This window comes from Orcinus orca, chromosome 6 (genome assembly GCF_937001465.1).
Source record: "Orcinus orca chromosome 6, mOrcOrc1.1, whole genome shotgun sequence".
In the NCBI taxonomy this organism is placed as follows: Eukaryota; Metazoa; Chordata; class Mammalia; order Artiodactyla; family Delphinidae; genus Orcinus; species Orcinus orca.
The window spans coordinates 119843590-119975621 of NC_064564.1; the positions used below are offsets into that span (position 1 = coordinate 119843590).

At 62.0% G+C, this 132032-nt stretch overlaps 13 protein-coding genes, 1 long non-coding RNA gene and 3 other non-coding genes across 24 annotated transcripts in view; 9 read left to right on the forward strand and 8 right to left on the reverse strand.

Annotated features, from left to right (window-relative positions):
- DIPK1B (divergent protein kinase domain 1B) overlaps nucleotides 1-3531 on the forward strand; it is an 8346-nt gene extending 4815 nt beyond the window's left edge. For 2 of the 3 annotated variants that reach the window (XM_049710847.1, XM_049710849.1), the window contains 3 exons: nucleotides 1613-1720; nucleotides 1824-2000; nucleotides 2401-3531. In XM_049710847.1, the coding sequence (XP_049566804.1) occupies nucleotides 1613-1720; nucleotides 1824-2000; nucleotides 2401-3213 (1098 nt within the window). In that variant the 3' untranslated portion in view covers nucleotides 3214-3531. The remainder of the gene's footprint in view (nucleotides 1-1612; nucleotides 1721-1823; nucleotides 2001-2400) is intronic. The other variant, XM_049710848.1, reaches the window with a different exon arrangement.
- A 420-nt stretch (nucleotides 3532-3951) lies between these two features.
- On the reverse strand, nucleotides 3952-9765 carry LOC105748847 (uncharacterized). Its single transcript, XR_007477815.1, has 6 exons — nucleotides 9746-9765; nucleotides 8313-8354; nucleotides 7871-7958; nucleotides 6676-6746; nucleotides 5535-5625; nucleotides 3952-4659 (listed from the first exon to the last, which is right to left on the reverse strand). It is a non-coding gene; the product is annotated as an uncharacterized LOC105748847 (long non-coding RNA).
- Nucleotides 6478-6611, reverse strand: LOC117198477 (small nucleolar RNA SNORA43). The gene has a single exon (XR_004479671.1). It is a non-coding gene; the product is annotated as a small nucleolar RNA SNORA43 (small nucleolar RNA).
- Nucleotides 8034-8164, reverse strand: LOC117198478 (small nucleolar RNA SNORA17). Its single transcript, XR_004479672.2, has one exon. It is a non-coding gene; the product is annotated as a small nucleolar RNA SNORA17 (small nucleolar RNA).
- Nucleotides 9766-20762: 10997 nt separating the features above from the next.
- Nucleotides 20763-30541, reverse strand: LCN6 (lipocalin 6). Its single transcript, XM_049711875.1, has 7 exons — nucleotides 30446-30541; nucleotides 25916-26055; nucleotides 22477-22547; nucleotides 21854-21964; nucleotides 21398-21499; nucleotides 21061-21086; nucleotides 20763-20887 (listed from the first exon to the last, which is right to left on the reverse strand). The coding sequence occupies exons 1-7, from the start codon at nucleotides 30539-30541 to the stop codon at nucleotides 20885-20887; spliced, it is 549 nt and encodes a 182-aa protein (XP_049567832.1). The 3' UTR covers nucleotides 20763-20884.
- Nucleotides 30542-30630: 89 nt separating this feature from the next.
- Nucleotides 30631-34635, reverse strand: LOC125964912 (uncharacterized). Its single transcript, XM_049711876.1, is given in 10 exon segments — nucleotides 30631-30732; nucleotides 31449-31477; nucleotides 31831-31932; nucleotides 32159-32263; nucleotides 32744-32779; nucleotides 32782-32816; nucleotides 33381-33506; nucleotides 33601-33832; nucleotides 34254-34462; nucleotides 34580-34635. Coding segments are annotated over 10 exon segments (1032 nt in total).
- Nucleotides 34636-35753: 1118 nt separating this feature from the next.
- LCN8 (lipocalin 8) lies at nucleotides 35754-37932 on the reverse strand. The gene is made up of 5 exons (XM_012538765.2): nucleotides 37894-37932; nucleotides 36813-36943; nucleotides 36310-36377; nucleotides 35907-36014; nucleotides 35754-35827 (listed from the first exon to the last, which is right to left on the reverse strand). The coding sequence occupies exons 1-5, from the start codon at nucleotides 37921-37923 to the stop codon at nucleotides 35754-35756; spliced, it is 411 nt and encodes a 136-aa protein (XP_012394219.2). The 5' UTR covers nucleotides 37924-37932.
- A 711-nt stretch (nucleotides 37933-38643) lies between these two features.
- On the reverse strand, nucleotides 38644-42758 carry LCN15 (lipocalin 15). The gene is given in 5 exon segments (XM_012538709.1): nucleotides 38644-38768; nucleotides 41118-41213; nucleotides 41993-42063; nucleotides 42131-42270; nucleotides 42663-42758. Coding segments are annotated over 5 exon segments (528 nt in total).
- An 8698-nt stretch (nucleotides 42759-51456) lies between these two features.
- Nucleotides 51457-53430, forward strand: TMEM141 (transmembrane protein 141). Its single transcript, XM_004285034.4, has 5 exons — nucleotides 51457-51574; nucleotides 51852-51918; nucleotides 52144-52227; nucleotides 52488-52595; nucleotides 52994-53430. The coding sequence occupies exons 1-5, from the start codon at nucleotides 51521-51523 to the stop codon at nucleotides 53005-53007; spliced, it is 327 nt and encodes a 108-aa protein (XP_004285082.2). The 5' UTR covers nucleotides 51457-51520; the 3' UTR covers nucleotides 53008-53430.
- Nucleotides 53431-57036: 3606 nt separating this feature from the next.
- CCDC183 (coiled-coil domain containing 183) lies at nucleotides 57037-63078 on the forward strand. The gene is given in 7 exon segments (XM_049711877.1): nucleotides 57037-57329; nucleotides 57527-57631; nucleotides 60131-60253; nucleotides 61360-61377; nucleotides 61379-61617; nucleotides 62111-62207; nucleotides 62814-63078. Coding segments are annotated over 7 exon segments (954 nt in total). The 5' UTR covers nucleotides 57037-57206; the 3' UTR covers nucleotides 63063-63078.
- Nucleotides 63079-64864: 1786 nt separating this feature from the next.
- RABL6 (RAB, member RAS oncogene family like 6) lies at nucleotides 64865-84756 on the forward strand. Of its 4 annotated transcripts, none has more exons than XM_033415261.2 (16): nucleotides 64865-65248; nucleotides 71184-71318; nucleotides 72534-72581; nucleotides 74848-74900; nucleotides 75842-75933; nucleotides 76063-76203; nucleotides 76759-76864; nucleotides 78335-78438; nucleotides 80525-80844; nucleotides 81072-81222; nucleotides 81872-81925; nucleotides 82110-82322; nucleotides 82404-82626; nucleotides 82983-83154; nucleotides 83933-83991; nucleotides 84100-84756. In XM_033415261.2, exons 1-16 carry the CDS (start codon nucleotides 65119-65121, stop codon nucleotides 84289-84291), a joined length of 2193 nt encoding a protein of 730 aa, XP_033271152.1. In that variant the 5' UTR covers nucleotides 64865-65118; the 3' UTR covers nucleotides 84292-84756. The 4 variants fall into 4 exon arrangements, with proteins under 4 accessions (XP_033271152.1, XP_004285019.1, XP_049566634.1 ...); XM_049710677.1 differs by lacking the exon at nucleotides 64865-65248 and adding an exon at nucleotides 65285-65439; XM_004284971.4 differs by lacking the exon at nucleotides 81872-81925 and having other exon boundaries at nucleotides 64867-65248.
- A 155-nt stretch (nucleotides 84757-84911) lies between these two features.
- Nucleotides 84912-92686, forward strand: AJM1 (apical junction component 1 homolog). Of its 3 annotated transcripts, none has more exons than XM_033415259.2 (3): nucleotides 84912-85228; nucleotides 87747-87904; nucleotides 87980-92686. In XM_033415259.2, exon 3 carries the CDS (start codon nucleotides 88032-88034, stop codon nucleotides 90960-90962), a length of 2931 nt encoding a protein of 976 aa, XP_033271150.1. In that variant the 5' UTR covers nucleotides 84912-85228; nucleotides 87747-87904; nucleotides 87980-88031; the 3' UTR covers nucleotides 90963-92686. The 3 variants fall into 3 exon arrangements, with proteins under 3 accessions (XP_033271150.1, XP_033271151.1, XP_049566632.1); XM_033415260.2 differs by having other exon boundaries at nucleotides 87821-87904; XM_049710675.1 differs by lacking the exons at nucleotides 84912-85228; nucleotides 87747-87904 and adding an exon at nucleotides 86092-86208.
- A 387-nt stretch (nucleotides 92687-93073) lies between these two features.
- Nucleotides 93074-94812, forward strand: PHPT1 (phosphohistidine phosphatase 1). The gene is made up of 3 exons (XM_004284969.4): nucleotides 93074-93498; nucleotides 93870-93994; nucleotides 94545-94812. The coding sequence occupies exons 1-3, from the start codon at nucleotides 93339-93341 to the stop codon at nucleotides 94635-94637; spliced, it is 378 nt and encodes a 125-aa protein (XP_004285017.1). The 5' UTR covers nucleotides 93074-93338; the 3' UTR covers nucleotides 94638-94812.
- A 1593-nt stretch (nucleotides 94813-96405) lies between these two features.
- MAMDC4 (MAM domain containing 4) lies at nucleotides 96406-105006 on the forward strand. The gene is made up of 23 exons (XM_049711878.1): nucleotides 96406-96451; nucleotides 97118-97225; nucleotides 97299-97472; nucleotides 97552-97677; nucleotides 97869-97999; nucleotides 98083-98167; nucleotides 98317-98442; nucleotides 98615-98752; nucleotides 98842-98930; nucleotides 99016-99189; nucleotides 99449-99533; nucleotides 99619-100026; nucleotides 100187-100318; nucleotides 100869-100985; nucleotides 101152-101286; nucleotides 101425-101561; nucleotides 101632-101851; nucleotides 101952-102089; nucleotides 102198-102316; nucleotides 102402-102492; nucleotides 102646-102792; nucleotides 102972-103550; nucleotides 104072-105006. Exons 1-23 carry the CDS (start codon nucleotides 96406-96408, stop codon nucleotides 104311-104313), a joined length of 3747 nt encoding a protein of 1248 aa, XP_049567835.1. The 3' UTR covers nucleotides 104314-105006.
- A 493-nt stretch (nucleotides 105007-105499) lies between these two features.
- Nucleotides 105500-109159, reverse strand: EDF1 (endothelial differentiation related factor 1). Its single transcript, XM_004284967.4, has 5 exons — nucleotides 108970-109159; nucleotides 107421-107472; nucleotides 106894-107054; nucleotides 106512-106605; nucleotides 105500-105950 (listed from the first exon to the last, which is right to left on the reverse strand). Exons 1-5 carry the CDS (start codon nucleotides 109045-109047, stop codon nucleotides 105889-105891), a joined length of 447 nt encoding a protein of 148 aa, XP_004285015.1. The 5' UTR covers nucleotides 109048-109159; the 3' UTR covers nucleotides 105500-105888.
- A 4505-nt stretch (nucleotides 109160-113664) lies between these two features.
- On the forward strand, nucleotides 113665-113737 carry TRNAG-UCC (transfer RNA glycine (anticodon UCC)). Its single transcript has one exon. It is a non-coding gene; the product is annotated as a tRNA-Gly (tRNA).
- Nucleotides 113738-121432: 7695 nt separating this feature from the next.
- TRAF2 (TNF receptor associated factor 2) overlaps nucleotides 121433-132032 on the forward strand; it is a 20626-nt gene continuing 10026 nt past the window's right edge. The window contains exons 1-4 of the mRNA XM_004284966.4: nucleotides 121433-121505; nucleotides 128679-128895; nucleotides 129356-129434; nucleotides 129599-129697. Coding sequence (XP_004285014.1) covers nucleotides 128708-128895; nucleotides 129356-129434; nucleotides 129599-129697 — 366 coding nt within the window. The 5' untranslated portion in view covers nucleotides 121433-121505; nucleotides 128679-128707. The remainder of the gene's footprint in view (nucleotides 121506-128678; nucleotides 128896-129355; nucleotides 129435-129598; nucleotides 129698-132032) is intronic.

Consider the following 132032-nt stretch of genomic DNA (forward strand, 5'->3'; position numbering starts at 1 on the left):
GAGCCTGTGCATAGGGACTTGTACAGGGCCCACTGATGGTTGGCTCAGGCCTCCGGGGGGCGGGGCTGCCCCCAGGCACCGAGGGCGCAGTCCCAGCTCAGAGGAGAAGGCCTCGGGCCTCCTGGCCATTCTCAGGCAAGCTCATTTATTCCAGAAAGGCTCACTGGGGGCCTCCAGGGGCCTGGCCCGAGCTGGGTGCTGGACACATGGCTCTGCCTTCACAGTCGGGGGCGGGGGGGGGGGGGGAGCTGGGGAGACCCAGGGGCAGGCGTGTGCGGGGATGGAGCCCGGCCTCTGGGTGCGGGCGGGAAAAGGCCCTGCTCTGGGGACCCCTCGGGCCAGGGAGCGGGGCGGGAGGTCTGGGATGAGCCCGGGCCGCCTGGTGCTGGCAGGGGGTGGAGGGGCCTTTGCGGGCAGCAAGACCTGGAAGGTGGCATGCGATGGGGTCTGGCCAGGGGCATGCAGGGAGCAGACCGCTCAGGGCTGGCGGGTGTTTTCTGAGTACCTCCTGTGTGCCCCCAGCAGCGCCCCAACATGCAGAGGACTGAGGGGCCCTGGGGGAGCAGAGGAGGCGCCCGCCCCTCCCCGCCAGAGGAACTGCAGCTTCCGTTTTCCCAGAGTGCCCTGGCTGCTGGGCCCAGCTCTCCTGAGGCCTGTCCCTGGGGCCATGGGGACACCCTCTCCTTTCCAGGGGAGACCTGCCCGCCTCATGGGGGTATCAGCCGTCTCCAAGATATTCCACAGCTTGTCCAAGGCCACCCAGTGTGTGTGTGGGGAAGGCAGGACCAGGGGCCGCGGACCTGGTGCCCATGGACCTCTGGGTGCTCGGCCAGGTCCCCACCACCGCCCAGTCTGCACACAGTAAACAGGCTGGGAGGGGAGATGTCTGATGGGTCGCAGGAGCCCTGAGGCTGATGGACACACTGCCCACCTCAGCTTCCGTGGAAGCCCCTCCCCACACTGGTGGGCAGTGTGGCTGACAGGTCCCTTCCCCCGCCCTGGCCCAGCCCTGCCGCCCAGGCTCCCTGGCAGACCCCCCCACAAGGGCCCTGTGGCCCTGGAGCTTTTCGCGGGTCAGAACAGACCCCCGTGGTGGAGGGCCTCCCTCCAAGGTGGCAGAATGACAGCGTGTGGTCTCTTCGTTTTCCTCTGGCTGAACGGCTGTCGTGGCCTCCCTGGTCCCCATAGGTGAGTCCAGGGCCTCTGGCGCCTCCCGCCCCTCAGCACTGTCTCTGCACCTCCCTTCCCTCTCCTTCCTCCAGGCCCTCTCCACCAAGGGCCTGGGCACCGTGGCTACGTGATGCGCATCCAGGAATTCACCCCCCCACTCGATCCAGACGCCACGACTCCCCCCCACCCCCTGCAGGGACGGGCCTGACTCCATCCCCTCCAGCCTCACCTGCTCAGGTCAGCCCAGACCCCCAGGACTCAGGGGGCTGCAAGGCCTCATCTAGAGCCGACAAGGGGCCAGTGGGGGCGGCAGCTACTCCAGAGCCCGACCTAATCACTGCAGAAAGCTTCTCCCTGTGCATCTGGCTAAAGAAGGGGCCGGAGGGCGGGCAGGACAAGCCCCCGCCTCCCCAGGCCACTCCCTGCCTCTTCCTCTCCGCAGTGTGACCAGTACCGCAAGGGCATCATCTCAGGCTCCATCTGCCAGGACCTGTGCCATCTGCACCAGGTGGAGTGGAGGACCTGCCTCTCCTCTGTCCCGGGCCAGCAGGTAAGCCCAGCAGGGTCGGGCCAGGGTCAGCCCCAGGGCTCAGACGCCCGCGGTGCAGCCAGAGGGGGACATCTGCACGGAGGGTCCCTGTGGTCCTGTGCAGGTGTACAGCGGGCTCTGGCAGGGCAAGGAGGTGACCATCAAGTGTGGCATCGAGGAGAGCCTGGACTCGAAGGCGGGGGCAGACGCGGCCCCCCGGCGGGAGCTGGTCCTCTTTGACAAGCCCACCCGCGGCACCTCGATTAAGGAGTTCCAGGAGATGACCCTCAGCTTTCTCAAGGTCAGTTGGCCCTCCTGGGGGCCAGTCAAGTTCGTGCCCAGGGACGTGTGACAGGGCAGGAGGCAGGCTGGGTGGAGGCCACACGGGCCAGCCAGGTGCCTGGCTAGCCCCCCAGCTCCAAGCAGACCCTCCCTCAAGGAGCAGCCAGAGGGTTGAGGCCCCGCCCCAGGGGCATCTTCAGGGAGAGAGGGAGGGGCAGAGGAGCAGTGAGGGGGCCCCAGGCTCCGCAGCTGGGCTTCCAGGAGTGGCGAGGGGGCCTTGCAGGTCCCTGGCTGTCCCCTCCATCCTGTCGGCTGGAGGCGGGGCTCCCCCTGCCTGGCGGACATGCGGGGTCCGGAGCGCAGACTGCTGGCCAGCTGGCCGACGCCCTGCCCTCCTCTCTCCTGCCCCCAAACCGCAGGCAAACCTGGGAGACCTGCCCTCTCTGCCCGCACTGGCCGGACAGGTCCTGCTCATGGCCGACTTCAACAAGGACCACAGGGTGTCCCTGGCCGAGGCCAAGTCAGTGTGGGCCCTGCTGCAGCGGAATGAGTTCTTGCTGCTGCTGTCCCTGCAGGAGAAGGAGCACGCCTCCCGGCTGCTGGGCTACTGCGGGGACCTGTACCTCACCGAGGGGGTCCCGCACAGCTCCTGGCCCGGGGCCGTGCTCCCGCCCCTGCTGCGCCCGCTGCTGCCACCCGCCCTGCACGGCGCCCTGCAGCAGTGGCTGGGGCCCGCGTGGCCCTGGCGCGCCAAGATTGCCATCGGCCTGCTGGAGTTCGTGGAGGAGCTGTTCCACGGCGCCTATGGAACCTTCTACATGTGCGAGACCACGCTAGCCAACGTGGGCTACACAGCCAAGTACGACTTCAGGATGGCTGACCTGCAGCAGGTGGCGCCCGAGGCCACCGTGCGCCGCTTCCTGCGGGGCCGCCACTGCGAGCACAGCTCGGACTGCACCTACGGGCGCGACTGCAGGGCGCCCTGCGACACGCTCCTGCGGCAGTGCAAGGGCGACCTGGTGCAGCCCAACCTGGCCAAGGTGTGCGAGCTGCTGCAGGACTACCTGCTGCCCGGCGCCCCCGCCGGCCTGCGCGCCGCGCTGGGCAAGCAGCTGCGCACATGCACCACGCTGAGCGGGCTGGCCAGCCAGGTGGAGGCGCACCATTCGCTGGTGCTCAGCCACCTCAAGACCCTGCTCTGGAAGGAGATCTCCAACACCAAGTACACCTGACGGCCAGCCGGGCGCTCCCGCCCTGCCCCAAGAACCACTCCTGCCCTTGGCCCTCTCCCCACTTCCCCCACTGAAGGACAGGGCTGCTCCAGTGTCGACCCTATGGGTCTCCAGAGCTCAGGCAGCCGTGGGGCAGGACACCCACCACCCCCAGGGTTTTCTAGGCTCCCAGACGCGACTGTGCAGCCGGAACGGGAGAGGCTGGGGGGAGAGGGAAGGACCTAGAGCCCGAGCACCGAGGGCTGGCCAAGGGACCTGCCTAGACCAAGGTTTTGTTACTTTGGAGAACATGCGTGTAAATAAATGGATTTTCCGTGAGCACCCGAGTCCCCTCAGCCCGCTCCAGACCCCAGACTGGACGGTCTGCTGGAGGGCAGCCACATCCTGGCTGTTGGTTGGCTGGGGTTATGACTGGAGCCAAGGGCAACCCGGATCCGGTGTGGTTCCGATGGGGATGGGAGGGTGGGCCGACAGAAGTTTTCTCCCGTAAGGACCTTCTACACCAACTTCTCCCTGTACTGCTTCCTGCACAGAACAGTGCGGCCCAGCCCACCAAGGCTGCTCCGCTGATGGCAACGAGCCACTAGCTGTAACATCCACTGTCCGGGAAAAAGCCAAGGGTCCCCTGTCCCCTCCTGCCCCTGAAACAGGAAGCTGTGAGCCCAGGAGCCTGACCCTCACACCCTCAACTCCTGCTGGGCCCTCAGCTGATAAGACCGAGAAACGCAAGTCAAGACAGTTTATTCAAGACCCATTTATTCTCTAGTTCTGCCCACATGGAGACACCCTCCTGGAAAAGGGGCTGAATCCTTCCGTTCACTTTAACAGCTTGTGCTGAAGACACGTGTTCCGAGGTTTCAACTATGAGATCCACATTCTTAAAGCACTAGTTCTTAAACCTCATCTAGATTTCTCCCCTTGGATGGGGGGAGATGACCCAACACAGGGAAGAACGGCTCAGGACTGTGGGCTCTGCTCACCCAGGAGACCGTGCAGCTCCCCTGACCAGCGGGCTGGAGCCAGGATTAGGGCCCTGAGACGAGGGGCGCCTGCTGGGCTGCCGCCCCCGCCCCCGCATCCTGTCCTCTTCACTAGGCTGGCCGTCACCTTCAGTTTCCCTGGAGTCTGGGGATTCCAGAAGGTCTCTGCTCAGTTCTGTATCGCGCCTGCTGCCTCGGCACCGCTGAGCCACACCAAGGGGGAAAGCACACACAACTGCTTTGCAGCACACCGACGTTCCACACACAAGCTATTTTATTAAGCCCGCAGGTTCCTTTCCATCAGAGGACATTCACAAGGCCATGACTTCCCCCGGCTCCCCACTGCCCTTGCGGCAGACTGGAGGCGCACGGCCCCCGTGCTGAGTCGCGCACACCCCTCCTGGCTCCACGCCGGCGCACTCTCCTGGAGAACCGAGGGCGGTGCCCTGGGCTCTTCCGGCCGGATCTGCAGACAGAAAACAGAGGTGACCCACTCGCCACGCCTCCCAGCGCTGGGTGGGCTGGACCCCAGTCGAGCCTCCTTAGCAGAGCACCTGGCTTCTGGAGCGCAAGGACACAGCTGCTCAAGCCTCTTCAGCCTCTCCTGCCAGACACGCCAAGCCCTGCTGCCCTCTCCTCCTGACCATTCCACCCAGTTTCCAGGGGAATTCAGCCAGGGAGGTTCTACCAAGTAGGATGCGACAGGAAACCCAGCTGCCGCCGGGCTCAAAGGTGGACCGACCGGATGTACCGCCACCTGCCACCCTCTCTGCTCAAGTCGGCTTGCTTCCGGCAGTTACACTGTCACCCCAACCCCACTCCAGTCGACAAGCCACAGCGCACGACACGAGGAAGTGGGCAAAAACCCTGGTAGCTGCTTAGTAGCAGCCAAAAAATCACAACAAAATGAAAAGCACACTTCCAAAGTGTGGATGAAGAACCAACCAGACACGTGCTGTGCAGGCCGCCCCCGCCCACCCTACGGCCCCTCCCAAGGGCACCGGCGCTGGCTCTGAGACTGGGGCACACCAGCTCTGGAGGAAGCCAGCTGTCCCGTCGTGAGGAGCCTCGGGCATGCCATCTTGGAAGTGCTTCTTTCTGGCCCGATCAAGCCTTCAGATGCTGCAGCCAGAGCCACCCGGCCAGGCCGCCCTGAGCCACAGGCCTGGCCATTTGCTGCCAACACGCTAATGGGGGAGGTGGCTGAGGTCAGACCACTGTCAGCTACTTGGACATTCTCACCTCTCCTCAAAGCACACCCACAATTGATACCATGTGCTTGTATTAAAGGGTCCAAAAGTTCTGTCAGACCCCCAGCCAGGCACCCCGCTCCCAACTTACCTGTCCTGAAGCCAGTCCTAGAGTGACAGGAGCCACACCTGCAGGTCTGTCCCACTGACCAGCCACAGAGGACCAAGCTGGGCCCACGGACCTGAGAAACGGAATCCAATCCGTGAACCCCTCCCAAATTATCTTCTATAGCCTTGGCCCCATCAGCATTTGGGACCCTGTAGCTTTACTATGGGGCCGTCCTGGGCACCACAGGACATGCAGCCACAGCCCTGGACCCCACCAACTAGATGCCAGCAGCACCCCGTCCCTTTCCTGCCCTGCGAGTTGCCACGTGCCCTGGGAGGGGGACAAACTGCCCCTAGTCGAAGAGCCACTAACCTACAGCTTTTGTCCAACCCTCCAACTTAAACATTTCGGGAAACAGCAAAATGCACTCTCCACCTGCAAGGAGACAACGACACCCCTGGCCTGGAGGATCATTCTTTATAGGGTTACGGTCGGCCCGTCAAGGGGCTCCACAAAGGGCCCGACTTCTGCCTCACCAACAGGACAAAAGCCAGGAGCGAACCTCTGGCCTTCCTTCCAGAGTGACTCGTCTCAAGGTCCTCAGAGTACGAGCGCTCGTGGGCCAGTGGCTCTGGGCCCCCCTCATCCCCACCTAGGGTCCTACTCTGAACATGGCCTGGAAGCCCCACAGGACCTTGATACCCCCTCAGCGGCCCTCAGCCAGGGATGCAGGTCAAACCTGCCCAAGGATTCCTAAAAACTCCTCGCCAGGCAGACCAACAGAACATTCATTTCCAGCAAGGAGACTCTCCTGGTCAATCCCATTGTCCCAAAGCTTGCCATATGCCTGTACACATATCTCCTTTAATTCTCACAACGAGCTTCATCTTATAAAGAAAAAGAACATCAAAGTCTTCAAGGACCTGCACACAGCTCCCACTGCAAGCGCACGTGGGAACAAGGTGCTCCCTCCTACAGCTTCTGGTGATGTCCGGCTACAAACCATTCTTAGCGCCCACTGTTCTGAGCACTGAGCGTAGAAATAGCCGCTTCCTCTCCGCCCCAATATCACAGGTGCAGCAGGGCTGCCGCACCCGTGGTGCCGGCAAGTCCGGCATCTGCAGGGCAGTGTCCCGCCCGCCCAGCAGGCCTCCAGGAGGAGCTCAGAAAAGCACCGCCTCACCTCGGTCTGGACCGTGTCGGCTGGTCATTCTTGCCTAGGTTCACAGGCCAACAGCCGCTGTCCTTCCTGTGCTGAACAACAAAAGTGGTCAGCCCAGAATCAGCGCAGGAAAAGTTGGCTGCCATTATTACGCCTGCCAGTACTTAAAACTAGTGGAGGCTGGGCTTCCCTGGTGGTGCAGTGGTTAAGAACCCGCCTGCCGATGCAGGGGACACGGGTTCGAGGCCTGGTCCGGGAAGATCCCACATGCTGCGGAGCAACTGAGCCCGTGAGCCACAACTATTGAAGCCCGAGCGCTTAGAGGCCGTGGCTCCAGTGAAGAGGAGCCCCCGCTCGCCGCACCTAGAGAAAGCCCATGTGCAGCGACGAAGACCCAACGCAGCCAAAAATAAATAAAATAAACCAATTTATATATAAAAAAGAAGTAGTGATAACTGCTACTAACACATGAACCCTTCACCTTTCCACCGTCACCTTTCAGACCCGCAATGGGCAGCCCGAGGCAAAAATTGAGAAGGGCTGCCTATGCTGGCACCTGGCAATAGGCTGGTGTTTGATGAACCCAGGGGACCGTAGTGCAGCCAGGAGGACCCTCCTCAGAAATCTCTGCACCCTCTCCCAGGGAGCTACTAGTGAGGTCCTAGATAGATCAACGGATCAAAGTACACTATACAAAGCAACACAGGAAACAGTCCTCTAGAATTCAGAAAACCTCACGTAAGGCAGCACAGCCGGCCTTTGGAATCGTCTAGAATTCAGAAAAACCTCACGTAAGGCAGCACAGCCGGCCTTCGGAATCGTCTAGAATTCAGAAAAACCTCACGTAAGGCAGCACAGCCGGCCTTCGGAATCGTCTAGAATTCAGAAAACCTCACGTAAGGCAGCACAGCCGGCCTTCGGAATCGTCTAGAATTCAGAAAAACCTCACGTAAGGCAGCACAGCCGGCCTTCGGAATTGTCTCTGTAACGTTTAAACCTGGCAACTTTATTTCTAGAGTTTCTGGCTGCACAACCCATCATAAAATTTCTTTTAAGAGAGAGTAACTACCCGTGGATCCACCTAAATAAGTCAGATTATTCCAGATCGTTAGGTGGTATTATCGAGCTCACGCTAGAAAGGAAAATTTTAGTGCCACCCTTTTTTAATCCAATGTGACAAATCTTCAGCAAGTCAGCCTTACCGAAACCCACTCACCTTTCCCGCTCATCACTGCACCAGCGGGTCACTCCTACCTGCTGCCGTCACACACCTGGCAACCTCGTGTTCCAGGGCCAGCCAAGAACTAGGAGGGAATGAAAGTGCTTCTACACGACAGGCTTCAGGCTGCCAGTAGACACACCCCCAGCCAGCACAGTCAAGTGTCAGACTATCAATCACCCACACGTCCACGGGCCAGGACGCTGGGCACAGTCAGGCCTCTCTTCTCTCCGCCACCTAACGACACAGATGTGGCACAGCAGCCACACCTGCAACGCCTCTAGGGGCAGCGCCTACAGAAGATTAAATAACTCAAGCTTTTATTCCCTGACCACATGGGTGCCCTGGCCCCGTGCTTAGAATGTAACAAAAAAGGCATTCAACTAGCCCAAAAATTATTCTTCAGCGCAAACCTGTCCCAGCACACGTGTCAACTCACCTGAGACCCCAGCAGGCCCCTAGTTCCCAGCAGGCAAACTCCCTAGAGAAAAAAGAAAACCACGCTTTATAACAACCTTACAAGCCCACAAAAAGGCCCTTCACCCAGGCTTTATTTTGCTGCATTTGATCTCCAGGCCTACACGTGTCTGCACACCAAACCCAGGTACCCTTCGTGTTTTACTCCGTTTAATTTGGGGGTGTGTGGAAATTGGAGGTTACAATACAGTAGTGCAGACCGCAGGTGATCAAGGGACCAGGCTATGATTGCAGTCACCCCTTCCACAAGGAGGCCACCGCATTCACACCCACTGTACTGCGCACACACACTATAATTCGGAAATCGCCTCACTCTTAGAGCTCAGTAAGCAGTGACAACCAGTCCGTTTAAAGACAGAACAACAGATGGCCAGGAGTATAACGTGACTCCCTCAAGGTCGCAAGCAGGGAAAGCAGTGGCGCTGAAGGCGGGAGGGAGCAACTTCCGAATGAAATGTCCCGACTCACCCACTAAACTACTGCTGCCTATAGCCGTGTTCTCGAGGCTTCAGAGCCGGGAAGGTGCGGAAAGCATAGCGATCCGCGGCGCCCCCAGCCCCGGCCCCACGATGCTACGCGGAGGCGCCGGAACCTCGCCGCACCCACCCCCGCCAACACAAGGGACCTCTGCGCCCGCCTGTCCCGCGGACCCGGGCGCACATTCGACCATCGCGACCCACGATGGAGACGCGGGGGTCGGGGTTCGGCCGGCGGCGGGCGCTGGGGCGGGCGCTGGGGCGGGCGGGGACTCGGGCCCAGAACCCCACCATCCCCGTAGCCCGAAAAGGCCGCGCGACCGCGCGCCGCGCCTTTTATAGCGCGGACGGCGGCCCGCGAGGCCCAACCCGCGCCCTCCCCGAGTTCGCCGCAGTCGCAGCGCCCTCTAGCGGACCCTCCAGGCTGCACCGCGCACGTGGCGCCTCCGTACCTCGGCCGAGCTCCCCGGCCGGGCCTCCTGGGCTCACCTATCGCGTCCACGGGCCCTTCCCGAGCCAGCCCCTCCCAGCTGTCAGGAAGTCCCGCCTTCCCGCCCGCGCGTACGGCCCGGACCAGTGGCCGGCGGGACAGCACGAGGCCGCTTCTGCGAAGCGCTTAGAACAGGGCCAGGCACAGAGGCACTTGATAACGTCTCCCGTAGTTACTGCCGCGACGCCACGAGCGTCCCTGCAGCTGGGGCAACCTCTTTGTTCCCTGCAGAAGGGCCTCCCGCTTTCTGGGGAGCCTCGGCTGAGCTGCTCTCCCTGCCGCTCTCCCTCCCCTGGAGCCCCTGCTGCTCTCCCTCCCCTGGAGCCCCTGCCCCTCAGGCTGGGTCTGAGGCCCTGCTAAAGCTTCGCGTTTCCTACAGCGTAGGGAGCTCTGCCTTCGCTCTCTCAGGAGGGGTCTCCTGGGTCCCACATCTGACACGGGGTAGGGGCTGCCAGGGGGCGCCGGGGAGCGACACTTCGCCCCCTTTGACAGGGAGACCTCTGAAGTGGGGTCAGGAAGGACCCGCCATGAATTCATTAGTCCTCTGAGATTTCTCACACGCTAACAAGTTATTGCTGACTTGGGCTCCTCTCCAGTGTAAGGCAACAATCCTACAGGATTCTCTGTGGTTAGCAGCACCTGTCCTCGGGGCAGAGTGGGGAGGCCCAGACCTGCCCCTCTGGGCAGCCCCTTTGGCCCCTTAGCCAAGTGCATTCCCAGCAGCACCCTGTCCCTGGGCAGGTGGGGTGCCCTCCCCTTGAAGCACAGTGCAGACAGAAGGAGCAATGGGGCGCGGTTTTGCAGGCACAGGCTGAGCTGGTTTGGGGAAGGAAGGACCCGTCCCTTCCCACCCACCCAACAGCCTGGAGGAAGCTAAGTCCCAGCCAGAGGGAGCAGCTGGCAAGCCAGAGACCCAATTCTCCAAGAACAAGAAGTTTCCAAAACTGGAGAGGGACTTCCCCGCCCCTCTCACAGCATCCCTCGGCCACCCCCGGATCGACTGCTCCACCGCCCCGGCCCTGGTGCGGGCCGTCACGCTCCGGTCCCCGAGGCAGGTGGTGATGACGCAGTTGGTCACAATGTTGAACTGAGTGACAGTGGCACAATGGTGAAAGCCAGGTGCTCCCTGCCCTTCTTGTCCCTCTGGGACCAGATGGAGCCCAGGCAGTGGTAGGGCACCGCTTTCTTGAACAGCTCCTGCGGGCAGGGGAGGGGCTTCCGGCTCTGCCGCACTGCAGCTCAACACCCACAGTCCTCCCCAGGCCCAGGCAGGGTCACTGGTCGGAGCTGGAGCTCTGGAAGCTGGGGACGTAGGGGGCGACCATCTTTGCTCCCGGCCTAACCTCAGCCTCTGGGGACTGCGCCCTGTGTGTCCAGCGCAAACCTTGTCTCATACGCTCACGCCCACCCCCCCCACAGCCCCGCCTCTGCCGCCCTCCCAGGGGTCTCAGCCCCAGAGTGTGAACCCCTGCTTTCCCAAACAAGGCTCAGAGTGGTCAAGGAGATCTCAGACGTTGGAAACTGTGACCAACGTTAAAATCACGTTTGCATTCGACCGAGACTCTCCACTTCCAGGGATCTGTTATAAACAAAGATGTATGGACGCGGACGTTCCCTTCAGCACAGTGATGGGGGGGGAAATAGGAAATGGACCCAACATGCACAGTAGGGGCTCTTCGGAAGCTGTGATTCGGGGCCCCAGGAAATGCAAAAGAGGAAGAGGATGGACTGAGCAGTGTCCGCCAGGGGAAACCGGGCTCTGGAAGAGCACATGCCCCAGAATCCTCCCTCCCTGATTCCCGCAAAGGCACAGGCATACACAGAGGGGGAGGGCGGGAAATGGGGCACCACCTGCTAGAGTGGGAGGACTTTGTTCTTTAGTTAATTCTTAAATCCTTTAGAATTCATTATTTTACATTTATTGTCCTTGGAGTAAAAACCTTTAAAAGATAAAAATGAAATAATGTACTTTATTCCATAGATGAGTGTTAGATAACATACAACCCTCCAGGTCCTCCCGTCCTGTCTCACCTCGGCCTGTGGGTGGGCCGCCCCATGACGGCTCCCAGCGTCCCTGCCTCTGCCACACATGCCTGTGTCATCCCTCCCCTGAGAGTGGATGGGCTTTGGGACTGGGTTCAAATGAATAGAATTGGGCAAAAGGGATGGGCAGTTGTTTCCAAGACTGGTTTATGAAAAGTCTGTGACTTTCTGCCTGGTTCCCTCCCTCCTGTGTTCATTCTCTCTCCCTGTCTCTGTCTCTCTGTCTCTGGCCCAATGTTCTAGAGAAGCAAGATCAGGTATTAACGAGCTGCCCTAAGAGGCTCCAGTGCAAAGAACCGACACTGGGTCCCGGCCCACAGACAGGAAAGACCCGAGCCCCCGTCCAAACTGAATCCCGCCAATAACCCGAGAATGATCTCAGAGACAGACCCCTCCCTGACTGAGCCTCAGCTGAGACCACAGCCCAGCCTCCTGGGGGACCTCGGGGCAGAGGCTCCCAGCTGAGCTGAGCCTGCCTCCTGGTCACAGACACCGAGAGGGTCAGTGTTTGTCCTTGTAAGCACTACGTTAGGGGATGCTGTCGCATGGCACAGACACCGGGACGTCCTTCCGGCCCCGGGTCTGGCCCTGCCTCCCCCATCCCCCCACCTCCTCTCCTCCCAGCTCTCTCCAGCCACACTGGCTCCTGTCGCCTGCTCTCCGGCCAGAGTCTCTTCTGCCTCCGAGTCTCTGCACCTTTGAGCTCCCCGCCCCCCCCCCCAGCTCACTGTCACGGAGTGTGCAGGGCTGGCTGCTCTTGTCTTTCTGGTCCTGGCATCAATGTCACCAGGGAGCCTTTTAGACCCCCAGGGGCTCCTGGCCCTCCTTCCAGGACCCTGACTCATTCCCTAGAGCACTTGCTCTTCTCTCCCACGTGGATTTGCTTTCCTGCTCTTGTCCATCTGCCCCTCCAGGCTGTGAGCTCCTGCAGGGCAGGGACCATCTGTCATGTCAGCACCGCTCCCAGGGCTAACAGGGCCCCTGCTCAGGGTGAGTGCAGGGGGGACGGTAGCTGAATGATCTATAGAGGGTCTCAGAGCCCCCTCCCGCCTCTGAGCAGCTCCCACTGTGGGCCTGGAGGCTAACAATAAAAGGTGCCTGTTGGGTCCGCGGCAGGGGGACGCCCAGAATGACCCCGGGTGTCCCTTCCCTGCTCCAGTTTCTCCATCCGGTAGAGTGCGCACAGCCTGCCCCCTGGTGGTCATCCCTGGAACTGCAGCCCCAGGCAGGAGACCAGAAAACTAACCACAGAACTTGTTGGGGGTCCTCAAGGCAGTGGTTCCACCAGGGCCGAGGGGGCAAACGAGCAGGACCTGCCGGCTCCTGGGGGATGAGAGGGACCTCAGAGCCTCTCTTGTTCCCCTCCTTCCCTCCACTGTCCTGGTGTCCAGTTCACTCCGGAGGCCTCCTCATCCCAACCAGGGCAGTGACTCCACCCACTTCCAAATGCGGACCCCCAGGCGCCAATAAGGAGGGTCTTGTCCCTGGTCCCCGACGAGTGGTCCAGTCTCTGCCACCTTCTGCACCCCAGGTCCCCTGTCCCTCAAGTCTGTCCCCTGCTCAGAAGGGCCTCGGGGGGTAGAAAGCATTTTCCAAGGACTCAGAGCAGAGTGGGTCAGGGATGGAGAACCAAGGCCCGCAGACTCCTCTGCAAGCTTATGGGCCCTAGGGATCACCCCGTCTGTGCACCCACTTTACAGAGAAGTAGGCTGAGGCCTCCTCTCCTATAGCTCCTCCACAGTAGGGGTAGGTCTCATCCTAGTGCCCGGTGCCCAGAGTGGTGGACACAGGGCCCTGGACCCTGGGGACCCCCTGCCATCAGCCTGGCATCTCTCCCCTCCCCGTGCTATGGGACCAGGCATGTTGCTAGGGAGTCAATATCCCTGCCCCATGGCAGAGCTGCCCCCAACCTCCTTCTCAACCCTCTCACCTCCCCCATATGCACTCCCCTCTGACCCCCAGCAGGGCAGTCAGTATGTGAGTGTGTGTGTGAGTGTGTGTGTGTGTGTGTGTGTGCACACCTGTGCCCTTGTGGGGAGGCCCAGAGGGATGGGCTCCGCATGGGAAGGGTGGGCAGGGGTCCTCCAGGATCTGAGGGACTCTCATCTCAGAGTAAACCCCATGGGAGGGTTGAGGCTGGCCGGGGGTCAAATCTAGGACATGGCTGTTAAAATGCAGACAGGCAACAAAACTCAGTCGCGGCGCCGCGGCGAGACACGTCCTCAGGGTACAGACCAAATCAAGACTGGGGTGCGATGTTTTTGCTGGACCTCTGGAAGAATTAAGTTGCCAGGGAGGTCCTCGAGGCTGAGAGCCCCCAAATTCTAGTCCTCAAACCTGGAGAAAGAGGCACGTTTCCTAAAGGACCCTGGGGTGGCCCTGGGCACCTGGAGTACATTGGAATCAAATGTACAGAAAACCCTCCAAGCCCCGCGTGGCTGAGATGGGGGTACGGCTGCCGCGGGGCGACTTCTCCAGTCAGGAGACGGGCTGAGCGCCTTGCACACATGGCGCGTGTCCCGACGCCTCCTTCAGATGTGACCGGAGCAAGTGAACATGTGAAAGGGAAGCGTCTCAGAGGACAGAGACAAGAGGACAGCACACTGCAGCCGCAGAGCCAGTGCTTCAGGGACACCCCCCCCCCAGAGGGGGCCGCCCTGCTCCTCTCCGGGAGCTCCCAGGCCGTCATCCGCCCTTGGTCCACTGGGGATGCTGACCCCTGGGCTGGGGCCACTTCTCGTTCAGCTGGAAGGTGTGTGATGTAGCGGAGCCCCTGCAGGACGCAGACCACAAGGGTCCACTTTCCAGCACCCCGGTTACAGGAGACTCAGAGGACCTGAGACGCAAGGTGGGACGAAGACCCCTGACGTGAGCTGTTGTGGCTGCGAGTGAGGACCAGGCAGTGAGTCAGAGGATGAGGCAAAGTGACGCTGTGCCCGTTCTGAGCCTTCAAAGGGCCCCTGTTCCTTCTTCATGGCCACGAGACAAGCGCCACAGCTGAAGCACAAGCGGAGCAGAGCCGGCCCAGATCAACCCACCTCCCGCCGACACAAAACTGTCAGAACAAATGCAGCCGAGCTCCACAGCTGAGCCCAGCCTACATCAGCCAATCCCAAGCTGAGGCCAGCCTACATCAGCCAATCCCAAGCTGAGGCCAGCCTACATCAGCCAATCCCAAGCCGAGCCCAGCCTACATCAGCCAATCCCAAGTTGAGCCCAGCCTACATCAGCCAATCCCAAGCCGAGCCCAGCCTACATCAGCCAATCCCAAGCTGAGCCCAGCCTACATGAGCCAATCCCAAGCCGAGCCCAGCCTACATCAGCCAATCCCAAGCTGAGCCCCAGGCAGGGAAGCTAAACACATTCGTAGGGGGGGAATTCCCTGGTGGTCCAGTGGTTAGGACTCGGCACTCTCACTGCCCAGGTGAATCCCAGGTTCAGTCCCTGGTTGGGGAACTAAGAGCCCACAAGCCACGTGGCGTGGCCAAAAAAATAAAATAAAAATACATCTGTGTGGCTGTTTGTTAAGCAGCAGGGGCTGACTGATTCAATCCTGTCGTTTTCTCCTTAGGTGATCTCATCCGTGTGCAGCCTCCGTCACCAAATAAATATCAGTCACTCCAAAATATCTGTCTCCCACCTTGACCTCTGCTCTAGACTCGCGCTCCCTCAGGACACCTGCATCCGGGCATCCCTGAGCTGCTCCGAGCTCAGCCCCGGCCCTGCACCCACGCCCTCCCCTCCATCTCCACCACTCTGGGCTTTTTCAGACTGTTTCATCTTCCAGGGAGGGCCTGCTCCCTCCCAGCCTCACCATAACTTTCTCAACCCGCACTGCCTTTCATTTCTCAGCTCAAACGTCACTTCCTCCAAGAAGCTCTCCCTGGCCCTTCCTCCCGACCTGGAATGAGCCAGGCCTGCTGTGGTGCGCACTTGGCACCTCTGGACGTATTCTGAGGGTCTATGACTGTGTGCTTGGATGACTGAGTCAGCGTCCGCCTCTCCTAAAGAGAGAACCATGGCTGCCTGTGTGCCCACTGCTCTCTCCCCAGCAGCCAGCACGATGTCCGCGACATGCGTGTGGTGCGTATAAGCGTACGGCTTCCTGAGACAGTGTAGGGTGTCACGGGACGCGGAGGACGGTGGCAGAGACTCACTGCAGAGAAAGCACGTGGCACATTACATGGGACCCGTGGTCTATTTTGCAGCAGAAAAGGCCAAGCTGCACCTTTTTGCCGCGTAATCCAGAGGACACAGGCCAAAGGGGCCTGGCTTCGCATCCCCCGCCCGGTCAGCATGTGCCCCTCACCCCATCCCTCAGTGATCGTAAAGGACCCTGCTGGGCTACAGCCACGGGCCCCAGGTTCCACATCCTCAGAGGCCTGGGGTCCCCAAACACCACTCAACAACCAGTTGGATGTGAAAGCCTGCAATTTGGAACAACACTCCTGCGGTCTAGGTGGACCACAAGTCGAGCCTCAAAGGGAAGCGCAGGTGGGTGGCAGCTCACTCTCACGGCAGGATGGTGTGTGCACAGGAAGCTGTGGGAGAGGAAAGAGGCAGTGAGGGCGTGGGGGACTGGCTCTCCCGGGGGCCTCGGGCACCGCAGAGGGCAAAGCCGTGCAGCCCCGGCCCCCAGCCACACGGCAGAGACCTGGCCAAGGCAGCATTTGTGTTCTGGGTGCCGTGGGCTCGCACACGTGGCCGTGCATTCACGGTGGCTTTAGATCTTTAACAAGTGCCCTTGTCACCGCTCCACCTCTCTGTCCCCCACAGGAGCCAGCACCCCAGCGGGATGGGCACGGGGCCGGGAGCGGTGCTGCCCGAGCGCTCGCGGCCGCACTTTACCATCTTTCGGGAGAACTGTCACACTGCGGGCGAGCTCCAAAGCCTCACACACGTCTATGAACTTTCTCATACTCAGGAAGCTGGCCGTGCTCTGCCTGCCTGCAGTGGGGAAGCAGAGCCGCGTCATCAGCCGTGCGATGTGGCACCTGCCCCTCAGCCCCGGAACGCCCGCAGGCTTTGGGACAGACAAGCAAGGTGCGTGCGCTCAGGGGCAGGCGGCTACTGGTGGGTGACAGGAAGCGTCGGCCAGGGCAGGTCCCCAGAGAGCCTTGGGAGGTGGGGTCACCATGCAGGGTCACCACGCAGGGCCCTCCAGTTCCTTCTGGCCAGTCTGGCCGCTGCCCCTCCCGTTGCATCCCTGGACGGGTCCACCCTGACAGAGACGCCCCAGCACCCCCTCCCGCCCTCTCTGTACCACCCACCCAACCCGGGGCAGAACCTCTTCCTGGTTCACCTCCTGCCCCCCAATCCTGCTGTCAGCCTGGGGGCCTCTGCCTCCACATGGACAGCCCGCCCCTCCCGGCCTCTGCCTTTCTGACCCCCCTCTGCAATGGCCTCCCCACTCGCCCCTGGGGGCCCCTCCCAGACCCTCCCGCATGGTCTCCAAGCAAAGGGTCCCGCGCTCTGCCCTCCCTCCCTCCCTCCCTCCCTCCTTCCCTCCCTCCCTCCCTCCCTTCCTCCCTCCCCCCTCCTCCCTCCCTCCCTCCTCCCTCCCTCCTTCCTTCCCTCCCTCCCTCCCTCCTCCCTCCCTCCCTCCCTCCTCCCTCCCTCCCTCCCTCCCTTCCTCCCTCCCTCCCTCCCTCCTCCCTCCCTCCCTCCCTCCCTCCTCCCTCCCTCCTTCCTTCCCTCCCTCCCTCCCTCTGCTCACATCCTCGGCCAGCCCTACCTCCCCACGTCACCCCTCCTGCCAGGCCGCACCCCACGGGCCATGACCGGCCACTGTGGGCTACGTGTGTGTGTCCCCGAAATTCACGTGTTGAGTCCCCAACTGGGTGGTCATAGGAGGCCTTGGGAGGTGATCGGGGAAGCTGAGGTCGTGAGCGTGGGGCCCTCACGAAGGAGCTGGTGCCCTTACGGGAAGAGGACGAGACCAGAGCACCGCCCCAAGCCCTGTGCGAGGACACAGCGAGAAGGCGGCCGTCTGCAAACCACCAGACCCCACAGGCTGGCGCCCTGGACTGAGGGGTGAGTGCCCATCATGTGGCCGCTGGTCTGGGTGTCCAGCACGATGCCCGCTCGGCCCCCACTCGCTGCCCCGCACACCCGGCCACTGGACTCACTGAGGAGAAGCAGGGTCTTGGTGGCCTGGCCCGCCCGGCCCAGGCGCAGGTAGACCACGCTGTCCTTGTAGTCAGAGGTCAGAACGTGGAAGCCCGCCACCCCCTTCACTGGACGGGAAGAGAAGCACAGAGTTGCCTGCTCGCGCCTGGATGGTGGGCCCCGACCCCCTGACCCCTTCCGCCTGCACGGCGGGGGTGTCTGGAAGGGCCACAGAGTCCCCTCCACCCAGGCCCCCGGGGCACACGCCTGCCACGTCGGCTCTGGGCCACGGTGGCCTGACCGCGTGTCCTGGGCGTTCATCCCCACCGGCCCACGTTCTCAGAGGAGGACAGCTGGGGCCAGTGCGGTCGGTAGCCCAAGCCTGGGTCCTGGTGGCCAGGAAGCCCTGGACACCCCTCCCCTTGCTCTCCCGAGGGCCCAGCAGTTACGCACAGGTGTTCCTGAACACAGCCCTCTTCCTGTCTTTCCGCAGGATCAGCGAGTGTGCCTTGCACCCCTGTGACCTGGGGGGAGGCGGGCTGTGAGCCCCTTCTGGGCTCTGCCACCCTGGGACTTTCCAGCGTGGACCCGGACCGGTCCCACAGCTCAGGGGAAACACTCCGAACACCCTGTGCCCGCTGAGCCCCTGGTGCACTGTGGGAGCCTCTCCCAAAAGCAGCCGTTTGAGTTTTAGGGGCAGAGGGTGATGGGTATTGGGGTTTCGGGGACAGTCCTTGTGGGATTTCCAGACTGACGCTCGGGCCTGGTCCCCGCCCCCACCCCCCGCTCCCTTTCCCCTCCCTGGGCTCAGGGGTCTGCAGAGGATGTGCTGGCACCCCTGCCCTGGTCCACTCACCGGTTAAGGACGAGGACCACCCTCAGCTGGCCCATGTTGTGAACCTTCACTAAAGATGCCCCCAGCTTCCTCTTGTCTCTGGCCGGCAACAACCCCTGGGTGTCAGAGGCGATGGCAACAATGTACCAGAACCCTGAAAACTGTAGAGAGGGTGCTGGGGGCACAGGGTCTGGGCTGCCACACGGGTTCGGCCCCCACCCCAGGTCCCAGAGAACCCACAGGACAGGGGACCCTAGCCTGAGGCCCAGAGCATGTCCAACACCCACAGGATGGCACGGCTCCTGCCTCGGGGCCCCCGCTGCCACCCCAGGCTGAGGATGCACATGCCCGGCTGCTCTAGGGCCCGGAGCGGCACCAGGCAGGGCCCTGGGCACCGGGTGTCAGAGCTTCCTGCCCACATGGGCCTCGTGGGGGCCCCTTCCCTCCCAGCTGGCCCCCGCACCCCATCCCACTGCTCTCCCTGAAACAGAGCCCCTCCCAGTGTCCTCGGCCTGTGCCCATGGCCGCCCCCACAGGAAACTTCCACCCAGCCAGAGGCCTCATTATTCCAGGACGTGTCCTGCTCGTGCTGCCTCCCCTCTGCCCACCTGGCACCTCCGGGCCACCTCAGGCTGTGCCTGTCTGGGGCCTCTGCTACGGCCCCTCCTCGGGGCTCCTGGCATGTGGCCCACGGCCGTCAGCTGAGTTTTGAAGCCCCAGCCTGTCCCCAAAAGAGGCTGTGGGCTGCCCCACAGGGCCAACAGAAGCCTGTGCCGGAGCCCTCTGAAAGCCCGTCCAGCGGATTCCGGTGGCTCTGCGAAGACTTCCAGGGACCCCTCTTCCTGCTGCCCCTGCCCACCCTGGCCCCAGCGCCCGGCCGGTGGGCTGGGGCACGAGACTCACCTTGTCCCAGTTGAGGTTGTGGGGCTCCCTGGGGAGCTGCTTCTGTGCCAGGGACCCCCCCAGGCAGCTCCAGCACCAGGACCAGCATGGGCAACAGCCAGCCTGGCCCCATCCTGGCCCTCCTCCCAGCTGCCCGCTGGACGCCACGCTTAAATGTCCCAGCCCACCAGCCCTGCGTGGGTATCCGGCCAGCCTGCAGCCGCAAGCCAGCCTGGTGGGCCAATGGCAGGGAGGGAGCTTGGGGCCCTCCCTCCCCGCACGGAGGGCCAGCCCTACCCTTGGCCCTCGGAGCGGCACAGCTGCTGTCCCGGGATGCCCCAAAGATGGAGACCATGATGTTCCCCAGGTCAACTCCTGGGCCTCCGGTCACCATATGTCCCCTAGAGCCATTGCACCTGGCAGGGAGGCTCCTGGGCCTCCTGTCCTAGCCCCCCAGGGAGAGAGGCAAAGGTCGGAACGTGTCATTGAGTCACCTAACAGGGACGAAAGTGAAGGACGTGAAGACGGGGCTCAGATGGTGCCGGTGCTGACGCGGGGGCTGCCTTCTCGATGCCCTTAGAAGGTACTGACGTGTTCGCACATGTGCACATGCGTGTGTGTGAAGAAGGTGGCAGCCTGTGTGCACCTGACCTCACCTCAAGTGAGAGGCAGTCCCCACCCTGCTCCCAGCCCACCTCCCCTGACGGCTTGTGCTCTGCCAGGACTTCAGGACACAGGAGGACCGACAGGTTCGAGCCCTCTGGGGTCCCTGCCCCCACCCCCCATCCAAGAGCTCCAGCCAGGAAAAGCCAATCTTTCACACCCTGGGCATCCCAGCCCAGCGCCCTGCCCACTCTTCATCCAGATCACAGGGTCGTCCTCCAAACTGAGCGGACCAGCCTCCTGCCTGCCCGGAGCCCCGCCTGCCGTGAGCCCTGTGGGAGGAGCAGCCGCCTGCAGCCCAGCTTCCACCTCTGGGCCAGAGGGCCGCTGGGGAGGGACGGGGCTGCAGGCCTGCACTCTCGTGCCAGGCTGGCTCTGTGCTCTGTGCTCAGCCCTTGACAAGCCCACCCTGCCCATCCGCCTCTCCCTGCAGCCACCCGGCCCGAGGAGGCAGCTCCCTGTGGGTTCTTCTGGCTGCTCTCAGCCCAGGGCCCGAGGAGGCAGCTCCCTGTGGGCTCCTCCGGCTGCCCCCAGCCCAGGCCCCGCGCGCACACAAGCAGCTCCCTGTGGGCTCCTCCGGCTGCCCCCAGCCCAGGCCCCGCGCGCACACAGGCAGCTCCCTGTGGGCTCCTCCGGCTGCCCCCAGCCCAGGCCCTGCGCGCACACAGGCAGCTCCCTGTGGGCTCCTCCGGCTGCCCCCAGCCCAGGCCCCGCGCACACAGGCAGCTCCCTGTGGGCTCCTCCGGCTGCCCCCAGCCCAGGCCCTGCGCGCACACAGGCAGCTCCCTGTGGGCTCTTCTGGCTGCTCTCAGCCCAGGGACCGAGGAGGCAGCTCCCTGTGGGCTCCTCTGGCTGCCCCCAGCCCAGGCCCTGCGCGCACACAGGCGAGAGGCGTGGCACAGGTTTGTGGAGCCGCTTTATTGGAATCTGCGTCGAGAGCCCCTGGGAGCAGCCGGCCCAAAGCCCAGCTCCTGGGAGGCTGAGCAGGGAGGGTAGCGTCTGGCCAGCCTCCTCCGGTCCCCTGGGGGCTGCAGCATTCACTGAAAACCATGAGGAACATTGGGGGACCCTGGGCTCGCCCGGAGAGGCATCAGCTCCCCCAAGCCCCCAGCCCTGCATGGCGGCGGTACAGCCACTGGGATGGAGGGGCCCCAGGGCCCCCAGACTCCACCCACCACACAGGAGCTCAGGGACGCTCGGGAAGGCCGCTTACCTGGAAGACCTTGCGTGCACAGGTGACTGGGGGAGGAAAGCGCGACGGCAGTGAGGACGGGGCGGGTCTCCCTGCCCAGCCAGGTGCCTGAGACAGACCGTGACCGCAGAGCACCTGGGGCCCTGCCGGCCCCTGCACACAGCCCCCCCCGCCCCCCACACCCCCCCCCCCGTCCCCACAGGTCTGACTTTGGGCGGGGACTAGGTGACTCCTTGAAGACCCCCGAGCCCTGCCAGCCCTGAGGCCTGGAGGGTCCCCGAGCGCAGCCGAAGCCAGCAAATGGCCCCACGGTCCGTGCCCCTCAGCACACGGTGGCGTCAGGCTCGGTGACACTCACGGTCCTTCTGCAGCGTGGCCTGCTGCTGGGACGAGAAGCCCAGGCCCTTGCTCCACTTGGTGAAGAGGCCCATGGCCTTCTGGCTGGCCAGCTCCGTCCGGCCTGCAGGGGAGGTGCCCCCTGAGAGCCGGGCTGGGGGACGGGGGCGAGCAGGGGGTCCGCAGCAGGAACCAGACAGACACCTGGGACCCTGCGCTCTTCTGACCCCAAGGCCCTTTACCACATGCAGCTCCCACCCCGTCCCTCCCTCCAGGCAGGGTCACGTCTCCCACAGAGGACAAGTGCGGGGAGGGGGCGACAGGGAAGGAAGGCTTGGGGCCCCGGTGGGGATTTCATGCAGGGATGAGTGATGGAGCGGAGCGGCCGCCAGCCCGCTGGGCTCTTTCAAGGCTGGGACCCCGGGAGGACGGAGGCCCAGCACGGCAGGGAGGCCTCCGCGCCCGCGGCCGCACTCACTGTACAGCTCCACGGTGCTGAAGGCCTCGTCCTGGAGCTCCAGCTGCGTGAGCACTATGGCATAGTCCCTGAAGTTGGTGGCCAGCACCCGGTACTCCAGCACACCCAGGGCTAGGAGACAGGTGCCGCCGGGGTGGGGTCAGACCTCGTGGGGGGCCCCCCAGCTGGCCGAGAGCCTCCCAGCTCTGTCCCCCTGGTCCCTGACCCCCACCCGGCTCCGGCACACAGAGGCTTGCGGTGGCTGATGGACAGCAGGTGAGTCCCAGCTCATCCTGGGGCGCCCTCCCGCGATCCTGTCCCCACAGGGTAAGAGTGCCAGCCACCCCGCCCCCACACAGTACAGCGGGAGGCCTGGGGTCCCAGCTGAGCCTGCCTGACACAGTCGAGTCCTCTGTCCTCAGGACTGGCGCCAAACCTCTGACAAAATGAGGACCTTTCACTTCCCGGGCGAGAACGCCACTGAAGCCTGGGGTGGAGTCGCCCCCTCCCCTTCCCCTCCTGCGCGCTGACCCTGCCTGCAGGCGCAGGGGGCCCAGGGCTGCCAGGGGCAGGACCCGGCCCCGATCACGGTCAGGGAAAGGGAGCCTGCCCGGAATCCGGACCACCGTGGCCGCCATCCTTACAGGGATTCCTGAACACCCATCTGGAATTTTGTTTCGTCAGTTCCACAGCATGCAGGTGGCAACTCTCCCGCCTGGAAAGGAAAAGGGTCTGTCATCACCCAGGGTCCGTATGCAGGACGAGAGAAGACAGGTTTGGCCACCCAGACCCGGCCAGGGGCCAGCGTGGCTGCAGAGGGGATTCCGCCTCCCCCTCGGTGGCCCAAGTTAGCTAGAAACCCTGCTCTTGACCAAAGCGAACCCGTCAGGGAAATGGGCCAGCTCGGCACCTGCAGAATGCGAATCTGCTCCGTCACCTCCCCAGAGACCCGCTCTGCCAGAACCACACGGAGAAAACTTAGTTTTTTCTTGCTGCTCAGGGCAGCAAAGGAGCGTGAGACGAACAGGGCGTCTGCAGTTGTGTTTTGTTGTCGTTGTTGTTAATTAATTAATTAATTTTTTTTTTAATTTTTGGCTGCGCTGGGTCTTCGTTGCTGCGCACGGGCTTTCTCTAGTTGCGTCAAGTGGGGGCTACTCTTTGTTGTGGCGCGCAGGCTTCTCACTGCAGTGGCTTCTCTTGTTGCCGAGCACGGGCTCTAGGCGTGCGGGCTTCAGTAGTTGTGGCTCGCGGGCTCGGTAGTTGTGGCTCGCAGGCTCTAGAGCGCAGGCTCAGTAGTTGTGGCCCACGGGCTTAGTTGCTCCGCGGCACATGGGCTCTTCCTGGACCAGGACTCGAACCCGTGTCCCCTGCATCGGCAGGCGGATCCTTACCACTGTGCCACCAGGGAAGCCCCAGGTCTGCAGTTTTGAATAAAGAGACTCAACACCAAAAGGGGCCAAATTCCTTAAGCCTCCAGTCCGCAAAATGAGCAGACCCACTTCTGTAAGTGCAGCAAGACCAGCTCCCGGCCCAATTCCGTGCAAGACACAGGAATAGCAAGGAACAGCCTAAAAGGAAGTGTAACCAGCAAAAACAAGCCAGTAAACTGACAAGGCGTATTGTGGGGCCCCAAGAGGGAAAACAATGGGACTTGGCACAGAAATAGACAAATCAAGGGAACAGAATAGAAAGCCCGAAAATAAAGCAAAAAGCAGAGGAGGTTCGCGCGAGACAAGGTAGCATCTCAGTCAGTGGAGGAAGAGGAACCACTGGGTGAGTGGGGCTGGGCGACTGGCCCCTTAAGCGACGGTCCCAGCTCGTGCATCCCCAGGCTCAGCCCTGAGCCGGTCAGAGGTCAGAGGCCCTCTTAGCTCCAGGGAGACAGAAAGGCTTCTGAACACAAAACCCAGAAGCCCTGAGAGAAGCCAGGTGTTTACACCTGCACAGAAACTAAAAGAGCCCTTCCTATTGACAGCTCCTCGGTGGTATAAGAAAAACGACAAAATGGGAAATATATTCGCATCTAACGTTATCGCAGACAGTGGCTAAAAAGCCCTAACACTTAAGGGTTCTTGCAAGTCAATAATAACCCGCCCGAGGGAAAAGTATGCAAAAGATATGAACAGACGCTGGGCTGGGAAGGAAACACAGAAGGAACAGGTACCGAGACGTCTCACTCCCTCGTGATCAGAGAAAGAAGCAAAAACTAACGTGGGCAAGTTTGTCGCCTATAAAGACAAAGAGAATAAAATTTTAAATGTTTCAAAAGAGGGCAGATTCCCTGGTGGCGCAGTGGTTAAGAATCCGCCTGCCAATGCAGAGGACACGGGTTTGAGCCCTGATCCGGGAAGATCCCACATGCCGCGGAGCAACTAAGCCCGTGAGCCACAACTACGGAGCCTGCGAACCGCAAGTACTGAAGCCTGTGCGCCTGGAGCCTATGCTCTGCAACTAGAGAAGCCACCACAATGAGAAGCCCGTGCACGGCAACGAAGACCCAACACAGCCAAAAATAAAATAAATAAATTTATTTTTAAAAAAAGAGGGCAGAGACCCCAGGGACTGACACGGAACGGTATTTGGCCCTCGTGTTTAAATGACGCGCGTGTGCTTGCGTGTGCCTGAACGTCCCTGAGGAGCTGCAGCAGATCAAAACCGTGGGCCACCTGTGGGGAGGGGGCCACTGGCTGAGGTGGGGGGGGAAAGACCCCTGCTTTCCACCCCTGGGGATTCTGATTTTTCTTTTGGCTGTGCCACGTGGCTTACAAAATCTTAGTTCCCCAACCAGGGAGCGAACCCATGCCCTCGGCAGTGAAAGCGCTGAGTGCCAACCCCTGGACCGCCAGGGAATTCCCAGGGCACTCTGATTTTTTGAAACACGCAAATGTGTTTCCTATTCAAAATCCGGCAAATGAAGTTCACATTACATAACAAAATGAAACGGCTGCTTGCCTGTCCTGTAAGCCCTGGTCTGAGTGTGAGTCCTGCAGACGGGCTGGCCGAGGTCCTCAGACAGAGGCACCTTGACGGGACTCAGAGCAAGGCCACTCACCAGCCCCAACCGCAAGCAGGTTCCAGCAAGAGCGTCGGAGACCCCCCTCCCCTGCGATTGCTGTGGTCCTCTCCCCGTCCACGGCTGTTCCACAGCCCAGGGCTCTCCAGAGGCCAGGTTTCCATATGCAGATTGTTTTCCCACCAGCCTCATCAGGACTCACCGAGCCATGTGGCTTTGGGGCTGCCACCCACGCTGCATGTGACCCCGTGTTCACCCAACTCAGAGGGGCCCCCGCCCCAGCACAGACCGCATCCTCGGCCTGGCTGGCCCAGGTGGACGGCAGCCCCGCCATCTCCTGAAGGCAGTGAGCGCGCCGCGGGGAGCAGGGGAGAAAGTTCCCCTCTCAGGCCGGGGTCTGCGTGGCTGTTCAGGCCGCGCAATGGCTCCAGATTCAGGGTGGAAATGCCCGTGGTGCACCACCAGCAGGTGACTGCCTGGCCTTCCCCACGTGAAAGATGGGGACGCTAGAACGACACCTCCCCCAGCACGCCATGCCCCCCGCCCCCTGCCTGGCTCCCCCCAGGTGTCCCAGGCAGCAAGGTCCCCCAGAAGCGCGACCCCTCCCTCCAGCATCCCTTGCCCCAAGGTTTGCGTGGGGTCTGCTCCACTGGCCAAAATCGGCCAAGGCTCAGCCTGACACCCCAAGTCCTGTCTGATAAATGACCTCAGTGACCACGTCTTCTGGGGGATGCATTTTCCGAGAGAACCAGGGGCTCCCAGCCACAGATGCACAGACCCACCTTAAGTAGCAGCTCAGGAGGGCCTTAAGCAAGAAGAGGCCTCTCCTGCCGACCAGAGACCCCGCCAAGCTACCCAAGGGCCTGGAACATCAGGCGGGCAGGTCAGAAGCTGTGCCCGGCCCTGGTGGAGAAGGTGTGAGTCCCACCCAGGGGCGCCCCAGCCAGGAGTCCAGGGATGCAGCCCCAGACGCCAGGCAGAGGGTGGCTCTCAGAGCAGAGCCCAGCGCAGAAGGGGGGGGGGGGGGAGGGGAGGGCGGGGCCCGCTGTCCAGACCCCAGCCCCACGCACCGGCTCCGGGAGGACAGCACCTTCAGAGTGTTCTCTGGCGTGAGGGTCAGCATGACCCCCTCGATGTTCTTCGTGGCCTTGTCCACCACAAAGTCCTTCTCGCCCGAGGCCACGGCGAGAATGTACCAGGACCCCAGGAGCTGATGGAGGAGGAACGGGTGAGGGGGCCTGTCCCTCCAGCCCCGGCCCATCCTCTTGATCTGGGGGCCCTGACGCAGGCCAGCCCATCCACCCACAGCCCCCGTGGTCTGGGCTGGCCGTGCGGCCCCAAGGCATGTGCTGGCACAAGAGGGCTGTCACCTGCCGAGGGTCCAGCCTCCCCAGCCACACGGCCCAGGCCCTGGGCACCAAGACCAAAGCCAGAAGGGCGGCCAGCAGCACAGCCCTCATCCTCGCAGAGGTCCGCACACCAGCACACCTGTGCGGGGGTGAGCGAGCTCTCCAGCCCCTGGAAGCCTCTTTAAAGGCTCGGAATGCACTGCTGTGGGCGGCCGCTAACCGCCGGGCACCATCCTGGCCTCTCCTCGCGAGGTGGCGAAAGTGCCGGGGCGGTGGGGGGGAGAGGCGGTGGGGGGGGAGGCGGGGGGGGAGGCGGGGGGCGGGGGGGGGGCGGGGGGGGAGGCGGGGGGCGGGGGGGGCGGGGGGGGAGGCGGGGGGGAGGCGGGGGGGGAGGCGGTGGGGGGGAGGCGGGGGAATTAATCCTCCGGACGTGCCGGAGAGGGGGCCCTGGGCCCTGGGGAGCGTGTGCGAAGCCCCTCCTACGTAGACACATTCGTGCCATCCCCGCTTCTCTCACTTGGAAGGTTCCAGAAGGAGCATCCAGCCCTCAGCCGCACCATCCCCTCCCCTCCCCTCCCCTCCCCTCCCCTCCTCTCCGGGGAGCCAACAGTCTCTGGCTCAGTCTGGGCGGGCCAGGGACCCTGCCCTTGAACCCAGGCCAAGGTCATGTCTGAGGAGAGCGTCAAGATCAAGCCGCCCCTCCAGAAGCTGCAGCTGTGCATAGCTTTTGTTTTCATCCTTAAAAGTATGAAAAGTCCCCGCGCAGCTCTTTGGAAAGCTCCCACCTCCTCCCGGCCCAGCAACCCTCCTGCTCTTCGGGCTGCGGGCTGCGGGCTCCTGCCCCATCACGGCAACACCCAGCGGAACACCCTGTTCCTTCCGCCCTCCGCTCGCCCGTCTGGACCTGCCCACTCTCTGGCAGCCTCACCCTGCTGCCTCCTACCCCTGCTCACCATGACCCTGGCCAGGCCCCCAAGGCCGCATGGGAGCTCTCCCTGGGCCTGGGCTGCCCGCCCTGGGTCATCGGAGACCCTGCCTGGGAGTGAAGGGCAGGGGGCTCGGCAGGATCTGTCTGAGCCCCCGAAACCCAGGCGGAAGTAACTGGGAAGATGCCTCGCCGGGGCGGGGGACCCTGCACGCCACAGCTCCCAGACCCCTCTGCTGGTTGGCTTCCAGGGGTGCTGTGGACACAGAACAGGCAGGGTTTGGAAGGTGAGGACAGATGAAGCCATCTGTCCTGTCGGGCCTTCCCAGGAGGGACCTCGGCCAAGCCAGCACCCCAGCCCTGCTTGGGAAAGGGGATGAAAGTAAGCCCGCTGCACACAGACTTGCAGCTAAGCCTTGCCCTGCCTCAGGGCCCAGAGAGCCTCAAGCCTGAGCTTGGTTGGGGGTGGTCCCTGACCACCGTCCTCCCAGATGCCTGACAGAAGAAAATGACAATAAAAGACAGAAACATCATCCCGACCTTGACATTAACCTCGTTCGTTATTTTTTCAAGTTCAGTTTCCTAAAAAAAACACTTGAGAGACGAAGACAATGTGAGTGAGAAGCAGCAGGAAAAACAGACGCCAGAAGAGACCCATGGGCGATGCTTCCTACGCGGGAATTAAAGGCAGGCTGTTTAGCCCGTTGGGGCTGAAATAACAGAAAACCATAGGCCGGCAGCTTGTAAACAACAGACATTTATTTCTCATAGTTCTAACTTTCTTTTTTTTTTTTTTGCGATACGCGGGCCTCTCACCATTATGGCCTCTCCCGTTGCGGAGCACAGGCTCCGGACGCGCAGGCTCAGTGGCCATGGCTCACGGGCCCACCGCTCCGCGGCATGTGGGATCCTCCCGGACCGGGGCACGAACCCGCGTCCCCTGCATCGGCAGGCGGACCCCCAACCACTGCGCCACCAGGGAAGCCCTATAACTGTACTCTTGATAACACAGAGCAAAACATGCACAAAATTGATTGGTCACAGAGAAAGCATTGATGAGTGCCACAAAGTAGAAATATTACAAACGTTCTCTGACCAAAATACAATAAAACTGGGACTTCCCGGGCAGTCCCGGGGTTAAGACTCTGTGCTTCCCATGCAGGGCATGTGGGTTCGATCCCTGATCGGGGAACTAAGATCCCACATGCCGTGCAGCGCGGCCAAAAAAACCCCCAAAACAAAACAAAATACAATAAAACTAGATTTTTTTTAACTTTCTATTTTAAAAAATACTATTGGATGAAAGGAAAAATACAAACTGAAATTACAGAATTTATTTAAAATAAATATAAAAATACCATGTAATTCAGGGTCAGAGGAAACATCATAACCTTAAACACACCATTAAAAATAAAAGAATGAGGGGCTTCCCTGGTGACGCAGTGGTTGAGAGTCTGCCTGCCGATGCAGGGGACACGGGTTCATACCCCGGTCCGGGAGGATCCCACATGCCACGGAGCGGCTGGACCTGTGAGCCATGGCCGCTGAGCCTGCGCGTCCGGAGCCTGTGCTCCGCAACGGGAGAGGCCACAACAGTGAGAGGCCCACGTACCGCAGAAAACAAACAACAACAACATAAAATTAAAAAAATAAAAGAATGAAACTAAATGCATTAAATTCCCAACTCTAAGAGCTAGACAAAGAACAAAATAAACCGTAGGATGTCACGAGGAAGGAAATAATAATGATAAAAGCGGGAAATAATAGACTATAGAGAACAGCAGATATAATTAATGAACCAAAGTCCTCATCCTTGGAAAAATGAACAGAATTTTTCTGTTAATTTGCAGAATTATTAACAAAATCATTAGTATTCTTTTTAAAAATAACAGAATTAACTAACATGAATAAGAAAAGATGGAGAGACCATAAATACATGAATTAAGAAGTGACAAAAGGGTGGGAAATGACCTTTGGGACAGAAGAAAAAGATGCTCCATCAACAGAAAGTACTTTGCTGACCTCTAAGCAAATCACTTGGAAGTCCTCAATGACATGGATAATTTTACAGGAAAATTCAGTTTGCCAAAATTTACCCTATTAGACAAAGAGAGAGATCTATAGATAGATAGTAGATAGATGATAGATAGATGATAGATGATAGATAGATAGATAGATAGATGATAGAGATAAAACAAGCTATGAGGAAGGACTAGACTAATGGACGGCAGAATGGTACCCACGCGTGAGTAGACGGGACAGTGGAGCAGAGTACAAGTTCAGAATGCAAAGGCTGCTTTAGTTAGACCTTCACCTTCCAAATCCAGCTCTGGCCCTTCTCAGGATCACTTTTTATTAACTTCTTGTTTTTTAACCATAGGTCGTATTTTCCTGTTTCTTTGTATGTGTAGTAACTTCTGTGCTCGACGTTACTGTTGACGCAGGTAGAAGCCCTGGTCTCCATAATCACCCTCTGATTTGTGTCCCCCCCCAACCCAGTTCCTGTGCTAAAGCCCTCAGGGCCCGATGTGGCCATATTTGGCATTAGGGCCTTTTAGGGGGTGATAAGTTTAAGTGAGGTCATAAGGGTATGACCCTGACCCGGTAGGGCTAGCGCCCTCAGAAGAGGGAAGGACACCAGAGATCTATCTCCGTGTGTGTGCAGAGAAGAGGCCAGCGGGGGACGCAGCGGGAAGGCCACCGTCCACAAGCCAACAAGGGGGTCTCACCAGACTCCAACACTCTCAGCACCCTGATCTCAGGCTTCCAGCCTCCAGGAACCTGAGAAAGTGAACTGTTGTTTCTGCACCACGCCCAGCAGGGTTCTGTGTTACGGAACCAAGCAGACACCCTAGAATCTTCTATGGGGAATTCCCCTGAGGCAGACGACCATGCTCCCTCGAGCTCTGGCCTGACAGATCTGGGGAAAAGTCCAAATGTTCCCCAAGCACCTCGATTGTGTCAGAATTCGGTCTCCAAGCATCTCCCCTGTGGGTCTGTTGGGACGGTTCAGGATTTGCTAAGGCGAGTCCCAGGTGGGTCCTCCCTCAGGGCTGGTCTTTACTCCTGCATGGCTTACTGGTAGCTGGCTGGACGCCTGAGGGTCAGCAGGGTCTCTCCTCTCTGGCTGGACCAGAACCCCAGCCCCCTAGCCGTGCTTGGAAGCCCGGTCACGCTGCTCTGCACGTGGGTAGGGGGCTGACACCCGCCCACATTCTCTACCCTGCCCCAGCCGATGGAAGGAGAGGGGGAATCACACATCACAGTGCAGGTCCTGGGGTTAGAGAATGCAGGGTGACCCCAGGCACTGACGAGGCTGGGCTGACCTGCAGGTGTGAGCCAGGGGGGACCGGAGGGCAGCCGTGGTTGAGGGCCTTGGACCCAGTGCCCATGGATTTGAGTTTGGGGCAGTAGGGAGCCATGGGCGAAGGTAGACAGGCGCCGGCTGTGGTCACCTTTCATTTGAGAGGAGCTCTGCTCAGGGAGCCCGGCCTGGGGCTGCCTCTGGCTCTCAGGGACCAGAGAAGACCCTAGGAGTGTGGCAGATGGCGTCCCCGTCCCCGTACCCCCGCACCACCCCCAGGGCAGCCTGGCCTGCGGCCGACTCAGCCCCCTGCAGGGGGAGGTCCAGCCAGGGGTGGGCCAGACGTGGTCACAGTAAACCCAGGCCACCTGAGAGTTGGGTTTGCTGTCCTTTTTAGGGCAGTCACAGAAAACACACCCCGCCACCCCCACCTGTCACCCCTCGGCCCCAGGAAAGACTTGGGGCAGCGGGTTTGGCAGTAGAGTTTATTCAGAGCAGGAGCCCGGGTGGGCGGGGCTCCCAGCATCCCGGATGGGGGCGGGGGCTCCCCTGGATCAGCTCCTGTGACACAGAAGGCCTGGGCCTCAGGGCGCAACCCGGCCTCCGAGGACCCTGGGGGGCAGTGGTTGGAGCCACGGCCAGGAGTGGGTGTCCTAGCTGTGTGGCCTGGGCCTCAGTTTATCTACCTGCAAAGCGGGGTAATTGTCCCAACCTCTCGGGGCCGTTGAGACAGAGGGGGTCGTGCAGCTGACGTGTTAGCACAGTGGGGGACCCGGGGAGCCCAAGAAGGAGCCCACAGGGCCTGCGCCTACCCCACCCCCCCCCACAGGACCCTGCTGGATGGAAATGGGGGACGAGGGCCAGCCTCCGCCCCTCCCCCGCCCAGCCCTGCCCTCCCCTCCCAGCCTCCAGGGTCCCCTTCTGGCAGCCTGGTGTCACCACCCCAGAGGCCCAGGAACTAGAGTGAGCCGGGGCTCCCCTCAGGCCAGGACTCGGGTGGGGCTCAGACCGGGGAAAAGGCTTACCTCCCGGTAGGACGGGACAGCGTGAGGGGCTGCAGGACAGGTGCCCGGACTGCAGTCTCAGCGCAGCCTCTGTGACCAGAGGAGGAGCTGGCCCAGAGCAGACTGCTGACGGCCTCGACCCTCAGGCAGCCCCTCACGGCTCGGCCCACTGTCTGGACCTCTGCTCTGTCTGCCCCAGACAGTCCCACCGCCCCTCGGACCTCAGACTCCTCTTCCAGATGTGATGGGAAGGCCTGGTGGACGGAGCCCCAGCCTCAGAATGGGGGCAGGAACTCACCACCTAGCGCAGCAAGTTCACGTAGGTCACTGTGGAGAAGAGAAGACGGTGACGCAGGGAGATGGGTGCCAGGAGAGAGGCCTGCCCCGGGGGCCGGACACTCACGTTCCTTGGAGAGCAGCTCCACATCCCCTGCTGACAGCCCGTGCTCCACGGCCTTTACGAGGAACCTGTCCACGGCTCTTTCGTCGTGTTCCACCATCCGGCCTGCGAGGAAGGGTTGCCGCTGGCTGGGGGGCACAGGCGGAGACTGGAGCCACAGACACACTCCCTGCTCTGTCCTGTGCCCCTTTCTGCCCTACCCCGTCCCCCTCCCTGTCCTGTCCCTTCCCCTGCCTGTCCCGCCCACCCCATCCACCTCCTAGCCCTCTCCTGCCCCCTCTCTGGGCTGGGACAGTGCAGAGGTAGAGTAGAGACTCCCCCGTGGGCTCACTGTGAAGTTTCAGGACACTGTGGGCCTTCCCTCCTTTGTGGAAGACAGTGTTCATGATGCTGGACGTCTCGTAGTCCGTGGCCACCACAGTGACCTCTTTGCCTCCTGGGAAATGAACCAAACACAGGCCTCCCAGGCTCTGTGTGGGGACCTCCCACAGGCCACGCCCCCGGGCCCACCCCCGCCTTGTAAAGGACACACACACAGTGGGCAGGGAACCCGGCTGACCAGGACCGGAAGACGTCTGAGCGACATTGTCAAGGATTTCAGAGAGGAAGTCCTGGCAGCTGAGGCCAGAGGCTGGGGGCTGGAGACGGTGGCTGGGGGGCTTCCGCACGGGTTTTGCACTGAGCCTCATGCCGAGGGCTCTGGGCCGGGTGACCAGTAGCACCCCATTGAGGCCGGGTTCCCATGGGAAGACCCTCGGTGCCCGGTGTGACTGAGCAAGGGCCACATGTGGCGGGACACAGCGTCCCCACCTGGTCCAGTCCGCAGGGAAGGCACGGCTAGAGGGCCCCAGCCTACCGGGCACCACGTTGGCCTCCAGGCTGAGCGGCGCGCAGGGCCCCCACAGGCGGCTCTTACCAGACTCCGTAGGAAGCTCGAACTTCCCGGGGACGACCCCTTCACAGCCTGGCTCTTCTCCTCCACACAGCAGCTCGTGCCGCAAGGAGCAGACGCCTGTCAGCCCAGCAGCCTCCAGCCCCGCCACGCCATTGCTCTGGACCAGGGGCAGCCCCAAGACCACCCAGGAGCCCTCAGCCTCCCGGCCGGGCAGGAGGACACCGCCCTCTGGGAGCAAACTTCTCCTGCAGTGAAAGTGTGCCCACCTCTGAGGATCCGACTCGGGGTCCTCGGAGGGGCCAGAGGCACCTCCCCAGCCCATACACGTTCTAGGGGCGGTGGCCAGGCCGTAGGCGTGCGAGCCTGCAGACAGCATGGGCTCATCCACAGTGCCTGGGCTGGGGCAGCCTCGCAGGGAGGCCCCGACACCCGGCAGGGAGGGGTCCCGGGCGGTGGGGCCAGAGGCCGAGCCCCAGCCCGCACTGGCCCTGAGGCTGAGGGTCACCTCCTCCACCGTGTTAGAGAATGACGGCCCCCCGCACTCCTGCTCTGCTCTGCGGACCCCTCATCTGGAAAGGGTTGTACCCCCAGTGTCCTTCGGCCCAAAACCCACCCTCATCCCAGCAGGGTTGGCACAGGGGAGAGAGGCGCCACTCACTGGTCAGACACGGAGGTCAGGGCCAGGTGGGGCCCCTCCTGCTGCGCCATTACGGCCCCCATCTTCTTCATCCGGGGTGAGCCCTGGGGCTCCAGGTTGGAGCGAAGGCAATCTCGTACCAGATACCTGAAAAGTGGGGGGATGGAGAGCTGGAGGGGGGCTGCCCCAGGGAAGCCGCAGCCGGGATCAAGGGCCACCCCCCCCGACCACAGAGCAGGGCAGTGGTCTGGGAAATTCCAGGGCCCCGCACGCTGCGGAGCTAGCAGGGGGCTCCAGGGGCAGCAGGTCCTGCAGGGTCTCCCAGACTTGCCGGGACGGGCCTGTCCCCGACGGCAGGCGCCCTGACCCGGCCACCTGGGCAAAGTCGAAGTCCTCTAGGCTCAAGTCCTCCTCACCGTCCGCCAGCGCCAAGAACAGCCCCAGCAGGGCTGCGATCACCTTGCCCCTCGTGTCTGGCAGGCAGGGGCTGGGGCCAGCTCCCCAAAGCCGCAGGACACGGGCCTCGGCACCAGTCCAGGCTTATACCCTTCCCTGTGGGCATCGGGGAAGGCACAGGCTGGCTTCATTACGCAGTCCGGCAGCTCACGCGGCTGCCTGCCCACCAGCCGGCGGGGCCAGACCAGAGGGGGACCCACCCATGGGGCGCGGGTGTCGCCCAGGTTCCCTCCTGTGTTCATTCGCCTGATCCGCTCGCCTGCAGGCTGGGCCCCAGGCTGCCCAGGTGCTCAGACCACATCCCGTGGCCAGAGGGGCCTCCAGGGCCCCCAGGCTCCAGGGTGAGGGGATGGGGACATGAAAGGGCACGAGATGCTCTGGGAAGCACTTTGGGAATGTGTGCTGAGGGAGTTCGGCGGGCAGGGCCCCTCACAGCACCAGGACCCGGCAGCTGCCCGGAAGGCTCCAGCAGGAGCCTCAGCAGCTCCCAGTACACGGCCCACCCGGGAGCCCCAGGCATGCTCAGGACGTGGGCGCGTGCCCCCCGGGGCCTGCCAGCTGAGTAGGCGTGGGCCCGCTCAGTGGGGCAGCACCAGGGACATGGGTGCCCATGCGACGCTGACTCTGTGTAGCCCAGCCCCCCCGGGCTGCGGGCAGCGAGGAGCGGGCCGGGACGTCCTGACGCCTCCAGCCCTGCTGGCCGACTGAGTCCTTTGAAGGAGCCCCACGCTCAGCGATTGGCCAACCAGCAGCATCCCGCCGACCAGACGGCGGCCAAAGGCAGCCCCGCCTGCTGGTACTCGCTTCTCACCCACAGCATCGTGCCCCCAGGCGGGGACAGCGTCTCCCCATCTTACGGGTGAAGAGCTTCCTGAGCAGAGGGCGGAAGGCACTTGTCCGAGTCCACGCAGCAGACACGCCGCGGCCCTTGTAATACCAGCTGCCTCCTTTGCCCTTGACCCCCCCCCACCTCCAAGTGCCACAGCCGTCCTCACAGGTAGACCGGCCGGGTGAGGGCTTCCCAGCACACAGCAGACAGCAGCCAAGTCAGAGGGGTGGGGAAGAGACAGAGAGAGAGATAGACACAGAGAGGCCGAGACAGAGAGACCGAGAGAGAATACAAGGGGGCAGGGTGGGAGAGAGGCACACGGAATGCGGAAACGACTCTTGGGGTCCCGGCTCCAAGGAGAGCTGAGCGGTTGTGCCTCTGCAGATGGAGCAGGGCCTCACGGAGCTCAACTCACCCCACCTCCTCATGGCAGAAGCTCCTCTGTTGACCCCGCCACCCCCACCTGTCACCCCTCGGCCCCAGGAAAGACTCGGGCAGCGGGCTTGGCAGTAGAGTTTATTCAGAGCAGGTGCAGGCGGGCCCCCCAGGGCTGGGCGGCCAGGGGAGCCCGGGTGGGCGGGGCTCCCAGCATCCCGGATGGGGGCGGGGGCTCCCCTGGATCAGCTCCTGTGACACAGAAGGCCTGGGCCTCAGTTTCTCTACCTGCAAAGCGGGGTAATTGTCCCAACCTCTCAGGGGCTGTTGAGACAGAGGGGGTCGTGCAGCTGACGTGTTAGCACAGTGGGGTACCCGGGGAGCCCAAGAAGGAGCCCACAGGGCCTGCGCCTACCCCACCGCCCCCGGCCGGACCCTGCTGGATGGAAATGGGGGACGAGGGCCAGCCTCCTCCCCTCCCCGCCCAGCCCTGCCCTCCCCTCCCAGCCTCCAGGGTCCCCTCCTGGCAGCCTAGTGTCACCACCCCGGAGGCCCAGGGGCTCCCCTCAGGCCGGGACTCAGGCAAAGGCTCGCCTCCTTCAGGAGCTTGGCACACCTCCCTGTGGGACGGGACAGTGTGAGGGGCTGCGGGACAGGCGCCCGGACCCCACCCGGGGGGGTCCCTAGCCCAGCACCCACCCCAAGGTCTGGGGCTCACCGTGCCGGGCCACCAGCTACAGTCCCGTGTCTGTGGTCAACTCCCGGAACTTCCAGAAGCCTGGTTCATACTCGCCCTCAAGGCCCCGAACTGTGGGAGCACAGGGGCCTGGGCTGGGTGGTCCCCAGGAGGACCACAGCGGCCCCACCCCACCCCAGGGGCAGCTTACTGAAATACTTGAGCACGTGGAATTCCTTGTCCCGCCAGTGGAGGGACACCCTCAGGATGGCGTACTGTTCGTAGTCCGTGTCTATCACCTGGATCTCCCTGTGGCCTGTGCAAGCAGGTGGGAGAGACAGGCATGGGCGGACTGGGCACCCTAGGGGTGGGTGGACCCCAGAGGCCAGGGTCAGCAGGGCCTGACTCCATCCTCTCCCCACCCAGCCGGGACCCTCTGGGGATGCCAGGGTGGGGTAGGGGAGGACTAGAGCGGCCCTGGCAGGATGACCAGTGTCTTGGTGGGAGAACGGGCGTCTGGGGCGCGTGCAGGACGGGGAACAGCGAGGCCAAGCAGAGCTGGTACGCAGGGCCAGAGGGCTGTAGCTGCAGCAGCAAGGGAACGGCTCTTACCAGGAAAACAAATTTCCCCGAAACATTTATTTCTGAGCTCACTATTTGTTCAGCCTCACAGCTTCCTGAACTGAGAGGCAGGAAAGTACTCATTAGGAAAACGCCAGCCTGCATTCCTTCTGCTGGGCACATCCCAGGGCCGGGGGGTGGGGGTGGGGTGCGTTTCTTCAGGAAGGGCTCTGGCAGTGTGTCCACCCCCAGGCGAGCCTGGGGCAGGGCAAGGACGGCAGAGGCACAGGATGGGGCCGTGCCAGCCTCACCCAAGGATTCTGTGACCTCCAGAGAGCCGCCCGCCCCTAAGTCCATTTTCCTTCCTTGCAAACTGATGCGGCTTCATTAAGACCCTGTGCTTTTATTTGGGAGAAGATGCAGCTCTAGGAGCCTGGGGGTCTGGTCTCAGGGGCGGGTCAGGATAGACACAGGGAGGGCTGGTCCACCCAAGTGACGGTAAAGTCCACATCCACAGCTGCGGCCGGTACAGCCGGGCTCTGCCCAGGCCCCTTACCTGTTATACACAGCCTTCACAGTCAGCTCCTCCCCACTCAAGGTCAGGAACAAGGCCTCCAGCCTCTTTGGGGTCTGCAGTGCCAGGTTTGGGCTGGAGGCCACCCCAACTTCCCGCCAGAACCCTGCAATCTAGAGAAAGGGGCCGGGGCCAAGCCCGTCTCGGGCAGACGGACAGAGACCCCACCCCTGGGCCCCAGGAGGCAGACGCCTCTCCCCGGAACTCCCAGGCAGGGAGCTGGCAGGCTCTGAAGCAGCAGCCGTCGGCCTTCTGAGGGGTCCCTTTGGGGACGACAGGGCGAGCCCCTCCCCGCACAGGCCTGTCTGCAGTTGCCACAGGGCTGGATCTGTCTCCAAGGAGAACCAGCCTTGCTGCTGCCTGTCCTTGGGGATGGGACGCCAGGGGCAGAGGTGGTTAGAGCCTGAGAGAGGGGGGCTGGAGAGGGCCAGCCGAATGTGAAAGCCGCTGGGGAGTGGTGGCCAGCAGCCCTCCCCCGCGGAAGAGGCCCGGCTCTGCCCAACCAGGCTGGGGGAGCGAGCGCCTGCGCAGAAACGGCCACCCAGAGCCCAGACCTTCCATCTGAAACTTTTGAAAACTGATCATTTTTGCAAGAGAAACGCATCCGTGTCCGACATCTGTCACTTTTGAGCCGGCTGATGTGCTCCTGGCCCAACAGCCGACACAGAGCCACAGAAGAAGGAACTCCGGCAAAGAAGCATCGGGCTGGAAACCAGAGCCCGCAGCCCAGGTCTCCACACCTCCTCTGGCTCCCACAGTGTGCGGGGTCAGAGGGTACAGCGGGGACCCCACGCCCTGGAGACCACAGGAGGCCCTGAGGGAGGGCGCCGCCCCTGCGCGGCCCTGGCCACTTGCCTCACACCCACTCGCTAGGAGAGGGGAGACCAGGCAGGGCTGAGCTCAGACACTCCGCCACCCGCCCTCGTGGGGCTGGCCTGGGTGAGTCCTGGGGCCCCCGACGCAGCTGCCCAGCATCAGCTGGGGCAGCGGTGGGGCCTGGAGTAGCTGCACACGCGGGCCCCTCCCCGCCCCACCTCCTCCCGGGGCCCAGAAAGAAAGCCACCTTCTGCAGGTCCAGGTCCTGCATGGTCATTTCCACCTGCACCAGGATAATGCCCAGGACGGCGCTCAGCAGCCCGGCCTCCATGGAGGGTCTGTGCTCCCCGCACCTGTGCCCCCCGCACCCGGGTTTATATCGGGAGGGAGATCTGGCGGGTGGCGCAATCACCCAAGGGTGTCCTCGGCGAACTTGGCCTCCAAATGCTCACGGGGCGTGCATCCGGGCCCTGTGACACCCACAGCCCTGGGGAGGGGCCGAGGGGGGCTGGCCTGGACTAGAACGGCGCCACCCGCTGCCTGGCCTGGGGATGATGGTGGACACCGCAGCGGGGCCCGCCTGGGGGCCTGAGAGCAGGACAAGGCCCCCCCCCACCTGCACGGGGGTGACCCAGGACGGCATCTCCCCCCCCGGGGGCACTAATGGGATGGATACACCAAGCCCAGACCCCCAGGGGCTCAGAGCTCCGCACGCACTCCCGGGCCCTCCTCCCAGGACACACGGTGGTTTTCAGGCTCTTTCCGATGGCTCTTGGGACAAGTGGACATACGCTCCACGGGCCTGGACCGCAGAGCTGGGTGGGGGGTTCCTCCCCCGGGTGGGGGAAACGACGGCGGGCGATGCGAAGCTTGCGTGGGAAAGGTCGTTGCCTGCAGAGGGAGCAGTTCCTGAAAGGCACAGAGGCCCAGTGGGAGGGGAGGGCCCACGGGAGGTGGCAGTGGGGCGCAGTGGGGTCGCACCAGGCCCCGTGAGCCTCTACAGGTGCCAGGGAGCCAGCAGCCGCTCTGCCTCCGGGCCTGTGGAGGGGAACCTGTGCACCTGGAGGAGAGCCAGCCACAGGGCTGGGCGGCACAGGGCACCTCGGTTTCCCCACAGGTGCCCTGAACCCACAGGGGCTGGGCGGGGGGCACCGGACACTGCCTGTGGTGGCAGCCCCCACAGGTGCCACCCTCGGCTGGCGCCTCCTGCCCTCAGCCCCGAGCCTCCCTGCCTCAGTGGCCCCAGGGCCCGGGTCAAGGCCTGGCCCGCTGTGCCCTCCTCGACGGTCTCTCCAGAGAGGCGAGGGGCCTCAAAACTGCAGAATCTGTTTATTGAGTGCCAGGGGGAGGCCCAAGGAGCTGCCGGCAGAGCACCGCGGATGGGGAGGTGCGGGGGCCAGGAGGGCCTTGGGTCCAGACGGCTCCGCGTGACATGGCCTGCTGTTCCGGCTCACCCTGCATAGACAGGAGAGGTCTGGTCACTCCTGGAACACCCCGAGCTGCCCCCCTCACGCAGCAGGGCCCCCCAATTTCCTCATCACCAGAAAGGCCAGTGCAAGTGGATCCTGCCGCCCAAACTTCTGCAAATGTGGAAACACACCCGCAGTGCTGCCCCAACCCCCCGGGGGCCCAGGCTGGAGGCCGCCCCTGCCCCAGGCTTCTGGGGACCCAGCCACTCTCCCCAGGGCCTCGCTCACTCCCTGGTTAGCAGTGAGGGGCTGGCGTGGCAAGAAAGCCCCAGAATGGCCACTAAACCATGCTGAACCCCACAGACTCAGCACCTCAGAGGGGGTCCACATGGGGCACTTTACTCCGAAAGCTGCTTTTTCCTAAGATAATCCTGGAGGGTGGGCACAGAGCAGGAAGACAGGTTCACACTTTCCGCAGCTCGCACCTTCCTGAGGGGTTGTGACGCGATCCCTAATCACCCTTCTCCCACCCAGTAGCATTGCTGAAACAAGCACTCATGTGACGGGAGACAGGGCTGGGATCCTGGGCAGTGTCATTCAGACCCATGGAAAGATGCGGCAGCCCCGGCGGCCCCAGCACAGCACTGGGTAAACCCAGCCCGGCCAGGAGAGCAGAATGCGGTGAAGGCCGGAGGGACACTGCCCACGGGCCACTCAGGAAGCCCCCACCGAGCGACATCTAATCCTGCCAGGAGAGGCTGCAGGCTGCAGGGGCACCTCCCAATGCCGGTGACTGTCACGTCGTGTCCATTATTTATTGTTTTACATAGGTTCCCAAATTCTTCACGATGAACACGGGTGAGGGGCCCAAAGGTTTCCTTGTGTCCACTTTGGGAGAAGGTGTCCCCAAGAGCCCACCTGCATCCGTGTCCCAAGAGCTCCTGTGGACCCAGCCCTGTGATGGCAGCAACCCAGAAGACTGCCTCATGGGACCCTCAGGAAGCGAACGAGGACAGGGGATTCCAAGGCAGGACCCAGTGTCCCACGGGTAAGCCAGGGCCTACGGGGACACGGAATGTACTGGGTTGGACCGTGTCCCCCCAAATTCAAGTCCACTTGGAATTCTGAAAGTGATCTTATTTGGAAATAAGGTCTTTGCAGATGTAATTAGTTAAGGATCTTGAGATGAGATAACCCTAGATTTAGGGTGGGCCCTACATCCAATGACTGATGTCCTTATAAGAAGAGGGAAATCTGGCCAGGTAACAACGGACGCAGAGATGGGAGTGATGGTCTACAGGTCGAGGAACACCAAGGCTCACCAGCACCACTAGAAGGTGGAAGAGGCCGGGATTCTCCCCTACAGCCTCCAGACGGGACCAGCCCTGCCCACAACTTGATTCTGGACCTCTGGCCTCTAGACTGTGAGAGAGTAAATTTCTGTTGTTTTAAGCCACCCAGTTTGTGGTAGTTTGTTATGGCAGCCCTAGGTAATCAGGAGAGGCTCCCTGGAAGAGGTGATGTGTAAGCTGAGGCCTGGAGCACACAGGTGAGTGTCCAGGCAGAACAATGGATGTTGGCGGGGATCTGCACCTGCAGCCCTCAGAAGGTGAGCGGGCAGGAGGCATGGCGAGAAGGGGCAGCCCACATGCACAGGCCCTGGAGGACGGGAGGGGGGAGTGACCCTGGCCCCCACCTAGGAAGGGCCACGGTGGGTCTCCCGAGCTGTCAGCGTGCTTCCTTGCCCCCGAGGAGCATGCATCTGTAGAAAGGCAGAGGGTCTGTGAGAGGCTGGGTTGGCTGGGACTGCCCACTTGCTCCTGGGACCTGCGCAGGACAGCACCCCACAGAGCGTGGGGCCCTCGGGCCTCGACTGTCCCAAACATCTCCCTCATGTGTGTTAAGGGGAAGGGTGGGGTGTGAAGAAGAGTGGCTGGAGGGGCTGCCAACCCATCCTTAGAAGAGAAGGCCACCTCCTGCCTGTGCCTCCCAGGACTCCGGAAAGGGGGCGGGGCTGGGCTTGGTGGGCGGGGTTTCCCACAGGACGGGGCTCGGCGGGTACCTGACTTGGGCAGCGTGACCACCGTGTCCTCCGGCAGCCCCACCGTCGGGTAAAAGTCCTGGAAGGCCTTCAAGCCTGGGGGCTCGCTTCCTGAGTCTGGCCTGGGGCAGAGCAGGGGTGCCTGTGAACCCCTGTGGCTCACAGAGGTGAGAGAGAAGGGCAGATGAGGGTCTCCTGGCTTCACTGCACTTTCTTGAAGGCTGACAACAGGGCCGCCAGCCAGGGCTGGGCCGCTTGTGCACTGCATGAAAGTACCTGCCTGGCCAAGGGACCGGCGGGGATGGCAGCTGCCCAGAGGAGCGCCCTTTCCTGATTCACACAGCCGCACCTGGGAGGTTGGGGTGGCCTGGCTGTCCTCCGGGACCAGGTTCCCCTGGGCCCGCCCCCTTCAGGCATCCTTACCTACAGCTCCCAATGCCAGCCTCCAGCCCTCACCCCAGCCTCTCTCCTTGGGGAGCCCCTCCGGTTCGCTCTACCAAGCCCCCCAGAAATGAAAGCAAAATAGTACCTCGGCCCCCGCTCAGGGTGTGAGGCAGCGGGCCAAGCAGGCGAGAGCGGGTCCCCAGCCGGAGGGAGGTATGAGCTTTGGCCTGAGTGCCCAGCCCTCGGAGGCCCCTCCAGTCGACCCCTACCCGACCAAAGTGCTGTGGGGTTCGACCACCCCCACCTTGACCTGGGAGTGTGTGATGAGGGCGGGCAGGAGAAGAGATGGGGACAGGGCCTGCAAAGGCAGCCAGGTGGGGAGGGGAGGGGGGGCCGAGGCAGGGGAGGGGCTGAGGGAGGGGAGGGGCAGGAGATGGGGGGGCGTGGGGGAGGGTCCCGGGTAGAAGGATGGTCCCATGTCACCCCACGGAGAAGGGAGGGAGGACACCTACTCGGGACTCGGATGTGCCCCTGGCAGCCCTCCCTCAGCTACGCGGCACCCATCTGGTTACAGCCTTCAGCCCTGGGGGTGCACAGCCGGGCTCACTCTCGGCCCCGCCCACCCGACCGCTCCGGAGCGCCGCGCTCACCCGGGGAGCTGCATGTGGACGCAGAGGCTGCCCTCCGCCATGGCCTTGATGTTGCTAGTGGACGTCAGCAGGTGGCCCTTCTTGTCCCTGAAGACCTTGCAGTCAGAGACCATGGGCACCACGTACCAGAGGCCTGAGAACTGCAAGACAGCTCAGTGACCTCAGGCCCGATCCTCCGGGCACCGGGACCCTGGGCCACAAGGACCACAGGTTTCTCCGAAGCCACACAGCCGGGGGTCTCTGGAGTGTCCACCTCTTGGGTCTGGGTCCCTGCTCTCCCACTCACCTGGGGCAGGCCTCATGGCCACTGTGAGCCTCAGTTCTCCCAACCGTGAAGTGGGTCGGTAATTACCCACACACATGGCTGTTTCAGGATCAAGTGGAGAGCGGCTCTGAAGGGTGTGCGGCCCAAGGCACCAACAAGTGCTCGGTGGAAGGCAGGAGGTACTGTTATCACATCGTCGCTATTGTTTCCGGTGAGGGCTCAGCCCAGACCCCCACCCGCGTGGCATAGCTCAGAGGCCTCCGATACCTCTTTGGCATCAAAATCTGGCTGCCCCAGGACCTCAGCCTGCGCCGAGGACGCTCAGAGCAGCACCAGGACGCAGCTCAGCAGGGTGGCCTCCATCCCCAGGCCAGTCCTCTGGCCCCTGGCGCCCAGTCCGCCCGCGCGCCACCGGCCCAGCTTTGCAGCCCGGCCCGGATGCGGGGCTCGGCGATGAGCGGCTCCGGCAGCTCCAGGCCCTCTTTGCTCACTGTCTGGCACAATCGCTCGAGTGTCCGCACCTGCTCCAGGAGTCGTTTCCCGGAGGCTCCAGAGAGCCCGGCCCTCACCTGGCTCGTGTCCCGGCCACCTCCGTGACCGCGGCTCAGCCAGTCGGGTTGCCCCGACCAGTGAGCTCCCCTCCGAGCCCCCAGAGTCCCCACTCCTCGCACGGGAGTGGAGCCACCATTGGCCAGGCCTCCGGACCTCGTCTTGGGATGACAGAGGTGACGTCAGAAGCCTGGGCACCCCTCACTCCAGACCCCCAGCTGGGCCTCCAGCAGCCCGAGAGGAGGGTGGGTCTGGGCTGCCACTTAGGGTGGGTTAGGGTGTCTGGCCACCTTATCCCTGGTTGCATAAGTGTGTGGACCAGAGCATCTCCCGGTGGCTCCGCGGGCTGGAGGGGGCTTGAGCTGCCGAGGCCTCTGCAGGCGACCTCTCATGTCCACTCAGAGGGCCCCAGAGACACTCTGAGGAACAGCGTGTGACCTGGGACACACCACCCCGAGGCCTCGGGTCAGAGGCAGGGGTGCCCAGGGAAAGCCAGCACTGCGCTCTGGAGTGGAAGTGGGTTCAGAGTCAGAGAAAGACCCCAGCGGCCAGCAGGGAGGGAGGGGCAGAGCCGAGGGCTCCGCTCGCAGCCTCCACTGGGTTTCAGGCCACGCCTCTCAGTCAGGTCCCAGAGTCATTGGACGAATGCAGTGAGAGCCTTCCCGCGAAAATATTTACGAAACACACATCTATCTGATAAAGGACTTCAAACCTGAACCTGCAGGGAACTCTCAAGACTCAATTAAAAAATAAAATTTTTTTTTAAAACAGACAAAAGGTTTGAAAAGATTCCCAGACACAAAGCAAGCCCACGCAGAGAGGCTCGCGGGCGCTTGTCGTAAGGAGACGCAGCTACACACCAGCAGGATGGCGATTCTGTTTCTAACTCAAGGCTGTCACCACTGGGATGGAGAAAACGAGAGGGAGCAACACGCTGGGAAATGGTTTCGCAGATTCTTATGAAGGTAAACATTCATTACCACACGGTTCGAGGACGCTCGCACGCCTAGGTGTTTACCCAAGAGAAACGAGACACGCACAGAATCTGCCGCTCGCGCGCCTAGGTGTTTACCCAAGAGAAACGAGACATGCACAGAATCTGTCGGCGGCTGGTCATGTGGTTTTACTGACAATCCCTAGAAAGTGGAAGTGACCAAGTGCCATGCGGGGGCCGGATGAACAACCTGCAGACCCCTCCGGGGACCCCTCGGAGCCTCCGAGGTGCAGGGCAGCCTGCCAAGCTGTGGAGGACCTGCCACCGGTGTGTCCCCAGCCGTGGTCTGGGGACTCTCCGTCGCGAGTCTTCGATGCCCGGCCATCTCCTGGCCTCCCCACTCACCCTCACCCCCCAAGTCCCCTCTCCACAAAGTGGGTGGAGCAAAGCTTGTAAAGCATCCGTCTGACGTGTCCCTGCTTGAGATGCTGCTGAGTCATCGTGGCCCTGAGCGCAAAACCCGCACCCAGCCCACCCCTGTGCCCAGCCCAGCTCCCCGGCGGTCCGCCCAGCAGCCCCCGCCCCACCCCAGGCCTCTTCCTTGCACCCTCCCCCCCAGCGCCCTCCGGTGGTCCCTTCCAGCCCCCTCACCGGAGCCCCCTGCTCCCCGGGCTACTTCTCAGCCTCTGCATCCTCCAAGCAGCCTTCCTCAAACCCCAGCCTGCACCTGCCGGTCGTTTTCTGGCGGCTTTAGCACCATCCGAATTCTCTGCTGTGTTTATTTGTGGTCTGCTCTCCCGCACACACTGTAAACCCCGTGACAAGAGGAGTTGTACCGGCCTGCTGGCAGCCTGTTGGTGTCTGTTTCCCCAGCCTGGAGCGCAGGGCCTGGCGGTGGAAGGGGCTAGTCAATGCTTGTGAATGAATAAAGGTCAGGGGCCAAGTCGCTTTGACCCGCAGGTCTGCTAAACTGGGATCTTCACAGCACACATTTGCTGCCGGGGCAGAGTTTGTGTGGCCACATCTGGCCTGCACGGTCCGTGGGCGCAGCTGGCACTGCAGGCCCAGATAGCAGTGGGTCAGTGGGAGCCCCGCCCCCCCTCCCCGCAGGGCAGGGGCGCCGCTGCCAGGGCCTCCATCGCTTCCTGCCGGCCTCAGCTCCCTGGAGGAGACTAGGAAGAGTGCACAGGAGGCTTGCAGGGACTCAGGACGTGGACGGGGGCACTGGCAGGAGAGGTGTGGGCAGTGGGCAGGCCAGAGCTGGCAAGGCCCTGGACCCAAGCACAGCAGGTGTGGTCCCAGCAACGGCCACAGGGTGGCAGCAAAGGGACCCTGCTTGCCGGGCTGGCAGAAGGGCTTACGTGGGGCTTCGCGCCCGCTGGGGCTGGGGAGGGGTCCCCGAGCAGGAAGGTCACCTTATATTGAAGTGGGGTCCGTTGCAGGGTTTCCAAGCTTCAAACCTGCTACCAATGAATGGATAAACAAACAGGGTCTATCCACACGTCAGAAAGTTGTCCGTATGACAAGGAACAGGATGAACCGTGAAGACAGGGTGCTGGGTGAGAGACCAGGCCCCAAAGGCCACGTGGTGTAGGAACCCCCCTGTACGCAACGTGCAGAGAGGCAAGTGCATGGAGACAGAAAGGAGATTACTGGTTACCAGGTCCTGGGCCAGTGGGGAGCAGCCGTTTAATGGGCATAGGCTCTCCCTGTGGGGTCAGGGAAATGTTCTAGAGTTGATGGTGGTGATGGTCGCACAACTCTATGAATGCACTAAAACCCACTGAATTGTACACTTATATGGGTGAACTATACGGTCCCTGAATTAAATCTCAATAAGGCTTCTGGAAATAAAGCCCACTGCCAACTACTATTCCACTTTTCATTAAGGACAGAAGTTGTGATGCTGCCAGTGCCAGAGACTTAATTTCAGGAAAAAAAAAAAAGTACACATGAAGCCCTCCACCCCACCCCACCCTGTTCCAGCTCAGATCACAAGGGCCCGCAAAGCGGACAAACCCAGGGGCCAGGGCCTCGGGCACAGATAGCCCGCCAGGGGCAGGGGTGGCTCCCCACGCCCTCCATAGAAGAGGCCCAGGGCACCAGAGGGCAGGGGCTGAAGGACGACTGCCTAGGAGGCAGGAACCAGAGCCCCTCCCAGCACTCTTCGCTGGGGAGGTTGGACTGACAGGGTGGACGCCAGGCCAGGGAGGGCCCCTCAGGGCAGGAGCTGCACTCAGGGCACTGGCAACGGTCAGCCTGGTGCTGGCATAGGGGGTGAGCTGGGATTGACCTGGCTGCCCTGCGCCTCCCCGCTGCCCGGCCGCTCGCCTCCCCCTCCCCTCCCCCCTACAAAGGAAAAATAAACACAGGCAACTAGTTCTACAAGACATGAAAACCTGTTATAAGATCATGAGCAGTAAGAGCGTGATTATAAATAGAATAACAGAAGAATCTAGAAACAATGGAAGAGACACAAATGACAGGGGAATTCAGCATACGATGAAGGACATGTTTCCGTCTGTGGAGAAAACTTGAATACGCAGTCAACAAAACTGTCACCACTAGGGACCATTTAGAAAATACACACATAGCTAGATCACCACCCCACTCCTTACATCAAAATAAACTTAAATGGATCAGATTTCCACATAAAAATGAAATTTAACAGTGCTTGTAGGAAAAAAATTTTTAATTTGGTATGGACCAAGTCTACGAAAACCAGAAAAGGTAAACCTGATAAAGATTAATCAGTTTTCTATAGGAATATTTAGAATTTCTTTTTTAATAACAAAGAAGATGAAAAACATAAAAGACCGATTACAACAGTGGAAATAAATGAAGACCACAAAATGAGAACAAGCAGGCACCCCCTGTGGTTGTTTAGGGGGCATATTTGTCTTTCTGCAGTTGGTCCTGAGTTGAAGATGGGGACAGAAATTATTGTTCGTTATCGTTCAAGTCCTGCCCATTTGGGCCAATTGTCACAGGGCATGTGTCCAGCTGCCCATGATTCTCGGAAGCACCTTGGGTGGGGTCGGGCGAGGTGCCTGCCCTCCTGTTGGAGAAGGGTCTAGGGGCACAGATGAGTGAAGCTAGCCAAGGTCAGGGAAGTGGTGTGTTTGCACATGACTTGGGTTCCATTTCTGTGGAGAAAAGCTGAGCTGTGAGGAATGGGAGGCCCAGCCAGGCAGGGGCGGGGTCATCCCTGCACCTCGTTAGTGAGCAGGGTCCCTTGGTGGGGGTGGGAGGTCCAGGTCTGGAGCCAGGGAGCTGCAGCATTCTCGGAGGCATGGGGTGGTTTCCCTCTGGACCCTCAGGCCTCTCCTTTATGGAAGATTAATAAAGGGAACCCTCAGTAAACTGCAGTCAGGAGGCCAGAAGAGGGAGCTCTCACACTCTACCGTGCAGCCTCAATTGCAAACCCAACGGGACGGTTACTACTTACTGCCCAGCAGGAGGAAGGAAGATTTTCTCTCAGCCCAGCAACAGCCCAGCCAATGAGAGACCATCACAGTTCAGCCGATGAAAAGTCACCACACTGCGAACTCCCAGTTTCCTCCAACGGACACTTTGTTTAGAACAGCCCCTCCCAACTCCCCCTTCTCCTCTATAAAAGAGTTTCCTCTCCTTTGCTTGTCCTGAATTGTAGTTCTTTACTGTTCCCGAATAAACCCATGTTGCTGTTTTATTAAGGCCAAGGGAGATTATTTTGAAATGTTGAGCCAGTATCACTTTATTGGCTACATTGTTTTCTTTTTTAATTTTTTTTGACATGAACCATTTGTAAAGTCTTTATTGAATTTGTTACAATATTACTTCTGTTCTATGTTTTGGTTTTTTGGCCCTGAGGCATGTGGGATCTTAGCTCCCTGACCAGAGATCGAACCCGCACCCCCTGCATTGGAAGGTGAAGTCTTAGCCACTGGACCGCCAGGGAAGTCCCAGGACACATCATTTTTACAAAAGTTTGACAGGCAACAAAATGCAGAATTTAAAATATTCATACAAAACAGAATTAAGAGTAACATGACAACTCTAAATTGTGTGATGATTCCAAACATGGACCTTATGCCTGAAGGTGGCCAACTGAACAAATCAAAGGGCCACAGAGAGGCAGGTGAGACGTGCAGCTATGCCTGATTCTATGCAGTTGAGTTTCCACTTTTTTTTTTTTCTGGCCATGCCACGTGTCTCGCGGGATCTTATTTCCCTGACTAGGGATTGAACCTGGGCTCCCTGGCAGTGAAAGCACTGAATCCTAACCACTGGACCACCAGGGAATTCCCGAGTTTCCACTTTTCTGGTCATTTTTCATTGGTACTTACTCTGACCCAAAGGAAAAAGGCTCTCCCCATGGAGGGAAATCTGGAGTCAAATATGCCTCCTGGAAGTTCCCACTTAGGCATCCATGAAGGTTTAGAAAAGTGGATCAATGGGAGGCTTCCGTTTTGTTATGAGGAGAAAATAGAACAGTAAATACAGAAGGACCACACTCAAACTGAAAGAATTACCTGAGTACGTTGGGAAGAAACAGCACAGAAATAAATGTGAAGCAATAACTGATGAGCTCTGCAAAACTTCAAAGATCTATTAAAAATAGTATCGTTATCTCAAAAGAACTGTTTGGAACCAATTATATTATGAAAAATACAGCCTGTACGTTTGCAAATTCAGAGAGTGTAGGTAAGAACCAGAGTCAGTTAATAGTCCAGATGAAATAAAGACTGAATCCTGAACCGTCTAACGCTTCCCAAAAGGCAAGTAAAAGATTAATTTGTCACGGGATCATGATAAGGCTGTTTCCAAAAAGCCATAATCAAAAGAAGAGGTCTCCCCCTTTCACAAGGGTTTGGGAAATGTGGACAAGGGTGTTGTCTTCCCATGAAAGAGAGAGAGAAGCAGCAACAGTGAGAAAAGGGCGCACAGGCCTGGTCCAGACATCTTGGGAAAGCTGTCAGGTCAGATGTCACCTGCTTTAATTCCTGGAAATCTTTACTTTCAGGTCACCAGATGGTATGCAGCTCCAGTCAGGGGTTGGTGCTTTTTCAGATGTGACGCGTGACTCCAAGTGTCTGTTCCTTGGAGCTTGGTGGCACATGGATAGGTTAGCGATACCTGGGCGGGGCTTCTTCCTGAAGATGAAGCATTTGGCAGGAACGCTTCTGCAAGGTTCAGCCTGAAATGTATCGGTTGTGCCCTTTCCCTGAGAAGGGCAGAGGCCCAGGCCCCAGCCCGCTGACCTACTTGTAAGTCAAAAGAGCTGTTCGAAGAAAATGGTAAACTTCAACAATTCAGTCCATCTTCAGATTATGGAGCCAAGAAGAAATGAATGGTACAAAAAGGGAATTTGGGAAAGGCAATAGTTTTTTGTGTGTGTTTTGGTTTTTGGTTTCTTTGGCTGTGTCGAGTCTTAGTTGCGGCACGCGGGATCTTTGTTGAGGCATGCAGGATCTTTTTTGTTGCGGTGCGTGGGCACTTCGTCGGGGCACGTGGGCTTCTCTCTAGCTGTGGCGTGCAGGTTTTCTCTCTCTAGTTTTGGCCCATGGGCTCTGCAGTTTGCGGCATGCGAGCTCTGTAGTTGTGGCACGGGGGCTTAGTTGTCCTGCGGCATGTGGGATCTTAGTTCCCCGACCAGGGCTCGAACCCACTTCCCCTGCATTGGCAGGTGGATTCCTTGCCACTGCCCACCAGGGAAGTCCCAAGGCAATAGATTTTGAAGCAAAAGAATATTTCATATGTCCGTAGAATTTCCACACTGTCTCTTCAACACAGAGAAGATGAAACGGCTTCCTGAGTTCATGTATTCTAGACTTCCCAAGCTGACCCACAGGAGTCTGTAGGTGGCTTGTCTGAGAAACTAAATACTAAGATTATCAAAGCGTCAGCCAAGGGTGGGAAATGGCTGCCAGTCAGTCCTGATGACTCTGTACTAAGAGAGCATTGCACCCTCTGCCTAGGCTTGAAAGCCAGTTTCCTCAAGTGACTTCAGCAGTAAGTTGTTGACCCACTTCGTGGTGATACTTCCAAAGACACCCACTAACAAGCAGCGACTTTGGGTTTAACTGGAGTAGAAGTGAACCAGCCACACCTTGTCACAGAGGCAGTGGTGACTTCAGATCACACTGCACCTGGTGAAATCGCCCTGTCCCCTCCAGCCCGCCCTGAGGGCGCCCTGGGCACTTCTCTCCAGAGCCCTGGGAAGGAGCAGGCGCTGGGAACGGCTGCACCCTGTGTCTCTTCATCTCCCCCCATCCCCCCCATCCCCCACTTGCACCGGGAACGTCCCCGCCAGCGCCCACGGTGGTGGTGGGGGGCATGCATTTTACTTTAGGAGCATCTGCACAGCTTTAATTTTTATATGGAATATACACTATTTTCATTAACAAGCAATAATAAATTTTTCTTTAGAGAAAGCATTTTTAACTACAACCTTGACCTCCCCACTGGGTTCCAAATTCACACATCCCACTCTCCTGTCTCCAGACATCTCAGACCCGACAGAGCCCAAACCACCTCCCAGTGTGCCCCACACCATCAGCTCCCCTCAGCCCTGCACTGCTGTGCCCACCTGTGCTCAGGGCAAGCACTGGAGGCCAGCCTGGGTCCCCTTCCTTCCTCGCTGGCACCTCCAACCCAATGCCAAGGCCTGTTCGTGCAGCCTCCAAACACACCCCGAGAGCACCCTGACAGCACTCTTGCACCCCAGTAGCCCCCGATATCCTGACAGCGTGCTGCACCATGACAGCACCCCTGCCTGCTCCACTGCTGAAACACTCTCTAAACCCTAGCAGCTGCCCTCGTGGAAGGCTGGCCCCGCACCGCGCAGGGACAGCAAGATGTCCACTGAGCTGACATCCCTGGCTGTGCCTGGCTGTGCGCAATCAGAGGAACTTAAGTTCCCACCAGGCTTCAAGGCACAGCCCAACCCTTGCCTCTCACCCTCACATCCAGCCACATGGGCCTCCTGAAGCTTATGCAAATAGGCCACGCTTAGTCCCACACAGCAGCCCAAGGTTGAAGCTTGAGGGTCTGCCTGACCCTCCCACGCAGGTCTCTCCTTGAGCGCGGGCGCACGCGCGCACACACGTACACACAGGCCCTGGCCTCTCTCCATACGCTTTACCCATTTTGTTTTCCTGACCTCCTCCCAGGTCTGTTTACCTGTCTGCTCTATGAGGGCTAGGAGCTCTGACTCCTCCGTGGGACCCCCAGCTCCTAGCACAGAACTGGCGCCAAGTACGCGCTTACGGTGTTTTTGGAATTAACTCGCTATATCATCTTTGGATACACTATTCCGTGGTCGTTTTCAGTAGATGTAATGCCGTAAGCAAAGCCCCACCCCCACAAATAATACTAACTAATCATTATGTCTCTGAGAGCCTGGAAACGAGGTGGACGACCCAGGCCGGGCCCGCGGGGAGGAGCGCTAGCCGGCGGCCGCCTTCGCGCCGCCGCCTGGCCACCCAACGTCACAGAGCTGGGCCTCGGGAGCGCGCGGCCCGCTACGCGCCCGGCCCTCCGCCCGGCCCTCCGCCCGCCAGGCCCCGCCCCGCCAGGCCCCGCCCCGCCCCATCCGGCCCCGCCCCTCCGCCCGGTCCGGCGCCGCTCTGCCCCGCCGGCTCCCCGCGCCCCGCCAGCCATGGTGAACCTGGGCCTGTCCCGGGTGGACGACGCCGTGGCCAGCAAGCACCCGGTGAGAAGGCTGGCCTGGGACGCGGGCCCCTGACCTCAGAAGCTGACCTGAGCGGGGCGGGGGCCTCGGTGGGAGTGCCCTTATCAGGGAAGAGAAGAGGGACAGAGGTGGGGGACCCTGTTGCTGTGGAGATCGAGGCATCCTGGGTGGGCATGGGGGCAGGTGGGATGTGTCCAGGCCCCCAGGGCCTCACGATGAGTGGTCCCCTACCCCAGGGCCGGAGTGTGCCCAAAGGAGGGACGGGGAACTGAGCCTTCAACCCCCTCCCCCATCCCAGGGACTCGGGGAGTATGCCGCGTGCCAGTCGAACGCCTTCATGAAGGGCATTTTCACCTTTGTCACAGGTAGGCTGGGTCCAGGTGTCTGTCCTGGGGTGTGAAGAGACCTCACCCTCCTGTCTCACCCTGACTCCCCAGCAGGTGGCGCCAGGTCGCCAGCCCGCAGTGCTCAGAGCCTGGCAGGTGTCGCGAGCACTTCGGCCGAGAGCCCCGTGGTCCCCTGGCGAGCCCCGTGGTCCCCTGGCAAGCCCCGTGGACGGGCTGGCTGACGCGGACCATGGCTCTTGGCAGGCACCGGGGCGACCGTCGGCCTGCAGATGCTCGTTCAGAAGAAGTTTCCGTACCCCTTTCAGTGGAACGTGCTGGTGGCAGTGGGTGGGTACTCCAGGACTGGTGCCTGGCGCCCCTGAAATGCACCCCTGTTGCCGCTGGCTCTTCAGCAGAAGTGGATCCCACTAGGGGTGGGGGGCTGTGGTTCCGGGCATCCCTGCCTCCGGGGATGGGGCTCCAGTTCTCAGTGGGAGCCCTGCTGGACCCCACCGCTCCCAGGAAGAAACCTGCACCCTGCTCCCTTCCCCTGACAAGTGCAGAGGCCCCGCCCCCCTGCCCACTGGCCCCTGCCCGCCTCTCCCCAGTCGCAGGCTCAGTGGCCAGCTACTGGGTGACCCGAGTGGAGTCGCAGAAATGCAGCAACCTCTGGCTCTTCCTGGAGACAGGGCAGCTCCCCAAAGACATGGACACAGGTGAGGGTCCCGGGGGCAGCAGGACGCGGAACCGAGGCTCCATTCCCCGGGCGTAGGCGGGACAGGCCTGTCCGCTTGACACGCGCATGGGGGTGGGGGCGGGAGGGAGGGGGCCTGCGGCAGACAGAACTTCCAGGCCCTTGTGCAGGAGGAAGACCCAGGAGGGGCTGGGTGGCCCTGGGAGGGGCGAGTGCAGAGCAAGGAGGGTGGGCACCCCGAGAAGAGCGGCCGGATTGAGAGGTGCCGCAGTGGACATCAAGCTGATTGATCTCAAGCCTGGCCTCCACTGCCTGCATCCCTCCTGTTACAGGCCTCAGTTTTTGCCCCGGTAAAATGGGCACAGGGACCGGGCGCAGCTTTGGGGTGTGGTTCTAGCTGTCTCCCTTTGCCTCTTACAGATCGGCACAGCTAGGAGAGCTCCAGCCAGGGCACAGAGGACCTGGGGCCGGAGAGTTCTAGAACACAGCCCTCAGCACCTCTGCACCCCAGGCTGGCCTCCCCACACCCATGTCCCCTGCACACATGCATGGCCAGCTCTGTCAGACCTGTGCAAACTGCTCCTGCCCAGCCTGGACGCCCAGAAGGTCAGACCAGGACGTGCTGCCCCTGGGTGGCTGGCCTCCTGCAGGGCAGTGAGAAACGTGGTGGACACAGAGCTGGAGAAGACCAGGCGTGTCTCATGCATATTTGGGGGCGGCAGCTCTGGGGTGGGGGGTTGGGCCTTCTGCACTTCCTGCTGCTGATACGCCCTTTCTGACCCCTGCACCGCCCCGCCCACCCCAGTCAGAGCTGGCAGCTGCCGCTGGGGGTTGTGGGACTAATAAACGCCTTTTCCCGCTTCCCGTTCCCCGCCTGAGTTCTAGAGCAGTTGGGAAGCAAGTCAGCGCAGTAAGAAGATGAGAGAAATGCCACCTCGGTACCACGCAGCTGATTGGCGGAGGCGCCAGGGCTGTTCCTAACACCGAACCCCAGGATTAGACGCTCTGCGCAGCCCCCGTGGGCCCTCCATGCGGGTCTGCTTCTGTACCGCCTGGCACAGAGAAGCGGAGCAGACGGTGCGCAGCCAGGCAGCACCTGGCCTCCAGGAGACAGGGACAGGAAGTGGCCGCGCCCACCTGCCTATCATTCCAAACCCACCTATCAGATTAAGTCACTTCTCCCCTGGGGAGGAGGAAGTGAGTGGTTCAGGAGGCCAGAGTCAGCTTACTGCAGCTCTGTCCACGTGGAGGAGTGTTCCTGGGTGGGAAGACTGCCCACCTCACCCACCCCCAACAGGGAGAGGCAGAGATTATATAACACCTGGGCAAAGCCACCGTCCTTTATAGCAGCCTTCCCGGTAACACTGAAGGCACACAGGGCCGCGCTGCTCCAGCCCCAGCTCCGCCCCTGCGCCTGCTGACCTAGCCAGTCCCGCAAAAGAACGTCTACTGCACGCTCACTATGCACCGGGGAATCTGTTCGTGGGAAGGCAGAACGACAGGAAGCCCAAGATAACCACGGCATAAGCAAGCTAGAGTTTTCAGTTTCTTTCATGGAAAAGCTCAAGTGGGTGGTCTGGGGCTGTGTGGAGTCAGGGACCCAGGCTTCTTTTAGCGTGTTCTGTGCTGTAACAGCCCTCATTCCAAATCCACCTCATGGTCCCAGGCAGCTGTGCTGGCTCCGGCCATCAGGTCTTCATCCCTGTCAACAGGAAAGAGAAAGGGGGAGGAGGAGGGCAGTTCACTCACTTCTCTGAACACTGCATTGGCTAGAACTAAGTCATGTGGGACGCCTAGTGCAAAGGCACCTAGGAGGGCAGTTTGGTCTGGGCAGCCTCGTGCCCACTAAAATTCAGGGGTTCTCCATCTGAGGAAAGGAGAACCAGTATTGGGGCACAGGCTCTGCCTCACACCCTGGGAGAACACGGGCATCAAGGGAATAGACCCTGCCCACGGCAGGCCCTCCCAACCCCCTGAGGGAAAGACCTGGGCTCAGAGGGAGGGCAGAGGGTGAACTTTGAGTTTCAGAGGGGACTGGACTCACTTTTTAAAAAGAGAGTGACCAGAAAAGTAAAGGATCTGTTTGAGAGGTCACAGAGAAAGATGGGTGCTGTAACAGCGCATGGGTGAAGACTGTTATGGCTGAACTGTGTCTCCCACAAACTCACAGTTTGCAGCCCCCAGGACCTCAGAATATGACTCTGCATTTGGAGACAGGACCTTTGAAGGGGTGATTAAGTTAAAATGGGGATGGGCCCTCATCCAGTCTGACTGGTGTGCTTATCAGAGAAAGTGATTAGGACACAGATGAGTACAGGCAGGGGAAAGACCCCACGAGGACACGGCCGTCCACAAGCCTGGGAGAGACGCCTCAGGAGAAGCCAGCCCTGCCGACACCTTGATCTCAGACTTCAAGCCTCCAGGATGTGAGACGATAAATTTCTGTTGTTTAAGCTGCCCGGTCTGTGGTGCTTTGTTGGCAAACTCATGCAGGTTGGAAGAAGTAACCCATCTGATGTGCACCCCTGGAATCCCAGGCTTGGGCCACATGGCTGGAAGGGAAGCTTGTGCTGGGGGTGCAGAGGGAGGGGACTGACTCCTCCTGGAGTAAGTGACAGGTAAAGCTGGACCCAGGACTTCCCCAGGGAAGTGGGCGTGGAGCAGGGAAGGTCAGGGAGAGATGGGGTAGTCAGGGCCGAGGCTGGGGGTCTTACGAGCCAGGTCACCAGGGTTGGAGTTTGAACTTGGGGTGGGGTAAGGGAATGGAGACCCAGTAGGCAGTGAGAGGTCAGAAGTTTTAGGAGGCTCAGTGGAGGACACTGGGGGTGTGGGGGGATGGGGAGGGTGCAGTGGCGCCACCATGGGGTGCAGTGCCACTGCCAATCACCTCGGAGAGCAGCCACCAGACTCATGTCCAGGAGAGCAACCCCGAGGCTGGCTGGGGGCAGAGGGTGGGGTCGTCGGGGTGGGCCAGGAATTCCCAGGTTCCCTGGGCGTTGAGAACCTCCGCCCCCGTCCCAAGGGCCGAGATTCCAGGGGCAATCTGAACTGTGGTTCTGCGGGGCAGGCTCAGCACAGAGAGGGTGGGAGGTGCGGACGGCCCCGGCAGGCGCCGTGGGCCGCCATGAAGATCCGTAGTGAGGCGGAGGTGGAGGCAGATCCAGGAGCTGAAGGCTGTCACTCGGCTCCAGGGTGCAGCTGCCGCTGGGGTGACCCAGGGCCTCCGGGGCTCCTGGGGGCAGGACTTACGATCTTAACACACGGACGGTCCAGGGCATATGGACTGGGGGCCGCTCTACTGCTCACCCCCAAACAGAGCTGGGGGGAAGGGATCGGAGGGGTCTGCCATGCAGGGGCCAGGGGGAGGAGAAGCTGGGGGCTTCAAGGAGATTTGTGAGCACGGTGGCCTCAAAGCCAGAGGGGACAGGAGGGGATCCACCCACTTCTGTGGCTAGAGGGTCTGGAAGAAATCACAGGCCTGCCCGTCCCTGGCTTGCACCCCGCCCTCCCCACCTCCCAGCACTGCTGTCCACTGAGAGCCGTCCAGATGAGCACTGCTGAGCAGCGAAGCTGGCCCCCATGCAGGCTGGGAGGAAGGAGCGCGGCCTTGGAGACAGCAAACTCACGCCCCCACCTCTGTCCTCCCCGGCGTGGAGCCTACCCCACCCGGGTATCCCGGCCAGGCCTACATCCTGGCTGCCCTGTCCCTCTACACAGAGCAACGTCGGGCGCTGCAGATCCAGGCGGTGAAGGAGACCACGTTCAAGAACAAGGCCACGCTGGCTGTCCTGCGCAGCAACATTCGCCGCGGGTCCCACGAGTGGGCTTTGGCCAAGTAGGTGGACGGCGGGACCCTCCCTGCTACCTGCTGGCTGGGGGTGGGGGGGCGGGGCACGTGCTGAAACAGCCCTTCCCCCAACACAGGTGGACAGCTGGCACCTCCTCTCCTTTCCCCACTCTAACCCCAACCATTCTGAAACTGGGTGGAGGGGGGGCAGTTTCCCCACCACCCACCTCAGAGGGCAGGGCCAGGGGCCCGACAGAGGCCCCTTTCCTGGGCTACCCTCTGCAGCAGCCATATATGGGAGCCAGGGACCCGCCTCTCTGGACCCCCATCACATCGGAGCAGGGATGGCCCGGATGGAGTCCTTCAGCGCTCTGCCCCTTGTGGCCCCAGGAGCTGGGGTCTTGCTGCTGGGCTAGCACAGGGCAGAGGAAACCCGGGGAGAATCCCTGGAGAGGCCGGCGGCCGGCGGGGGGGAACGCAGAGGGGCCGAGCCCCCAACTCAGCCGCCGCGCCCCACAGTATGACCAGCGGACCACCTCCAAGGCCTGCGGAAAGGACGTGCCCATGAGCCTGGCGCACAGCCGCTGCACCACGGAGGTAAGGCAGCGGGGGGGACCCGTCAGCCCCGCCCAGCCAGTGCACCCCAACTAAACTACGATGTGGAGCCGGTGGGGAGCAGATCGAGTTCCCAGCCCCAGCGTCCGTGTGGCGTTGCCGCGGGTCCCTCCCCGCCCGCCCAGCTGCAGGCGCGCTCCGTGGTCCCTGAGCACCCACGCGCGGGCCGTGCCCTCCCCGACCCAGGTGGCGCGGGAGAAGCTGCGCAAGTACGTCTTCGACCGCGTGAATATGCACAACGTGCTGATCGACCCGGTGCGGCGGCGCGAGCAGAAGCTGGAGAGCATGCAGCTGGAGCTGGCCAGCCTTAAGAACCAGCCCGAGGCCACCAAGGAGGAGCCGCGCCGGCTGCAGGTGGCGGCGGGGAGCGGGGCGGGGCCTCCAGGGTGATGGGGCGGGGCCACAGGAGGAGGGGGCGGGGCTCTGTGCGAGGGCGGGGCTAGATGAATGAGGCTCCCTTGGAAGAAAGCCCAGCCCCGCCCCCGCCGGCCTCTGCACTCCCAGGTGGCCTGTCCCCACGCACTCTCAATGTGCCCTTCCTCCCCGCCCAGGTCATCCGTCAGCTAGAGAACAACATAGAAAAGACGATGGTCAAGATCACCACTAGCCAGAATATCCACCTGCTGTACGTGGACCTGCTGGACCACCTGAAACAAGTGAGCCCCGCAACCCACACCCGGAGACCAAGACCGCATCCCGGTCCCAGGGAGCCCAGCTGGCCAGGAAGGGCGGGAATCTCGGCGGGGGCGTGCCCTCCGGGTTAGGCTGACCCGCCGGCGCGCAGCTCTCCTCCAGGCCGGGTGACCCCGAGAAAGGCTGAGCCCCGCTTTGGGCACCAAGCTGAGCAGCGGCACCTTGTAGCTGGGAAACGTTCTTTCAAGAATTTATTTGCTATTCCAAAAAGGCATATCGTGCTACATCAGAATTGTTTGTTTTTTGGTTTTTTATAAATTTAGTGATTTATTGACTTATTTATTTTTGGCTGCTTGGGTATTCGTCGCTGCGTGCGGGCTTTCTCTAGTTGTGGCGAGCAGGGCTACTCTTCGTTGCGGTGTGCAGGCTTCTCACTGCAGTGGCTTCTCTTGTTGCGGAGCACAGGCTCTAGGTGCGCGGGCCTCAGTAGTTGTGGCTTGTGAGCTTCAGTAGTCGTGGCTCGCGGGCTCAGTAGTTGTGGCTCACAGGCTCCGGAGTGCAGGCTCAGTAGCTGTGGTGCATGGGCTGAGTTGCTTCGCAGCATGTGGGATCTTCCCAGACCAGGGCTCAAACCCGTGTCCCCTGCATGGGCATGTGGATTCTTAACCACTGCACCACCAGGGAAGTCCTGTTTGGGTTCTTATTTGATGGTTTAGTGTTGTTTTTTCTTTGCCCCATCGTTTCTCATCCCCTGGCTTCTGAGGCCAAGAGATGGGTCCTGCACCCTCAGAAGTCCCCTAACATCATCCAGGGCAAGCTGCCTCTGAGCAGGTCAGTAACCTCCGCTTGCTGCCCACCTCTTCCAAGCCAGCCACCCTGCTCCCTGCCGAGAAGGCCAGGGGGAAGTCCCCAGGGGCCGTGAGCCCTGCTGTGAGGCAACCCCCCTTCACTGGCGGCCCCCTTTGGCCCCCACACAGAAGAGCACAGGCACCCGCCACAGGCCCGGTGGTGGAAGATGGTGAGGACGAGGACAGTTGGAGAGGAGGGCTGGAGGCTGGGTGCCAGGGTGCAAAGAGGAGCAGCTTGGCAGGGGGGGCCGAGAGAGAGAGGGAAGACCCCACCTTCATGCTGGGGCTGGGGGAGGGGAAGCCCTGGAGGGCAGTGTGGCCGGGAAGGTGACAGGTAGAAATGCGTTTGGAGGAGGGTGTGGGATGGGTGGGCATTGCAGCTCTTCGCAGCTGGGGTCATGCCCCCCAAATCCTGCCCACGGTGCCCAGAGCCCAGCAGCACGCAGCTTTGTCCTCCAGCCTGTCCCTCTTGCCTCAGGCCCCGGGTCCTGGAGACTCACCTTGTGGCCCTGCCCACATGTCCTTCCCGGGCCCACTCCTCCTACCCACACCCCTTCCCACTCCGACTGCACCCTGGGGTCCAGCCCCTCCTTCACTTGTATGCATCATGTCCTCCCAGTGGTACTTGCTTATCTTTTCAGAACATATGCACTAAAAAAAAACTCCTGTGGTCATCTGCATTTTTTTTTTTTTTTTTTGGCCGCATGGCACAGCATGCGGGTTCTTAGTTCCCTGACTGGGGATCGAACCCGTGCCCCCTGTGCCGAGTTTTAATCACTGGAACACCAGGGAAGTCTCCCTTGCATTAAAAAAAAAAAAAAAAAAAAAAAAAAGGGCTTCCCTGGTGGCGCAGTGGTTGAGAGGTCCGCCTGCCGATGCAGGGGACAGGGGTTCGTGCCCCGGTCCGGGAAGATCCCACATGCCGCGGAGCGGCTGCACCCGTGAGCCATGGCCGCTGAGCCTGCGCGTCCGGAGCCTGTGCTCCGCAACGGGAGAGGCCACAACAGTGAGAGGCCCGCGTACCGCAAAAAAAAAAAAAAAAAAAGTGAAGATTCTACGTTGTAGTTATCAACAACAAAATCCTAAGAGCCAAGATATATTGGACATTTACGAACCTGACCCTGTGCGAAATATACATCATTATACCTTCTCAATCCATCCTGATAGCGACCTCCTGAAAGAGCCGTTATTACCTTACCTTTACACTGGCAAAACCCAGGCTTTCCTAAGGCCCCACGCTAGCTGGTCAGGTTACAGCCTTGGCCTTGAGTCCTGAGTCTCTGACCCCACACCAGTGTTTTGAGACCCTCTTCTTCACTTACAGCAGCCAGCCTCCGGCGTTTCACAGTCACCGCTCACGCCGTGGGACATCCCATCACAACTTCTTTGGAAGTGTCTCTGGACTCTGGCCCTGGGCAGTGAGAGAATCCACCAGGAAGATGCTGTCTTCCCTCCCCAAACATGTCCTTTCACTTGCTTTGGGCCCGGCTGGGGCCACAGGCCAGGTTATACTTGTCCCCTGGACTTGCACAGTCCGGGGTGAGGGGTGGGGAGTAGACGTGATCCACTTTGGGGGCCAGAAGAGAACGAGGGAGGGGCCAGGGGAGCCTGTGGTTGGCCCGCAGTGCCTAGACTCAGGCTCTGTGCCCGCCTGCCCTTGCCCTTCTGCTGCAGAAGCTGGCAAGATACCCCACAGAGCTGGACAAGCTGCAGAATCTCGTGGTTGACGACTGCTCGGAACTGTCGGACATGACAGTCATGTCCCAAGATGCCAGGATGATTACGGATGAGGTCAAGGTGAGAGCAGGTCCCAGGCTGGGGGCCCTCCCTGCAGGGCTATCTCTTGAACCTGTCTGGCCCAGGGTCCGTCGGGACACCCCCATGCCCACACCCCCCATCATCGCTGGAAGAGTCCAGTGGCTGCCCTGCCGGCCTGCTTGCCTTACCACCTGTGAGCCTAGGCAGAGGTAGACAGAGAAGGCAGAGAATTGACCTGGACGGGGCAGGTGCCACCCCTTCACCCACTCTGTGCCAAGGCCCCTGCCAGGCCAGCCTGCCCCCTCCTCATGAAGTGGGGCCACCCTGGGGTTCGGACCTTCTCAGGAAGGCAGTGAATGGCGGATTCTGGGGGTTGGAGGTTGGGCAACAGAGTCTTGGGGTGTAACAGGGCCAAAAGGAGGCGTGGGGGCTGGAGCCTGTGTGGGCAGCAGGTGGCGGGGCTGCAGTGGCAGCCCTCCTAACCTGGAGCCCTGGGAGGAGATGGGGGGAGATGGGATCAGATTCGTGTCTCCAAACGGGTGTGCTCTGGCTGCAGAGACTGGAGGGGACCAGGGCCAAGACACTGGTCACTTGGGCCAGGCCCAAGTGGAGATGGGTGGCCGAGCTCGGACGGAGCCGAGAAGCCTTTAGGAGGTCACCCCGATGAGGGGCGGGGCGGGTGAGACGTGCAGGCAAGGGCAGAGCGTGGCATCCAGGACACGTGAGCAGGCCCAGACAGTGGATTTAGCCACCAGAGCAGGATGTGCCGGGAGGCAGGAGGTCTGGGGGAAGATGATGAGTTTGTGTTTAGACGTGTGGAATCCACTCTAGTGAGTTGTAAGGGGAGCTGGCAGAGGCAGCGGAGGACCGGGGCTGGAGAGAAAATTCTGTGAGGCGTGTCCCAGGCGGTCCCTGAGCCTATGGCTGTAGCCGGAGCGACCCCAGCTGGAGGGGCGTAACACGAGGGAAGGCTCAGAGGCCAGGCAGGAGGGGGGCGTCCCAGAGGAGGGCAGAACGCAAGGGTGAGGGTGATGGTCGCAGGTGGAGCGTCCCAAATCGGGAAGGCGGGGACTGACGCTGACGCTGGGTCAGCACCCCGGGTGGCCTTGGTGGGACAGACCCCCGCCCCCTTCCTGTGTCCCCAGATGAACATGAGGCAAAGGGGAGGCCACCTTCATCGAGGAACGCCAGGCATGGGAGGACCGGCTCAACCAGCAGAAGCAGCTCACTGACAAGGTCCACTCCGAGGAGACCAGCGAGAAATACCGCTGGGTGCGTCCAGGCCACGCCAGGCACAGCAGCCCCTGTGCCACAGAGGACACCTCTCACCTCCTCCCCCTCCGCGCTCAGGGCCGGCGGGACTTGCACTTCCCCTGCAGCCTGATGGGTCCTGAAACTGAAAGGTGAGCGCTCAGCTCCGCCGCCCCAGCCAGGGTCCCGAGAGGTGGGTCACCGTGAGGTGGGGGTAACCTGCGGGGGCCGGGGTGAGGGAGACCGACGAGCCCCGGACCCTCCCTGGCTAGACCTGCACCGGAGCACACCAACAGTCACAGCGCATGCTTCAAGGTGCTGCTGCCGGCTCTGGGCTCTTGGCCCGGGGTGGCTGAGCCCCCGGCTTCTCAGCTGTAAAATGCACCCCTGAGCCGCCTCTGAGAAGCCCCACTGAGCCCCACTGTGCCAGGCCGCTTTTGGTCCTCCTGCGGATGGCGCTGCCTTGGGGCACCCCTCGAGGGCTGGCCGAGCAGGGAGCCAGTTAAGGTGAAGGCGACTCTGACGGGTACCCAGCTCTTGGGTGGCCTCCCCTGACAACGTACGGGGGCATCCGACGGCCCCACGCAGAGCTCCCACAGCATTCCTGCAGGCCGGCTGACCTTCCCCTCTGCTGTGCCCAGTGAGGAGGAGGGAGACCTTCAAGGCTGATATTGAATACCAGACGGACGTGACGGCTTTGGTGGAGAAAGTCTAGACTGCTGTGCGGTGCTCTCACCTCTGGGTACTGGCACTCCTGGGGTGTGGGCAGAAGGACGGGTGGGGTGCCCCAGCCCAAGGCCCAGCTCAGCTGGGCCAGGCTCTGTGGACACCTTCTGCATGAATGGACACACAAAGCAGCGGCCCCACAGCTCAGAGTAGCGGGCACTCCAGGGACGCAGATGGCAAATCCGAGCCGTGTTCCAGGGGCTGCACAGAGCCCGCTGGAATTTGAGGATCTCAACCCCCGAGGAGGCGGCCTTCACCTCTTAGCTCCTTCCCCTTCCCAAACCAACAGCATCGTGTGAGCAGCTGCCTCTCCGCCCCACCCCCTTTATTTTAATCCGCCCTGGATTTATCATCAGTAAGCCTTGAGCTCCTGTCCATGGTCCTGACGTAAGCTTGTCCACCCTTGGACGAGTGACTCAAAGCCACGCAGTCTCGTGGCGGTGGTCTCTCTGGCTCTTCCTTGGGGTCATCTGGCCCCACTGCCTGTCACGAGGGTGACACACACAGAGGGCCTCACAGGTCCTCAACACCCAGCCACGGTCAATGTTACTGACCACCGGAAGCCAGAAGAACAAGCTCCCTCCTGGCTCACACCTGCTCCTCACCCCACCGGCCCCGCCAGGACATCACCGGCCGCTTCCTGGCTCAGAGGAGCACGGAGGAGAACCTGGCGCTGCAGGTGGCGGGCGGTGAGGGGAGGCGGGCGCAGCTGGAGGCCGTGACGAAGGAGCTGGCGACGGAGGGCGTGATGCCCAGCTCCATCAGGCACCCGGGAGCCCCTGACCTCCTCCTCACTGACAGCCCCGTGGCTGGCACCAGGCTCGGAGCTGAGCGCACCCACTGCCGAGGGGCCCCAAGTGCCCGCGTGTGAGCTCCTGAGCCCGAATCAGCACAGCGCCCGCTCGGGACTCCGCGACCTTGCCCTCAGTCCGCTACCCACCTCCCTCATCCTCAACAGCTTGAAGTCTGTTGAGAAGAAAATGAAGGACATGCTGAAGGAGGAGGAAGCCCGGCTGCAGCTGGCCCACGCCAACATGGCCAAGAGCCAGAGCTGCTGCTGACCATCCAAACTGGCATCGACAACCTCCACATCCGCCTGATGGGCGTCCCCCTGCCCACGGCCCAGGTACCAGGGAAGCGTGGAGGGGCCCCCAGTACAGAGGGTCCCCTGGAAGGGCCAGAGGGAGACGACTTGTTCCTCCTGGCCACAGAAGGAAGCGCTGCGCTCCGACACCCTGGATGTGTACAGCAAGCTGGCATACTGCGAGGGGAAGCTGCTGTACCTGGCTGACCGAGCGCAGATGCTGCCCAGGACAGAGGAGGTAGCCCTGGCCCGGGGGGTGCCCACACGCCCCGTGTGCCCTCAGAGCTGACAGTCCCCATGCCCTGCAGGTCCACACGAAAGTGAGGCATGCCCTGGAGTCCTCGGCCCTGAAGGAGAAGCAGAACACCAGGATCAGCTTTGAGGAGAGGGGGGAGGATGTCGCAGGCACGGGCCGCCCAGTAGCTGGCGGTGGGCCTGAGCTGTGCAGAGGCAGAGGCTGGGGACGGCGCTTGCTGCATCTGACCAGGGCGGCCTGGAGGCACAGGGGCTAAAGGGATGGAAAGGGTGTGTCAGTTGCACCCACAGGATTTTTAATTTATGGAGGTGACTTGGTGAAGTTAATACCATTGAAAGAACTTACCACCTTTTGTGACACAGGGAGGCACCAGTGCCGGTAGGCAGGCAGGGGGGAAGGCCTTGGTCAGGGCGCTTATTGGAGTTTCTGTGGGAAGGGCAAGGCAGGGGGCACACCGCTTAAGATCTGCCCGTTCAAATAATTCCAGCAGGTTTGGGGCACAGGGGCTGTCCCCAGTTGCCTGGCACCTGGCCTTGGGTGATTCAGGCTTGGGGTGTGCGCTAAACAGAGGTGGTCGAGTGTGGGCTCTGGAAGGGCTGGGTGAGCCCTGGTCTGTCTCTCTCCCCGGCTGTGCGAGACCCCAAATGCCAGAGCATCAGGGACACAGAAAGTAAGAAATATACGTCGTTGGTACAATTGGCCCTGCGGTGAACGGACGCCAGGGGACAATCCAGGATCTGGGGACCCTCGCGGGGCAGACGGGCTGCGGGCGCGGCTGCCCCCCCCCCCACGCTCCTTTGCAGAGACCTTCCAGTTCGCCGACGTGGACCACAGTTACGTGCCCTCGCGGGCCGAGATCAAGAGGCAGGGCCAGCGGCTGATAGAGGGGAAGCTCAAGGTAGCCAAGAAGAAGTGACCGGAAGAGGAAGAACCCGCCTCGCCAGCACACCCCGCCCCCATGCTGTCATTGGTTACACAAATAAACAATTTTCCAGGACTGCGGGGCACCTGAGGGGACGCAGATGTGGGGGACAGCGTTGGGAAGTCTGCGGCGAAGTGGGGTGCTCGGTGTGGATCTGGGCCCGAGGGTGCAGGGGGTAAGAGTGAGTAGGGGGTCCGGGCGGGGATGCGGACGGGGGTCTGAGCTGAGCTGAAACCCTGGGGGCAGTTCGTAAGGCGGGACTGCGGAGTCCAAAGCCCCGCACCTACACCGCCCGGCTCAAGAGCGCACCTCCGCGCGCCACACGCCCGTGGCCCTCGCGGCGCCCCGTAGGCGCGCGCCCCGAGACCGCAGCGCTCTGCGCACGCGCACCCCTCCGCGCGCCGCACTCCTGTGGCCCTCGCGGAGCCCCGTAGCCGCGCGCCCCGCCGAGCCGGCGCCAAGATGGCGGCGCTGACGAGTGCGGAGCGGCCGCGCCGGGCTCCGCGGGGGACGAAGCTGATCCTCCGCGGCTGAGCCCCTGAGCCGCCCTCGAGGCAGGCGCCCAGTCGCCGGGGCCCGGGACATGGTGCGATCCGCGCCGCGCAGCCGCCGCCGCTGCCGCTGAACTCGGGAGCCGCGCCGGGCTCGGACGTGGGAGCGGGAAGATGTTTTCCGCGCTCAAGAAGCTGGTGGGGTCGGAGCAGGCTCCGGGCCGCGACAAGAACATCCCGGCTGGGCTGCAGTCCATGAACCAGGCGCTGCAGAGGCGCTTCGCCAAGGGGGTGCAGTACAACAGTGAGTGTAGCCCGGCGTGGGGTTCCTGCGGGGGCACGTGGAAAGTGGGGGCACGGGTGCAGCGGGCGCCGTCCCGCGGGGTCCGCAGGCCCCAGCCGCGCCGTCCAGGACTTGTGGTAACCGGGGCGGGCCTCGCCCGGGAAGCGCTGGGGGACCCGTCGCGCTCCGAGGGCCTCGCCGTCTGTGTGCAGGTGAGCTGAGCCCTTACCTGTGCCGGGCACGTTGCGGGTGCCCCAGGGGCGTTCCCTTGGGGTTGGGAGGTGATGCGGGCCGGAGAGGAGGTCCTAGAGGACCCCAAGGCCAGAAGGTGGAGTCCTCGGCCCGCGGCGCTCCCCTCTGACCTGTGGGTCATTCCCGAGGAATGCTGGCACGGTGGGACATTCGAGTGAAATTGGTCTAGGCGGTTCCTGGTGCGTCTGCGGTACCCTCATTGGCCCAGGTGACCTCGTCTAAGAGGGTTTCTTACATAACGTGGGGAGAGTCTGTGGTGTATGACGCTTCTTAAAGTGGGTGGTGGAGCTCTCCATCCATGAACCGTGGGGTCACCCGCAAGAGAAGAGAGCGGAGGACTCCGCCGTCTTCGGTAGTTTGAGCTATGGGATTTTTCTTTGTAGACTTCGAACCCCGTTTGAAGACGGAATGTCAGCTACACCGCACGTTCTTGCCCCCCCCCCTTTTTTTAAAAAAGAAGCATTTGTAAGGGATATATTTAGAAAAGCTCCAGAAGGCACAGGCTCTTACTCTCTTACTTGTTATTGTAGAGATTTCTTTTCTCCTACGGGAAAGAGGAGTTATTTACCAGATGCCCTGAAAGCCCAGGTCGTTTCCAGTCCTCAGTTATAAATTATGTAAATTGTGTAGCTCCTAGAGGCTGACCGTCCTCTTGACCTCTTTAAAGTTTTTCCATCTTGCTGGCTTTCTGCTAGCGGTATTTAAAGATTTTTTAATGTTGTTCTCTGCTTTTAAATTGTTTTCCTCTTTAAGTATTTCCGTATATTGCTACAAGATACTGGACATTCCTCCCTTTGCTACTTTCAGGGGAGCCTTTCAGTCTCTGTGATGACCCAGATTTTGGTAACAATGTACCATATTAAGAAACTGATTGGAAAGACTTCGGGTTTAAAAGAGGGATCGTTTTGCATGTATTTTAACCAATTTTGTGTGTATTTCTCTCACATTCCAAGAAGAGGATAATAGTAAGTCAAAATACTTATTTACACAAGTCTTTACAATCCACCTTTGGTTCCCTTATTTAATTTTATTATTTATGGTATTATTTTTTAAAACTTAATCTTAGTCCTTTGGAAACTGGACCTGAAAAATGTTCACCTTTGGAAAAGCACTCCCTGGTGGGCACACCCCCTGGTCCTGGGTGGGCGGGAGTAAAAAGTAGAAAGGATGGGGCTTCCCTGGTGGCGCAGTGGTTGAGAGTCCGCCTGCCGATGCAGAGGACACGGGTTCGTGCCCCGGTCCGGGAAGATCCCACATGCCGCGGAGCGGCTGGGCCCGTGAGCCATGGCCGCTGAGCCTGCGCGTCCGGAGCCTGTGCTCCGCAACGGGAGAGGCCACAACAGTGAGAGGCCCGCGTACCGCAAAAAAAAAAAAAAAAAAAAAGTAGAAAGGACATTGGAGTCCTTCCAGAGAAGAGACCCGCCTCAGGAAGTTGGGGGGGGGGCAGATTCTGATCTGGAACAAAATGAATGAAAGGTGGTGCAGTTGAGAGAAACGGGGTGCTGTGCCCACAGGACATTTCAGGGTGATGCTGCCCCTGTAGTTGGCTAATACTGCAATTTTGAAACTTTAAAATTTTTTTATTAGTCAGTAGAATAGAACATTTCTAATATTTATTTCCCAAAACATCTTACTTAGGAGAGCAAACCAGCAATATGACAGTTATAGACTCAGGACTTTTATGGGTAAGAATTGATGATTGTCTCTTACAGAACCTTGTCCTCCTGGGGCAGATAAGTCGTTTTCTTTTAAATTGCTGCGACGATGAGAAGTGACACCCATGCAGAGTCCCAGCATACACATCCCGTTTAGAATCAAAACCCAAATGAGACATTGGACGTTGTCCATGGTTTGGAAGTCATTCGCGTGTTAAGTGGAAGGATGCTACCTGTGTTGGTCTGCTCTTTCTACCCGTGTTGGGTCCAGTGAGGAGGCCCGGTCTTGTGCGTTTCGTCCAGAGTGCCCTTGCTCCGGGCTGCATTCCTTACTGAGAAAGTCTCCAGACGCTGGGACAGCCAGAGTCCTGGCCAGTCGGATTTCAGTGCTAGAACTTAAAATGGAGTTAAACACCTCCTTGCCAAGAAACCTTTGAAAGGCTGGTTTCTGGGTAAGAGAGCTTTTTCTTTCAGAAATAAACAGCTGTGTTTGGCAAACTATTTGACCTGCCCCAGCAGGGCCGATTTGCAAATTCCCGAGCCTTTGCTGCCCGTGATCTGCCACGTTTTCATTTATAGGTTTTCCTTCCCTAGCGTTCATTTACTTAGCAAATATTTACTGAGCGTAGATCAGTGAAAACCCAGACGGCAGTCTCTGCCTTGTGGAGCTTCCATTCTAGTGGGGGTGGAAAGGCAGACTGTGGGCACTAAGCATGATGAGGCGGTAACCATATCACCCATCTGAAGGGTGGAGGAACGGAGCAGGGTGGGGGCTGGGGTTGGGACTTTACGTAGAAAGTCAGAGCGGGCCTCGTGGAGAAGGGCCGAGGGGTCACAGCGGAGCGAGATCAGGAGAGAAGCACGGGGGGCCAAGCCGCAGAAGTGCGGCCCTCACACCGTCCTGGGGACTCTGTGAACGGGACACCTCAGAGGGCTCTGAGCAGAGGAGCCACTGCTGCGGTGGGGGTGAGGGGCTGCCCAGGAGGAGGTGGCCAGCTGGGCGTGTGTCTAGTGACCCCTGCTGGTGGTACGGAGAAAGGGCATCGCTGGATTTCAGTTGTGCCTCCTGCGGAGTGATTGATTGCATCATTTGCATCCAAGATAAAGCACTTTTTTTTGTTGCATGAAAACACAAAAACGAGATTCCCTGTCTTGCAGGAAATGTGTGGCCGTGTGAGTGAATTACTGTTGAATCGGAGTAGAAGAGATTCTTGGGTCTTCTGCGTTGTAGTTTTACTTAGAATAAAAGAAAAGACGTAGAATAGAAATAGAGTTATTCTGTTTAGTAAAACGCCTGGCGTAAAGCGCCACGTGCTTCCTAAGTAAGGGCTCCTCATCGCTTCTTGGGAGAATCTTAATTACAGGTTTTTCAGTGGATCACTTATTTAACTTATCTGAGCCAGTGTCCAAGGTTCTGAGATTGATTGGACTTTTTAATTTAAAAGTAGAGGCCAATTCCTTTTTTTAATGGATGAAAGCAGGTCATTTTATTTATTTCTGACGTTGTACGGTTTCTTCTAATTAACTTTTTTGAAGAGTAAATTTCAAATTTTAAAAGGATTTCAGTTGAAGAGAGAGAAAATTAAGATTTTTCATTCTCAAACCAGAATAGAAAACAAATATCAATACATGTTAAAATTGGTAAAGATATAAAAGAAGGAAGTAGTTCTAAGATTATATCAAGACTCTGGACTGACAAGCCGTGTTTGAAAAAAGAACCAAAGAGACTCTCCAGAAATGAAAGAGCACGGTCACGCAAACAAAAAGCCGGCAGGTGGGCGAGGCAGCGTAATAGCTGAAGGTGGAGTTGGCACCTGGCAGGGGGATGCGGGCCCAGAACTGAGCGATGCCCACACACATGTGATCTGAGTCTCAAAAGGAAAGAATAGCAGGGGTGGAGAAGAGGTAGTTACTGCAGAAATGCAGGCTAGGACTTCCCGGAGTTCCCGGAGTACGTGAAACTCCAAGAAACCCAAGGCCAGGGCTTTCAGACTCCCAGAGTTGGACACATCATGGGAATTTCAGGACAGCAAAGTCAAAGAGGAGAATTGTAGAAGCGACCAGTGCAAGCAGAGGGACAGCCAGGAGCCTGACAACACGCCGACAGTGATGGTGTGGAGACGTTCCTGTGGGGAAATCCTGGTCGGCCTAGAAATCTACGCCAAGTGAGTGAGTGCGATTAAGCCCCTCTCGGTCTAAGCTGGACAGTTTCTGTGCGAAGGTTCCTGCTGAAATAAGTCCCGGAGGAGGTACTCCAGACAGATGGAGAGGGAGCTCGGGAGATGGAGGAGGTTTGCAAGGCACAGGTCAGCACGGAAATGGGTGAACAAGCACCATGACTACCGTGGGGAACGCAGGAGGAGCCAGACGCTAGCAATCAGCGTGTAACCCACGATGGCGCTGACCAGAGTGTGTTTACGTGGGAGCGAAGGACACGTGTTAACTTCAGGCTTCACTGCAGCAAAGGTGTGTGTTAAAGATTTAAGAAAAGAAACAGATCTCAAACCCTCCAAATAAATACCAGGCAAAAGGGGAATTAAAAAAACCCTCGCCCAACATGAAAGAGGCAGAAAAGAGGGGAGGGAGCCCCGGCAGTGACTGGAAATGACCGCACGTGGCGGAGGGGGTTACCCGCCGCTGTTGGCAACCAGGGAATGTGAACAGGCAGATGCACCAGTGAAAGAGAGACTGCGATTTGATTTCTTTCTGGCTGTGTGATGTGTAAGAGACACGTCCAACACACGATGGCATAGAAAGGTTGAAAGCAGGGTCGTGGAACCACGCGGTGGGTCAGTATCAGCCACGAGGAAGCCGCACCCGTGGGGTCCTCGTGCCGGAGCTGTGGAGACTCACGCTGGGCGCAGGTCAGACAGCCGGCCGGGCGAGAGCAAGACTCAGTGAAGAGCAGGCGTCTGCGCCCAGCCCCGCTCACACCAAGGAGCGTTCCTAAAACCGACAGTCCGAGCAGACCCCGAGGGTATGTGCCACGAAACCACATTCTGCGGCCACAGTGAGCCAAACTGGATGGGAATCACAAAAGAGGACAGCTTTTCGGGGGAAACTTAGAAATATTTCTAAGCAATTTATGGGTCAGAGGAGTATCTGTAATGCAGTGACAATGAACAGCCCACACACTTGTGCTGGTCGACCCGAGAGTACGGTGTGAAACCCAGGAGAAGAACAGGAGAAACCTCAAGAAAGAAAGGAAGTAAACGACAAAGAAAAACGCAGGAGCAAGTGGTTTCTAAGAAGGGTCAGTGGAGGCGTCCAGCAAAACACACAGGGTGTGTGTGCGTGACCGGTCAAGTAGACGAGCCTCTGGGAAGGTTAATTAAAAAGACAAAACAAATATCAGGGAGGATGAAGAGTACGCAGCAGCAACCACGAAGCCTAGAACATAAGATGTCACGGATGACTTTGTGCCAGACATTGAAAACTTAGAAGACGGCGCCCTACAGGACGACCGGGTGAGAAACACGGAGTCCACGCCGGCCCTGCCCGGTGCCCGGTGCCAGTGGGGGAGACGCTGCCCCCAGCCCTCCACGTGCACACGCTCCTAAACACCGGCTGAGCAAGCAGAGTAGAATCCAGGTTTCCTGTTGTCATCCAGATGTGGTCTTGAGGAGCCCTGCGTCCTGCAGAATCCTGCCCCGAAGATGCCAGGGCTCTGGGAAAGGAGGGTGAGAGCGGACGTGGGAACCGTGGGGCCTGCAGAGGTGAGCACAGCCTGCCCCAACCTGCCCCACAGGCACCCAGCTCTGGAGCACTGCGTTCCCGAGTGCAGAGTCCCGAGGTCGACCACCTGCCCCGGAGGAAGTCCGTCGGGGGCCTGGGGGAGAGCAGGGCTGCCGGTGCCCCGAGGGAGCGAGCGTGTGCCCACGGCCTCGTCCCTCCGGGGGCTCCCGGCCAGCCCACCTCACCCAGCTCTCCTGGCTCGCCAGCCACACTGGCCACGTCTGTGCACGAGAAGCCATGCGTGGACCCGCTCGGGGGATGAAAGTTTGCCTTTTGCCTTGACTGTCTGCCTCATCTGTGCTTTCTCCCCGCAGTGAAGATCGTGATCCGAGGGGACAGGAACACGGGCAAGACAGCCCTGTGGCACCGGCTGCAGGGCAAGAAGTTCGTGGAGGAGTACATCCCCACGCAGGAGATCCAGGTCACCAGCATCCACTGGAGCTACAAAAGTGAGGCGGCGGGGGGGGGGGGGGGGGGGGGCGGGGCCTGCAGTGTAGGGCCTTCCTCCCGTCGCCCGCCCCCAGCCTGGGGTCGTCCCAGGAACACCGCACACGCGTGAACTCGGGGGCTCATCAGAGCCGCTTTGGGGTGGCCCTGAAGTCCCCTGTCCTGTGGGAGACTCGGTCCACCTCCCAGGGGCAGAGCCTCCGGGCAGGGAGCATCCCGGCCACAGCGCGTGCTGGACCGCGGCAGACAGAGGCCCCTTGGGCCTTGGAGCCCGGCTCTCGGCGGCAGTTGTGAGGTGCCGTCCCCACGGGGTCCTGGGAGGGCGTTTGTTGGCGAGGCTGCCTGATGGGCAGAACACACCTGGCGGCCACCCGGCCGGAGGCAGAATGGCAGCACCTCCACTCCGTGCCTGGGGACAGCGGCCACGGGGCGCCCTGCTGGGAGGGAGAGAATCCACTCTGCGTGCCCAGGAGCCAGAAAGCAAAAGCCCTTTGAGCCATTTTAAACATTCCTTTCCGTTGAAAAAAAAAATCCAGCGGGCCAACAGCAGGGCACACGGGCCTTTGTACAAGTTCCGACTCGCTCCTGGGGACGGCCAGGCCGCGACGTAGGACAGCTGTGTGCATTCGTGCTGCCCTGCCCACCAGCTGCACAGGGAAGCCTCCCCCCCAGGGCACCCCTTCCCGGTCTGGGTGAAGTTGGCGGGGACAGCGCACTTCTTGTGCCCTGCAGCTCGGTGGCAGGAGCCCGGCAGGTGCCCGGCAGTTCCCCGCCTCTCCCCTTTCCCCACGGAATCCCTGGGGTGGTGGGTGGACCCGCTGACGGCCCGGGCACGTGCACAGACCCTGACGCCAGACTGGCCCATCCCAGAGCCTGCTGCCCTGGCCCCCTGCAAGCAGCGGAGCAGAGGCTTCTGCCAAGGAGCAGGGCACTGGGCCTTCCCGCAGAAGCCGGGGGCCAGCGGGGGCTGGGTTCAGGCTGGGGGCGAGCCTGCCCCAGGGACCCTTCGGGATACGGGGTCGTGTCAGCGGAGGAGGTGTCCAGATTGCTCCCTGCCTTCCAGGGAGGGGGTGTCCTGGGCACAGCACCCGCCAGCCTGGGCGGGAGCAGGGGCCCTTGGGGAGGCACCGAGCGGGGACAGTGACATCCGCGCGGCCCATCTGTGAAACCGGCAGTTCACACTGGTTGCTCATCTTACTGTTTCCCCCCTATTCTAGCCACTGACGATATCGTGAAAGTTGAAGTCTGGGATGTGGTTGACAAAGGTAAGTCAGATCCTTGTACGAGTGTGCTTTTCTCTTTCAAGCTTTGCTTGTGCTGTGGAGGAGAACAGCTGTCCTCTCTCCCTCGCTGGCGGCCCCTCCTCTGCCGCCTCCTGGCGCCTCGTTCCCTTGACTCTGGTTCCTGGGCACAGGGGCCATCGGAGGCCTGGCTCTGCTGAGCGTGCCGTCGGGCTCCGGGTGTGTGGTCCAGGATGGAGCGCCCGGTGCTGACCAGTCGGGGCACTGTGGTCTTTGCTCTTGAAACACCTGTTCCAGCCACTTGAGCTGAGCACGTGGCCATGGAGGGTAGACAGGACCACACCCAGAGGTTCTGTGGGGCTGTTCAGGGAGCCCTTCCTGCAGCACCATGGGTGTGGCAGCCCACTTGTTCCTGCCCCTGGGCCCAGGGCCAAGGGTCCTTGGCTTCTGAGGTGGCTTGAGCTTTCGGGGACCCCAGCACGCACACAGACCCCAAACGGCCGTGCCTGTGTGCAGCAGGCGGGCCGGGGTGGGGGCGTGGCACGTTCGCCGCCAGCGTCTCATCCCATTCATCTCCTCCTCGCACACAGGCCACAGGCCCCTCCTGTGTGATGCTCGTGTTCCTTCCTGGGGCCAGTGCCCTGTGCACACCGTGGTCTGGCCTCGCAGGTTTGACCTCCGACCCCCAGGCCCGGCCTCGGACCCCGCAGGCCTGCTATAGCTCCTCCCGTCCTTCAGGGACAATGGGACGTTGTCTTCTACGAGCTTGTGATTTCTGGTGCAGGACACGCACTCTCTCCTACACCACGTTCTTTGGAGGTGGGTTTGGGTCCCGAGGACCCATCGAGCCAGGTGAGGACGCTGCTGCCCTGAGCCCGAGCGCCATGCTGGGGCTACTGCCCCCAGGATGCCTTAAACCCCACAGGGCCTGGAGGGGCCTCGTGCTCCAGAGCGTGCTTGCACTGCGTCCTGTGTGCGTGTGGCCGGGTAGCACTAGGAAGCAGCCCCTTGCAGCCCAGCCGCCATCCCAGATGTGAGGGGGAGCCGTCGCTCGGGCCAGGCTGCCCTCCGTGCCCCAGCACATCCCGCACCCCTGCCCCGCGTGCCTGGCTCCGACTCCCTGGGTCTGCACTCATTCGGGACAGGATGCACATGTCCAGAATGGGCTGTGTCTTTGCTGACGGGACCCCTTCCATGCAGCAGCATGTCGTGTCTTCAGTGGGGGGAACGGCCTCATGGTACAGAGGCAGGCACTGCCCTGTTCTGGGAACCTCCGAGCACCCCACTTCCCGCCCATGGAAGGGCAGTGATGGGCTGGCCACAGTTCCCTGGGTGGCTGTTCACCACAGAGCTCCTTGCGGCGTGGAGAGGAGGCTTGCTCGTGTGCTGGTGGCCAGGGGCAGGGGCAGCATTCCGTATGAGCGTCCAGCATCCCCACGGCTCCGTCATCTGGTGTCATCTGCAGAGTGGGGAGGAAACGTGCCTTCTCTACCACCCTGACTGGTCCCCTGTTGGACACGGTCCGAGGCTCGTCCACAGCAGCAAAGGGCATCGAGTTGGAGGGGGGTGGCAGCGGCTGAGAAATGGTGCCCCTCGTGGCGGGCGTGGGCGCGGCGTAACTCTGGCTGCCCGGCCCTCCTCCCAGGAGCACCGGCCCAGGTTCCGCTCTGCTCGCAGCTGGGTGGTGGTGGCACGTCCTGGGCTTTGGCCACACCTGTCGGCAGTCGTGGTGCTCGGGCCTCGACCCCATGGCCCCAGGCATCCACTGGGAGGGCGCGAGGTGGCCAGCGTCTGTTGAGCTGGGGCACCTCCAGAGACGGGACCAGAGGGTGGTGAGAGGTTCTGGGAGAGGCTGTGGAAGAGGCAGAGGGCGGCCTTCTAATAAACGAACCCCGGCTTGTTGGTTTCACCTAGCCCGCTGCTCTGAGACTGAGGGCCCCAGGACCCTAGGGTGACGAGTGGTCCTTTCTCCCCTGTCAGAAATGTCTGAGATGGAGGGAAGGGAGGCTGGGCATGGGAGCTCTTACTGCTCAGGTGGTTCCACGGCTTCCTGGCCCCAAGCCCAGCTCGTCCACCCTCAGCACCGGCTCAGGGAGCCTCCGTGGCCTCCCTGGGGTCCTGGCCATGTCCTGCCCTAGGGTCCCGGCGGCTCCAACCCCAGCCCATAAGGCACCTACTGGAGGCGGGGGCAGGGGCATGGGGGGCAGTGGGACACAAGGAGGGGCTGCTGCCCCCTCAGGCCATCCTTGGGCCCAGCATTTCCACCCGTGACTTTGTGTCTTTTCTTAAGGAAAATGCAAGAAGCGAGGCGATGCCTTGAAGATGGAGAATGAGCCCCAGGAGGTGAGCTGCGCCTGCTCCCACGTGGCCCACTCTTTCGGGTGGGGGGTTGTGAGCAGGCATCTGTTCTTCAGACCCCTCTGCCTCCCACCTGGCCTGGCCCTCCTGAGGACTCCGTCTGTGGCGGTGGACTCAGGTGCACTCAGTGGCCACTCCCGTGCTGCCCTTGGTCGCGTTGGGGTGGCTGGGGTCACCTGAGCTGCTGCTCTGTGTCAGGGATGCCCGCCAGACCCTACTCGGAGTTGGGGTGACCTGAGAGGTATTTAGGTGAAGTGGCCAAATTTTATATCCGTGTTACAAAGGCCTCAGCCATTAAAAGCATAGGCACACCTTCAGGTGTGGCCCCAGGCACACGTGGGCATGAGTGTGGCTCCGAGAGGGCTCTCACCACGGCCGCCACCTCGACACAAAGAATTCAGGGGCCAGCTGCAAAGCTTTCTGACGGCTTCCAAGGGCCCTTCTCTCCGGGTCCTCCTGTCCGTAGACGGCCTCCTGACGGCGGGCAGCCTTTAGGGTTCCCTTTTAGGTTAGGAAGATCCAGTGACCGCCTGGCCCAGGTCTGTGTGGTCTTTGTGGGCATGTTGCCACCGCCCCCAGCACTGCAGCCTCCCTGGTGTGTGTGCTCTGGAAGGTTCTCTGGGACATGCATCGTCAGCTGTGCGACGCATTTCTTCAGCTCAGTTGTCCCAGAGTGGAGCGTCTGTGAGCCCCAAGGTCGGGACGCTGCCTATGGCCAATGCGGAAGACCCTCAGCTGAGGGCAGGCACGGTGTGGCCTCCACCCCAGATAACCTTGCGTCTATGTTTCTTTTTCCCAAAATGAAAATAGCCATTGTCTTTTCAGTTGTAAAAGTCCTGTTCAGCCTTTCCCAGGAGCTGGCGGGTGCTCGCCTGTGGGACCTGGCCTGGGGCACCGTCTCTGAGGCCCGATTCCCCCATCCCTAGGCGGAGTCCGAGATGGCCCTGGATGCCGAGTTCCTGGACGTGTACAAGAACTGCAACGGGGTGGTCATGATGTTCGACATCACCAAGCAGTGGTGAGGGCGCTGGCCCACTCAGTGCTTCTTGAGGGCTGGCCGTGGGCAGTGTGCATGCTGGCCATTCAGCCACGCTGTTCCCTGGGGGCGGAAGCTAAGGCGGGTCTCTCCCCACATGCGCCTCCCAAGGACCTTCAACTACATTCTCCGGGAGCTTCCCAAAGTGCCAACGCACGTGCCTGTGTGCGTGCTGGGGAACTACCGCGACATGGGCGAGCACCGCGTCATCCTGCCCGACGACGCGCGAGACTTCATCGACAACCTGGACAGGTGGGTGCCAGCTCGCAGGCGCGGCTGCTGCGGTCGGCCTGTCCGCCTGGGACGCTCCTGCTTGCGCCCTCCTCTGCCTCGAGCCCTGGCCGCCCACCCAGCTGCACGGCCCCGGGTCCCCAGGTGCGCCAGCTCCCCCGGCTTCCCTGCCCCGCCTGGCCCGCACCCTGCCCCTCCGGGATGGGGACGCAGACCTGGAGGGCGGGGTGTGGGTGGGCACCTGGCTTCCTGGCACCGAGCAGTCCCAGGTGCCAGGTGGGGGCGGCCTCCCTCCATCTCTGAGGCCGGGGCCGGGCACTGGGGATGGTGCCTCGAGGTCCTGCCGGGCAGGCAGGCAGCATCTTCCTGGTCCAGGCATCCCCTGGTGGGCGCCCGGCTAGGCAGAGCCCTCTGAACTTCAGGTCTCCGCCTGTGGACCATGAGCCCGTCACCCACAGGAGGCGACTCAGCCCTGCAAGGGGGTGCTGGCGCCAAGGGTGGCCCGGCCCGGAGGGGCCAGGCCAGGCTGCCCGCTGCCACCACCGTGTCTCATGTCTCCGTGCTTTTCACGAACAGGCCCCCAGGGTCTTCTTACTTCCGCTACGCCGAGTCCTCCATGAAGAACAGCTTCGGGCTCAAGTACCTGCACAGGTTCTTCAACATCCCATTCCTGCAGCTCCAGGTGAGCCCTGCTGGCAGGGTGCAGGGGGTGGGGCTTGATCTGCCAGGGCCGCTGTGGCGCAGGGACGGGGCCCGAGCGGGCGGGCAGCTTGGTGGTTTGGTTGGAGCGAGGCCGTCAGTTAGGATGCCGTGTGCGGATGCTGGCGGCCCCTGGGTGGCCCACCCTGTCCCCTCCCCTTGCCTGGTGGTCTGGGACCTGGGCCTTTCTGGAGCCACGGACCCACCAGCTGCGGGAGAACATGGGTGTCCTTGCGTGTTCTTCCCGGGAGCTGCGACCCTCTGCGCTGACCCCTGCTGGGGCCCTCGTGTGTCCGTCCTCACCGAGGAGGTGCACTCGGCCCCGGCACCCAGATCAGGACGCCTCGGATCCTCCCTGTGGCCGTGCCGCTGTGTCCCCGCTGTGGACCTGGCCCCTCTCTGGCGACAGGTGCCGTGATGGGCCCGAGAAGCCCCTGCCTCGGGCCCCTGCCTACTGTGCAGCCCTTTGCTCTTGGTGTTATTGACCTTCGTATTTGGGAACAGTTGTCGGTTTGCAGAGGGCGCAGAGGGTTCCGTGCCCCGGTTCAGTTCCCCGATTGCAGCCTCATGTTCCCACGTGTTCCCATCAAGACCACAGAACCAGGCTTTGTCGGCACCTCCCGCCGGCCCTCTGTCCTGGGCCCCACCCAGCCCACCCCACACGTGCCGGTCACTCTTCCGCGGCTGCGCTGGGCTGTGACAGTGCTTCAGACGTGCCTGGCTCAGGGTCTATCTGACCTCAGATGGGCGATGGGCTTTTGTGCGCGAGACCCCAGAGGTGACTGCCCTGCTCATCACATGGCGGGGCACGTGTCACCCACACGGCTTGTCACTGGGACGTTGACCCGTGGCCCTTCTCCAGAAGGATGTGGAACTTACGCGGGCGAGCGGCTCTTTCCTTTCCTCTCGCCTTCTTTTGACGGGATGAGGCCTCTGCAGGCCAGGGCGGCGGGCGTTTTCAGGGTGTCCAGACCTCGCAGACGTGCTGGCCACCCTTTCCTGGGTGTTGATCCTCGTCGCCTGAAGGAGTCCCTTTCATTTTCTGTCCAAGTAAAACGTGCACACAAATCGCAGGAAAACGCCCGCAGCGCGGGTTGGGGGGTGGCATCGGGCAGGATGGAAGCTGGAAGCCACTGCTGGTCCTGAGCCTGGGGCTGGCAGGAAGCGCGTGGTTTTCAGCAAGTGTTGGGGCTTCTTACACTTTAGGGTACCTTGTGTGAACAGGGCGCTGTCTCTCTGGGCGGTTCGCTCGCATCACGACCTCTGCCCCTGGAGCCCTGCAGAGCAGCCGAGGCATCATGCCCCCCTGGGCGAGGCCGTGCGGGCTCCCGGCTCCAGGCACTCAGCTTCAGGTGGTTTTGTCCATCAAGGGCCCGCCGAGAGGGGCGCCAGGCTGAAGGGGTGGCTCACCGCAGCGACGGTCCCGGCTCAGGTGTCTGCTTCCTTTCTGTAGAGAGAGACGCTGCTGCGGCAGCTGGAGACGAACCAGCTGGACATCGATGCCACGCTGGAGGAGTTGTCCGTGCAGCAGGAGACCGAGGACCAGAACTACGACATGTATGTCGGCCGCGGCTGCCCTCAGCATTTAGACCCTGCAGGCGGGGCTCTGTGGGCAGGTGGCACGTGCACCCTGTGGGCCAGGCCTCCCTCTGAGCTCGGGTGTGCGCTCAGCGGGCCCGCAGCCTGAGTGCCACCCACCCGGGTAGATCTGTCCGCGTGGAGGTGTGTTGCTCAAAGAAATGGAGTCATTTCAGCTTTGAATGTGGTCCAGGCCCCATGGGAAGGGGGCGAGGGTGGCTCTCTCCACGCTGTCAGGCCTCGGCTCTTCTTGGGAAGCAGATACCGGGCTCCTGCTGGCCCTGAGGATGTGAGGTTGGACACCCCAGGGCCCTGCCGCCCCCGCCCACTGAGCACTTCGGGCCCGGCCTGCTTTAACCGGGTGTGACGGGCACACAGCGTGGCCGGCAGTTCACGGAGGTGCTTCTGCAGCTGCTGCCCTCAGACAGCTGCGTGCCTTGCGGGGGTGGAGGGAACACGGCGTGCGGGCCCGGTGCGGCTGTAGGCGCTCTAGCTCTAGCTCTGCCTCTGTCCAGACCGGCCCGCCTGTCGGCCACCTGGCATGCAGAAGGGGGAGCCGCTGACCCGGCCACGTGTCCACCGCAGGCCCCAGCAAGACCGGCCACCCTGGCGTTTTCCAGCCGAGGCCCCGTCCCTGTTTTGACATAGGTTTCCGAGGTTGATGCCAGTGGAGAGAGCTCCTTGACCTTGGGAAGGCGTGTTGGGTGGGAACGAAATCTCCTGGCCCTTGATAGTGGAGGAAGGGGCGTTGTCCTGCCACTTCCAACAGGACGGCCGAGCGGGCGGGGAGCAGCCCCCGGGCAGGCCCTCCTCTGCCCTCGCAGGGTCTTGGGGCGCCCAGAGCAGGTAGCAGGCCCGTCCGCCTTCCACAGCTCGTGGGGGAAGGCCTAACCCTGAACCACCCCTAAAAACAGGTGCTTCCTTTGTTTTGTTGAATTATCCAAATGTTGGGGCTGGGGGGTGGGGCGCAGGCTGCTGCCCCACCTGTGCTCACGGCCTGGAGCACGGGCTCTGGCTGTGGCCCAGGCAGGACCCTCGCACCTCCCAGCTGCCCCAGAGGGACTCGAGGAAGGGCCTTTGGGTCTCCCGAGAAAGATCCAGCTGCTGGTCCTGGAACAGCGAGAGGGGGGGCAGCAGGAGTTATTCTTGCGGGGGGGGTTCACCTGCTCCGTCTGCCAGGCTGGCCTCTCTGTGGATGCCACCCTGGGGCTGACCAGCTCCTGCAAGGTGTCCTCTGACGGAGAGCTTGGGCGCCCGGCGTCACCAAGCATAGGGTCCCTGGGGAGGTGGCATCTGGAGCCTCCCCACAGCGTCCGTCCCCAGCCAGCCCCCGGGACCAGGCCATTGGAAGAAGGCGGCACCATGGGGGGGCTCGGCTGTGGTGTCCCTGTGACCTCCCCTGAGCAGCTGGGGGACCGGACGAGGTCTGGGGCGGATCCGCTCCCAGCCTGCGCCAGGACCCAGTGCCTTGCCCGTCCTTCCTCCCACCCCCCACCCCCTCACCCAAATACCAACCTAGAGGTGAGGCCGGCCGGCCCGGACACCCCAGCCCCCTGGGACCCCGGCCCACAAGCACAGGCCGGCTCTCCATTCCACACCTTCTGTTTGAAAGCCCACCCCACGGGAGGAGGGCCCTGCTACAGGCCTAGGTGACACCAGGGTCCTCAGCCAGTGGGACGGTCGGGCCCAGGCTGCCCGGGTCTAGGCCCCTCCCTGTCTGGGAGGGTTGCAGCCTGTCCCTGTAGGTGGGTTCTAGAAACAGGGTCAGGGGGCATAGGGCGGGGGCACAGCGAAGCCTGCCTGTCTGCACACGCGCACCCTTCTCCTTTCGGGAAGAGACTCCCAGCCAGTGTTTGTGTTCGCACCTGTCACTCCCCGCCCTGGGGGCGCTTGCAGTGTTTGCCACCAGCCTGCGCTGGGAAACCTGGAAAGGCAGGTAGGGGCTCTGAGCCTGAGAGCGGGGACACCCCGTCCCCACCAGCACAGCAGCAGCAGCCTCTGAGGAGCCTCAGAGGAGGAGGCGTGGGGAGGTGGCTTTCTCACCCCTTGCCCTGTTTGCCCCCAGCTTCCTCGAGATGATGGAGGCCCGCAGCCGTGGCCACGCGTCCCCGCTGGCCACCAACGGGCAGAGTCCATCCTCGGGCTCCCCATCTCCTGTGGTGCCTCTGAGTGCAGTGTCCACGGGGAGCTCCAGCCCCAGCACACCCCAGCCGGCTCCGCAGCCGCCCCTCCAGGCCCCCTCGGCTTGCCCGGGGGCCCCCTGCCCCTCGGAGGCGCCGCCAGCCCCCGCACACCCCCTGGTCCCCGCGGCACCCCCGCGGCGCAGCATCATCTCGCGGCTGTTCGGGACCTCGCCGGCGGCCGAGGTGGCCCCTTCACCCCCAGGTAGGCCCCAGAAGCAGCCCTCGGGAGGTGGGCACAGGCATCCCAAGTGGGGCACAGCCCTGTCTCCCTGGCCACGGGAGCCCTTGCCGGCCAGGATGGGGTCCCCCTTCTTCCTGCTGGGCAGGCAGCCGCACAGCCTAGCCACACAGCATCCTGCTTGTGGCCCAGCCTGGGGTGGACCCGGCTGGGCTGGGCGCTGGGCAAGAGTTGGTGCCTGCTGTCCACAGAGCCGGCCCCAGCTTCAGAGGCCCCAGCAAGAGTCCAGAACGTGGAGGACTTTGTTCCTGACGACAGTCTTGACCGCAGCTTCCTGGAGGACGTAGCCCCCCCAAAGGATGAAAAGAAAGTTGGAGCCAAGGTCCCGCAGGACAGTGACAGGTAAGGGCGGGGCCTGGAAGGCAGGCGGGTAGCTGCTGCCGTCCTCAGCCTTGGCCCTCGGCCCGTCAGGTGTGGACTCTGCTGCCTCCCTGGCACTGGGCGGGCGGAGGGGACAGGCACCCCATCTGGGCTCTGGGGACAGAAGCAGAGCTGGGCCTGAGGAGCTGAGGGAAGCGCAGCCTCACACCTGCAGGGAGGGAGCAGGGAGCCGGTGACCCGCCTGTCGGCGGCATCTTCCTGTCAGTGACTTCCTCGGGCTGATGCCACTTGAGAGCCTTGGCTGGGTGGAAGGAGGAACCCTGGGGCCAAAGAGCTGCCCGTCAGCTTCTCCCGCAGCAGGTGGCCGGTCAGGGCCGCACGGGAGAGGCTCGAGGCCCGGCGCACACTCTCCCTTCCCGGTGCCGAGCCCGAGTGAGGCCCGCCGCTCCGCCTCCACCACCACCGCGTGTCCCAAAGTGCAAAATACCAGGCCGAAGCCAGCACTGTGCCCCTGCCAAGGGAGGGCCCCGGCATCACCAAGCCCCTCATCACCCTGGGCCCCACACCCCTCACCCCACTCGCCCCACGGGAGGGCACCCACTTCAGGTGTCCACCCGCGGGCCCCGCCGTGGCTTCCCGCCGCACAGGGGCATCTCTGTCCTCTCCTCAGCCCACCTCACACCTGCTCTCCTGTCGACCTCTGCCACAGCTCTGCTGCAGTGTGGTGGGTCCCCTACAGGGGACAGCCCCCAAGGCCACCCTCGAAGTGCATCCCCCTTTGCTGCGTCCATGCAAGGGTGGACAACCCCGCCGTCAGGGCCCTTGCCTGGCACAGAGCGGCCTGGTGGTGAGGGTGGGCGCTCCGTACCCCACTCGTGACCTCTGACTGCCCTGCCTGTCCTTTGCAGTGATGGGGAGGCCCCAGGAGGGAACCCAATGGTGGCGGGTTTCCAGGACGACGTGGACCTTGAAGATAAGCCGCCTAGTAGGCCCCTGCCCCCCACGGGCCCCATCCCCAGGGAGCACATCACTCTGTCCAGCGAGGAGGAAGAGGTGGCGGCAGGGCGCCACGAGGCCACCGTCCTGGCCCCCCAGAAGTGCTCTGAACCAGGGACCAAACGGTATGTTGGGGGTGGGAAGGAAGGGGTGTCCTGCGGGGGAGGGTAGCCTCAGGCTCCGTGACCCTCCTGTGTGTCCTGCAGTTCCTCCACGAAGGCCTCGAGGCCACACCAGGACGCAGCTCCCAAGGCCACAGAGCCCCACTGGCCAGGCGGCACTGAGGGCTCCTCTCCGGGGCTGGAGGACGGGGGGGATAAGCAGGTGTCATCGGAGAGTGACCCCGAGGGGCCTATTGCCGCCCAGATGCTCTCCTTCGTCATGGACGACCCTGACTTTGAGAGTGACTCAGATGCTCAGCGGAGAGCGGTGAGGACCGATCTTGGCACCACGCTGCCTCCGAGTCCAGGGCGAGTGGTGGGTGGGGAATGGCAGAAAGGCACGGGAGGCACGAGAACGCAGCAGGGGTCTCGCGGGGCGTGAGTCAGGGCAGCCTGGCTGAGCAGGGAGGGCTGCCCCGCAGGGGGCTGCGTGTGCCAGGCCCAGGCTGCCCCCGTTCTGGGGAGGATGTGGTGGGGGGCCTCGGCGTCACGGCTGCCCCGCTTGGGCTGTCGTCACTCTGGGTGAGCCCGTGGTGCGGGGCCGGCGCAGGAGCCTCCTTACGGAGTCATGTGACAGGGAACTGGGGAGGGGCTCAGCGGCCCACCTGCCCGCTCCTTCTCCAGGGTGAGTTCCCGGTGCGAGAGGACCTCTCGGACGTGACGGATGAGGAAGCCGGCCCTGTCCAGCCGACCCCGCCCCCCAAACCCCCTGCCCCCTCCTTCAGACTGAAGAACGACTCGGATCTCTTCGGGTTGGGGCTGGAGAACACAGGCCGCAAGGAGAGCAGCGAGGAAGGTAGCTGCGGGGCGACACGCCTGCCCCTCCCTCCCCATCCAACAGCGTCGGCACTGGTGACTTGTACTGTGTCCCAGCCAGGGGCCATGTTTCTGACCCCCTTACCTGTGCCTTTGAACCTGGGGGCCCCAGAGCACAGGGGCGCAAGCAGCGAGGCCATCCCGCGGGGCCGGAAGCCCAGTCCCTTCTTTTTTCTCTGTCCTGCTTGGGGTCCGGCTGTGTTCTGACGACATCCCAGGCTTTCAGGCCAGGACCAGGCTGGAAGGGTGGGCAGCTGAGGCAGCTGACCGAGTGGCCACAGGGGAGGCGTTTGGCGGCGTGGGCAGCGCTGCCGCAAGCTCTTCTGAGCCCTCAGTCCGGCCCTGCGTTGCTGAGCCCCCATGTGCCCCATGACGACCCTGGCCAGCTCCACCGCTCCCTGCCTCATCCCCAGCCTCCACCCTGGGCAGCTCGAGCCCAGCAGCGTCACCTGGGCCGGTCCTGGAACTGCCTCGTCCCCAAAGTGGGGAGGAAAGGACCTTCCTGGGCCTGTCCTGGTGCTGAAGTGTCGGCCCGTCCACAGGAGCGGCTCCTGTTGCCTTTGTAGCCAGGGCCCCACCCAGACCCAGGGCAGAGGCTTGAGGTGCTGGCTGTTCACTCTGGGCTGTGCTCACACTGGGACCCCGGCTCAGGGCCTCTGCTAGACCCGCCCACTCCCAGGCTCACACCAGTCCGGGAGGCCCGGGGAGGGCCTGGCCTCTGGTCCACGGGGAGCTGAGGCTGCGTCTTATCCGTGCAGATAAGGAGGGCAGGCCTCCCTCGAAGGAGAAGAAGAAGAAGAAGAAGAAGGCCAGAGAGGTACACACGCTCCCTGAGCCCTCCCGGGTGCCCCTGGGCAGCGTGGGCCCCAGGGCGGGCCCAGCTCTCCCAGCCCCCGGGTGACGCTGCACGCCCCCCCACCCCCAGGAGGAAGAGAAGGCCGCGAAGAAGAAGAGCCGGCGGAAGAAGAGCAGGGACCAAGCGGAGGACAAGGATCGGGAGGAGCGGCGGCGGCGGCGGGGCACAGAGAGGCCTGCGGTCGACGAGCTGGAGGCCTTCCTGGGGGGCGGGGCCCCGGGCGGCCACCTCCGCGGGGGCGGCGATTACGAGGAGCTCTAGGCCTGGCGCGCAGACCGCAGGGCGCTCCGCGTGTGCTGGGGGCGCTGGGCCTGCCCTGCGGGGAGGGGCAGCCGGCCCCCAGCGCTTCTCAGGGATGGGACTGAGGCCGAGGAAGCCCGTGAGGCTGTTTGCAGGGTTGGGGCAATGTTCCCGTCGCCTGCCCGGCCCCTGCTTGCCCTCGGCCCGCCGCACGCACTCACCCAGGCCCGCTGCATGCAGCGGCCTCCGCTTCAGCTGCGCCGGCTCTGCAGACCTCTGGTCCCCAGACCCTTGGGGCACCTGTGCGCAGAGGGCAGGTGGCGCTGGCGCGTCTCTGGGGGCAGCTCTTTCCAGGCACGGCGACCGGCTTTGCACCCGCACCTGAGCTCGGGCGTGCGCGGGCCAAGCGGGGAGGCCCACAACACTCGTGTTCTTTTGTTGTCCTTGCGCACCACTCGGACCATAAAGCTCTCCTGTTTTACTGCGCATCTGTGTATGCTGCTGCGGGGCCCCTGCCCGGCTGGGACGGGTCCACCTGCCCCCAGCCCCCGGTCGGCGTGGGTGGGCAGGAAGGTCCTAGCACCCTACCTTCAGGCCCCGGAGCCCTTTTCCCCTGAGGGATGACTACCCTTGGGGGTAGGAAGCCTCCAGCAGGTCCAGCCCTCCGTGTGCCATGCCCTATCCAGGTGGGACCAGCACGGCCACCATCCTGTGTGCCCGGTCCAGCCCTCTGAGGGCAGCTGTGTGTCCCTGCTCCCACCTGACACCCAACCCTAACCCCACAGGCCGCTCCCCGCCAGCTGTCAGCAGGGCCCTGCCCCGCCCCCAACCCCACAGGTGCCCAGAGGACTGCTCCCTCCGAGGGTGTGCAGGCGGGAGCGGGGCCTGGTGGCCGGGCCTCCCCCTCCCCAGTTCCTGTGCCTAGAGAGCTTCGCACCCACGAGGCCGTGGGCCATCGGTCACTGGGCAGGTGTTGGGGGCTGGACCCCAGATACCTTAGGGGCTCCCTTTAGCCCAGAGTTTGTGAGGTCGACTGTCCCTGTAGTACCTGCTAACGTGGGGACCATACTGACCGTACTGCCCTGGGCCCCTCATCTGACGGACCCACAGTGTGGCAGGTCCCGGCCTTCGGAGCCAAGGGCATCGGTGACCTGCCCCTCTGCCAGGTGACCTGCCCCTCTGCCAAGCTAGAATATTTCCTGCTCAGCATCGTGTGTGGGAGGGGCCTGGAGGGAGGCTGTCACCATGCAGTTCATGGGTGTGCAGAGCTGCCCAGAGCAGCAGCAGCAGCCTCTGGACATTGGAGGTGGGGAGCGCAAGAGCGTGCGCTTGCATGGGGAAGCTGGACATCCTGGGGACAGGAGGCTGCAGGCACTCAGGTGGTGCCCATCTGGACCCAGGTACCTGGGGAGGACTTGGCACCTCCAGCACTGCAGCGCAGAGGCCAGCAGGGCGGGGAGCCGCCCATCTGCTCCTGCCCGGGCTGAACCGAGGCTTGAATTCCGGGAGCTGTCTGCTGTGCGAGCCAGGGCTTGGGCTTTCTCCAGACTTCAGCTCCAAGGCCTGCCAGGCCACCAGCTGCCCTTGGGCAGGTGTCCTGGAGATGGGGGCTGGCAGGACCGGCCAGGTGCTCCCTGGACCCGGGTCCCCTCGGTAGACCCCAGGCCTGCCCTTGAGGCTGCAGAGAGCCCGTCACCTCGCGCCCAGCCACAGCCCCAACCTGGAGCCAGCGGGGCACACGCGTCCCAGGCCCACGGCGCGGCCCCTTTAAGTGCAGTCCTGCCAGTCGCCATTGGGGGCAGCACTGAGCGGCCCGGCAGCCTCGCGCCGCTGCCTGGAAGCTTCTGCTGGTGCCGGGGACGCGGCGGCAGCGCGGGGGACGGCAGAGCTCGCCGGGCCTGCGCAGCCCACCGGGCAAGGTGGGGGAGCACCGCCCAGGTAAGGGGTCGAGGCCGCTGCCCCGCGGGTCTTTCGCAGGTGCGGCACCTGCAAGGATGGGGGTGCCGCCCCTGGAGGACGCCGGCCCCCACCCGGGCGCTCGGGGCAGGGGCCGGGCTGCTTGGCGGGGAGGCCACCCGCCGGGCTCATTAGGCCTAGGACCCCGGCGAGGGCGGACTGTCCCATCCCCACGGGCAGGGGTGTCGCCCGGTCTAGCTCCTCATCACAGCAGCACCAAGGCCTGGCTGTCACCTCCCTGGGGCGGAGCCTCACACCCCGTCATCCAGCCCCCAATTCCGGCCTAGCTTTAAGATGGAAGGGAGTGGGAGGGGGTGGTCCTGCAAACCAGGGGCAGTTGGGGTGCGCCTGAGGCCGAGCTGGGGGCAGGCACTGGGCCTGGGTGGCCTTGACCCAGGAGGGCAGCCCTGCCGGCAGGAAGCCCCTGGCACACCCGGGACACAGAGGGTCAACCAGACCAGAGGTCCTACCAGGTGAGGACCCAGCTCACCCTGGAGCACGCTCCCCCAGCCTGTGTGAGGAAGTGGGGACCTGTACCGCTGTCTGAGCTCCTCCCAGCCTGTCCAGGCTCTGGGTACCCAGTGAAGCCGGTGGCTCAGGTCTGAACGTGAGCCTGGTACGGAGGGCTGGACCCCAGCTCAGCCTGCATGCGGGGGCACGGAACCTCAGGTTTCCATGGCGCCTTCCCGAGCGGCTGTGGGGAGGGCCTGCCTGAGAACCGGGGGCGGCGGGGGCTTCACCCACCCGCCGCCCTGCTTCCCCGGCTGGCAGCCTCCTGGCCTGGTGCTTTGCTCAGGGGCCCAGGGGCAGCCTTGAGCTCCTGGTCACAAGCCCCCACGTGGTCCTGCAACCAGGGCCCGGTTGCCGGCTGCAGTGTACTCACTGCAAAGGTGGGGGGTCGCTCTCCCGGGCTTTTCGCGACAGCCCCAAAGATCTCAGTGGGTTTCGCCACCCCAAGATGAGGGAGAGTCAAAGGATGTTTCTGCCAAGGAAAGGGAGCTTTAGGGTCCACTGTGACCTTTGGAAGCATTACTCTGGCCTGGGCCACACGGAGAGTTGAGGGTGGGGCCGGCAAGTCCACGAGCCGAGATGCCTGGCCCCGGTGGGGCCGCTTCAGGACCTGGGGCCTGACACAGCGCTGGGGGAGGACTGCCTGTCCAGCCTAGCCAGCAGGTGGGGCGGGACGATCAGGTGACTGAGTGGAGCTGCTGAAGGCCGGGGCCGGGACCTCACACTGCAGCAGTGGAGGGCTCGCTCTGCACTGGGTCTTAAGGAGGGGGCTTCAGCCACCTGCTCTGTGAAGAAGTCTGTGAAGGCCCCAAAGGAGTACCCAGGTGCTCCAGCAGTGGGCACCACGGTGGTGGTCCTGGGATCACACCCCCACTCTTCCTACCCCGCTGCTGGCCTGTCCCAGGAAAGGGGGTCTACCCAAGCCTGCCCAGTGGTCACTAGTGGGCGCAGAAGTTCGGGAACCACTGCAATGACATCCCTGTTCTGGCTGACCCGCCTCATCCCAACAGAAAGTGGCACAGAAAGGATGGTCTGGATGAGGGGGCGGGACCTGAGTGGCCGGACAGCTGGCTTCCTCCTGCAGGTGCTTCTGACGCCAGCATGGAGCAAGTCCCTGCGGCCTCGGCCAAGGCCCGTGGCCAGGGCTGCCCCGCCCACTGTGCCCCAGGTAAGCCGGGCCAGCGCTGGGGGTTAGCGGGGCCTGGGCTACAGAGGGGCCGCCCTGACCCGCGTCTCCCCTCAGGGCGAAAGCCCCAAAAGGCCGAGTGAGCTGCAGCCTGGAGGCCTCTTTTAAGATGACCCGCACGGACCCGCCGGACCTGCTGGTGTCGACCGTGTACCAGGACATCAAGGTGGCGGCCCCGGGGCCCGTGTCGAGGCCCCCGCCATGTGAGCGCCCAATGGCCCGGCCTGCTGCGCCCGCGCCTTTCAACAAGCGCCACTGCCGCAGTTTCGATTTCCTGGAGGCACTGGACCGGGAGGCCATGGAGGCCCGTCCGGAGCCGCCGCCTCCGGAGCCCGCCGCGCCCTGCGCCCGATCCCGCGACGGCGAGCCACGGCGCCGCGCCCGCTCCAAGAGCGCACCCCGTGCGGCCCCGGGCCTGGCGCCCGCACCCGCCTCACCGCCTGTGCCGCCGCGTCGAGGCCGGGAGGCCCAGCGGGCGGCGCCGGCCGACGCATCGCCCCGCCGGGAGCCCGCGTACCCCGCGCTGCGCGCGCTCGCCAACGAGCTGCACCCCATCAAGCTACAGCCTCAGCGGGGCGGCCCGGGCCGCATGGCGCCCCTGTGCGCCGCCGCCAACCGCTGTGCGCCGGCCGAGCCACCCGCGGGGCCGGCCCCCCACGTCCGCTGCCGCCTGGACGTCAAGCCCGACGACGCGGTGCTGCAGCATGCCGCCCGGAGCTCGAGGCCCTGCGGGCCCACCGAGACCGCGCCCTGGCCCCGCGCCGCCCCGCAGCTCCACGGCCTCACGGTGCCCGGGCCTCGCCACGTGGGGCTTTCGCTCACCCCCACCCCCAGTGACTCATACTGCGCCGACCCCCGGGCGCTGTACTGCGATGGGCCCCTTCTCGGGCCCCGAGACTACGCGGAGCGCCGGAGTCTGACCTTCAGCACCCCGCCGGGCCCCACCCAATTCTTCTACACCGAGGAACCCGAGGGCCACCCCGGTGGCTTCATGGCCAGCCCTGGACCGCCCTTCGACAGCTACTACCCCAGGCCCTTTCTGTCCGAAGAGCCACCCGGGCCCAGTCCAAGACACGGGAGCATCTACTATGCGGGGGAAGTTCGCACCTTCCCCGTCCAAGAACCACCCTCCCGTTCCTACTACGGGGAGGCCCCCCGAGCCTACGGCCCGCCCTGCGGCCCCCGCTACGCCCCCGAAGAGCCCCGGGCTCACCCCGCCGCCCGCCCCTTTTACACTGAGGACTTCGGGCGGTACCGCAATCGAGACGCCCTGACGCGGACTTACCCACACCCGCGCAGCAGCCCGGCCTGGGGCGACTGGGGCCCGAGGCCTTACCGCACCCTGCAGGTGGCGCCTCCTCCCCCGGACCCCGGCCCGTTGCTCGCCTCGTGGCACGGCGGCACCGGCACCAGCCCACCCCGGCTAGCGACCGACAGCCGCCACTACTCGCGCTCCTGGGACAACATCCTGGCCCCCGCGCCGCGCCGCGAAGACCCACTGGGCCGCGGCCGCAGCTACGAGAACCTGCTGGGGCGCGAGGCACGGGAGCCGCGGGGCACATCCCCCGAAGGCCGGCGCCCGCCCGTCATAGTGAACCTGTCCACCTCGCCCAGACGCTACGCGGCGCTGTCGCTGTCCGAGACGTCGCTGTCGGAGAAGGGCCGTATGGGCGAGGGCCTGGCCCGAAACTGGTACGTCACGCCGGAGATCACCATCACCGACAACGACCTGCGCGCGGCTGAGCGCCCGAGCGCCAGGAGCTGGGAGCTGCTGGGGAGTCGCCCGCGGCCGCCTCCGCCCGCCGTCCCCGATGGCCCCGCCCCTGGCCGCCAGCGCAGCCTCGAACAGCTGGACGAGCTCATCACCGACCTGGTCATCGACTCGCGGCCCCCAGCCGGCCAAGCGCCCGAGCCCGCGTCCGACGGCCTGGGCCGCCAGCTGCGGCGCCTGCAAGACTCGCGACCCTCGGGCGCCGGGGTCCCGACGCGGGCACCGCGCTCGCCACCCCTGTCTGCCGGCAGCGCTGAGGAGCCCGCGGGCCCGGGTCAGGCGGCCGACGCGTCCCCGGAGCCCAGCGCCGACGAGGACGACCTGATGACGTGCTCCAATGCGCGCTGCGGGCGCACCGAGACCATGTTCAACGCCTGCCTCTACTTCAAGTCCTGCCACAGCTGCTACACCTACTACTGCTCGCGCCTCTGCCGCCGCGAGGACTGGGACGCGCACAAGGCGCGCTGCGTGTACGGCCGCGTGGGCAGCGTGTGCCGCCACGTGTTGCAATTCTGCCGCGACAGCGGCCCAGTGCACCGCGCCTTCTCGCGCATCGCGCGCGTCGGCTTCTTGTCGCGCGGCCGCGGCGTTCTCTTCCTGGGCTTCCCGAGTCCCGGCTCCGCAGACAACTTCCTGCGCTTCGGCCTCGAGGGGCTGCTGCTGTCGCCCACCTACCTTTCGCTGCGCGAGCTGGCCATGCACGCGGCGCCACTGGGCAGCTATGCTCGGGAGCTGGCGGCCGCCGGCCGCCTCTACGAGCCGGCGGAGTGCTTCCTGCTCAGCGTGTCCGTGGCCGTGGGCCCCGGCGCTGTGCCACCCGGCGCCCCTGCCCGGCCAGCTCCCGCGCCGCGCAGCCCCGGACCCACGGTGCGCAAGTTCGCCAAAGTGGCGCTGGCGGCCGGCAGCCCAGCACGGCCGCCCCCGGCGCGGGGCCGCGAACCCGACATGGAGACGTTGATCCTGACGCCGCCGCCCGGCACTGCGGGCCTGGACCAGGACGGCGAGGCGGGCCGGCGAGCACGCGAGGTGGCCTTCATCCACATCCAGCGAGAGCTGCGGCTCCGCGGCGTCTTCCTACGCCACGAGTTCCCGCGCGTCTACGAGCAGCTCTGCGAGTTCGTCGAAGCCAACCGGCGCTTCACACCCACCACCATCTACCCCACGGACCGGCGCACAGGCCGTCCCTTCATGTGCATGATCATGGCCGCCTCCGAGCCACGCGCGCTAGACTGGGTGGCCAGTGCCAACCTGTTGGATGACATTATGTGAGCCGCGAGGGCGCGCCCGGGGCCCGCCCAGTCCACCCAGGGCCCACCCTGAACCCCGTCCAGTCCACCCGAGCCCCGCCCAGTCCACTCAGGCCCCGCCCCGAGTTCACAGTCCCCGCCCAGCTCGCCAAAAGCTCCGCCCCATTGCGTTCTCCACAGGCTCCGCCTTTCCCTCCGCCTTCCTGCGAACCCCCTTCCCCCCCAACCCCCAGACCAGTCCCGCCCGGCTCCCTCTCCCCCAGCTCGCCTTCGGGCCTCCCCAAGGGCCGGTCCTCGGCCGCTTGGTGCTCCCCGCTGGGAGGCGGGGTGGGTCTGAGGACCAGCCCGCCCTGCCTTTACGCGGAGGGGTCACTGCTGCAGATCCCACCGCGCATAATCGGTTCGTCCGACCCCTGTCCGTCTGCAGGGCCTCCCTGGAACCTCTCCAACCCCGGCTCGCCCTGGTCCAGGAGCCCGAGTCGACCAAAGCCTAGTCCCGTCCCTTTAAACACACTCCCCACCCGCCTCCTGTGGTCTGGGATGCGTCCTGCTCAGAGGCCTTTCCCCTCTAGAGGACACCCTGATTGGCCTCGGTGTGTCCGCATCCCAAGCACGTCCTGGCCTGATGGGCAGGGCCGGCGGGGACCTGCGCGTGGTGTCTCCGCTGGCCCCCATCCCTGCTGTGCCGGACCATGGCAAACTGACGGCGCTGCCCGCCCTGCTGCAGGGGTTGGGCAAGCAGCAGTGAAGGGGTACTCGGGGGTCCTCAGCCAAGGTGCAAGACACCCAGCCAGAGGGAAGGGAGTCCTGGGTGGGGGAAGCAGAGCGGACGTATGGGTAGGGGCGCTGGCCAGACCTGAGACCTGGCTGGGCGTGAGTCGGGCTGCCTGCCCTCACCCGACAGGATGGCCCTAGGCGTGTGCCAGGGCAGACCCGGGGTGCAAACGGCAGCGCAGGCCCTAACCACACAGGGAGCCAGGAAGCAGGTATACAGGGAGGCAGGAAGCAGGTGCACAGAATGGATTTGCGGGAGGGGCCGAGGAGGCCGTCCAGCAGGGACCCTATTCCTAGGCACAGGGAGGACCAAAGAAGAGGGGCGTTCCCAGTTTGGAGCAGGGCGGGGAAAGCGTGGATGGGAGCAGGTTCGCCAGGGCGGTGGTCCACCGGAGGGGTGGGAGCGTGATTAAACAAACGCCCCCGAGCGCTCGCTCTAGCCGTGCCCTGTGGTGCGGCCAGGGGGCCCGGCTCCGGCCCTCGGGAGCGCACGCTCGAGTGTCCGTCCTTCCCCGCCCTACCCCGGGGTGCCCGCTGGCCCTGGCCCGGGCTCCAAGGATGGCGAGTAACCTGGAGAGGGGGCAAGGCCGGGAGCCCGGAAGGGCCCTCCTGTAGCCCCCAGTCCCCCATTGGGGCCAGGTGGGGCATCGACTGAATTAAATTGTGGACCTCCCCCCGCCAAACCCCGCCTCTGTTCCCGGCCCTCGCCCCTGACCGTGCACCCGCGCCCATCTCCCTCCCCTAAATGCCTGTGCGCCCACCTCGGCTCCGCGCATTTGCACCGGCCACGCGCCCCGCTTGCCCCACCCGCCTTCGCGGCCTCCCAAACTGGCCGCCGCGCCCCCCGGCCTGGGTGCCTCCGCCTTCTGCCCCGCGCCTGAGGGCCGGCCCTCCAGGAAGGACCCTGGGCCGGGATTATTTCCAGAGGGCGAGCGCTTTCGAACCAAGGAAAATAAAACTCGAATGTAGCCATTGCTGCCTCATTCTTTGTGCGGGGGAGTGGGTGGCACGCGGGACGGAGACTTTCGGAGGCGTGGGGGGGGCCTTCGGAAACCTGGGAGGGACACCATGGAGCAACGCGGAGTGGGAAGCAGGAGAGAGAGGCCCTCGGCCTCGGTGGGGGACTGGGGAGGGAGGCCCTCGGGCACGGGGTGGGGGGAACCCGGAGGGAAGCCAAGGGACAGCGGGAGCGGACAGCGGGATCGGTGTAGGGGAAGGGAGGCCTTCGGTCACGTGGGGGAGGGCGCCAGGGCCGGCGCGCGTCCCTTGGGTCTCATGGGCCTCCTAACCCCCACCAAAGGGGCCTGTCACACCGCCCTCCTCCCCGCAAGCTCCCTGGAAAGGAACTTTTACGGGGGCTGGATTGAGTCACCACCTACGCCCGGTCCCAAGTTCCTCTTTAAGTGGAGCCGGCGTGGTGTCTGGGCTGCAAGGAGCTGGATCGCGATTGGCCAGTCTGTGCCGCGGGTTGGCCGCGTGGTTGGCTGAGGCACTGGGCTCGGGCAGCATGACCCCGCAGGATTGGCCATGGGCTCCCAGGCCCCGCCTCCCGCACTGTCGGCGCAGCCCCGGGTCGCGTGGGGGAAGGGCCGGGGGCCGCAGGGGGTGAGTGCGCTCCGGGAACATGACGGCGGCGGACCTCCCCCAGATCCCCGACGTGGACATCGACTCCGACGGCGTCTTCAAGTATGTGCTGATTCGAGTCCACGCGGTGCCGCCCTCCGGGGCCCCGGCGGGGGAGAGCAAAGAGATCGTTCGCGGCTACAAGTGGGCCGAGTACCACGGTGAGGGCGGGGCGGAGGGCCAGGGGGCGGGGTCTCCGGCGTCTGTGGGCGGGACTAGCCACGGCTGTGGGCGGGGCCGAGGGGCGTAGTGGGAGGTGATCCTGTACCCGGTTTCATCCCTGGCTGGCCCAGAGAAGCCTGGAGTACCCAGAGTCTGGAGTACCCAGATGGTCCTGGAGACGAGGGGCTGCCATGGCCCGACTCCTCCCTCCTAGTCCCAGCGCCCCTGCCCGGGTGCACCCCCTCCTCCATTTCATCCCTTCCCAGAGGGTCTCCTCTCCTGGGGAGGGAGCTGCTCAGAGCGGGGCTTCAGACCCCTTCAGCCTTCAAGGGCAGCCAGGGCGCGTGCTGAGCCCCCCTTCCTATCCCAGCGGACATCTATGACAAGGTATCAGGCGAGATGCAGAAGAAAGGCTATGACTGCGTGTGCCTGGGGGGCGGGCGCATCTCCCACCAGAGCCAGGACAAGAAGATCCATGTGTACGGCTACTCCATGGTGAGCCCACAGCCTCGGGCCTGGGTGGGCCGAGGGCCCCAGTCCTGGCTTGGGGAGACCTGGGCCTCCAAGCTGCCTGACCTGGGGTGCTCAGTTTTCCGGCCCTTCTCGGTGGCAGAACCCCCCATCCAGGGCCTGTAGGCTCCCCATTTCTCACGTGGCATGACACAGGAAGCACACAGGGTGGGAGGGAGCCGCCCCCTGCCCCTCTGCTCTGACGGTCTGCGTGCTGTTCCTGGTCCAAAAGGCCTGACTGGCCGTCATCCTTTAGTGCTTTGAGGCCATCAGTGCTGGGGTGAAACTAAGAGGCCTCTGTCCCTCCCTTCACCAAGCTACCAGCAGATACACGGGGGCACCTAGAGGGGTCTGGGCCTCCAGCTAAAGGAACCTCCCTCAAGATCTGCTCACCCTGGTGGCCACGTTTCCACAGGAGAGCGCCCTGGTGTGGTCGGAGGGGATGACAACCCCCTCCCGAGCTGGCCCCTGGTGTCCCTGCTGACCGGGCGCCCAGAGCCAGGACAGGGCTGTGAGAGCTGCCTTCTCCCTTCAGGGTTACGGTCGCGCCCAGCACTCCATCTCCACTGAGAAGATCAAAGCCAGGTACCCTGACTACGAGGTCACCTGGGCCGACGACGGCTACTGAGGCCCACCTGAGACCAGCCACCTCCAGTGGCCCACTTGGAACTCTGTTCTCAAGGCCACCTCCCAAGAGGCTGGGCTGCACCCCCTGGCGCTTTGCCACCCTGGCCAGGCCTCAGTGCCCGGGGTTACCTCTCTGGGGAGAATTAAAAGCATCGTCACCTCCGCTGGTCCCTGAATGCTGTGTGTCTTGGCTTCTCTGTTCCTAGGTCACCTCTCTGTACCCCTGACTAGAGTGGGGGCAGCGGGTCACTCCTGGCTGCCCCTCACCCCGCTCCACCCCTGGGGGCCCCGGGAGTGGCAGTGCACACTCAGCCCTTTGGGGCCTGATAAGGGGGCCCCTGGGCTGCTGCCCCCGTTTATGGCCTGATTGCTTCTCCACGCACCTGCTATCCCCAAGGACATCTGGGAGGAGGCCTGACGAGCCCTTACGCAAGGAGCTAGGGCTGAGTCCCTCGCCTGCCGAGGTGGGGACCCATCCCAGTGTGCGGGGAGGGCAGGTGCCAGCAACCACCCTCCTGGCCAGCTGCCAACTGAGGTCATGAGTCAGGCAGTCTACAACCCCTCGACTCCAAGGTCAGGTCCCACGGCCCTGCGCCGCAGCCACAGGCTCTGCTCCAAGTAAACAGGCAGGGCTTCAGACTTGGAGCTGGGAGCCCCTCTCCCAAGACCCTTCTCTTGGCGCAGGGCTGTGGGGAGCGGAGGTGCCCCTTGCCGAGGCTGTGACCCTGCCGTGCCAGCCTCCTGTGAGCCTCCAGGGCCCTCACGGGAGCCTGTCCAGGCAGGCACCATTGTGACCGCGATTGAAAACGAGGCAAGACTTCCCCGGTGGTCCAGTGGTTAAGAATCCGTCTTGCAATGCAGGGAAGGCGGGTTCGACCCCTGGTCGGGGAGCTAAGATCCCACGTGCCGCAGGGCAGCTAAGCCCACGCACCGCAACTACTGAGCCCGTGCGCCATAACAAAAGATCCCACGTGCAGCAACTAAGACCTGACGCAGCCAATAAATAAATAGATTTTAAAACAAAGATGAGGAAACTGAGGCTCAGGTGAGACAAGCTCCCCAGGCCGCACGGTAGTAAACTGCGGGTGGAGCCTGGCTCCAAATCCTCCAGGGGGGTCGGTGCCACAAGCCCCAGAGTCTCTAGGTTCCTCTGGACCCTGTGCCTGGCAGCGTCCAGCCCACACCGTTCAGGACACTTGTTGACGAATAGTCTGTCCATCGTTTGTAAGAGCAAGCAAAGAGGAACCCACAGGCTGAGCTATGGAGGCCAACGTCCCGGGTTGCTAGGGCTGCCCCAACCCGTGCAGGGAACTCAGGGGCTGGGTGTGGGGTTTGCACAAGCTGGTTTCCTACTGGCGACCCGGGCCAGGCTGAGCTGAATTCCCAGCAGGTGTGGGGTCAGAGACCCCAGGAGAAGCGGCCGAGGCCGGTGTCACTCAGTGCTGTCTCCAGTGGGGCCTCCACCCGGCAGGGCTGGGCAGCAGTGGGCATGATGGTCGGAGCCTGACCTTTGGCCTGAAGGAGCCAGGCAGGTGGGAGCCCCCCTAGGCCAGGGGCCCCTCTCCTGGATGCTTTTACAGCCGGGTGCCTGTCCTTGTCAGCGCAGGGCGGGGCCCGGCGAGGGGCCGCAGGTACAGATGGGGCTGAGCCCCACTCTCCGATTAGAGCAGAGTCAGCCGGTGGGGCCTCGGGCTGATGACCAGGAAAAGTGCCCACCAGGCTGGCCGGTGCACACACTGCCCCTTGGTCTCCCTTCCTCTGGCCTGACCATGTCTCTGCCCGGCCACCTCCTGCCCGTCTTGGTCCTGCTCCTGGGTGAGTCGTCGGGTCTGGCTCCCGAAGCAGGAGTGTCCGGGGGCTCGGGTGCTGGGCCTACAGAGAAGGAGGGGTTCAGGCCCTGGGCGGCCTGCAGTGGGGGACGCAGGCGAGCCCTTGGGGTCCTGGGGATGGCCCCGCCGGGGAAGGGAGCTGCTCTCCCTGGCCTCCATCTCCACCTGGGCTCCAAGGTGAGAGGGCCCTGAAGGCAGATGGTAGTCAGCCACTCTTGACCTGGACAGAGCTCTGGGGGGCCTGGGCCACCCGTTGATGCAGCCCCTTGAGGGGGCCCCCTGCTGGCAGCCCCTCTGGTTTCTTGCTGGGCTCCTGTTCTCTTCCCCAGGGAGTGTCCCACATCAGGGGTCCTTGGTCCCTCGCTCGCCCATGCACCCCCCATCCTGGCACGCAGGCAGCCTCCCCAGGTTCAGTCATTCTCTGCTTGGCCTTGACAGGGACCCCCCAGGTGGCAGTTCTCTGGGTTCCAGGCCCCCAGACACAGACCCAGCCCCCTCCCTGCATGACTTCCTGGCCTGGACCCCAAAGCAGTGTGACCTATGTCCCGGGACGCCCGAGTCTGAGCAGTTTCTGGGCCATGGAACAGTCCCAGGCAAACTGGGATGTGGTGTCTTCCTACCCCAGGCCACCTGGCTGTCTCTCTGCTGGCAGCAAGGTCCCCGGGCTGGGCCTGGGGCCCCAGCCGCTGCAGACCCCCCCGCGAGGCCGTGTGCAACTTTGTGTGTGACTGCAGGGGCTGCCCCGACGAGGCCCAGTGCGGTGAGCGGGGGCCGGGCGGGGAGCGGGCAGGGCCGGCGCCTGCAGGCACCCCACCTGACCACCTGCCCTGCAGGTTACCACGGGGCCTCACCCACCCTGGGCGCCCCCTTCGCCTGCGACTTCGAGCAGGACTCCTGTGGCTGGCGGGACATAAGCACCTCGGGCTACAGCTGGCTCCGAGACCGGGCAGGGGCCGCGCCAGAGGGTCCAGGGCCGCGCTCGGACCACACTCTGGGCACTGACCTCGGTGAGGCCTGGGCGGGTCTCCACACCAGCCCTCCCCTCTGTGCTTCCCGCCCGGTCTCCTGACCTCTCGGCCCGGCCAGGCTGGTACGCGGCTGCTGGCACACACCGTGGGAGAGAGGCGGCCACCGCAGCCCTGCGCTCCCCAACCCTGCGTGAGGCAGCCCCCTCCTGTGAGCTGAGCCTCTGGTACCACGTGGCCTCTGGAGGTGTGGGCCCAGGACCGTGCGCCCCGCATGCGGGTCCCGAGGGGAGGGACCGGGAAAGGAAGGGGAGCTGCCGCAGAGACGGGAGGGCGCCCCCAGGACGGGACGGGCAGGGGTCCTGGGGCAGGGCGCAGCAGCCACCGGGCGGGGGGAGGGGTCCCGGGGCCTGAGATGCCTGGGACGCCCCACTGCAGGTGTGGCCGAGCTGCGGCTGGAGCTGACCCACGGTGTGGAGACACTGACCCTGTGGCGGAGCTCGGGGCCCTGGGTCCCAGGCTGGCAGGAGCTGGTGGTGCCCACCGGCCGCATCCGGGGTGACTTCAGGGTGAGACGGGGACGGTCGCATGGTGGGGGCAGCGAGGAGGGTCTGAGCTCTGCCTGAGATCCCAGGGACCTCGCTCTCTTCAGGTGACCTTCTCTGCCACCCGAAACGCCACCCGCAGGGGTGCTGTGGCCTTGGACGACGTGGCCTTCTGGAGCTGTGGGTTGCCCAGTAAGGTCCCCAGGCCGTGAACACACACCTGGGTGGGGGAGGGGGTAGCAGGAGCCCGTGGTCCCCTCATCCGGCCTTGAGCCTCTCCCCAAGCTGCCCTGACCTGGAGCCTTGGGGTGGGGTGATGGGCTAACCCTCCCCCACCCTAGCCCCGCAGGCGCACTGCCCCCTTGGGCATCACCATTGCCAGAACAAGGCCTGCGTGGAGCCCCACCAGCTGTGCGACGGGGAGGACAACTGCGGCGATGGTTCAGATGAGGACACGCCCACCTGCAGTGAGCCGGGGCTGCCGGGGCCACGGGCGGGGGTTGTCCCTTGGCACGGTCCTTCTGGGGGTGAGGCAGCTCCTGCCCACCTGGAGCTGGGGTCATCAGCGCAGGCCCGGGGAGGCGGGGGGCCCAGGGAGGAGGCCCCGCGTGGTAGCCGGAGCCCTGCTTCCCGCCCTAGACCACCACACGGCCACCGATTTTGAGAGGGGCCTGGGCCTGTGGAACCACTCAGAGGGCTGGGCCTGGAACCACAGCGCGGGCGGCCCGCAGCACCCCGCCTGGCCGCACCGTGACCACAGCCGGAACAGCGCGCAGGGTGAGGCCCCCGGGGACCCCGGCCGCCACCCGGGCCACGCTCGGCCACAGCACCCTGGCCAGCCCGGCTCACGCCTGCTGTCTCCCCAGGCTCCTTCCTGGTGTCCGTGGCAGAGCCCAGCGCCACAGCCATCCTCTCCAGCCCCGAGTTCCAGGCCTCGGCCCCGCAGAAGTGCTCGGTGAGGCGGGTGGAGGACACAGGGTGGCCACCCTGATCGCCTGGGCCCTGGAGAGCCTCCCCTGACATGCTCACTCCCCTTCCAGCTCACCTTCTATCACTACCTGCACGGGTCCGAGGCCGGCTGCCTCCAGGTGTTCCTGCAGACGCGGAGCGCTGGCGCCCCCCAGGCCGCTGTCCTGCTGCGCAGGCGCCACGGGGAACTGGGGGCCGCCTGGGTCCGAGACCGCGTTGACATCCAGAGCAAGCACCCCTTTCGGGTGAGGCTGGCGAGGGCAGCACCATGCAGGGACGTGGGGAGGTCCAGGGGCCCCTCAGGGAGTCCGGTCTGGGCCCCTCCGCTGTCTCAGCAGGAAGGCAAGCCAGAGGGGAGGAGGGGCTGCCCGCCGAGGCCCCTCCTGCAGGGCTGGGGTGGTGACGGGAGGGAGCGTCCAGCGATAGACAGGTAGGAGGTGTGGGTCGTGGGGAGAGGGCTCGAGGCAGCAGACCCAGGGATGACAGAGCCGCCTCCGCCCTCAGATCCTCCTGGCCGGGCAGACGGGCCCGGGGGGCGTCGTGGGCCTGGATGACCTCATCCTGTCTGACCACTGCAAACCAGTCCCAGGTGAGCCTGCTGGACACCCCCCCGCCCCCTGTGAGGAGAAGCACAGCCCCCACCCACCTGCCTGATCCCTGCTCTGCCCCCACAGAGGTGGCTGGCCCACCTCCTGGACTCTGGGCTCCAGGTCCCCGGTCCCAGCTGTCCAGCCTGCAGCCCTGGAATTTCTGCAAGCCTGGACATCTCTTGTGTGGGGACCTGTGTGTCCCCCCAGAGCAGCTGTGTGACTTCCAGCAGCAGTGCCCTGGGGGCGAGGACGAGCAGGAATGCGGTAAGAGGCGGAGCTGGGTGTGGGGAGCCCTCACCTCCCTTCCCCCAGACCAGCCCCGCTCGCAGTGGTGGGCGGGACCGTTCACACCGGCTGCCATTGCAGGCACCACGGACTTCGAGTCCCCCTCGGCCGGGGGCTGGGAGGATGCCAGTGTGGGGCGGCTGCAGTGGGTGCGTCTCCCGGTCCAGGACAGCAGGAGCCCTGGCATGGACGCCAGCGGGGCCGCTGGTGAGGCCCGAGTGCCCCGCCCAGGGCAGCCTGCAGCCTGCCTTCCAACTGCACCCGCACAAGGGTCCCCGCTCTGCTTCTTTTCACCGGGGAGGGTCTCTGAATTGGGGGGTGTCCCCCATTCTCAGGAATCAGCTCTGAGAGGCCTGCTCTTCCCCAGGGCACTTCCTGTCCGTGCAGAGGGCCTGGGGGCAGCTGGCAGAGCAGGCCCGCGTCCTCACACCCACCCTGGGCCCCTCTGGCCCCCGCTGTGAACTCCACATGGCTTACTATTTTCAGAGTCACCCCCAAGGTACCGCTGTCCCTCCAGGCCCTCTGCCCAGCCCTGGGGCGGAGGTGGGGCGGGCCAGCCCACAGTGACCCCTTACCAGGCTTCCTGGAGCTGGTCGTGGTAGAAGGCAGCAGCCGTGAGCTGGTGTGGCAGGCCGTGGGCAGCAGCTCCGGGGGCTGGAAAGTGGACACAGTCCTTCTCGGGGCTCGCCACCGGCCCTTCCGGGTGAGGCGGGCAGCCTGGGGCGGGGGGCGAGGGGCACGCGGAGCCGGCCCTGACTTACCGTCCCGTCCCCCGCGCCCCCGTGAAGCTGGAGTTCGTTGGGCTGCTGGACCTGGATGGCCCTGGCCAGCAGGGCGCCGGGGTGGACGGCGTGACCCTGAAGGACTGCAGCGCTGCGGCGGTCACCGAGAAAGGTGACCACTGTGGCCCAGTCCCCACCCAGGGGCCTCCCACCCAGGCCTCCTCGAGGGACCCCGGGGAGTCCCCAGTCCGGGAGCAAGTCTCTCCCACCCTCTCGGGGCTCAGGAGGGGTGCGGGGGCTGCTGACCCCCCAGTGCCTTACCCCCAGAGATCTCCTGTAACTTTGAGCGGGGCACCTGCGGCTGGCACACTGGCCACCTCACCGATGCCCACTGGCACCGAGTCGAGAGCCGTGGCCCTGGGTACGACCACACCACAGGCCAAGGTGAGGCGGGGCGCCCCGACCTGGGGGCAGCTCTCAGACTCGGGGCGGCCTCCCATACCCACCCTGGGGGCCTCCCAGACCGGACTCCCAGGGGGCAGAGGGGAGCTCTGGGCTGAGTGTCCCCAGCCTGGCGTCTCTGCGGCTCAGCCCCACGGCCCGCCTGCAGGCCACTTCATGCTCCTAGACCCCACGGAACCCCCAGCCCAGGGCCCCGGTGCTCACCTGCTCACCTGGCCCCAGTCACCCGCGGCCGCTCAGGAGTGCCTCTCCTTCTGGTACCACCTCTATGGGCCCCAGATCGGTGAGACCCCGTGCTGGGCGGGGCCGCGGTGGAGGCCCACGGGGGGCTCGAGTTCTGTCTCTGGGCCCGTCGGGGCTCTAGGAGGGGTGAGAGGCAGGAGTCGGGGTCTTGTCCCCTCCAAACCCTGCCTCCCCCTAGGGACTCTGCGCCTGGCAATGAGGCGAGAAGGGGAGAGAGAAAGGCACCTGTGGTCGCGGTCTGGCACCCACGGCAACCGCTGGCATGAGGCCTGGGCCACCCTCCACCACCCGCATGACTCCAGCGCCAAGTACCAAGTGAGGCCCGGTGCCCGGCAGAGGTGGGCAGGGCAAGGCCCCAGACAGCTGACCCCCTGCTGTCCCCCAGCTGCTGTTCGAGGGCCTCCGGGACGGGTACCACGGCACCATGGCGCTGGACGACGTGACTGTGCGGCCCGGGCCCTGCTGGGCCCCCAAGCGCTGCTCCTTCGAGGACTCGGCCTGCGGCTTCTCCACGGGGGGCCGGGGCCTCTGGACACGCCAGACCAATGCCACGGGCCAGGCGGCCCTGGGCCCCCCTGCAGACCACACCACAGAGACGGCTCAGGGTGCCGGCAGGGGGTGGGGCAGAGGTGTGGGGTGGGGGTGGGGAGCTGGGGGGCAGGGGCGGGGTGGGGGGGCCAGCAGGCTGACGCTGGCACCCCCCAGGGCACTACATGGTGGTGGACATGAGCCCGCAGGCCCTGCCCCGTGGCCACGTGGCTTCCCTGATTTCAGAGGAGCACAGGCCCCTGGCCCAGGCCGCCTGCCTGACCTTCTGGTACCACCTGAGCCTCCGCAACCCAGGTGAGCGGCTGCCGGGAGCAGGGCCCGTGGGTCCCTCAGGCCCCTGCTGGAGGCCGCTCGGGAGCCACCCCGCTGCCACTGACGGGGCTGTGGCTGCTCGGGCGGCAGGCACGCTGAGGGTCCACGTGGAGGAGGCTGAGAGGAGGCAGGTGCTCAGCATCGGCACCGATGGAGGGTTTGCCTGGCGCCTGGGTAGCGTGGACTTGCAGGCCGAGCGAGCCTGGAGGGTGAGCGGGGTGGAGGGCCTTCCTCACCCCCAAGAGCCATCCAGTGCCGACCAGAAGCGAGCCCCCCCGCCCTGTGCCCGCCCAGGTGGTGGTTGAGGCCGTGGCCGCCGGCGTGGAGCGCTCCTACATCGCGCTGGACGACCTGCTCCTCCAGGACGGGCCCTGCCCTCGGCCAGGTGGGAGCCCGTGGCCTGGCCCTGGGACCTGCCTGGCTCCTGGTGGTACCGGCTCTGTGCCTCCCCCGAGACGCCTGGCCTGACCTCTACCCCCCGCAGCGGTGGTGCCCCGGGCACGGGGGCAGCACCGCTTATTGCCCAAGTCCCTTGCAGCTTCCTGTGACTTTGAGGCTGGTCTGTGTGGCTGGAACCATCTGCCCTGGCCTGGCCTGGGCGGGTACAGCTGGGACTGGAGCAGTGGAGCCACGCCCTCCCGCTACCCCCAGCCGCCTGTGGACCACACCCTGGGCACAGAGGCAGGTGGGTCTGAGTCGGGAAGGGACCCCAGCGCCATACACACCCCCGGCCACACACCTCACTCACCCCAGTCCGGGCCAACCGGCCAGCCCAGCCAGGCTCCCGCCAGGGTCAGAGGCCAAAGGTCAGGGGGGCCTGGCTCCATCCGGTCCACGGGGCACCGTGCCCTCTCTCGTTGCCAGGCCACTTTGCTCTCTTCGAAACGGGCGTGCTGGGCCCGGGGGGCCGAGCGGCCTGGCTGCGCAGCCAGCCACTGCCCGCCACCGAGGCCTCCTGCCTCCGCTTCTGGTACCACATGGGCTTTCCTGAGCATTTCTGTGAGTCGGGCCGGCAGCGAGCGTGGTGGGGGCACCGGGCACGGGGGCAGCCCCGCCTCCCGCCGGGTCGGGGGTCTGACACCCCTGGTCCCCTGCTCTCAGACAAGGGTGAGCTGAGGGTGCTCCTGAGCAGCGCCCGGGGTCAGCTGGCCGTGTGGGGCGCGGGCGGGCGCCTGCGGCACCAGTGGCTGGAAGGCCAGGTGGAAGTGGCCAGCGCCGAGGAGTTCCAGGTGAGGCCGGACCGCCCAGAGCCGGGGGACCTCAGGGGGCTCAGGAGCTCAGGAGGGGCCATCCTCCTCCTCGGGCCCACCCAGCCTCTTCTCCCTCCCGGTCAGATCGTGTTTGAAGCCACTCTGGGCGGCCAGCCAGCCCTGGGGCCCATTGCCCTGGATGACGTTGAGTACCTGGCCGGACAACGTTGCCAGCTGCCTACACCCAGCCAGGGTAAGCCCTGCCCCGGGTCTGGGCCTCCACCAGCTTCGGTGGTTCACACCCATGTGGCTGCCAGCGGCCTGCTCCTGGCCCAAGAGACCAGGAGAGCCACCGGGCCGGGCCCTGCACCGTCCCCTCGCTCGCCCGCTGTGCCCCACGCCGGGCTGGGCCGCCCCTGGCCCCTGTTCGCTCAGGACTGGGGCGCCCCTCCCCGGCCTCTGCACTCCGCGCCCCCACTTCCGGTCAGGCCAGAGGCCACAGCCAGCCTCTTGCTGCAGCACCTGCGGTTGCTGGTGTTCTGTGACAAAGGCGGGGTGGGGCCCTAGCCTGGGGCCTCGACTCCCCCAGCTCCGCAGCTGGCAGCCGCCTGCCCACCAGGGCCCGGCCTCAGCTGGGAGCCTTGTGTGGGCACGACCGGCGCCCCTCCTTTAGCGGGGGGCGCAGAAGTCCTCAGGGCTGTGGGGACGGCCGTGCCCGGGCGTGGGGCTGACAGGGAGGGCTCGGATCCCGGGTCACGCGCCCTGCGCCCACAGGAGACACAGCAGTGGCCACGTCGGTGCCAGCGGTGGTTGGTGGCACCCTCCTCCTCCTCATGCTGCTGGTGTTGCTTGGACTTGCGGGACGGCGCTGGCTGCAGAACAGGGGGGGCTGCCCCTTCTGGGGGGAGACGGACACCGCGGCCCCCAGCTTTGACAACATTCTCTTCAACGCGGTAGGAGCCCTGGGGGGGGTGGCGGGCAGGAGCCCCCGAGCCCTGCACTCGGCTGGACAGTGAACAGGACCCTCCCACACACGGGGCCACCACTGCCCGGTGGCCACAGATCTCCTCCTTCCTCCTAGGGCCATGTCACCCTGCCAGCATCGGTCACCAATGACCAGTAGATGACGCAGAGAAGACCCCGTGGCCCAGGGACCAACACCTTCCCCACCCCCCAGGACGCGTCGAGCCCCTGCATCCCTCACCCTCACAGGGGCCGCAGCTACATACCCCAGCAATAAGTGGCCCGACCCACAAGGGACCCCCCGCTGGCCAGCCAAGGTTGAGGCCAGCAGGAAGCGGGGGCTCCCCAGGCTCCCCAGACCCAACCCGACCTGCCCAAGAGGATGTGCCTGGGGGCCCCTCCCACGTGCCTCAGTGGCTCAGGAGACTGGAAACAGGCAGGCCCCGGAGACGGCGCCAGGGGCTAGAGGCACCAGGAGGGAGGCGCAGCGGGACCTGAGAAGCCCCTGCCCCAGGCCGAGCGAGCCTCCGGCCAGCCTAGTGGGACTCCGACCCAGGCCCATCAGGGGCCCCACCTCACCGGGCGATTCTGCATCTGATTTAAGACAGAGAGAAATCCCCAGAGCTGGCGGTGACAGACTTAGGAGCAGACACTTAACTGGGTCCAAGGTGGCATGGAGCTGGACTTGTAGGAGGAATGCCCTGATGTGTCCCCTGTCCCAAATAAAGGTCGCCGTGTCCACCCTCCCATGGTCAAGGTCCCCGCCCACACGCCACCCTCATCTAATAAAATGGAGCTGAGTCTTTCTGACCTAGGGACAGTCCCAGGCTCTGGTCTTCCACGAGGGAGATTCAGACACCACCCGCCAGGTCTGGAAGGCCCCCCGGGCATGGCTGTCCTAGGGGAGGGGGTGACGGCCACACCTGCATGGCCAGGTACCCTGGACTCCAGCCCAGGTGGCTCCACCTTGCCACCCCGGCCCACTGGGCTCTGCACGGCATGATGTGACCAGGGACTCAGTGCCGGGGAGGGCCAGGGTTTGGCGCCAAGAAGCTGATGGACGCCCACTAACCGTCCCAGCAGAGGTGACGAGCAACAGCCTGCAGAGCGACCCTCCTGGCCCTCAGACTCCCCCACAGTGCTGCATGCAAACAGCCCTTCGCCACACTGGGGGCCAGAGGGAGGGGGAGCTGCAGGCACAAGAGGCGAGGCCGGACAGCACGGATTCAGCACCAGCAGGAAGGGCGACAAACGTTTATTAGCTTCTCTACGAGCCGGGCCGGACACGCAGCTCCTCTCCCAGACGGTGGCTGCCCACCGTGTGCGAGGCGGTCCCCCCTCCGAGCTCCCTGGAGCCACAGCCGTGACAGGGCAGACCCCGGGGGAGAGGAAGGCAGCACTCTGCACCCCACGTGAGGGACGGGGACAGGAAGGAAAACAATCAGGAGAAGCAAACACGCTGCAAGGTTTTGTTAGTTTGACAGCAGGTACGGGTAGAGGGGGTTCCCGGGCAGGGCTACCGCCCTGTGTTCCGCACGGCCGGTGAGGAGACCCGCGCTGGCGCTGGTGGTCAAGGGGAACCAGCCAGACGAGATCAGCCGGAACGCACTGATTTCGAGGCTTTGTGCTCATTTCGCCCTCGGCCCCTTCTCGATCGGCTTCCCAATGTCTCTCCCCCGGAGCTTGAGGCCTGAAAGAGCCACCGGCCCATGACCACTGCAGCTCACCCCTGGGTCTTCAAGGCACAGGGCAGCTCCACAGCACCCCTACCCACTGCCCCGGAGGGGGCAGCGGCACCCGCACCGACCCTTGAGCGCGGCTCCCAGGCTCCACTGGAGGCGGGGGGCAGTGGGCGCGTGTGTGGAGGGGCGGGAAACCGATGAGCACCACGCCCACCACACTAGCTTCCACGCCTGACTCTGAAGAGCACGTGCCTGCCCGTCTGCGTGGGGACAGAGGACGCCCCTCCCCAGAACTAGGCCTCCTCGCTCTGGGAGCCACACTGCCGCCAATGCTGGGGGCGGGGCAGGGAGAGCGAGGCCCACACCACAGGGGGCTCGGGGAGATGCCAGAGGGGGAGGCGCCCAGACGCTACATGCTCGTGGGAATTTTCTTCAGGCGCCGGAGAATTCCGGGGCCCCAGGGGCCTTCCTGCGCCCCTCCTCACCAAGCCCACCAAGGAGGGGCGGCCGTACTGCACGCGGTCAGGCAGCGGCAGCCGAGACCCACTGAAGGATGGCAGGACACTCACCGATGGCTCTCTCGATCTTGCCCAGAACCTGGTTGTTAGGAATGGCCCGGCCACTCTCATAGTCCGCGATGACCTGTGGCTTTTCGTTGATTTTCTAAAGAGAACGTGTATTTGCACACGTCAGTTCCAGAAGGAGATGCTGGGAGACTAGAACACATCCAGGTGAGGCGCCTCAGGCGCCGACCCCCGCGGCACTGTGCAGGCCGAGGGTCTGAGCGGATAGCAGCTCAGGAAGTTACAGCTGAGTCGTGTGGCCCCCCCGAGAGGGCTCAGGGTTCCCGGGGCAAGAGCGAACTGAAGCCCTCAAGTCACCAGGCGAGCGGAGCCCACGCCTCCCGCCTGCCCGACCACGGCCCGGGAGGAGGGGACCCGCCGCGCTCACCGTCGCCAGGTCCTTCTGCGTCAGTCCTTTGCCCTGCCGGCCCTGCTGGATCACCTTGCCCACCTCCAGGGTCACCCGGTCGTGGTGCAGCTCCTCGGTCTCCCGGTCCAGCTTGGCTGTGTTCTTGGTGATCGAATGCTGTTTGTTCTGGCCGGCGGCCCCTGGACCGGCACGAGGCAAGAGCAGAGGAGAGGGTTTGCAATGAAGCCGAAGGAGAGCCGTTTCAGAACGGGAACCAGGCCCAAGAGGCGCCCTGTGCCCAGGGTGACGTGCTAGGCCAGGCCACCCAAAGTGGGGACAAGAGCACGCAAAGGACAAGTCCAGAATCTGTGAACTAAGGAGGAGAACAATCCCTCCTGACCTACGCCAACCACAGCTGCTCTCACAAGATCCCTGACGTCGCCCAGCTCTGCAGCGGCTTCAGCTGCCAGCAGCCACCCGACAGCCTGGGGGCAGCACTCACGCGTCTGCAGGTACGAACCCCAAGAGCACCCCCCGGTCTTGCGAGTGGACACACGAGTACCTACATTTCTTGGAAGTCTCCACATCTTCTCCTCGTCTCTGAGCTGCTAAGATGGCCTGGAAAATTAGCAAGTGTTTTTCGGTCAAAATTAGCTTTGCAGTATTTGGCAAACACCGGTTTAGGCTGCTGTCAGCCAGTCAGCGCACTGCTAACGCCTGGCGCTTTTTGAGCCCGTGAGCTCCGAGCTCATGCCCCTAAGCGCAGTGCTACGTGCTTAGTACCTGATGCTTTTCCAAGCACTGACAAGCAAATGCTGGGTTTAAACCAAAGCCCGTTATACAAATCCCTCTACAACCAAATATCCAGGCAACTCTCAATAAACTCCTGCTAAGGAAAACAGAAAGAGCTCACGTCTTGGCTGCTGAAAACAACGTGCTAATGGATTCCTTTCGGAAACCCACACTTGAAATAGATTTACCTCTCTAGTACACTCTCCTGCAAAAGCAGGAAGGAACGTCAAGTGAGGACCTGGTCTGGCCTTCCTCAGCCAATCCGGCTCCTGATAAAAGACAGTGCGTCGCCAAAGCCTGCAGCCCCCGTCCCCAACATCAGCCAAGACAGCGACACCCCCGATCTACAGTCCCCGAGTATTAATGCAGTGTATTTCTTGAAGCTTCTGACACCTCAGAGACATGACTGTGCGACATTCTCAGTGTGACAGGTGCACAGATGCTTTCTAGAGCTGTTCACATGATTCCTAGGTTGTGGCTATTAAGTTTCCTTTGGAAAAAAAAAAAAGAGTGAGTTTGGTTTTGACTAACTGAGAAGTCCTGGGCAGGTCAATGAATGCTGATCACCAGTGCCAAAGCTAGTCCTGGCCCAGACCTGGCACTGCATGTCTAAGGCTGGCCCAAGGCGGCCTGAGAGCAGAAACAAGCAGGGGTGGGGACTAAACTGCCCTTCCCCTTTTCCCTCACATCTACTCACAGATGAACCCCGGATGGACTAGCCAGGGAACCTTCTGCCCCAAGTACCCCTCAGGACATGCCGGCTACCCTTGCAAGTTGGGGACGCAGGGTCCTAGGCCACCTCAGCCTGGGGCCAGGGACTCCCTATGACCGGCAATGTGCTTCAGTGGGCTCCACAGGCGGCAGCGGACTGGCCAGGCACCCGGCAGCCCGCAGAAGCGGGAAGGAGACCCTGGGGCGGGGGTGCCAGGCAACCGTGCCCCTGTCCCATCCCTTCCCTCGACCCACCACCTATCTGCGCTCCATCCCCCATCTCCGCCCCGAGGTCCACCCCGCTAACCTCGCCCCGCTCCCCTCCAGTCCCTATGTACCTGTCCCCACCAAGAGGTCCAGCGCCTCGCCCGCAGGCCTGTGTCACTGCCCTAAGACCATCCGGACCCTTCCACCCCCACCCCGCCCCTGTCTCCCACTCCTGCCCCCGGCCCCCGCCCCGTCGCCGCCCCCTATCCCCGCTCCGCTCCCACCCGGTCCCTGCTCCAGTCCCCACTCCCCGCCCCCAGCCCCGCGTCCTCCCCGCCCCCGGCCCCGCGTCCGCCCCGCCCGCCCGGCCGCTCCTGGGCCCCGAGGCCCGCGCTGAGCCCGCACCTGCTTGGACTTGGCCTGGGCGGCCGTGGGGCCCTTTTTGCGCAGCACCGTTACCGTGTCCCAGTCACTCTCAGCCATGGCGGGGCAGGCGGCGCTGGCGGTCCGTCCGGCGGCTCCGCGACAGCTGCTCGAAACCCGGCGACGCGACGACCCCTAGTCGCTCGAGCGCTTCCGGCGCCCGCCTCGGGCCCGCCCCCTCCTCCCATTGGCCGGCGGCTCTGGGGGCGGGCACTTCCCGCGGCTCGGGACCAATCCGTGCCCGGCTCGTCTGTGGAAACGCCAGAGGTGCGTGACGTGGGGCGGGAGAAGTCGCGGCCGGGCCGTGCGGCCGCTGGGGGGCGTTGTGTGTGGGGGTGGCCGGGGGGGGGGCGCCAGGGGCAGCTGGAGGGGCGCTTGGGAGCGCTGGGGGGTGAAGAGGGGCATGTGGGGCAATGAGAGGTACAGGGGCCGTGGGCGGGGAGGCGAGAGGATGAGGGGGTGGGAGGAAGGGGAACCCGGCTTGGGGAGGCGGCGCAGGGTGGCTCTGGAACGGGGTCGGGGCGCAGGACGTGAAGAGGGGTACTGGGAGGGGAAGGGGAAATGCGAGTAGCGGGTACTGTGCGCCGGGGCGAGAAGGGGAGAAGAGGGGACTCGGGGGAGGAGCAGGTAGGGGGAGGGAGACTGGGGTCCACACCTGGCTTCCTGGTCGCAGCTTTGGGGATGGGGATCGAGCAGCCCCGGCCTGGCCTGGCCTCTCGCGGGCAAGGTGGGCGCGCAGACTGGATGCAAGGGAAAGGTAGCCTCATCGATTTTCCTGTAGTTGAGGTTAGTTTCTGTTTCATGCCTTTTTTGGTCACCTGGCACGCAAATGGAAGTTCTGTTTCTCTGGAGTTCTGCTCACGTGATGCAAAGATGATGGGGGCCAGGGTACGGGTTAGGTGGGGCCTGAAGCAAATATATTTTGTGGGAGGACTCCAAGGAAATATATAAAATTATAAAAAAAATTAGTTACAAAAGAGAATGTTTTTGTATAACATGTATATTTTGAATAATATAATATATACATAATTTTACAATATGTAATATATGTATACATAATATAATGTGAATCAGTTATTTTACAATAACTTTGTAATATTTTATAGTTATTTTATGATAATCTTTTTTTTTTTTTTTTTTTTCGGTACGCGGGCCTCGCACTGTTGTGGCCTCTCCCGTTGCGGAGCACAGGCTCCGGACGTGCAGGCCCAGCGGCCATGGCTCACGGGCCCAGCCGCTCCGCGGCATGTGGGATCTTCCTGGACGGGGACACGAACCCGCGTCCCTTGCATCTGCAGGCGGACTCTCAACCACTGCGCCACCAGGGAAGCCCTATGATAATCTTGTATAATGAGAAAATAAGTCAATAAATTATAAATTTAAAAAAACTGACAAACTCCACACATCACAAAATTCAGAAAAATAACGTTTGTATGAATTAATGAATGCATCTCTAATGCTTTTGCTTACATTTTTGGCTGTATCCTCATTGAATGCCACATCATGACTTTGCAGAATTGTTTTACGGAAAGAACAGGAAGACAATTCAGACATTTTTCTAACCTGTGTGATCAAATTTGTCTCTGATTGTTAGCGTTGACCTCGGTTTGGGTAATACTTGCGCTTCGCACAGATGTGCTCACTCTTTGTAGCATTCTTATAGGTTTATGCTCCACAACACAGGAATTCTGATAAATGTGTACACTTTAATAATATAACATCCAGTTATCTTACCAGCAAAAGCAAGTATATTTAGGAATTACAGTTCAGAATATTAAAACTGTGGCAGACCATAGGCAAATCGGGAGAACAGGAAGAACTTGCTTTTATAGGGAGAAGGGGGAGTTGGGACGGGCTGTGATAACCAAAGAGTTTGGGGAGCTGGGGGTCCAATGGAGGCTTCTTGTTGGCTGGACTGCTGCAGTCTCTGATTGGCTGGGCTGTTGGGGGGTGGAGGGAAGTTTCCTTCCTCCTGCCTGACGGTAAGTAGAGGCACCTTCCTGCCCAAGATGTAGGCAGAGATCTCTTCCTGTTTGGGGTAATTGACATGCATGGCAGGCATGAGGGCACACCGTACAGGCCAGTCCCGAGTCGACTCCAACTCTGGCTGAGTTTTCTGTAATTAAATCCACACATTCTATCCAGGAGTCAGGACAGCCGAGTCCTCTGCTAACAATTTTGCATAGACTCCCTTTTGGTTCATACGACAAACCTTGTTTCTCCTTTGCTCCACGTACTTCCAGTTCCGGGCGCTGTGCGGGTAGTAGTTGGCAGATGTAGAAGATGTACCTGCCCCAGGACAGGCCAGCAAGACTGTGAACAGCATAAAAATATCCCATGTACCCCAACTAAGTGCATCCCAACTCAAGCTCCTCTTAGTGGGGTCCCAAAAATGCCTGTGGTCACTGCAGCGGGCCCAGGAAGAGTGTGAAGAGAGAGGAGGCTGCTTAGAAAGAGACGGCGGTCTTAACCTCTTTAAGTCAAGATCTCCTACTCCTGGAACTGAAGCAACACCCGGCCATGTGAACCCTCGAGTGAGGCCCTCTCTCGAGGGCTGTGATCCCCAAAGGAGAAGTTGCATGAGCTCCGTGGTGTTGCATCTGCCCTGGTTGGCTCAGCCCAGAGAGGGGGCATCCTAGACCCTGGTGTCTTCTGTCCATGCAGGTGTCTGCCAGGATAGCCATCATCACATCTGGCCCTTGGTCAGGAGTCCAGGCCTGATGCCACAGAGACCTCTGCAGCCCCCGTCCTTGTGGCATGAGCTACCACCAGGGCACAGGTGGTACAGGTGTCTGTGCCCCTCCCCCTGACCCATTCCCTGTCGGGTCACCCGTGCGCACCCCCTCCTGGCTCTGGGTGCTCCTGATTTACTCAGGGTCCACGGGAGAGTAGCTTTGGGGGCGAAGCTGCAGCAGGTGGCATGGAGAATCAGCTTCAAGAGGCCTGGTGAGCAGCTCACATCTCCCCTGAGGCGCCACACCACTGCTGTTTAATGAATCCCCTGCTTGCCTTCACTAAAGTAACCAGCGTCACACATCTCCATTCATGGAGAAGGGAAAAGAGAATTCTGTAGCCTTCTGGAAAACAAAGATAAAACATGGCTATTTCTCTATTTCCCAAATAAAGATATTAACTTGAATATTGTATCCCTGATGAAAATTAGATTTTTTTTTTTGATGTGGACCATTTTTAAAGTCTTTATTGAATTTGTTACAATATTGCTTCTGTTTTACGTTTTGGTTTTTTGGACGCGAGGCATGTGGGATCTTAGCTCCCTGAGCAGGGCTCGAACCCGCAACCCCTGCATTGGAAGGCGAAGTCTTAACCACTGGACTGCCAGGGAAGTCCCTCCCTGGTGAAAATTAGCATTAAAAGTTATCAACTGGGATTCCCTGGTGGCGCAGTGGTTGAGAGTCTGCCTGCCGATGCAGGGGACACGGGTTCGTGCCCCGGTCCAGGAAGATCCCACATGCCGCAGAGCAGCTAAGCCCGTGAGCCATGGCCGCTGAGCCTGTGCGTCCGGAGCCTGTGCTCCGCAACGGGAGAGGCCACAGCAGTGAGAGGCCCGCGTACCGCAAAAAAAAAAAAAAAAAAAAAAAAAAGTTATCAACTAAATACTATCCAGTAAAATCTAGTAAACGTGAAGGTCTGTACCCTCACGAAGGAGGGGTTACTCACACATTTAAAGGCAGCTCATGATTACCATGGCCAACAGCCCTTGAGGTGGCCCCAAGGATCGCACTTCCTGGCAGCCCAGCTTTTGTGTCATCCCTTTCCCCTCTGTAAAAAAGCATTTTTTATTGTGATAAAATACACTTGGCATAAAAATTACCATCTTAGCCATTTTTGAAGTGTAGAGTTCAGTGGCATTAAATACCTTTATGATACTGTGAAACCATCACCCGTAATCCATCTCCAGAACTCTTTACTTTGTAAAACTGAAACTCTGTTCCCGTGAAACACTAATTCCCTGTCCCTCCTCTCCCCCAGCCCTCGGCACCCACCACCCTACTTTCGGGCTTTCGGGCTCCAACTACCCTCGGGGCCTCGCGCGGATGGAGCCCCACAATATCTGCCTCCGCGAGTAGCTTATTTCGCTCCGCGCGGCGCCCTCCAGCCTCCTCCCTGCTGTAGCCTGTGTCAGAACCTCTTTCCTTTTCAAGGCTGAATAATAGTCCATTGCACGTACACACCGCATTTTGCTAACCCATTCAGCCATTGATGAACGCAGGTTGCTTCCGTATTTAGCTACTGTGAGTAGTGCTACTGGGAACGTGGATGTACACGTATCTTTTCTAGACCCTGATTTCAGTTATTTGGATATGTACCCAGAAATGGAATTGCTGATCATGTGGTGACTCTAGTTTTAATTTTTTGAGGAACTGCCGTGTTTATTTTTGAAGGCTGTCTTTTATAAATATTGTCCCATTGTGTTCTGACCTCCATTGTTTCCAACGATAAATCATCCGTCGTCCATATCTGTTTTGATCATTGTGCCCTGCATGTAATGTGACATGTTCTCTGGCTGTTTCAAGATTTTCTCTTTTTTTGGGGGGGGAGGGGGTTCCTATTATGTGCCCAATTATACCATTCTTCATATTTATCCTCCTTGGGTTTGCTGAGCTTCTTGTATCTATATATTAATGTTTTTCATCAAATTGGGAAAAATTGGGGACTTCCCTGGTGGTCCAGTGGTTAAGACAATGCACTTCCAATGCAGGGGGTGCAGGTTCGATCCCTGCTCAGGGAACTAAGATCCCACATGACACAAGGTGTGGCAAAAAAAAAAAAAAATTGGGAAAAATTTCACTAGTAGTCAAATATTTTATTTATTTATTTATGGCTGCATTGGGTCTTTCGTTGCTGTGTGCACGGGCTTTCTCTAGTTGCGGCGAGCAGGGGCTACTCTTCGTTGCGGTGCGCAGGCTTCTCATTGCGGTGGCTTCTCTTGTTGCAGAGCAGGGGCTCTAGGTACGTGGGCTTCAGAACTTGTGGCATGCAGGCTTAGTAGTTGTGGCTCGCGGGCTCTACAGCGCAGGCTCAGTAGTTGTGGTGCACGGGCTTAGTTGCTCTGCAGTATGTGGGATCTTCCCAGACCAGGGCTCGAACCCATGTCCCCTGCATTGACAGGAGGATTCTTAACCACTGCACCACCATGGAAGTCCCTAGACAGGCACTTTCTGAAAAGAAGGAGCCTTTGGGGATTAGGAGTAACCCACTGAGGTTTTCCTTTGGGGAAGAGCCCTCTGGCCAGTGTGGAGGATGGGGGTGTGAACATGGGGTGAAGGCAGTGCTCAGGGGAGTATGGGCAGTGAATTGGACTGACCAGGGCAAAAGGAGTGGTCAGGGGGCTGAGAGGGGCTGAACACCCTATGGAAGCTAACTATGTCAGGTTGGATCAACAGACCAACAAGCTACTTGTTACTCATTGTTAACTTAAAAGTTATTGGTTACATCCTTTGTTAGTATTCTGATGAATATGACTGTACAAGTATTGTTCACAGCAGATCTACATAATGCATTAGGATTCTACTTCCTTTCCCCCATCACTTTTTCCTTGTGTTGACAAGTGTCTCTAATTTTTTTGATTAGCTGCATGTTAATTCACTTCATTTTTATTTACCCCCATTAATTCAGCCCCAGACTGTCTGTCGGGGCTGCAGATCTCCTCTCCACCCATCAGGTGACTGGCCATCCCTGTGTTTCCCAAGCCTCATCCTCTGCAGCCTGTTCTCCCCAGCAAAGTTGGGTGGGCTTCGTCCAGACCCGAGCCTGGAACTGTCTTTTGAGGAGTTTCTTCTGTCTCCTGGAGCCAATGCCAGCATCTTCTTTCCTTTCACTCTTATCTTGGTGGACAGGCTCTAGTAACTTTCAGACCAAGACTACATGGGAGGAAAATTTTTTGAGACACAGCATGTTTGAAAATGTCTTTATCCCATCATCAACTCTCAGGGTGATTGATTGATACTTTGAGCAACAAATTACAGGTTGGAATATGTTTTCTCTTAGAATTTCAAAGTCAGGCTCTATTGTCTTCTAGTTTCCATATTACTGTTGAGAAGTCCCATGTCTTTCTTGTTGTCAGTCCTTTATTTATGACCTGCTTTGTGTGGGCTTCCTCCTCTCTCTCTTTGCCTCTGTCTCTGTCTCTCCCTCCTTCTCCTCTCCCTTCCCTCCCCCCTCCCCCCATCTGGAAGTTTTAGGACCTTCTACTTGCCCTCCTTTCTCTGCAACCTCAGGGTGATGGCCTTGGTGTGCTTCCCCACCATGTGCTCCACACTCTAGACCCCCTAAGTTTGGACAATAAGGCCCTTCAGTTTGAGAATGTTTTCTTGTGCTCTTTCCTCAATAACTAACTCCCTTCGTTGCTTGTTTCCACTTTCTGGAATTCCTATCACTAAGATCTTAGATTCCCTCCTGGGGCTGTGAATGTCCTTATCTTTTCTATTTTTAACTCCTTTTCTTTCTGCTCCACTTTTGGGAGATTTCCTCAACTTACCACCCTTTCACTGACTTTTTTCTTTAATTTGGTATCACATTTTTATTTTCTAAGTGCTCCCTGCTCTAGTCTATCTGCTCCTTCTACGGCACTGAAATTTATAGCACCCTGTTTCACATATTCTTCTCTCTGTCCCTCTGAGGTTACCAAGTTTAGTTCTGGTCATGTTTTTTTTTCAGGTACCTGCACCCTCCCTCCCCCTCCTTTCATCTGTTTTGATGTCTTTCGCGCAACTGTCCCAACCCTTGGCTGTCTGTCTCATCCAAGAGGGTGGCCCTTGGGAGCAGCTGGGAGCCTCACGTGCATGGCAGGACTTGCCAGGGTGGGCTCCTCTTTGGGGTGATCAGGGTGGGACAGAGCCATTTCGTCTGAGGGTCCCAAAGAGCAACACGTGGCCAACCCACTGTTTCCTCCTTAGCCTGACTGCCAGCCAGGTGGCCGCCAAGGGGAAGAACTGAGCCCGGCATCCCTAGGCTAGAGAGCCCTTGGATTCATCACCTCCTGCCTTCCATAGCAGTGAGGAGAGGGAAGTTGCCTGGCTGTGTGGGTTGGAGATGGGATCTGGGGTCCAGCCGTCCCTACACAGTGTTCAGCCCCTCCCTGCAGCCCAGCCTGCTCAGGGGCCGGGGCCTCTGGGTTTGCCTGGAGCCAGCGCAGCTAGCCTCTGATGACCCCCCTCACTCTGGGACCCAAAGGGTAGATCGTATATGATGCAATTAGCTAAAGTTTCATGTAGTGATCCTAAATGATGTCAGTGATAAAATACAAATACTCCTCCTCAAAATGTCTCCTGTCGGCTGCTGGCACCGGCAAACTCCAGCACGCTTTGTATCCTACGTGGAAATCAGCTACACCCTGTGTTTCGGGGGGATGTTCCTAACATTTGGGTGTCATGTGTACTTCCAGCCCTGGCAGAACTCTGCGCTCCTGCATTTAAACAGCAAAGCAGGTGACATTAGCACCGCCACTGCGCCCGACTTACTTCAACCCTGTCGTTCTATACAGCCACTCAGAGTTTCCATTGGAATTCACAATTTTTCAACTGCGGAGATGTCTGAAAGGCACCAGGGATCGGCTTTGACCAAAGACACTAACAGAATCACAATCTGCGGGAGGTACGTACGGTTCTTCCTAACTTGGTGCGTCTGTGGTTTCAAGTGAGAGAAAATTACCACGAGTTTATTAAGGTCAATAAAAAGTATTCTTTGATCAACTACGAGTGAAAATAGATGAACAAATATGGCTGGATACTCTATTGAACATGACAAGAAGAAAAAAGACTGATGGTGACAAAAGCCCTGTGAAATTTGCAGATATTAAGACTCAAAAACAGAAACTGGTCTATACTGTTATTCATTAATGTGAAAAATGGATATGTCGGTATAAGTATTCCCCTTGTTTTTGAGAAAATACATAATGTAAAGAAAGTTTTGATCCATCACTTTCCCCTTTTTTGTACTGTTTATTGAATGTATTTACTTTTTATTCACATGGTTGTGTACATGAAGTTCAGCAAGAAAATATTTTCACAGCTTGCTTTTCTTCTCAGCCATTGCCGTTGTCACCGAATACACTTGGTCCCATGGAGAAGGGGAGTTAAAAGATCCACTGGGCGTCCCCAGCGAGCACTGGAAAGGCCAGGTGTGCGGGAGGAGAGGATGGGCTGTGGTCCAGGAGGGTGAGTGGCTGGACTGGGCAGTGGAGGAGGCTGCCAGCTTCTCCTGCGCACTGGTGGCCACTTCCTTCAGCTGCAGAAAGCAGGACCACTTAGACTGAGCCGGGTGCAGGGCCTCTACAGATGGCCAGGGGAGGGGAGGGGGCCGGCTGGAGAGTGTGGGCTGCCAAGGATGGGCCTGGGGTTTGGAGAAGCAAGGAGGTACGGTTGACAGCTGGCAGAACCAGGGTCAGAGGTCCCAGCTGAGCTGAAGAATGCTGGGTCCTGGACAGGTGGGAGCCCCATGGAAGAGGGTGGCAGTGGTGGGGCGGGGAATGCCTGCTGCGGTGGGGTGCTGGGAGACCCCTGAGGGCCACCCCGAGCCTCTCCGACACAGAGCTGCGGACCTTGGCCAGGTGATCACTTGCTGGGTCCGAGTGTGAGCAGAGCCATCTTACGGTTTGCGGGTCCGAAGTGAGGCGGTGGAGCAAGGTCCCCACAGGGAGCAGGGGCGCGGTGCCTGGGCGGGAGGTCCGGCCGGAGTCAAGGGGCCAGAGCGGCAGTTCCGGATGTGGCCGGCAGAGGGCGCGCGCGGATCCGCCGCTGCTCCCCAATGAGGCCGAAAAGGCAGCTGCCCTTCAATGACCCAGCTGGCAGAGGACACGGGCACACAAACCGAGTCTAGTCCCACGGGGTGTGTGTGTGGGGAGACCCACTTAACACAGGGCCAGCAGGAGAGACCTTCTCTATCTGAGACCCTAGGACCTGCAGAGGGCCCAGGCTGAGCCCTCGCCCGGGGAGTGAGGGAGCTGGTCCCGGCAAGGCACTGGCCGGTGTAAAGGCCCTGGGGCCGGGTCGGCCTGGCGATCGGAGGCCAGGGTTGGCCAGGGAAGCCCGGGCACCTGTGATTCTGCATGCGAGGTTGTCCCCCAGGCCTTCGGTTCCGGGTGTGGGGTGGCGTCCGTTTTCTGAGATCGGCTGAAGGGAGGTGGGTGTTGAGTGGGGAATCTGGGCAGGGTGGGGGAATTTGGGGTGATCTTTGCCTTCTTCCTGGTACTTTTCTGTGTTTTCCAGAGCTTCCGAAATGACCTTCTGTTGTTTAAAACCAAATGCTTTTGAATCGGTGGTATCATCAGGTGGTTTAAACACTGTGGGATGGTGTACAGTGACCACGGCCTGCTCCTTGGCCCCCATCACGTTGATTACTTTCTCCCACACCCTTCCCAAGTCTACAGAGAGTACAAACAGACACGGAAACCATTCTTTTCCACCTTTGCTTACAGAGGACGCAGCGCTATGTGCATGCTGTCACCACCATGCTCTCTGCACCTCATTAGGGCCTGGGCGTGGGCGGTCCTGGTCCCAGAGCACTGGCTGCTGCCATGAAGTCAGCTGCGGGGTCTCACCAGCCTCGTCTTTCTCCTTTTCTTGGGGAGGGACGGTGCTGGCTGTGCAGTTCCAGGAGGGGGAGTGGGGGAGCCCCTTGTGGCTGACTCCCGGGCAGGGGAATTCTGGGCAGAGCTGGAGGCCGGCCTTTCTGGAAACGCATCCATCAGGTGATTACACAGTGAGAGTGAAACCAGCTCCTTTCAGAAGCTGCAGCCCGCGGTTGACCTTCAAATGTCTGAAAAGCGAGAAAAGAAGCGGGGCCGAGCTCTCAGGACGGGAAGTGGGCTGTACTGGGAGGCTGGCTCTGCTCAGTGCCGGCCTCTGCTCTGGGGACAGCACCGGCACAGGAGGGGCAGCCCATGTCCAGGGTCCTAAGTGGGGGCCCATGTCGGCCTTCCTGCCTCCTGGCCCTGAGTGCTGTCTCCCAGAGGCCTGGGTGAGTAAAGGATGGGAGGTGAGATGTCCAAGGGGACTGGCCATGCCAGTGGGGAGCGGAGGTACCGCCAGCATTCAGAAATGTCCTGGGCGCAGACCAGGACCCGAGGGAGGAAAGCCAAGGGGGCGGGGCAGGCGCCAGGGGCCTGGGAGAGGGGGCCTTGGGGCAGAGTGCGTGGCCGTGGCAGCACCTCCCCCGGGGTCTGCAGGCCCAGTGGGCAGCTGCTGGGGCCTCTCCTGCCTGGCCGGCGAGCTGTGAAAAGCCAGCGTCCACCGCAGCATCGACCCGGATCTGTAGCCAGGCCCACGCCTCTCTCTGGGGGGCACTGAGGCACAGGACAGAGGCCCTAGACCCCGGCCCTCAGGGAGCAGGTGGATGACGCAGGCCCCCTCTAGGGTCTGCTCGGGGCTGTCCCAGCCACCTCCCCGCATGGCTGCCTCAGAGGCTGAGTTTTGCTTTCTTTTTGGCAGGAAGGAACCCGCGTGGGAATCCCCTGAGTTGCCCGACGACCAGAGTGAGTCATCCCTTTTCCAGCCCGCCTGGATCGAGGTGTCACCCTTCTGAGCTGGCAGGCGGGGGTGGGCTGGCCGCTTCTCAGTCAGCAGCCCCTCCCTGCCGAGGCTCCCTCTACCCAGTCTCAACTCGGGGGCCTGTTGTCAGAATCTCTCTCTCTCTCTCTCTCTCACACACACACACACACACACACACACACACACACACACACACACAATGTATTCAGGAAAATCCTCTGAAACTGGCAGTCTGAGAGATATGAAATCATTTTCATGCTGGAAGCATCGCCAGGTCCTTCGAGATGGGCTCAGCCCTGTCAGTGCCGAGGGCTGCAGGCAGCCTCCTTCCCGGGAAGCAAGACCTTCGTCCAGGAAATCTCTTCGGGATGCAGGGTGGGCTGAGGGGGCCCTGAGCCCAGCGCTCCTGTGCTGTCCCCGATGCTGGAAGGGTGAGTGAGGTCTGACCCTCCCCAGGGAGTCACTGCAGAAGGCCGGCGAACAACTTCCACTTTACCCTGAAGAAAGAGGGGTGCTACTGAGGGGGGACCTCCTCTCTGCAGCAAGAGCCACTTCCTTCCGTGCTGCCAGTGGGTTCACAGGATGGCCTCGGCCCCCCAGACCCCGGGAGGAGAAACCTCCTTACACCTGAGAGCTCGGTTAGTTATGGGCCTTGAGGGAAACCTCATGGAACGCGTAGGTGGGGACTGAGGAGGTTTCCACGGCTGCTGGTGGCAAACTCAGCCTTGAAGTTCACGGAACGTGTAATGGAGGCCTAGGGGCCTTGCTGCTGTATTCCGGGGATGTGGCGTTTGCGATCGGGGAATTCCGACTCCAAACCTAGTAATGATTTATGCAGTGTGATGTGAGTACTTCTGGACACAGCGTGGACCCTTTACATCATGTGGCTTCACAGCCTGCCTGTGTCGTTTACTCTGTCCTTGAACAGTCTGCGTGGCTTCAGATGCTCCCCCTGGAGCGGGGGTGCCCAGTGTGCTGTGTGACCTGGGTAAGGAATCTTGCCTCTCGTAATCTTTCCTTTTCTGCAAAATGGGGAGAGCCGTCCCCATTTCCGGGTGCTGGTATCAGATGAGACGCTGTTCTCAGGTATTTAGAAAGCTGTGTTCCACAGGAGAGAATCCAAATTGTCCCCACTCTCCTTTAGCAGATGAGAAACGGCTTGTCCTCAGGTCACACACTTAGCGGCAGTGTGCCGCCCCTTTTTTCTGGTCAAGACCAGCGCTTCCTTTCTAAATATTTCCACTCGTGTGTGTCCATGTGCCATAGGCTGTGCATATTGTTTTGTTTGGTGGTGAAATTCACATAAGATAAAATTCACCGTTTAAACCGTTTTAAAGCTTACAATTCTGTGTCATTTGTACTTTGTAATGTCGGGCAACCGTCGCCACTACCTAGATCTAGAACATTTCACTACTCCGAAAGGAGACCTCTAACGCCTTCCTACCCTTTAGGTGAGCGGCGTCTATTTGTACTTTTTCTCATAAATGTAACCCACACTGGGGCCCAGCCCTGCGCCGGGTATCGCCTTGGTGCCCTGCGCCTGGAGCTAACCCTCTGCGGGAACAGCGGGACCACGCCCTCCAGCCACAGAGCCGCGCCAGCGAAGGCAGACTCTGCCTAGAGAGCGTCCGCGGGCGACTTAAGTATCCTAGCCGCGTCAGCTCCGCCCAGTCGGCGCCCGCTGCGGCTCCCTGCGCGCTTCTGGTAGGCTGTTGTGTCAGTCAGTCAGTAGTGAGGGCCCGAGGTGGGAGGGGCGGGGGAGAAAGCTGGCCAATCGGCGCCCGCTGTGGCTCTCTGCGGGCTCTTGGTAGGCTTTTGTGTCAGTCCGTCAGGAGGGAGGGCCCGAAGCAGGGGGCGGGGGAGAAAGCTGGTCAATCGGGGCCCTGTGTGGCTTCCTGCTCTCTCCTGGTAGGTCTCCACATCAGTCCATCAGGCGGGCTCGTGGGCGGGGCGGCGGCGGCGGCGGCGGCGGCAGGCGGGCAGGCAGTTCCGGGCGCGCGGCGGCGGTTGGTGAGTCGCGCCGCGGGGATTGGGGTTGGGGTTCGGGGTCTAGGTCGAGGGGCGGGGGCGGGGGGGCGCGCGGTGCCAGGAGGCCCGGCGGGAGGCACGGCCGCCGCCGCCGCGCGCGGGCCTGAGGGGATTTCTCGGAGCCGGAAACTGAAAGTCGGAGCGGGCCCCTCACAGGAAAGTTCGCGAACGGCGGGGCGTCCACGGCGGCCGGCCCGGGTCCGCGCGGGGTCCACGCCCCCCGGGCCGCCCCCGAGCCTCGGCTGCGGTGCCCCACCCCTTCTTGCCCCCGAGGGGCTTCCTGCCCCGCTCGGGGTCCGGACGGGCTCCGCGGGCGGCCTGGACCTCGGGGATCGCCGCTTGTCGCTTGCTGCCCCGGACCCTCTCCCCGTGTCTCCGACCCCCCGAGCTTGGGCCTTGTCCGACGGTGACACCGAGCCCCGAGGTGGATGGGGAGGATGCAGGAGTCTAGGGAGCTGCCGGGGCGGACGGAGCCTGGCGTGGGGACTCAGAAAACTGCTGTGTGTGCGGGGCCAGACGCTCCTTGGAGGCAGAGCGGGCTCCTCGTGGACTGGACGGTGGGGACGGGGGAGAGCTGGGACAGCTGCGCCTGTGACCGCAGCCGCTCCGCCCGGCCTTGAATCTAGCAGAGCAGGGGGCGTGCCAGGCCTGACGCCGGGCCGTGCGTGACTCAGGGACCACATGTCCCCGGCGAGGACCACAGCGTTTAGCCACTCAGTTACTGGCTCTAGGTGGGGGTCCTAAGAGCCCAGAATTGTTGTTTGAGTTATTTTTAACAGCTTTATTGCAGTGTGATTTACATACCGCAGAACTCAGCGTTGCTTGAATTTCAAACAAACAAAATCCTAAGCAGTGCTTTTTTGAAAGCTTTTCTGAGGAGTAGAAGCTTTCAGTGCTTTCAGCAGTAGCATCTTCACACATTCGAGCAGCCGCTGTCTCTGATTCCAGGCCCCAGCCTGGCCGGTCCCCCACCTCAGCCCCACGCCTGGGGACACAGCCCAGCCCCCGTGAGGCTGCAGCTCCCAAAGGCCGGAGCTGTGATTTGGGCCTCTGTGCTCTCTGGTCCTTTGGCCTGGGACAGCCCTGAGCGCACCTCCTGACACACCCAGGCCACGCCATGGGCCTTTCCGGTGTCCCCCCTGCGTCCCAGACCTGTGCCACCTGCGGTTGCGTTGTGCCCTGTGGCCCTCGCCTGTTGGCCGCATCGGTAACGGTGCTGCCCAGTCTCCCCAGCTCCACGCGTGATGCACAGCAGGAGCCTGGAAACATCCATGCGAGCGACAGAGTGCAGGTCCCGTATGTACATCACAGGCTCGCGCCCTCTGGGGAGACAAACACGCATGTCATTCCTCTGGGGACCTGAAGAAATGGGTTGTTTCAACAGTGGTCGTAAACTGTGGACTAGAGCACGGAATTTACAGCCATCACTTGGTGCTGGAGAAAATGTTTTCTCTGGGAAGAAAAGGCCTTCTGACTTAGTTCTGAGCCAGGTGTGGGCCCCCCTCTGGCAGTGAGAGACGCCAGCCCGCCTGCCCGCCCGCCCGCACGGTCAGCACACCAGCGTGGACTGGGCATGGTCCGGCAGGTGGGTTTCCACCACAGGGCAGCGCACACACGGGCAGGGGGAGGAAGGTCCAGAGAAGAAAACCCAGAAAAAGTGACCCACAGGTTCCACAGATCATGCCAAGAATGGGGTGCACCCCTTCCGTCTGTTCCTGTGTCCACAGCTGTCCTCCCTGTGTCCTGGGCCTGCTCCTTCACGGAGGTGGGTGAGGATCACCCCCAAAGGCCTGGGCGGCTGAGCCTCGGGGAGTGAGGGGGGCAGGCTCCGCGGAAGCTGTCCCCTGGCTCTGAGCAGGAACAGAGTGGCCACCGTGTTCCCTGCAGGGCCAGCAGGCGGTGGAGATGGCGTTTGGGGCAGGTGTTCTTGGGGACTGGCTGTGATTTAGGGAGGCGAGGACACAGCAGCGGTGGGGGTAGGAGGTGAGTAGTGGAGGTGACTACAGTGCGGGCTCCAGGATTGGGGTGCCCTGCTTTGTGGTGGGGTGGTGCCCGGCTGGGCCAGTGGTGCAGCACGGAGGAAGGGTCAGACACGGGTGTAGGAGCCAGTGACCGGCGGGAGCCTTGGGAGCACGGAGGGCACCCTGCGCCTCCCATGGGCCCGGGTCCCTCCTCCCTGCCTCCAGGCCCGCGATGCTGCCCGGGCCGAGGAACGGTGCGGGGAGGCGAGGGTTGTTCAGGAAGCCGAGCAGCAGAGGCCCTGGAAGCCTGGGGTCTGAGGGAGGAGCCCAAGTCCCCAGCTCGTACTTAAGGGCCTCGGGAGGCTCCTGCGGTGAGTCAGGTCACAGTGGACGGTGGCCGGGCCCAGTGGTAGCAGTGTGGTCAGGTCTTGGATGTTTGTAGCAGGTAGAGCCAGTGGATTTCCTGGCCCGTTTGAGGTGGGCGTGAGGTGGGGCTGAGGCCTCAAAGGGGCCGAAGCGCTGCGTCATTGATCAGCGTCTCCCTGTTGATGGCCCCAGGTTTTCATAAGAATCTGGGTGTGTTGGTGGCACGAGTAGCTGTGAGTGGGCGCGGGCGGGAGGGACGGCGCAGCGTTTGCTGTGTGCTTTAGTGTAAACGGTTGTTGGGCGTTAAGTTGGTACCAGACCGCTTGGCATCACGTTGAGCTTGAACGAAGATGAAGGTAGTGTCAGCGCTAACGTTCACGTGGATGAGGACACACGCTGTGTGTGGTCGCAGGTCCCCGGGAGTTGCTTCAGGAGTCTCGGACCTGCGGGCCCAGCGTGGCGTGCAGCAGGGACCGCTTTCAGTGGAGCGTGGATTTGGGGGAGTTTGGTCCTTGCGTTGGGGCATCCCAGAGGGAAGCTCCTGGGTTGAACCCGTGTGTCTGCTGGCAACAGGTGGCCCCCGGCAGCCAAGTGCTCCGACACCTGATGTGATGTTGGTTTGGGCAGCAACGTAGCCTTCTGAGAATTAGTCCCTGACCCCCACACACCGGGCTGAGGACGGTGGAGCCCAGCTGCCCAGCGGCCTCCGGCTCAGTCGGGGTCTCTGTGATTTCTCACAGGGACGGCTCTTTCCCGGGGTCCTCCTGCTGTGTACCCAGGCGGGACCTGGGCTTGGGAAGGGGGCACAGGAAATGGCAGAACAGCGGTGGGGTGCCAGATGCCCCCCACTCTCCTGGGGGTGGGGAGGCAGGAGGGAGATGCAGCCCCACCTGGGGGGGCTTCTTTTGTGTTAAAACCGGTTTTTGAGGTTATTCTGCCATTGTTAATATTATGAAGCAGGGTTATTCTGGATAAACGTGCATGGTGTACCATAATTAGGGATTTCACCATCTTTCTTTCGACTCTCGGGAATAGAAACTCCATCTCTTTCTTTTTAAAATGAGGCATACATACAGCAAAATGCACAAGTCCTAAATGTACAGGCAGATGCGCCTGTGTCCACATGTACAGTCGTGCCTTGCCTTCCGGAAGCCCTCACATCCCTCAGGCAGCACTGACCCTCCCACATGGAAAGCTTCTCTGTTTCGCGTCTCACGGGATTTCTGACTCCAGATGTGTGGGTTTCCCCACACCAAGCAGTTCTGCCTGGCTTTTGTTTTTTTTTCTTTGCGGTACGCGGGCCTCTCACTGCTGTGGCCTCTCCCACTGCGGAGCACAGGCTCCGGACGCGCAGGCTCAGCGGCCACGGCTCACGGGCCCAGCCGCTCCGTGGCACGCGGGATCCTCCTGGACCGGGGCACGAACCCGCATCCCCTGCATTGGCAGGCAGACTCTCAACCACCGCGCCACCAGGGAAGCCCTACCTTTCTTGATAGATGCTGACTGGGCATCCTGCAGTTTAATTCAGTTCTGACACTGGCCATCTGGAGTTAGCACAGACCCCTTGTGTTAAGGGTTTGGTTGCACAAGGCTGCCCCCACCCCACTTCAGATGCCAGTGGGGAGGCGGGGCCTCCCATACTTCTGACTGACAGACTGTAAATTGAGGGTCCCCATGACCCCCTCCTTGGGGTCAGTAATTTGCTAGAAGGGCTCAGAGAAACATGCGTAACAGCCCGCTGGGAGAGACACACAGGGCCAGGTACAGGGAGGGACGCGGAGCCTCCATGCCCTCTCCAGCCCCCCCTTCCCAGCATCTCCATGTGTTCAACCCAGAAGCTCTCCAAACCCGGTCGTTTCGGGTTTTCACCGGGGCTCAGTTCTGAAGGCAGGATTGATTGAATCACTGGTGATTAAGTCAATGGCCAGTGTCGCCGCCCCCGCCCCCCACCGCGGAGATGCTCCTCTGTCCCCATGGCTCAGGAAGCCCCAGGGGTTCTGGGTGCTTTGCGCCAAGAACCAGGACGAAGACCCAACGTCTGTTGTATCCCAGTTCCCAACCCCAAGGGTAACTGCTGTTCTAACTTCTATTGTCATAGGTTAGTTTCGCCTATCCTCGAGCTTCACGTAACTGAAATTATCCTGTAAATGATGTTTTGTGTCTAGTAGAAATGCCGTTTCAACAAAATGCAAGTTTGTTGTATAAAGTTAGTGCATTCCCGTCTGGAGCATATTTGGGGAGTGAAGTAAGTGTGAGGCCAGGGCCGGGCGTGTGGGAATGCTCGTTCACACTCCCTGGTGAGCCGGGCGCGTGGGAGTGCTCGTTCACACTCCCTGGTGAGCCGGGCGTGTGGGAGTGCTCGTTCACACTCCCTGGTGAGTCGTGTGAATGGATGTAGTTCTTGTTTTTTACCACCTCACCTGAGAGTCAGGATTTGGAAGATAAACTGGACGCTTGGAAGGACCAGTAGGGGAGTTTGGTTCCATATTGGAGGCTTGTAACATCTGACCCCTAAGTACAAAGGCTGCCGGTCCCCCAGCCCCCAGCCCTGTGTGACTGCAGGTGGGTGGAGTGTGTGGCGCCAGGAGGGTCCGAAAGGGCCAGAGACGCGGAGGTTTCTTCTGATGTTCGGGCAGGTCGGGTGGCTTTCAGCGCTGAGTTTGGGCACGGCGCTTTAGAGTATGATGTTTTCCATTACGGTTCTTGAGGGTTCAAGTGTATAACTGTGACTTGAATAAGACATTTAAGGCCTTAAGCACTGAGACCTCCTAGGGCGTGGCGGGGGCGCCCTCTGACCGCGTGGCCACCCACCCTCCTGCTGCGCCAGGTAGCTGTGACCGCTGAGCGGGGAAGACGAGGCCCACTGTGTGTTGGGGCCTTTTCCTTCTTTATTGCTCAAGAAAGAGACCATTTGTGGTTCTTTTATGTCCAACAGGAGTAAAGGTCCATGGATTAATAAAATGGGCTCAATCTGCCACAGAAGGTGTGGTCAGTCGGCCAGAAAGTGTTTCCCCCAGGCCGGCCACATTCGGGCGGAAAGTCATCGCAAAAGAAGAAAGTCTCTCCTGACAGGTCCGCTGGAGACTGTGTTTGAGGTTGGCAGCGAGAAAAGTGTCACCCTCATCCTTACGCCTTGCACGAGCTCCATTTTTTATTTTGCTTTCTGGCCCTGCCTGTGTAAAACATGGCTGCAGCCACAGAGGCCTTTGCGTTTCATCTTGTTTATTTTGTTTGTCTATTTATTTATTTATGGCCGCGCGCGGCTCGGCTCGTGGGATCTTAGTTTCCCCAACCAGGGATTGAACCCGCGCCCTCGGCAATGAAGGTGCGAAGCCCTGACGAGTGGACCGCCAGGGAATTCCCACATTTCATTTTATTTAACACCTTATAACAAATACAGAGTTTCGACTGAAAGAAGGTGGCTTTTTTTTTTCATGTTATATTCAAAAATAAAAACTCTTTCTCATGTAGTTTGGAGCCATGATATTTTAAACCATCAAGGTTACGAAATCAATTTAGTTAGCATGACCAGAAAAAGAGGGAAGCTAGGAACATGATGCCTCTCACGCGGGAGGGAGTGCACCTTCACGGGCCTGTGTTGCAGACGCACACACGCGTGTGGCCACCACAGCCTGACCTTGAGCTGCCCTGGCCCACACTGGGGGCGTGTCCGTGAGCTCTTGGGACTTTTTGTTCACATCGTCGACCGAAAGGTGTTACTAATAAAGGCACCTCTCATGCTTGCACGTCTGTGTTGTGAGGGCTTGAAGGAATGAGATCCCCCAGCTGTCGAATTGACAGATGGCCCCTCCAGGGCCAGGCCTGCCAGTGTGAAGAGAGCGCGAGAGAGGCAGAGGTGTGCCCTCCCGAGGTGCCCGGGCACAGCGTCCCTTCTGTCGGTGGCTGGAGGCAAGAATGTCGGTTGTGAAATGTCCTGGGAGCTGCGGAGGGCCCTCCGAGTAAGGCCTCCTGTGTTACAGACCCCACAGCTGATTGAGAGTGGCTTTGCCCAGCAGCTAGGGGACGACACCGTCTGTGCTGTCCCCTCGGTGTCAGGCCAGCTTAGGACAGTGCACGTGGCCTCCTGTGCACGGTCGCTGCCCAAGCAGACCCCCCCGCCTCCGCGCCCCAGAAAGGGGCAGAGTTTCATAGTGTCCTGACTTGACCATGCCCAGACCCCAGAGCAGACGTGGGCGTGTGTGCTGGGGGCGTGCGGGGGCAGGGAGGGCTCTTCGGGGATTTGCACGAAGGGCTGGGGTGGCCTGCCAGGGTAGCGGACGAAGAGCAGGCCTCTGAGCGCTGTGGGGGGCCCTCCGCCCGCTCGCCCATCCTGGGTACCTTGCGTGGCGGCCTTACCAAGGCCTGGTGGATGGCAAAGGGCAGCTCTGAAGCGAGAGGGACCCTGGCTGTGGGGACGGAAGCAGAGCAGCAGCTGCACGCAGGCCACACCCCTGTCCTGGGGCTGAGGGTTGGTACGGCCGTCTCCTGGGCCTGCCCGGGGCCGTCGCCTGCCAAGCTGTCCAATGTTCTAAGGACACATTCGCACCTGGAGCCTTGGGGAGACGGCAGGGCGCAAGGATTGGGGTCCGCGATCACGGTCAGATGCGAGCCCGGCCAGCTGGCCTGGGAGCAGAGGCCCGGGCCGGGCGGCCACAAGGACAGCCCGCTGGGCCCAGGGCTGCGGCGGGCGTGCGGGTGCCCGCTGTCTCAGCCTTAGCCCCGCCTGCGCTGGGCTCCCCGGAGCGCTGACGTCCTGCCTCTCAGAGGCCTAATGGTCCAGGCCTTGCACATCCCCGGACCCGCCGTGACACGCTGTGCTCTCCCTTAGGGCTTGGCCTTGGTGGGGCTGCGGTGCTCATGGCTGCAGCCAGCGCGACCCCTCCCGGCTCCCTGGACCTGCTGCAGCCTGGCTTCTCCAAGACCCTCCTGGGGACCAAGCTAGAGGACAAGTACCTGTGCTCGGCCTGCAGGAACGTCCTGCGCAGGCCCTTCCAGGCTCAGTGTGGCCACCGCTACTGTTCCTTCTGCTTGAGCAGCATCTTGAGGTAGGGGCGCCGGGAGCTGCCAGGAGCGGACGCTGATGCCCGCGTGGCCCAGGGCTGCTTTGGTGTGGGGTGAAGTCAAGCATCTCCTTAGAGTCTGTTTTCCCTGCTTCTCCTTGTCTCTGGTGGGAAGCGGTCAGTTTAAAATTGCCTGGAGGCTCCCGCTCCCTTTGCGCTGGGCGCCCGAGTCCCTGCGGGGTCGGGAGGTGGGGCCTCCGGCCCGTCAGCAGGAGGACAGCAGCCCCTGGTCCTGGCATCCGTCTGCGCGGGTCGCGTTCAGACGGGCCGGGGTCTGGGGCTGGGCCCCGAGCGTCTCGCACGGTGCGTCGTGTCTGCTGGCCACCCCGGTGGCCGACAGAGGCTCCAGAGCCCGAGCCGTGGCGTGGGCCTGTGTTGGCGAGGCCGCGGGCCTCCCACCCTCCATGGCGGGTTTCACAGTGCGGCCTCCCCCTCTCCCCACCAGCTCCGGGCCCCAGAACTGTGCCGCCTGCGTGAACGAGGGCATTTACGAGGAAGGCGTCTCTATCCTGGAGAGCAGCTCGGTGAGTGAGCCGTCCACGCTGACGGTGTCGAGGGGAGAGGGAACCTGGGAACGGCCGTGGGAGAGGCGCCCTGGTCCCGAGCCTCCCCGCAAGGCTTGTGGTGTGGGGCGCCAGGCGGGTGGGCGTCTGGGAGGGGGCTTACCCGAGGTACGCTCTCTCCCCAGGCTTTCCCGGACAATGCTGCCCGCAGGGAGGTAGAGAGCCTGCCGGCCGTCTGTTCCAGCGAGGGCTGCACCTGGAAGGGGACCCTGAAGGAGTACGAGGTAGGGGCTGCCCTGCGCTGGCTGAAGCCCCTCCCGCAGAGCAGCTTCAAGCCCGCCTGAGTCCCGCGGAAGGGGGTGCAGCTGCTGCTCCGGACGTGCCCACCTAGACTCTGGAGCCGGGGGAGCCGGGCGTGGCCCAGGGTGGGGTGCTCACCCTGTCTGGGCTGTTTCCTGGTGTGTCCGTGGACGCGGTCCTCCAGCCGCAGTGCGGTGGCGGTGAGCAGCGGTGTGTGCGGGGACCCTGGTCTGGCCCTGAGAGCGCCGCGCAGGCAGGAAACTAGCTTTCTCGCCGACGGGACTTCGTTGTCTTTCCTCACTTGGATAGCGCTGCCACTGGAAGACGCGGGAGTAGCTTGCACGTCCGTTCTGGGGTCACAGGAAGGCATCTGGCCAGGGACAAGGGCAGTGGCCGGGTGCGTATCTTGCAGGCCTGTCTCTGCCGTGCAAGGCTGGCATGTCGGGGTCCCTGTGTGCTGGGCCTCCGGCAGCTGAACCTGCGGCTGTGAACCTCTCCGGACACTTCCTGGTGATCAAACGCCCTTAAAAACTTCCGTTTCCAAGGTGCCTGCGCATGAGTGTTCCCAGTAGCACTGTTCCCGGCAGCCAAGTGTCCCTGGCAGAGGGCGGGACACACAAGATGTGGGCTGGTCGTGCCGCGGAATAGTGTCCAGTCATGAGAGGAAGGGAGCCCCGCCCCAGGCTACAGCGGGGACGGACCTTGGGGACATCACGCTGAGGCCACTCTCAATCAGCTTTGGGGTCTCAGTGAGATGAGCCCAGCAGAGGAGGACAGAACGTGCGGGAACCAGCCCTGTGAGACAGGAGGTGGAGTGGAGGCTGCCCGGGCCGGGAGGTCGTGTGCAGTGGTGCAGAGTAATGGGCGGGGTCGTTAAGGTGGGGAGGCCTTGTTGCTGTCCCATGCGGCCGAGGCTGGAGGGGCTGTTTGCAGGGGACCCGGCTCGCCTACGCCCAGGGCTGCCCAGGCCACGGAGCAGCCTCCTGCCATGGGGTGGGCGCCGGGCTGCGACTGAGTCACGCCACGGGAGAGCCTGTCGACTCTGGAACTGGGTCCTGGGTTCCTGGGGCCCCTCCCTCCTCCCGTCCCGGGCGCTGCGCGGCGGCGTCCGCTGGTCTTGACCGACTCGACTTCGTGGGCTTCAGGCTCCCGGTTGCGTTTTGCCAGAGGAGCAGCTTGGCCGTCTCTGGGGAGGAGCCAGTGGCCGGGTGGACAGAAGCTGGGCTTTCCTCTGACGGGCGCCTGGGCCTGGAAGCGGAGGCCTCTCTGCCCTTCCGGGGAGTAGGACTGCAGTCCATGGACAGAGGCCTCCGTGGGGCAGGGGCGCAGGCAGGGGGTGCTGCCACTGAGGCCCTGCTCAGCAGACGGGCCTGAGCTGTTGCCCAGCGCTGTCCGGAGAGCCGGCCTCGGGGCAGGGTCTCTCGTGGGCGGGTGGGGAGCCCCAGCAGGGAGTGCAGCGGGTACTGTGTCGCCTTTTGAGGGGACCAAAGACCCCCAGGGACAGGCGGAATAACCCCAGCTCCCTCATCCTCTGGGGTTTCTGCCGTCTCCAGGCCGCTGGTGCGGGTGGTGGCTTCGCAGGCCCCTGGCCGAGGGCCTGGGACCGCAGCCAGCCCGTGGGCCCTGCGCCGGCCCTGCAGGCATGCGGGCTGGAAAGTCCCTGGCTGCACCCGGGGAACTCAGGAAAGTCCCTGGGGTTGGTCACGTGGGAGACGGGCACTGCTCTGGGTCTCTCGGTGCAGCCTTTGACGTCGGGTAAACCTCTCTCTAGCTGGGGTGAGACCCCACCTCGGGGCGTGGGGTGGCCACCTTGCTGCAGTGGTGGCCCTGCTCCCAGCCCGGAGCCAACACGTTTGCCCTTTGGGTTGCTCAGAATTGGGGCGGTGCTGGGAAATGCTGAGGCTGCGGCTGAGCTCCTGAGAGTGTGGCGAGGTGGGGCAAATCCTGGTCAGCCTTTGAATAAGCTTTTCCTTTGCAGCCATGTCTAGTATTTTCTAAAAACTCAGTGAATTAAGACTCCAGTTCAGTTAGAAGGTGTTAGAAGTGGCTGTACACATAGCAGCCCTGGGGACTGCTTTCCTGGAAGCGAGAAGCAGGGGCTGCTTGGAAGGAACAGCAGGGAGAAGGGGCCTCGGGCTTCAGAGGAGGGGTCCGGGCGGACCTGAGGGAGGACCAGCTGATGGGGACATTTTGCAGCTGAAAGGTGAGCAGTCGGGTGTGCTCACGTGTCAGGGAATCCAAAGTTGAAATGCCTGAGCATTTAGCTTGAACTCTGGTTGAAGTGTTGATTCCCTGAGCCATCTGGTGGCATTGGGAGCC

Coding starts and splice junctions, on each gene's coding strand:
- AJM1 (XM_033415259.2), top strand. CDS start 88,032: ATGACCCGCACGGACCCGCCGGACCTGCTGGTGTCGACCGTGTACCAG.
- EDF1 (XM_004284967.4), bottom strand. CDS start 109,047: ATGGCTGAGAGTGACTGGGACACGGTAACGGTGCTGCGCAAAAAGGGC. Junction 107,473..108,969: donor CCCAGGCCAAGTCCAAGCAG/GTGCGGGCTCAG, acceptor CTAATTTTCCAG/GCCATCTTAGCAGCTCAGAG. Junction 106,606..106,893: donor CGCAGAAGGACCTGGCGACG/GTGAGCGCGGCG, acceptor CGTTCTCTTTAG/AAAATCAACGAAAAGCCACA.
- TMEM141 (XM_004285034.4), top strand. CDS start 51,521: ATGGTGAACCTGGGCCTGTCCCGGGTGGACGACGCCGTGGCCAGCAAG. Junction 51,919..52,143: donor CATTTTCACCTTTGTCACAG/GTAGGCTGGGTC, acceptor GGCTCTTGGCAG/GCACCGGGGCGACCGTCGGC. Junction 52,228..52,487: donor GAACGTGCTGGTGGCAGTGG/GTGGGTACTCCA, acceptor GCCTCTCCCCAG/TCGCAGGCTCAGTGGCCAGC.
- LCN8 (XM_012538765.2), bottom strand. CDS start 37,923: ATGACCATGCAGGACCTGGACCTGCAGAAG. Junction 36,015..36,309: donor TTCGGGGAAATTTGTTTTCC/TGGTAAGAGCCG, acceptor CACCTGCTTGCA/CAGGCCACAGGGAGATCCAG. Junction 35,828..35,906: donor CCACGTGCTCAAGTATTTCA/GTAAGCTGCCCC, acceptor GTGCTCCCACAG/TTCGGGGCCTTGAGGGCGAG.
- RABL6 (XM_033415261.2), top strand. CDS start 65,119: ATGTTTTCCGCGCTCAAGAAGCTGGTGGGGTCGGAGCAGGCTCCGGGC. Junction 71,319..72,533: donor CATCCACTGGAGCTACAAAA/GTGAGGCGGCGG, acceptor CCCCTATTCTAG/CCACTGACGATATCGTGAAA. Junction 72,582..74,847: donor CTGGGATGTGGTTGACAAAG/GTAAGTCAGATC, acceptor TCTTTTCTTAAG/GAAAATGCAAGAAGCGAGGC.
- PHPT1 (XM_004284969.4), top strand. CDS start 93,339: ATGACGGCGGCGGACCTCCCCCAGATCCCCGACGTGGACATCGACTCC. Junction 93,499..93,869: donor CAAGTGGGCCGAGTACCACG/GTGAGGGCGGGG, acceptor TTCCTATCCCAG/CGGACATCTATGACAAGGTA. Junction 93,995..94,544: donor ATGTGTACGGCTACTCCATG/GTGAGCCCACAG, acceptor TTCTCCCTTCAG/GGTTACGGTCGCGCCCAGCA.
- LCN6 (XM_049711875.1), bottom strand. CDS start 30,541: ATGGCTCCCTACTGCCCCAAACTCAAATCCATGGGCACTGGGTCCAAG. Junction 21,965..22,476: donor ATGGGTGTTCAGGAATCCCT/GTAAGGATGGCG, acceptor CCTGTCTCCTAG/CCCTGGGTGTGCTGGAGTAC. Junction 21,500..21,853: donor CAGCACCGTGGAGCTGTACA/GTGAGTGCGGCC, acceptor CCTCCCCTGCAG/GCCGGACGGAGCTGGCCAGC.
- MAMDC4 (XM_049711878.1), top strand. CDS start 96,406: ATGTCTCTGCCCGGCCACCTCCTGCCCGTCTTGGTCCTGCTCCTGG. Junction 96,452..97,117: donor CGTCTTGGTCCTGCTCCTGG/GTGAGTCGTCGG, acceptor CTCTGCTGGCAG/CAAGGTCCCCGGGCTGGGCC. Junction 102,317..102,401: donor AGGCCGAGCGAGCCTGGAGG/GTGAGCGGGGTG, acceptor GTGCCCGCCCAG/GTGGTGGTTGAGGCCGTGGC.